Consider the following 144,179-nt stretch of genomic DNA (forward strand, 5'->3'; position numbering starts at 1 on the left):
TACTATTTTAATGTATGATATAGAATTAAAGAGAATTTCCATTCATATGCAGAACTGTCACTGAACATTCACAATGTCAGATGTCTACATTTAATTTAAATTTAATTTAGACTAAAGTGAGAGTTCAGGTTTTTCCTTGTGTGATTGTATGATGTGCTGACATGTGAAAAAAACAGATTTTAGCCTCACACACCTCATAAAAGCTATACATGCTTATGTCTACAATACGTACAGAAGATGTTTATTTCGCTGTTAAACAGCATTTTCTGACCGGAAACTGGAGTTGTGTCAACCGCTCACTCTCCCACACCAAACTCCATTGAGAAAAACGCTGTATTTAGTTCCCGTGGGTACAGGGGCTTCTGCTTCGCTGCTGCCCCGTGTGGTCACTTTGTGTCACTGTGGTAAATCTGAGCGCACATTTCAAAACAACAAGTTTAAAGTCAGTGATGGAGGCAGCAGTGGATCAACAGCTCCTGTCAGCTGTGATTTTCTCTGTGGAGTTTGGTGTGGGAGAGTGAGCGCTTTACACAACACCAGTTTCCTGCAATAAAAACTCTCTAATGATAAGAGTCGAGCAATAAATGGATTCTTAAGACGCCGCAAACACTTGTTGAACTATTCCTGACTATTATTTTACTGTTTTTATGAGAGAAAACTTGAAGAATGTCTCTGTTAGTTGTTTATTTTGTTTGCTGGATGTGTTTTTGAACATAATCATGTAAAAACCTTAAATCCTCAGTGATGACCACACCATGTCTCGGCTGTTTGTTTACAGGTGTGTGTGTGTGTAGTGTGTGTACTGCTTGTTATTGTACTTTTGTACTGTGTATTTCTCCTGAATGAACATATTTACTCTGTGGATGAAAGAGTTATGTGTTGACTTTCATTTATTGGCGTCTCGTCACTCGGGGAGATGATGTCCCATGGCGCCATGGCAACAGATGCTGAGAACACACCTGGTTTCTGTGAAGGGAGAAGGTAACAATCACACACACACACACACACGCACACTCTATCAGGCACTCAGCTGTGACGAGAACAAACACTGTGATTGCCTTCATCTTGAGCTGTTTCATCCAAATGGGAATTAATGGTTTAACATCAATGATGGGAAAAATGAGGGGGAGCTGGAGACGGATGGAGGGCGTGTGTGCATGCGTGTGTGTGGAAGAGGAAGAGGAAGAGGAAGAGGAGCAGCACAGCCGGAGGGAATTCTGACACTTGGATGGAAGCTGGTCGTTACGTAAACGGCTCAGCTCGTCAATTAACTGCATTGGATTCACCCCCCCCCCCCCCATGCAGCCGACATAGGAAGTGGGTGGGGCTCACACACACGTGGCTTGGCACACGGGTCTCACACACACACACATACAAGTTGTTGTTGTTGATGCTGTACTGTATGTGACCTGCTTTTGCACGTGTGTTATCGTGGGTTACTGTGTTTGTGTGTGTGTGTGTGTGTAACGTCCATATGGTGGCTTTGGCACAAATGTGAGGATTAAAAAGGATTCAATGGACTGAGTGAGAGTGTGTGAGGAAGAGCTTTGTGGGGATGTGAGCCAAAGTGTGTGTGTGTGTGTGTGTGTGATGTTGTGGACACTGAGGCTCGGAGCCATTTGTTTGCAGCTGCAGCACTTTTCACCACATACTGTACAGGAAGTTGTTTGGTTGTTTTTCTTTTCCTTTCAGGGACAAAAACGTGCCAAAAAGGTGATTATTTGTTTGTTTAGGGACAGGACGTTTAACACACTTTGATGTTTTTTGCTTGTTTTATGGACAAATTGTCAAAAAAAGGCTTGAAATGTCCCTGATATTATTGTTTTGGAGCTGAAACAGGAGTTGTTTCAGGGACAAAACACAGTATTGTTGTTGCAGACATATCACGATGTTATGTTTCAGAAATAAAACGTCAGTTGTTTTCAGGGACAGTGGTAATTTATTTGTTAAGGGACAGGACATTTAAAACACTTGGATATTTTTGCTTGTTTTAGAGACAAAAAAAGTCACAAAGCTTTGAGATATTTCTCGCAGACCCTGATATTATTTGTTTCGGATCGAAAACGTCAGTTGTTTCAGGCACAAATCACATGAAAACATTTGATTTTTATTGATTTTAGCGACAAGACATGTAAAAGCCACCGTATTTGTGTTTGTTTTGAGGACAAAATGTGAAAACAGGGCAGTAAAAACAAAAAAAGGTCTCAAGCCTTGAGGTGTTTCCCGCAGACTTGCTTGATATTATTTGTTTCAGGGACAAAACGTGTAAAAACCACCATATTTGTGTTTGTTTTGAGGACAAAGACGTGTTCTTTTTCGTCGATTCAGGGGCACAAACATGTGAAAACAATGGTCAGTTAGTTGTTTGTGGACAAAATGTGAAAACCACAATCATCTGTATTTGTTTGTGAGGACAAGAACATGTGGAAACTGAAGACTGAAGGTTCACACTGTCCTCATCAAACGTTGTCTTTATCGGCGTCTTTTCTTCTTTTTTGTTAAACCGCAGGTGAAACACTTGACAGTTTGGTGTGAAGGAGGACAGGAGGAGACAGAGAGGAGATGGTTTAGTTGGAGGCAGCAGGACGTGAGGACAGGCTGTGAGAATGCAGTGTGTTGCATAACAGCTGGACGATTTGGACATAAAGTTCAGCTGGATGTTGGACCTCACTCTGCAGGCGTCACCACATCCAAGTTTGTGGGTGTGTTTGTGTTCTTTTCATGGCAGCAACAAAGTCGTCAGGTGACCGGACCCCCAAACTATTCATGACTAATTCATCGTCATTCATCACAATTTATTCACATTTTCTAAAAACTAGGGAAGAAAGTGTTGAAGTCATGTGAAGATAAATAACTGACATTAGAAAAACACAAAAAAATGTTCCACTAATGTTTCAAAACATTACTTATGCAACAAAAAAGTGTTTTAAAGTCTCACAGTTACAAAAAAATGACTTGGATGATCAAAAATATTTGCAAAATGTAAATATGACAAGAAATATGTTGCTTACATTGCAAAAAAAACATGATAAATGTTAAATTTGATTCTTTTTCAAAATATTTTATAATGTTACTAGAGCAAAAAATTATATTTTTAACCAAAAAAGCCAAAAAGAATGAATATGTGATGAATATCAAAATGTTATAATGTAACAAAAACATTTCAGTCATATTCTCAAAAAAACATACTTGCATTGCCAAAAATGTTTCAAAATGTTATAAGTTTACAAAAATATGTTTGTAATGTTCCTGAAAAAACACTGTACATTACCAAAAATGTTGCAAAATGCAATAGTTTCACAAAAATTTCTCACCGTTGTTACAAGAATTTATTAGACGTCAAAATGTTATAAAAACTTGCTGCTACTGTTAAACAATGTACTTATGTTGCAAAAAAGTTCCAAAATCTTCTAATGTTTCAAAAACATGTTGCCAATGTTCCAAAAAACATAATTAAAATTAAATTAAATAATTTAATCAAAACATAATACAAAAAAAATGTTACAATGCTATAATTTTAGAAAAAATGTCTAAATGTTACAAAATAATGATTAGATGTCAAAATGTGTCAGTGATGTCACAACACTTGCTGCTACTGTAAAAATAATTGTTGCCAAAAAACACTTTAAAGTTTCATTATTATTATTATCATGAGGTCCTGGGACGACTGGATAGGTGCAGCTCCCCCTTGTGGCACTTTGAAATAAATCACTAGGACTGTACGTTGGTCATGTGAAATGTCGATGATGGTTGAGGTTTAAAAAGATACAAAAGTAGGTCAATATTTATGATACAGTTTGAATCTCAGCAGCAGCAGCACACACTGTCCTCTCTCTCTCTCTCTCTCTCTCTCTCTCTCTCTGTTTTTTTGTTGTGTTTTTTTTGGTCTGTCATGCGCCCACTCTCTCTCTCTCTCTCTCTGGCTGTGACACACTACCCACTCTGCTCAGTCACGTAGAAAAGAAGAGCTTTGGATTAACGAGAGAGAGACAGAGAGAGCGTGGACACAACATTTGACGCATTAAAGCTGAAACGTAATATCTGCTCTCAGGTTCTTGTGTTGGAGAGAGAGAGGCCTCCCTCACACACACACACACACACACAGTGAAACCCCCTTGGTGGTGTGCAAAGGTAATACCAACGAGGTGACTCAGCGAATGAGCAGTGTTTTTGGAACTTTTAAGACGTCTAACAAAAGCCACTCCACTTGGCTCCCACTTTGTTTGTGTGTGTGTGTGTGTGAGCAGTGACATCAGCTCAGGTATGCACTGCTAAAGTATGACATCCCATTGGCACCACACGCACGGAAAGGTGCAATAAATAGCCACGACGAACCCAAACACCTGCACACATGCACATTTCCTCCATCTCCTCCTGCTACCACAAACTTACATATCGTTCAGTTCTTAGCCACTTAACTAAAGACTTAGGTCATGTGATATGTTAAGACTTACGTTTTTGCCGTGTCATGTTATCATTACACGGCCTTTTCTCGCTGGAAAAGTGAGTTTGGGAGCGGCTCACTCTCCTGCACCAAAGTGCATTGAGGAAATCAGTGTTTTTAGCTCAAAGGGACACAGGTGATTCTGGTCCACTGCTGCCTCGTGTGGGCAGTGTGTGTCACTGAGGGGAATGTGGACAATGTATTTTATAACATGTTTGAAGTTAGTGATGGACTCGGCAGTTATATCGCTGACTTTCTCTATGGAGTTTGGTGTGGGAGACAAACTTCAGGTTCCAGTTGGGAAAAGTGACAAATGTGTTGTTTAAAATGTTGTCGACCTTTGAGTCATCTATAGAACTCTCCCTTTAAATGTCTCACAGTGGCAACAGTGAACGGAGTTCTTATTCTGGACTGCACATAAATTATCCACAAGACTTTTTAGCCCTTCAATTATTAAAGGAGTCAAAGTGGAGAAAGTGTAAAAATACGAGCGGCTGCTGCAGCTGAGTTTCCCTGATGATAGAAATATGTTTGATGACATAAGAGCGTGAGGAAGTTTGTTTTTATTCAGAGTTTTGTGGCAGCATTGTTCACCTCCTCTCTTCTCTTCTCCTTAAGCACTTGACTTTACTGTGATTTGAGGAAGAGAGGAGAGGAGAGGAGGAGGAGGAGGAGGAGGAGGAGGAGTGGTGATAGAGTGCAAAGGGGGCAGGACTTTTTCTCTCCGGGTCCTATTAAGAGCAAACTTTGTGTTTTTGTTCTCCAAGTTCAGCTCAGTGCTCTGCAGCCCTCACACTCTTCCTCTCCGTGGCTCTTTCTCTTTCTTTCTTTCTTTCCATCTTTTTTTTATGTGTGTTTTATTTCGATTTTTTTCCTCCATGGTTTTGTTTCCTCGCCTCTTGGTTTCCTCTGTGTGCGTGTGCACAGGAGCTTTGGACGCCGGGAGGATGCGCTTTTTGCCGGAGCAGACGCAGAGAGTTGCGCGTTGTGCCGGCGCGGGCTTGTTTTAGAGGAATCCTACATGTGCTTGTGTCTGGAGTGAACAATGTTGCGGCTCCTCGCTTCTCTGCTTCTGCTGCTGTGCGCCGCGGAGTTGGAGCTGTGCGCGGGGCTCCCCACTTTCCAGGCTTTCTATCTTCCACCTGCGAACGACTCCGTGCTCACACCTGCGCGGAGGACGGATGGAGTGGTGCGGACCATTGATCGGATTTACCACGGAGGAGGGAAGGTGGGCTACCTGCTCTACCTGAACGGGAGCCGGTTCCAGTTGGACATGGAGCGGGATGAGTCGGTGCTGTCGCATCACTTCAGTCCTCAGTATGTGCTCGCTATGATGGGGGGCAGCCCCGCGCCTTTGCAGCGGGAGTGCGCGTACCGCGGCACCGTGGACTCCAACCCGGAGTCTCTGGCCGTGTTCAACCTCTGCGGCGGCGGACTCGAGGGCTTCTTCGCCGTCAACCACGCGCGCTACACCATCACGCCGATCGTCAGGGCGAAGGGACACGAGCACGACGTGCGCGCCCTGCAGGACAAGGACGCGGAGAGCGCGCTCCACGTGTTCACGCGTGAAAGCTTCACTTTCGAGGCGATGCGCGAAGGGCGCGAGAGCTGCGGGACGCGCGACGGGCGCAGAGGACGCAGGCACGCGGCGGGGAAGCGGCGGCACAGAGGGCGCGCGAGGAGCAGAGACGCCGGTGACCGCGATGGCGCGCACGGTCGGAGGTCGTGGAGCCGCCTCATCAAACCTGCCGCTCCGGAGCCTGGCGCACGGCGCAGACGCTCGGTCTCCCGCGCCAGGCAGGTCGAGCTGCTCCTGGTGGCCGACGACACCATGACCAAGAAATACGGCAAAGACCTGAACCACTACCTGCTCACGCTGGCCTCCATCGCCTCCAAGCTGTACGGACACGCCAGCATCGAGAACCCCATCCGGCTCTCGGTGGTGAAAGTGACCGTGCTGGGGGAGAAGGAGAAGGGTCTGGAGGTGACCAAGAACGCGGCGGCGACGCTCAAGAGCTTCTGCAAGTGGCAGAACCAGCAGAACCCGCTGGACGACGACCACCAGCACCACCACGACGCCGCCATCCTCTTCACCAGGCAGGTAAACAAACAAAAACAAACCTCCCTCACATCCAAACATCCACCTGTGCGCACTGCAGTTGTGATGGTGCCAGTGTCAGCTGCTCTGTGCAGTTGAATCCACACAAACACAGTGAACACATGAATTCTGTCAGACTGAACCCTGTGAGGATGGATCAGAGGTGAACAACCTGTCTCTCCTTCCCTCCTCCTCTTCCTCCTTCTCTCCCTTCTTGTTTCTGTTGAACCTCGCGTCTGTGGCTCAGCCACAAAGACTCGACTTCCTGCGCGTGCTGTTTTCCTGGGCAGCCTCTGTCTCCGCTCTCTCTCCTCCCTCCCAGTCCCATGACGACCCGAAGCCTGTGTGATCTGAGGCACGCATGTGCGGCCGCGCACGCGCATTCTTTCCAGTGCGCGGAGGCTTAAAATCAGCTGCTGGCTGCAGTGCAGAAATGTCCTTAAAGGGATAGTTCAGGTTTTTGCTCTCAGTGAAAAACAGACTGCAGACGCTCACTCTCCTGCACCAAAGGCCACAGAGGAAATCAGTGATTTAAGCTGCTGGTCTGCTGCTGCCACCTGTGGTCACTTTGTGTCACTGAGGTGAATCTGAGGTGATCTGAAGTTTTTTAAACACTAAAGTCACAAAATAACACATTAGAACTCACTGATGGAGGCAGAAGTGCATCATCTGGGCTTTGGTGCGGGAGAGTGAGTGGGAGTTCAAAAGTGACACACATTCAGTTTCCAGTCAAAACAGAAGAGATGAAGCGGTGCACATACTGTTAAGCTCTCAAAGACTCGGGCAGGTGTAGATTTTCAGAGATGACTTTTCCCTTTAAAACTCCCCTGACGTCGTGGTGAAGTCGGGACGTGGGCCCAGCAGTTGTAAGTCTACCCTGTTTCTCTCCAGTCTGCACATTCTTCCCAGTGACTTGACCAGCGTCTGTCAGCTGTCAGAAAAACAAACACATCCACCCAGTGAGAAGCCGCTCGTTCACCGAGACCACACTCGTTTAACGCCGACCTCTTTCTCTCCCCTTCTTCTTCCTCCTCTTCCATCCCTCCCTCCTCCTTCCTTCCCTCCCTCCCTGGTCCACGCATTCTTCACCTCTCTGGGTGGGGCTTGGGGATTGCGGTGTGTTCCAGTCATGCGAGGTCTTGTCACGTCTCGGGCAGGAGAGAGTAAACAGCGGGGGGAATTACCTGGGATTATCTGGCACAGGTGCCGCATACCTGAGGTTGGCACGCTGGTGAAGTGGCACAGTTTCAACTCGTGGCTCGTCACTCACACTCACTCACACACACACACACACACACAGGGTGGAGGGGGGGAGTCATGAGTGGTGTTTGGCACAGAGGCCGTTACTCAGATGCAAAGTGGGCACGACACCGTAATGGAACGTGACAGGCAGAGTTGTGCGGATGTTTACGATATTAAGACGATGACAATACGTGGTTTTATAGCAATTAAACTAAATATATCACACATGCACTGTGCCGCTCAACCAACATACAGTCCTAATGCTTTATTTTAAAGTGCCACAAGGGGGAGCCTGTCCTGTTTTTCACCTTTTTCACAATAAAAAAAAACAATTTTTTTGTCCAAAAAATCTAATTTAAAGTGATTTTATTGTGTTTTAAATGCACATGAACAGATTTTTTACAATAATATTGTGAATTGTCAGTGAAATAGTGATCTAACACTTTCATATTGGCCCGTGCCATTTAGCAATATGTTCAGTAATGAAAGTTATGTGAGGTTTTTTTGTAACATTACAAAATTGTTTGGTCGTAATCAACTATTTTTGACATGTAAGTGACATTTAATGTGAACTTTTCTAACACTGCAGCAATTTCTGGCAATGTGACACATTTTTCTGTACATTTGTAACGTTTTACAACATTTTGTAAGTTTTTTTGGTTTTTTTTTACAAATTTTCGGAAGATTTGGAGCATTTTGACAACATTAACATGCATTTATCTGTTTCCGGTTGTCTTTATACAGACACTGAGCTCCGCCGGTTTCTGTCTCTGTGTCTAAAAAAAGCATATTTATGTCCTCTCTAACAGCAACAGTGTTGTAAAAACTCCTCGCACCCTGGAGCCATAATGTGTCATATGAGCCACTAAATATCCTCATCACAGTGAATCCGTCAGCGGCCTGTTGCATGATTCATGAAACCTGTCTCTCCTCCTTCATTCACACTCTTCTCTTCTCTCTCTCTCTCTCTCTCTCTCTCTGGAGGTCGTAGTGCAGATTTAAACTGTCACCAGAGTGTGTGTGTGTGAGCATGACCTCTGACCTTTGTAATCGGAGAAACACTGCACCTTATCTGTTTCTTGACAAACAAGCAGCTACTGTACACGTCCTCGAGGTCGCGACCTTCACACTGTAAATCCTCACCTCAACTCTGTCCTCTTTGATAATTGGAGGCTTGTTTGTTGACATTGCAGCGCTGAGGTTTTGTTCACACGATTCTACGATTGTGTGAAAGTGGAATTTAAGGGAAAAAAAACAACACACATTCTGGCAAGAGTCGGTTTTCCTCCCGACGAATGTGTTTCCACTCACGGCGAGAGTCAAGGTGTGTGAGGAGGGGAGAAAGATGTGGAACATGAAGAATTTGTCTCTGGCTTCATTCTTAATGAGAACCACACTTTATTGATTGAGCCAGAAATGTTCCTGATGCAAAGTTAAGGGCAACAAAACACACACACACAAAATAAAAATGTGGACAAAAACAGGAGAGTGGGAATTAAAGTGATAGTTGAGTCTGGTTTGGTCGTCTGAAGTATTGGCGCCGAGACACAGTCTGCTTCACAGATGCTCACTCTCACTGGAGACACAAAGAAAAACACATTTTTAAAGAAGTTCTGAGCTTGATTAAGTCTTTACGTTCATGACTTTATTTTGCCTTTAGTGGAAACTGAAGTTTGTAAACTTTTCACTCTCCTGCACCAAAGTCCATAGAGAAAATCACTGATTTTAACTCTTGGGAACACAGGAGCTGCTGGTCCACCGCTGCCTCGTGTGGTCAGTTTGTGACACTGAGGTGAATCCGAACAAAGGGTTTCAAACCCAGAGTTGATTAAATAACATATTTGACTTGAATTATGGAGGCAGTAGTGGGTCAACAACTGTAAAATCAGCCATTTTCTCTATGGAGTTTGGTGTGGGAGAGCGAGCGGTTTAGTAAAAGACACACACTTCCGTTTCCTTTTGGAAAAGTCTGTGCAACTGCCAAAGAATGTGGCAAACGTTGATCATATTGCCAGAAATGACCCGAATACTTAATGAAAAGCTGCACAGAGTGACCTAAAACCAGGGAGAAAAGCTCTTGGTTTGGCGCGGTAACCTCATATCTTACTGCATTCCGGGGTTTGAAAAAGAACTGAGCGTTATACGCATGACTTGGCACCGCTTTCTCCGGAAAAACCACTTTGGTTTGACCCCGACCGGCTCTGGAGACCGACTTCACTGTGCTGTAGATTCAGTTCACATGTGTAACAGGAGACGCCGTGACTGCTACTCCATTGTACTGTAAGGTCAAAGGTGACCAAAGAGCCGCACGAGGCCTCTCTTTCCTCTTTGTATCCCTTTGCATCTCGGGAGTAAATAACAGTGATTATTGTCGTCTGCTGCACGAGAACTGAAGCTCATTGAAGACCAGGCCACGGAGGGGGTGGGCGGGGGCGAAGGGAAACCCCTCGCTTTGTGGTCGGGTCCAATTACTCAAACCCTGGTGACACCCGGTTCCGCACATAGCAGCACCGGACCATAACAACGGGCACATTTGTGTGCGGGCTCATTAAATGGCATCCATGGTTGTGTCTACGTGTGGTGAGCGGGGGACAGAAGACAATGCTTCACTGTCAGGTTACGCTTCTTTTCCTCTGTTTTTGCTGCAAATATTTGTAGAGACGACGCTCGTGATGTCAGGGATATTTTCAACCCAGGTTCATGTTTGGTCACTCTTCCACTTAAAGGGATAGTTCTGTTTTGAAGGACTCAAAAGCTCACCGGGACACAGCAGCTGCTGGTCCACTGCTGCCTCGCTTCGTCAGTTTGTGACACTGAGGTCAAACGCCAAAGTCACACAACAACATGTTTGACTTCTGCCTCCGTCTGTAAGTTCAATCGACAACTCCTGTGTGCTGTGATGCAAAAATAGCTGATTTTTTCTATGGGCTTTGGTGCAAGGGAGTGAGTGCTTTACAGAGGGTTCAAATCATTGTTTTTCATGTCACAGTGAAAAATCTGTTTTTAACACAAAACACGAAACAATACCGCGATGAGATCGTCATGAGAAATTCCTTATGTACCGACGAATGATGTCGTCCCTCTGCACATGAGAGTGTACATTTCCCAGCCCTCGCCTCCCATCACAGCTACTTTCTCTATTTGTTTTAAATGTTCCTGATATTTCACACATGCTAAACGTCGTCTGGCAGATGTTGACAACGAGCAGACAGCTCTCGGAGCCCACACTCCCCCCGCGAGCCCGGCAGCTGTCGACATGTACGGGGAACTGAGAGTTCAGCGTGACCTGTGACGACACGTGAGCTTCACCTGGATCCGTGGCTCAAAGCTGACGTTGCTGTCACCGTCTGAAGTTTGAGCGAGCGCTGACCTCGAGGTCGCTTCATGTTTCCACTCAACGAAAACAAAGCCAGTTTGACTCAAGTTATTAAATCTCTCCCTCTAACATGTGCAACGCGATCATCACTTACTCATAAATCAGTGTTTCCCTCAGTGTCCAACATTGTTTTTACAGTGTTGTGTCTCCCCGTTGCTGACGTTAAACACGGCGTCCCACAGGGATCACAACTGGGACCGCTTCCATTCTGCGTTTACATGCTACTGCAGGTTCATCAACATCCCTTAAAATACATAAACAGTCACTACAGTTGACTCTAATGTGACAATGAATGTCCAGAAAGGTTAAATGTTGCTTATTATTTTAGTCAAATACTAAAAAAGTGCAAGATTTCCCTCTAAATGTGAAAAAATAGTCTGCGCTAAACAACATTTCGGTGTCATTTTATCGGCCAAACCGCTTCATAGAGTCGAGTTCACAATTATTGATTGTTAATGTAAGAATTATTGATTATTGGTAATGTGGAGACAAAGTGTCCATCACTGGGTCAAAGTTACTCTGCTGTGACTAATGAGACCCTTTGTTTTCATCGCTGAGACTGAACTGTGTGTGTGTGTGTGTGTGTGTGTGTCGGGTTGTTTGTGTAACTTTTGCCTCGGCTTTGATTCCAAGTGCTCTTGTAACACACACACACACACACATTCTCGCACAGCATCCTTACTGAGGACCCTGATCCACTCACCCTAACCTTAAACATCACAACTAAATCCCTAACCCTTACCCTAAACCTTACCTTAACCCAAGTCCCCGAAAAAGCCCTTTAAAGTTATGAAGACCAGAGAAAATATGTTTTTTTGTGTCCTCACAAAGACACACATCCAAGCACACACACACACACACACACAAACAGAGGCTCTGTTCCTATCATCTCATGACCTTCACAATCAGCTCACCACCTGCTCTCGTGTTATTTCTGCCAATATTTCTGTAACTCCTTGTTCTCTCTGCTCTTCTCTTTAATTCCCCCCGGCGCCTCTTTCCCTTTATTCCTCTCCCTCGTTTTACTTTTACTTGGTAAAACAATAAGTAGACGAGTGTCCATGTTGAGCAGGTGATAAGAACGTGAGTCAACACATTTACAAAGAGGTGTGAGAGAGGATTGAGTGTGGGAGAAACAGGGTGAATATGAGGCTAAACACACTGTATATGTTCTCACTGACTGAGGCTTAGTTTTGGAGCGCGTCTGTAAAGAGAAACTTTGGCTCACACCAGTCAGTCACTCAGGCTTTGTGTGCTGCTCATGTATCCAGCAGTCAATTGGCAAAAGTAGACGTGTGTGTGTTTTTATGTGTGTGCGCCGCTTTCTTTTACAGGAAACTGCAGTTTGTAAATCACTCAGTCTCTCACACCAAACCCCAGAGAGAAAATCCACGTTTTTAGCTCACGCGGACACAGCAGCCGCTGGTCCACTGCTGCCTCTTGTGGTCACTTTGTGTCACCGCGTTAAACGCGAACGACGTATTTCAAGCGCCGAATTTTACACAATAACACGTTTGAACATTCCCGATGGAGGACGGCGGTGCATCAGCGACCCCTGCGTGCTGTGACATTAAATCGGTGTTTTTCTCTATGGGGTTTGGTGTGAGACAGTGAGCGCTTTACAAAACAATGCTATTTTTGTGTAACAGCAGACAAATCTGTGTTTGTATTGTATTTTAAAGGACATTTTTCTGTGCATCTGCATGTGTGTGTGTGTGTGTGTGTGTAAGGTGGTCCCACCCAGTCAGTGTGTGTGTGTGTGAGTGTGAGCACAGAACACAGAGCAGTTTGTTCCAAAGTGATCGGCCCAGAACGGATAAACACCCTCCCTAGAGCGCCTCACACACACATGACCCAGCAGGCCTGTCAGCACCACTTAACATGACGATTCATCCTCACCACAGGAGAGTGTGTGTGTGTGTGCGTGCACGTGTGTGTGTGTGTACTTCCCCTTCCTTTTGGACATTCCTGTGCACATGCCTGGATCTTTGTCTACAAACATTTATCATATATGTGTGTGTGTGTGTGTGTGTGTGTGTATCTGGTATTCCTGATGTCGTGGGGACACATTATGGGGACGAAGGCACGTTTTTGAAGTAAGGTTAAGTCATTGCAATGTCCTCTGTAGTCATGGAAACCAGATGTGATGATGTGTTGATTATCAGATTGATCTGCGTGTGTTTCGGCGCCTCCAGGCCTCATCTGCATGGACATGTGTGTGTGTGTGTGTGTGGGAATCAAAACAGAGATCAATGCCGCGCACTCAGGCGCCCGTGTCAGCCACAGGGAGGAAGCGGGCATTCAACGTGCAGGTAGAGAGAAATGGACTCAGTCGCCCCGTGACAGTCATGTGTGGGGTTTAGAGAGGCTGCATTATTGTGTATATGTATGATTGTGTCATTTCTTTGTGGTTAAATACAGATGTGTGACTGAAAAGCTAGGTTTCTTTGCCGTGCAGAAGAGCTGGAGTCGTGACCTTTCCACTCAAAGGACGTGGACGTGTCGCTCATGACACTCTGCATTAACAGAGTTATTGATAGTAGAAACATCAGCAGCGACGACGACGACGCTCCTGGAGAAACGTTTTATTTGAAAACTTTGTCGTTGTCTTTTCTTTTCTCCAGGACCTTTGCGGCCACCACTCGTGCGACACCCTGGGCATGGCCGACGTGGGCACCGTCTGCACACCGGAGAGGAGCTGCGCCGTCATCGAGGACGACGGGCTCCACGCGGCGTTCACCGTGGCGCATGAGATAGGTAGGCGGGGCCACGCACGCTGTGTGTCTGCACTTGGAAAACTGCGAAACGAGGCTAAAATATGAGCAGGATGGAAAAAATATTCACGATAATACACTGAAAAAGTGTATAATACAAAATAAATCACTTTTAATCAGTTTTAAACCACTGCTCATGAGAATATAACGACCCAGTGTGTTATGGTGAGACTGCTTTTCCCAGGGGAACTACGGTAGCCTTTGTAGACACTCTTTCACAATGTCAGTAGAGACGTTTTTAGGTTGCTGTAGAAACAAGGCGGCACAAGATGGCGGCCTAAAGTCCATATAAAAGGATGTTCATTTTAAAGTAAAAACACTCACACAAAAAAAAGAATAATATAAAATATTATCATATTTCATGGTTTTCTGACAGTGGAATTCTGTTGTAGTTAAGCCTCCCACCACTAGTTGGCAGCAGGGTTTCGTCCACTAAGAAAACGGCATCAAGGATCTTTATTTGTCACTCAACATGAAAGGAAGATCAGGAACACGATATGGTCTCCAACAGATTCCTGCTGCTGACGGGTGTTCACGTCACTTTCTTCTCAATGTTAGCGCCTGTACCTTATCCTTGTTTTTAAGAAAGTGTATAAACTCTAAGTCTAAGAATTCAAACTGAAATAGAATCAGAAAAGTCAAAAACTAAACTGTTACATACCAGCGGTGATTAGGACCAGCCAGGACCTGCATCAGTGTCAGCTCATCTCTCCCCGATCAACATCACGCGAGCGGTGTCTGGTGTCGTTCACCTGATACCACAGCGCAGGCTGTGTTTTCATTTCTCATTCCTGCAGCGTGTGCAAACCTGAGAGTCCCGTCTCTCTCTCACACACCTGTGTCTGTCTCTCTCTCACACACCTGTGTCTGTCTCTCTCTCTCTCTCTCTCTCTGTGTCTCTGCAGGACACCTGCTCGGTTTGTCCCACGACGACTCCAAGTTCTGCGAGGAGCGCTTCGGCGTCAACAGCGACAAGCGCCTCATGTCGTCCATCCTCACGTCCATCGACGCCTCCAAACCCTGGAGCCGCTGCACCTCGGCGACCATCACCGACTTCTTTGACGACGGCAACGGTGCGTGTGCGTGTGGGGGACACACAATCTATCTCTGTTGTCGTGGCGATAAGATAAGCCCGCCTCTAGAACCCGTTTGTGATTGGTTCTCATTTTAGGAGATTCTGTAGATCATTGAGACGCCAGGGCAAATATCGATAGAAATATTCCTCCATCCACGTTCCATACTTAGACTTTATGACCTTTGACCTTTGTTCTCTATGTTGTGAATTCAGAGAAATCCTGCACGTTTGACTTTTCACGTCAACGTTTTTGTTTTCTTCAGTCAGACAGATATCGCGATGTGCGACTCTCGCAATAATATGATCACAGAATCGCTGTATCGCGATATCATCGGAATCGTGGTCTGTGTATCGCGTATCGTGTCTTTATTTTGCCCCAATAACAGCCAATAGTACAAGAACAAACGCTGCTGCTGCTGATGCTGATGCTGCTGCTGCTGCTGCTGCTGCTGCCACATTGGGTAATAGATGCTCAACTAATAAGGCAGTCATTAGAGGAAAGATCACTTTAATGCTATAATGGATATTGCACTGTGGTTTATTATAACACAGATGTGTTTTTGCTGTTTTGTGTGTGCGCGGTCATCGGCTGATTAATCGTCTTCTTCATGGGTCAAATTATCGTTATTATGCTATTTAGTGGTCCGCGTCTAATAACCGCTCTTTAGAGGGACGAGAGAGCACGGCCGTGCTTGTTGTGGTCTCGCAAACATCTGTCGTGGTGTTAATAGTGCCGACGTGTCCCAGCACTTTTCTTTCTCTCTCCCACAGACCAAGACAAAAGCCGTATAATCTCTAATTTACAATCCCATTAACTTCTAAAAAGAGAGAGCAGCTGCGGCGCAGTCAGAGACCAATCACTGGCAGGAAATCTGTGTTTGCGTGACGTTTTGTTCAGGACGGCCGTAAAAGCATTAACGTTGACATGTTTGCAGAGTTCTGGCCGCTCTCACTGAGACTTAAGTCGTCTGTCTTCTCTCCCGCAGCCGAGTGTCTCCTCGACTCTCCTCGCCAGCCGCTCCTCGGCCCCGAGGAGTTGCCGGGGCAGAGCTACGACGCCGTGCGCCAGTGCCGCCTCGCCTTCGGCCCCGAGTACACGGTGTGCCCGGGCATGGACGTGTGCTCGCGCCTGTGGTGCGCCGTCATTCGCCAGGGACAGATGGTGTGTCTGACGAAGAAGCTGCCGGCTGTGGAGGGGACGCCCTGTGGGAAGGGACGCATCTGCCTGCAGGGGAAGTGTGTGGACAAGACACGCAAGAGACACTACTCGGTAAGAGTCGGAGACAAAGACAATAAAGGTCTACAATGTCTTAAGAAAATAGTTTCCATGTTTTGTCACTCTGAAGTTTGCAAACCGCTCACTCTCCCGCACCAAACTCCATTGAAAAAATCATCGTTTTTAGTTTGTAGTTGTTCACGTTGAACCAGGAGCTGCTGGTCTGCTGCTGCTGCCCCGTGTGGCGAGTTTGTGTCACTGAGAAAAAACCCAAACAAAGGATTTCAAGCGCCAAAATAACAAAATAACAAAATAACACCTCTGAAGTTACCGATGAAAGGCAGCAGTGGATCCACAGCTCGTGTGTGCTGCGATGTCAAAATCACTGATTTTCTCTGTGGGGTTTGGTGCAGAAGAAGAAGCGCTTTACAAAGTGACACTAACTTGTGTTTCCAGTCAGAAAATGATGGTAAAACAGCAGCAAACATATTATTAACCTCTCATAGACTGAAGCACGTCGACTTTTTACCATATATGTGTTTAACGGCACATTATTGTACCGTTATAGTATGTGGTCCATTTATTATTTATGCCCCTGTTGATCTGTGAGAGTTGTTCTCTTGGCCGAACTCTTGACACTGTGTGCGTGTGTGTGTGTGTGTGTGTGTGCGAGTGTGTGTGTGTGTTAAAGGAGGGAAAATGTCTGTTGTTTATTGGTCACATGAGTTATGATGACTGATTCTTGGATCCGGCTCCAAACCTCTGACATGCTTTGTTTTCTCTGACGCCGACGACGACCACCGTCAAACCCCCTCATTTCAACACAACTTTATTGTTTTGCAGTTGCAGCGCGATCGCACATGAAGTCGCTTTCATGTGGAAGTCACAAACCAGAGTAGGCGCCGTGAAAAAACACAAGTCAGCCGTGGAGTTTAGTGCCGAGTCAGGATTATAAAATCAGCTTTTCTTGTAATGATGTCACTCAGCTGAACACAGTGTTATTACCACATGACGACGTTTGCCTCGTTTGAATCATCGCATATTTGATCTTAATCACAAATCTCTCTCCCGCGCTGCGATAAGTGTCTTCGCCTGCAGCCAATTTAACTTCAAAGAAATCTGATAAGCTGTAATAATTGCTTCCTCTTCCCTTTCCTCCTGATTTGTCCTCCTCGTCCTCCTCGTCCTCCTCGTCCCAGGTGTCCAACCACGGCAGCTGGAGTTCCTGGGGTCCGTGGGGTTCGTGCTCCAGGACGTGCGGAGGCGGCGTTCAGTTGGCCCAGCGTCTGTGCAACAACCCGCCGCCACGCAACAACGGACGCTACTGCACCGGGAAGAGAGCCATCTATCGCTCGTGCGGCGGCGCGCCCTGTCCACCGTCCAGTGAGTGTGCTTTTTATACAACCTTTTTAACAAGTTTATTTGTTTTTCAGCTTCTTTAATGTAATTATTTTCTGGTTTCTTTGCTCCATTGAAGAAATAAAATCACTAAAACTGAAGAAAAGATTTTTACAGCATTACTGTTTTAAAAAAATCTGAAATGGAAGCACAACAGATTAAAAATGTCTCCTGAAATATCACATAAATGTTTTTATTCTGACTGGAGGTGGAAGAGTTGACAGTAAATGTGAATCACGACAGTGAAAACTCTTCTTCTGTTGTGACCCAGACTTTAGATTAAGCTTATTTTTATGAATGAACTCACAGTATTTGTTTACTAGCAGTCGATGGGAAAAATAAAACGCACATAAATCTGTGTTTTCTTTCCCAAAATGTATGAAAATTCAGTTCAAATTCACAATATCTTCAATATCAGTGGAAACCAGTTAACATATCTAAATGACCCCAACACAGAAGTTGGTATAGGCTTATTTTACATCCTATGAAACCTGTGAGTAATCCCAGAATATCAGTTATACGAGAGAAAAAGAAAGATTGGATTTATTTCAGGAACAGAAAACTTGAACACTAATTATTCACATTGGTTTTCACTCTGTTTGTGAAGATTTAAACAAGTTTTCAGCTTCTGAAATCTCAATATTTTCTGTCTTTTTTGCACCAGACAAAAAAATAAATCACCAAAACTGAATCATTTTGGTTTGTGGACAAAAATTAGACATTTAAGATTTTTTTTTTTACATTTTCTAACAAATATTTGAATCAAAAACCTTGAAGAAATAATCCACAGATGAATTGATTTTGAAATAATTGTTACACAACCCTCTACAGTTGTACGTTCTTTCACTTAACTTACTTTCCAGTGTCTGTCTGATTTATAGTCTCTGTAATCTTGTAATCTTCATTTCTGACGTGACTCACTGGAACTGTTTCCTCCAGATAAGACGTTCCGTCAGGAGCAGTGCGAGGTGCGTAACGGCCCTCAGACTGACCCCAAAGGCGTGAAGACCTTCGTGGAGTGGGTTCCCAAATACGCCGGAGTTCTCCCCAAAGACGTCTGCAAGCTGACGTGCAGAGCCAAAGGAACGGGATACTACGTGGTTTTCTCTCAGAGGGTGAGTTTTTAAAAAAAAACGAGATTTTAAAAACGTAAAACGAGTCGTTCAGTGTGAAGAGAAAAGAAAACTCTGTGTTCAGGTGGTGGACGGCACCGAGTGTCGGCCTCACAGCAGCTCGGTGTGCGTGAAGGGCAAGTGTGTGCGCACGGGCTGCGACGGCATCATCGGCTCCAAGCTGCAGTTCGACAAGTGCGGCATCTGTGGAGGGGACAGCGCGGGGTGTGTGCGGGTGGCCGGCAACTTTACCAAGAAGAGGTAAGAACACGATGAGCTTGTGTGCGTTTAGATCGTAGCATGCGAGGACGGGCGGCTCCTTAACTCACGGTTACAACGTTGTCTTTTAGAAGTAGTTTTAGTCCAGGTCTTAGTCTGAAGAGAGACGTTTTTGTCCTCTCCATCCAAATAAAATTAAACTGGAGCCACAAAAATAACAAAACATTTATTTTATCATTAAAAAAAACAACCGTGTTGACGACTTGATGACTTTGTCGCTTTATTTAGTTAATCTAATGTTTAGATTAACATTAGTGTTTGTAATGATCTTACCTTTTAAGACTCGGGACACAATCATCAATCGACTGATTTAAAGAGAGACTGAAGTTAAAGATGCAAAATAACCATCGTAACATCAACAATGAGGGCTAAGATAATGATGTTCACACACACACACACACGGGTGACACAGGGATTAGGAGAATGGGTTTTATAGCAGCTTCATTTGCGTTGAAGACGCTGTAGTGATGTGTGAAGGACAATGACGTCGTTCTTCTGAACACTAAAACAGAAACTGTGTGAAACAGAGAAGAAAACGTCTTTTTGTTTGTTTGTTCTGAAATAACTGAATAAAATCAAGTTCATAAAGCAGCTTTTTTTGTATTCACGTGATTCACAATTTACATTTTGAACAGGACTTAAAAACAGTTTTTAACGTGATTAATCCAGATTAACTGAAGAAAAGACTGTTGTTTGTGTGCGTGCGTCAAAGCCCTGACAGTGAAGAGAATGCAGGAGTTGTATGTGCTGACGATTCCTCCCCTGATAAAACAGTAAGGGCTACACTGACGTGGTGAAGATCCCCGCTGGCTCCACCCACATCAAGGTGCGTCAACACAAGGCCAAGGACCAGACTCGCTACTCCGCCTACCTGGCCCTGCGGCGGCCCAGCGGCGTCTACCTCCTCAACGGCAAGTTCATGATCTCCACCTCCGAGACGATCATCCCGCTCAACGGCTCCGTGCTCAACTACAGTGGGTGGAGCCAGAGGGACGAGTGGCTCCACAGCATGGGTCCCGCCGCTCTCCAGGAGAGCCTGGTGGTGCAGATCCTCGCCACGGACGTCAAAAAGCCCCTGGACGTCCGTTACAGCTTCTTCATGCCGCGGCGGACGTCACCGCAGCTGCCGCCGGCTCCGCTAAAGACGACGCCGGTCTCAACCACCACAAGTACCACCACAAGAACCTCCCCGACCACCACCACCACCACCACCACCACCAGCAGCACCAGCACCAGAACCACCACCAGTACCACAACTACAACCTCCTCTACTCCTCCTGCCGTGGACCCAGGACCAACCACAGCACCAGGTCCTCCAAAGTCAACGCCAGCCCCAGGGCCCCAGTGGGTAACGGGTCCCTGGATGACCTGCTCCAGGACTTGTGACACTGGCTGGCAGAGTCGAACAGTTCAGTGTAAGGACCGGGACGGCAAACTGGCCAAGGGATGTGTGCTGGCCGCTCGGCCTTCTGCCTTCAAACACTGTCTGGTGAGGAAATGCTGAGGAGGCAGGAAATCTGATAAAAAAAAACCTTCTGATAAAGGTCTCAAGTGCTGGATGTTAGGACCAAATGAATGGACCCATGACTTAAAGACACGGACTGTGAATGTTGACTCCTCTGGAGACACGTTTGGCATGGATGTACCTGACTGTTGTCATGGAATCACAGCGACCACATGGAGCACGTGTGTGTAAGCGCGTGACGTCCTGGCGTCGCCAAGAACTGGAGTTGCATGTCACTCCCACGTAGACAATAAGTGATTGTCTTTACAACGTCCTCCAGCGCTCTGGAGACTCTGTGTGTAACAGCATGCATGTTTGTGTGTCTTTGTTTAAAAGCTAATCACTGCGGGTATTCACAAGTCGTTTGTCATGGGCGTGTGCGAGACAAGCACCGCCCCCTGCCGTCATTCCCCGTTCCTCTGATTGTTTTTGTTGTTTTTGGCGACATTAGTGTTGAAGATTTGAAATCACTGGATGGTGGGTCTCCTTCGTAGCATCTTAAACTGTCTCTAACGTCAGGATTCCTCCCCGATATCCGTCCTGTAAAGATTCCTCTGAGCTACTCTGTGACCGAAGTGTCCAAGGTATCGGGGAAAGTTTGTCCATTCTTTCGTACTTGTCTCACCTGTCCTGCTGAAAATTCGGGAAGCAGCAACACCACAAAGGCTAGCAGTGGTCTTTATGACATGTCGACTTTTGGGGCTAGATAAGACGCAACGACCGACCAACCAAAGTGCGACCAATCAAACGAGTGTATAAATATATTACTTCCTCACTAACCCTCTCTGTGTGGTCAAATGTCCTCCGTTTCTGAGACAACATCTGCACGCTGGAAGAAATTCCAAAAAACAACAGTTACCATTTTTGACTCTGCGTCGCGCAATTGTGACGCTCAAGTTCAAATACTACTCGCGTCTCTGCCTCGACTTTGTGTGTAAAAAATCATCAGAAACCCAAACGTTAATGCTAAATATGACAATAACATTGTACGTATATCTTCTGTCTTTGTGTCCTTGACAAGTTCCTTCCTGCTTCCTGTAGCACGATTAACGCACGGTGGCCTCGAGAGGACAAACTTTTCAACTTAAATCAACAGAGGGACAAAGTAACCTTGACACTCCGTAACTTTTACAGAGTACTGAATCAGATTTGGGGCAGCGATGCTTGATGTTGTGTGTTTGTGTGTGTGTTTGTGTGTGTGTGTTTACACACAGTTTGTACCATGAATCAGCTTCGTCTCTCTCTCAGTTCCACTTGTAATCAATCATAATGCTGGTGCTGTGAGGTTTACAGTCTCCATGTTTTTTGGGGTTTTGTTGTTGTTGTTGTTTGTTTGTCTGTTTATCTGTGTAGCAAACAATGCTAATATGACAATGTGTGCCCTGGATACTAGCAACGACAGCAAAGAAAGACAAAGACAGTCATGACTGTCCTTCTGCAATTCAATCTCCTCTTTTTTTTTATTCATATATTCTGTATTTGCGTGTTTTTATTTTAGCCTGTTGCTAACCCTGGTGGGTGGAGTTTGCCAGAATACAATGTTTCTTATTGTGACTTTTGGTGTTTAAGAGTCAGGTAGCTCAAAAAAAGTACTGGAAACTGATTGTGTTTGAGGATTTTGGCACCAATACTGTGTCTGTTCAAACCTTAGGCTAATAAGTTAGCTTACCTTAGCATAAAGGCGGAAGCCTGCTTTATCTAAGTCAAATAAACAACACATTGTTCATCTATGTTACTTGTTTAGTCCATCCAAAGAATAAGCAAAGAATTGTCAGCGCTTTGTGTCTTAATGCTAAGCTAAGCTAATGCGGCTCTAGATACACATTGAACAGACACTATATGAGTGAGGTGTCAATTTTATGTGTCTGATTGTCATGAAGAATTCAAAACAGTGCATTTTCATTGTGTCTGTTTAAATCTTAAGCTAAGAAGTTAGCTAAGCTTAGCTTAGCATAAAGGTGGGACTAAACAGCTAGCCTGGCTTAGCTAAAGACAACTAAACACATTGTCCATCCAAAGAATATTAAGCAAAGAATTGTCAGTATTTTGTGTCTTAATGCTAAGCTAATGTGGCTCTAGCTACACATTGAACAGACACTGCTGGGTCTATACGAGTGAGGTGTCAATCATCTCGTGTTATTCTCATTAAGAAATCAGAACAGTGCATTTTCACAAATGTCAAATTGTTTTGTGGAAAACATTTACAAAACGTCAGATTTGTACATTAGCCAGTATGTAGCACAACATTGGGGTTAACAGATTACATTGACATTAGAAATATCCTGATGTATATTGTTGTGTTTACAAATAAACACAACATATACCTGTATCTTTAAAATGGGTCTAACAGAATGAGATATCCTATTTCATTTAGATTGTTTTCTCTAAAAGAACAAAGAATTTATTGTATGTTTTGATGAATTTTGATAATAGGAGAATTTTTATTGCCGATTCTAAAATGCAAATGTATTTAAACACTTACATTTTGTCATCTTTCTCTGATCAGGGTGTTACCAAAGCCCCAGAATCATGACCTCAAGTCGATTCTGTACCTAATAGACCTTTAAAACAAATATATACTTTCCTCTAATTGTGTTACGTCGTCTGGTGCTTGTCGTCTTTTCCTGTGTGGCAAACCTCACCCATCTGGCACCAGAGCAGTGGGACAGAAACCGGGTCAAGATACCACTCACTCACTCACACACACACACATTCACATTTATTTACACAATATAGACATTTTTTTACATGAGTAGATTTTTCATATACACACACACACAAATACAAAACTTTAGTTTTTTTTTGACACATTCACACAACTTACTTTGACTTTTTCCAGTGAAACAGAAACACAGCACTGAACTTGTAATTTATTGTTTGTACAACTGGTATGTGTGAATTAAAAAAGAGCAACAATGAGAGGACTTTTATTTATTATACTAATTTTTGTATCAAATGACTTATTTAACTTTTTGGGACTTCTGTGACTGTGTTGAATCATTCCTTTGTATGAATATAGTGTTTTCTTTTCTAGTCATCCACATGAATATATGTACATAAAATATATATATTTAAATATCTGTGTCTCACTCTGTCTTTTATGTTGCCATGGCATGCACACACATTAATATTTTTGTTATAGCAGCACGTTCTAACGTGGAAGGAATCCTAATCTGCACCTGCTTAATTCTCCATCATCTAAAGAAGATGTTCTCCACGTTATCTCACTGTTAGACACACTTTTCTAACTGGAAAATGAAGTTTGTAAACCACTCACTCGCCCACACCAAACTCATAGCTCATGAGGACACAGCGCTGCTGGTCTGCTCCTGCCTCGTGTGGTCACTTTGTGTCACTGCGATGAATCTGAATGAAGGATTTCAAACCCAGAATTGTACAAAATAACACGTTGTAATTTACTGATGGAGGCAGCCGTGGATCAGAAACCCCTGTGTGCTGTGGTGTTAAAATCATTGATTTTCTCAATGGGGTTTGGTGTGGGAGAGGAAACGGTTTACAAAGTAACTGAAACTTTACTTTCCTGTTTGAGAAGTTTATTTAACAGTGAGATAATATTAAACTGATAATGACAAAGAAAACATGCATTTTAGGTTCAATTATGAGCATATGATAAAATCTAAGAGAAAATAGCAAATAACTTTCATATAGTTTGGATTAATGGACTTTAAAATAATATTATATTTTATTATATGACTATTTTGGCTGTAAAATGTCAACATAATTAAAGGATTAATTCATTAAAAGTTGATAAAATACCTTATTGATCAATGATGATCGATCACTCTCTACACAGTTCATTCCTAAAACAAGGCTGCCCCCTTGTGGTGAGTGGCTCCTGCCGTGCAGAGAACCTGCGATCCAAATATGATACAAAGGCGCCACCTGTCGGCTAAAGTGTGCAGTGTTCCAGTTATCCTTTGGAAATTTCCACAGCACGCGCCTGCCACCTTGTGGAGGAATATGGTATTGCTACTGAGCTCCTTTGGGACTTTTTGTTCTTAAGGTGGACTTCCAAGAATCTGACTCAGCAGTGATGAGTCAGGAGCAGGGAGTCGATGCCAGTAAGTAATAAAACCTTAATTTTTTTATGTCATGGATTAGAAATTACACTTATGTCGCAACTAATTATGCAACAATTATCATTATTGCTCTTGTAATTGTCATATTCGTGCATTATATTCTTATTGTTTTTGTTTTTGTTTGTCATTTCTTATCTTTTTAACTTTGTTTTTGACAGTGACATTTGTATTAAATTAAATTAGACATTTTCTGCGCTGTGACACTTGTTTAAACGAAACTACAGCTGAAACAATTCCTGCCTGTTGCACAGAAGGAAGAGTCCGGGCGGGAGGGTGAGGAGGACGCGGGGAGACAAGGCGTTTGACCGCAGACGGAGGACTCGCTCCACCTTAAGACCTCAGCGGCCCCGCTCTGCTCCCTCTCCCCGGGGGAAGCAGAGCTGCGGAGCCCGGCCACGGAGCACCACAGCCGGCTTGGCACAGAGGTGGTGGAGGAGGTGCGTTACCATCCCCGACCACTACAACACAGACAGACACCGCTGCTGCCTCATATCTGCGCTGGATGAAGCTGAAAGTCGCTGAGTCAGTCACAAAGTTTCGTAATAATAACAAATATCTGATCGATATCGGTGATCACATGAGTTTTAATTAAAGTGCGTCATGCATGTGCCAGACAATCTCACATGAACACATCTCCGCACACTCATCGTGATTGATTATTATGGCACCGCTCCAGGTCGCTGGTGCGTTTTCATTGCGCACGGGATTTGGCCCCTTTTACATCAAAGGGCCCCGAGGGAAGGGGGTGGTACCGGGGCAGGGGGATATAAAGGAGGGACCGGCTCCGGTCTGAGAGCAGAGTAACAGACTAAACGGGCCAGTAAAGCAACCGAACGCCTGCCCCGAACTCTGACAGAGAACTCGAGAGAAAAACTGAAACATCTGCTGAAGAAACCAGTTCTTTTGGAATTTACTGCTGAGCTCCAGCTTCTGTCTGTTTTCATTTAAAGATTTTTTTTGCAACAAGTCAGACCTGCACGTAACTTTAAACTGAGTTTTGCACTGGATTTGATCCTTCGTTAGATCGTTTTTTTATGCGTTTGGACACTTTTATGGAAGTTCAAAGACAGTTTGGTGATTTGTAGACTTTAAAAAAAAAAAAAAAAAAAAAAGGATTTACTTTGTTTCCTCGTAGAAACTTCAGTGTCACACTTTCTTTCCACTTGTGGGATTTCACGGTTAAATCATGTGGTTTTTACGCGTGTCCATTGGTTTGATTCTGTGCGTCGGCGCGGCGCACAGCGCGTGGGAGGAGAGCACCGTGGTGCCGGTCAGACTGGACCCAGCGGCCCGGGCGCAGAGCGACGCCGAAGAATGGCGGAGTCTCTCCGCGGAGGAGAAGGAGAAGGTGGCGGAGACGAGGCTGTACCGGTTGGACGTATTTGGCACTCAGCTGATCTTGCAGCTAGAACCAGACCATACCTTCCTCGCGCCGGGGTTTGTCTTCCACATTGTGGGGACTCCCGAGCCGACCCAGGAACCCAAGAGCGGAGCAGAGCCGGGCTGCTTCTTCTCCGGCACGGTGAATGGAGAGGAGAACTCCGCCGCTGCGCTCAACCTGTGCCACGGGCTCAGAGGCGGATTCTACTTTCAGGGTGAAGAGTATTTCATCCAGCCCCTCAACTCCACTGAGCAGGAGGAGCAGCAGCAGCAGGAGGAGCAGGAGGAGGAGGAGGTGGTGCACATGATCCGCCGGAGAGGTCGGCCAGCTTTGGCTGAGGAGGGGAGCTCCAAGTGCGGGGTCAACGAGGACGAGGCGAGGGTGCCAAAGAATCTGGAGAAAGAAGCGACGCGCACGCATGCAAACGCAGAGCAGACAGGTGAGGCTGCAGATGTGTTATTATGCGCATTATTATCGAGATAAAGCAACAAAAAAATCACCTGCAGGCTTAAACCTGACAAAGAGAGTGATTTTATTTCGTCTTTAGACCAAAGATTTACAAGATTGAGTGAGTTAAGGATCCTGAAAAGTCAGTAAAACTTTCAAAACGAGAGAAAACCCAGAAAATGTAAAATGTTTCCACATTTATTAATGATTAACCATCATATCAACAGAAATCTGATCTAATTCATTATGGGACAAAGTTGTTCTGACCAAAAAATAGTGCAATAATTGTGTTAAAATGTGAACAATAATGTCATAAAATGTTGTTTAAACAAATTAGAATGACTTTATTTTACACTTTAAAACTATTTTGCAACATTTTAAAGTAAAAAGTAGTGTTTTTTTCATCTAAATTCCTCTGATTTACATGTATTTTTGACTGAGTTTCTTATGGCCTGTGTGTAACTCCTCCAAGACCCACCAGTGGGCCGCAGCCCTCTTATTGGGAAACCCTTTTTTTCTTTTCTTCCAGTTTTATCTTGTTTAAAAACAAACAGATTAACTGAAGTCAGTCTGCAGAGAAAACTGCTGTCAGCTGGAGCTGTTCAGGCGTAAATGGACTCAACTACCTTTTTGACAGCGGTGGAGAGGAGGAATGGAAGGGAGGAGGGAGGGAGGGAGGGAGGGGAGGAGGTAGGCTTCCACTAGGAAGAAGAGGAGGAAAGGAGGGGAGGAGTGATGGAGGAAGGGGAGGGGAGGGGAGGCAGTAGAGCGGCTGGTACCACCAGCACCGGCTGACATTTTTCCTCCTGAAAGGATTTTCTCCTCTTTTTCTTTTTTCTTCTTTTTTTCCTCATCAGAGAGAGAGAGAGAGAGAGAGAGAGAGAGAGAAGGTCATTTTAGGAATGTGGAGTCTGTGGAGGAGGAGCTGACAGTGGTGTGATGCTGAGTCATGATAATCAGACTCTCACAGGAGCATCTACGGCCTCTATACAACACAACAATAATAATAATAATTATTATTATAATAATAATAATAACAATAATTATTATAAATAAAATAATAAAAAATGAAAAATAAAATAAAATAAAAATGCTGATTCTTTTTGATTTAAAAGAGACTAAAAACATCCAATAAATCAAATAAAATATTAAGTTGCATAAAGACGGAAACTTAATCCAAACAGAAAACTTGATTAATCCCTGAAGTTCAATTCAATCTCTACAGTCCACAGCTGACACATATCAACCTTTAAGGGTTTTGAATGGGTTTCAAGATGTAGTTTTTATGTTTATAAGGTAAAAGAGTAGGAAAATAAATGAAAGTCACTGGCTCATTTCATGCCACATGCATTAATACAACTAAAATGATCCCAAATGTATACTATAATAGGACCCTAAGGTTGCACGAGGGTTAAATAATCCTGACTCTATATCCAGTTCACCACCAAAATGTAATAATTTCGTCCAAATCTGTCCTTTTTATTGTTTTTATTTTTGTGCACATGGACATTGTGAAATCAGGACCTGCATTGACCTGCTCTGTCTCCGTCTCTGTGTCCTCAGCTCACCACAGAACCCGGCGCTTCGTGTCCACGCCGCGCTACCTGGAGATCATGCTGGTGGCCGACCAGTCCATGGCAGAGTTCCACGGCGCGGGCCTCAAACCCTACCTGCTGACCATCATGGCGGTGGCGTCGCGCCTCTACCGCCACCCCAGCATCCACAACTCCATCAGCCTGGCGGTGGTGAAGCTGCTGGTCGTGTACGAGGAGGAGCGCGGCCCTCAGGTGTCGTCCAACGCCGCCGTCACCCTGCGCAACTTCTGCCAGTGGCAGCGGCAGCACAACCCGGCGAGCGACCGACACCCGGAGCACTACGACACCGCCGTGCTCTTCACCAGAACAGTACGTTTGTGTTGTGGATGAGGAAGTGACAAAAATAAATGAATGTATGTTGAAAGTTCAGACGTTAATCTCCTCTCTCTCTCTCTCTGCTGTTACCAGGACCTGTGCGGCGCTCATTCGTGTGACACTCTGGGGATGGCGGACGTTGGCACGGTGTGCGACCCGGACAAAAGCTGCTCCATCGTGGAAGACGACGGACTTCAAGCTGCGTTTACCGTCGCACATGAACTGGGTAAATAAACACATGAAAATCACGCCAACTCTGAGCTGAGTGGAAACTTCTGAACCGCTCGCTCTCCCACACCAACGTCCATAGAGAAAACTGACGTTTTTAACAACAAAGAATTCTAAACCCTGATATGTCACAAAACAACACATTTGAACTTAGTGGATCAACAACTCTGTTGCTGTGATGTCAAATTTAGGATTTTCTCTGTGGGGTTTTGTGTAAGAAAGTGAGAGGTTTACAAAGAATTCTGCCTTTAATTCAGATGAATAAACAGTTGCATCATCTGTGTCCTCCAGGCCACGTCTTCAACATGCCCCACGACGACGCCCAGCTCTGCTCAGGGGTCAACGGACCGCACTGGGGCTCCCACATGATGGCCTCCACGCTGTCCAACCTGGACCAGCAGCAGCCGTGGTCCCCGTGCTCCGCCCTCATGGTCACCACCTTCCTGGACAACGGCCACGGCCAGTGTCTCCTGGACAAGCCCGTGAAGCCTCAGCCGCTGCCCCAGCCGCTGCCCGGCACGGTCTACGACGCCGACCACCAGTGCCGACTCACCTTTGGCGACGACTCGCAGCATTGCCCCGACCTGAGCACCACGTGTGCGGCCCTGTGGTGCACCGTCACCACGTCCAACGGTCTGCTGGTGTGTCAGACCAAGAACTTCCCCTGGGCTGACGGGACGCCGTGTGGACATGACAGCTACTGCCTGGCTGGACAGTGTCTGACCAAGAGCCAAGCTGCCAAACACCAGGTAAAGTGTCCATCCATCCATCCATCGCCCTGACGCTGGCACCCGCCGGTCTTCAGCTCCCCGTTCATCTCGCACTCATGTTGTTGTCTCTGCTGCTTTCAGACTCCTGTGAACGGTGGTTGGGGGATGTGGGGACCGTGGGGCGACTGCTCCCGGACCTGTGGAGGGGGAGTGCAGTATTCCTTCCGCACCTGCGACAACCCTTTGCCCAAGAACGGGGGCAAGTACTGCGAGGGCAAGAGGATCCAGTACCGCTCCTGCAACACGGAGTTGTGCCCCGATAACAACGGTGAGAGACTTGTTTTTGACCTGCGATGAAAGTTTGGACTTTCTGTGGTTCCATTTGTACCAAACTGAGGGTCTGCATCATCTGTAGCAGACCCTCAAGGTCCGATGGTGGTAGAAAGTACGAGTAGCTTCCAGTTCAGGCGCTAACTGTGACTTCTGTCCCATTTTTCCCGAAGGCCTCTCCTTCCGTGAAGAGCAGTGTCTGGCTCACAACGACATGTCAGCCCAAGTGTCGCTGGGTTCCGGAGAGGGAGTCGAGTGGGTGCCCAAGTACGCCGGAGTGTCACCCAAGGACCGATGCAAGCTGGTGTGCAGGGCCAAAGGAACCGGATACTTCTTTGTCCTCAAATCTAAGGTAAGAGCTTATCGATAAACTGTGTGTGTGTGTGTGTGTTAGAGTCTTAGTTTTAAAACCTCATAAAAGTCTCTGTACTTGTGCAAACCTGCACGACGAAGGATCAGCGAGTGTAGTTCCTTTCAGCCCTGAGGGACATTTGACTGTTATGTAACAGTTTCACAGCAGATGTGATTCTCAACTCTGTGTGTGTGTGTCTCTGCTGCCCTCAGGTGGCTGACGGCACGCCCTGCAGCCCGGACTCCACCTCCGTCTGCGTGCAGGGTCAGTGTGTGAAGGCCGGCTGCGACCGCGTTATCGGCTCCTCGCAACGCTTCGATAAGTGCGGGGTGTGCGGCGGCGACGGCTCCACCTGCAAGAAGGTGTCCGGCTCTCTGGACCGCGCCAGGTAAACATCCAACTCTGAAACTCGACCCTGTGCTTGTGGATGGGCGTAATTAAGGTTTTTACTGATGCTGACAGAAGAGTGTGCTTCTTTACTTCACCACCAGAGGTCACTGTTGGGAAAGACTGTACATTTTTGTACCATTTTACTTCTGGTTATCGATGCCCATCCATAATCCCATACATTTGAATGTCAAAAGATGTTTTTATGTATAAGTCTGACCACTAGAGGTCTCTGTTTCAGGCCTGGGTACCAGGATGTTGTCACTATCCCTGCTGGTGCCACCCACCTGGACGTTAAGCAGCGTGCCCCAGGTAACGGTCGTCACGACAACAGCTACCTGGCGGTGCGTCGCCAGGACGGAAGCTACCTGCTGAACGGTAACTACAAACTCATGACCATGGAGACGGACATCACCCTGCGCGGGGCGCTGTTGCGCTACAGCGGCTCTGCTGCCGCGCTGGAGAGGATCCGGAGTTTCGCGCCGCTCCCCGAGGCCGTCACCATCCAGGTGCTGTCTGTCGGAGAAGCCCCGAGGCCCCGGGTCAAGTACAGCTACTTCACCCCGAGACCCAACAACGCCGCTTCCTCCTCCAGTAACAGCGGACGCCGCCAGTCCATCAATGCCATCCGAGAGGTGGGCGGAGCCGAGTGGACCCTGAGGGAGTGGGGTCCTTGTTCCCAGACGTGTGGCGGAGGCGTGCAGCAGAGGGAGGTGGTGTGCATGGACGCCATGGGCCGTCCCTCCAGAGACTGTCCAGAGGAGCTGCGTCCGCTGGCCTCGCGGTCCTGCTCCTCCCAGTCCTGCCCCTCCTGGCTCCTCGGAGAGTGGTCCATCTGCTCTAAGACCTGCGGACGAGGCTTCCGTAAACGCCAGCTGCGCTGCATCGGCCACGACGGACGCACGCTCACCCACGACAGCTGTGACCCCAAAGACCGGCCGCGACCCCTGCTGGAACTGTGCAATCAGGGAGTGTGTTAAGGGACCGCGTCGCAATGTCTAACCTCCCGCTCATCCAGCCAGCTTTGAGAGAGTAATCAGACACCGACTCTGATCTTCACTGCCTCTGATGAATGTTTACACCCAGAGCAAGAGTGCTGCAGGTTCCCGGGACAGTCCCAGAGGACGGCGAGCGTTAAACTGAGCGTGTGAGGAACCACACGGACACTGAACCACCGACCGACCACAGCTGTGCTGCTCCTCCTGTCTGTCCTCAGCACGGCGCGTCCCTAAAGTCCTAAAGAGAGCATGCTGCTTACCGTGCCAACGTCATGCTTCAGTGTGTGTGTGTGAGTGAGTACAAGTGTGTGGATGTCAGATTTTTAAATGGTGTTTGTCCAAGCTGGGCTGGACAGATACTTCAAGTGATAGTTCAGGGGGTTTTATTTTTGAAGTGTGGTCATATGCACAAGGACATGAGGAAGAACAGGTTTTAGCCACTTAACTAAACGCTGACACCTGCATGCGTCTATGACATCTTAAGAATATGTTTGCTGGTGTTTTCTTTGTAAGTTTGTAAACCCCTCAGTGATTTAACATCACAGCACACAGGAGCTGTTGATCCGATGAACGATGATTTTCTCTATGGAGTTTGGTGAGAGAGAATGAGAAGTTTACAAACTGCAGTTTTCAGCCCTAAAAAGTGACTAAAATCAGTTTTTCCTCTGCTAATATGGCGTCCGCTCCTCATACGGCCACATTTCAAGAAGCGTGAACTGTCCCTTTAAAGTTTTGGGGTGTGTGTGTGTGTGTATATGGTGGGGGGGGGGGGTTATTGCAGATTATATAAAAGAAAACTAATGAAAGAGAATAGCTCATATTCTACTTGCTCACCCCATCAGGTATGGAAAATAAGTTTAGCTCATAGTGTTTATGTTCAAATCTTGCCAGTTTTATTATTATTTTTTGTTATTATAATTATTATTATTATTATTTTGTATTTATCACAAACCTGTAGCACTTCAGCTTTGTTTTTATGCCAGTGGCACATTTTTAAACACCTAGACGTCTCTAAATGCCTCAGTACTTTGTCGTTCAGCCATATCTTGCCCTCGTTTACACCGCCTTCAATGAGGGAGCGTTTTCAAAGACCAAAGAAGAGTGTGTGTGTGTGTGTGTGTGGAGACCTAGAGAGGGACTTGTCTCCTGCTACTACTTCATAAGTAAGTCTCTCCTGCCTTCTGCGAAGGCCCTTTTTTGTTTCTTATTCATTTCTCTTCTCTTTTTGTACAGAATATTCCAAACGTTATTTATTTTTGTACAGCCTGTTCAATGTAATCATGTGGCTTTTTTTTTAATATTATTTTTTATTTGTTATTGAGATCACAGAAGGAAGTAGAATATATAGAGTATTTATACAGTGTTACATATGTATATATATATATATATATATATATATGTATATATATATATATATACATACATATATATATATATATATATATATATATGTATATATATATATGGTCCTAGGTTCATGAATAAAAGTATCACATTGACTTGTGCAGCCGTCGTGTCCTGAGTGGTTTGTCTCAAAAATGTCCTGTTTAATCTGTTTTTTTTTGTTTGTTTGTTTTTCAAAAGAAACAATTTTTTTTGCTTCTTCAATGTGAATATTTCCATTTTTTCCAGGACATTTTTCAACATTTTCTGACCAAACAATCCTTGGATTAATTGATGGAGATAATCGTTAATTGTAGTTTCTTCAAAGATATACTGTAGTTTACGCTTTGAACATTGAATTTGTTTTGTAATTCAGGTTTTGTCCACTAGATGGGCATGTTTCATCCACTTTGTAAAGCCCTTTTGCTACACACAATTTAAAACATGAATAAAGTACTAAAATAGTTTTTACATATTTGTTTATTTGTTGAGTTTTAAGCCGGAATAATCCTTTAAATGATTTTATTCAGCTGTGTTTCAAAGCTGCAGTACGTAACTCTCAACAGAAAACACTGTGAGATAACGTTTATGTCGTGAAACGGACTGAGGGAGCGTTTGTGCGTATGCAGCAGCAGAGCAGGGGCGGGCAGAGTCAAGAGGCGTTTATCCCGTGTGAAAAACATTTGGTGGTGCTGTCGTTCAAACGCGTTTACAGTCGTCTGTCTTGACCTAAAACAAATCACTTCCTGTGTGCAGGCGTGGGAACATAGCAGCGATAAACGCTAATCTGTGTAAATTAAAAAGTGAATTAAATCGTTTCCTTCTCAGATTATCTTTGAGGGTGAAGTCGATGAAAATGTCACAGAGGTTTGTTTCCACTGCCACCTGCTGGTGAGGACATGAATCTCATCCGGCTCATGTGTCCCAACTCGACCTCCCCCCCAAACTCTCTGGACCCCCAACCGGTCCCAGAAAGAACCACAGTCCCACTGCTGTTCTGAACTGTCGGGGGCCCGGGGGCCCGGGGGGGCGGGGGGTGGACCATCGCCTGCCTTGTTGGCTCCCATGCAGCAACAAAGGAAATCATTATCCTGTAATTATACATGGTTAAGAAGAAAATTGGCCTCCTCCTCCATAATGTGCATGATAGTAGGATCTGTCGACCCGACAGACAGAGAGAGAGAGAGAGAGAGAAAGAGAGAGAGAGAGAGAGAGAGAGGAGGTAAAACTTCATCAACTTTACTTTGTGAAGAAAAACTCTGACTTTATTAAAACATCAACATTCTAAAAAGCTTCTTTTTCCTTTACCTGCTTGTTTGTTCATGTCTCGGCGTCACGGCTCTAAAAACATCTGGAAAGCATCATGAATCACGGCCACTGCTGCTGCTGCTGCTGCTGCTGCTGTTGCTGCTGCTGCTGCTGCTGCTGCTGTCGCTGTGGGTGGCATTTTTTCTGAGAGAGCTAAATAATGATTGTCGCTCCTCTGCCGCCCTGCTCACGTTTGTTTGACTTGTGTCAAACTTGATCTGTTTTCAGACTTTCAGACAGATCTGCAGCACGAGTTCACAGAGTTTGTCTTATTTCAGCATATATTAGAAGAATGTGGTGGTTTTTTATTATGTAAGAGAATAAGTGAGCGTTCATGTGAACACTGAAGTATATTTTTGCACTTTAATGATCACTTTTATAGTCGAGCACAAAGTGGTGGTGTTTTTAAAGGCAAAGTGTTTCCAGCACGTGTGTGTGTGTGTGTGTGTGTGTGTGGAGGAGGAGGGGGTTCATGTTGACATTTTAGCTCAAACACTAGAGAACGAGATTATAAATTAGAGCCGGGGATAAAGATTTACGGCTTAATTTTGTAAAATAGTCGCAGTAAATAAGACATTTTTATTATGTTTTTATTTACAACGTATTCAAAGCATCATTCAACGAAAAATACTGGGTTCTACTGCATGAATATTTGTGTTTTATATGCAGCAATTTAAAAATAAATGTAGGGACAAAGGTTTTTGACAAATGAACTGTTGAAATGTGCTGAACAAATATGAATCCTGAAGAATCCATCCATTTATAAGCCTTCAAGTGATATATCGTGTTTATTTTTTAAGTGGTTTTCCCATTCACATCAAAGAAACGTGTACATTTGGTTCGTTTCTTTTTTACAATCAGCTTAAAACAAACCTGTCAACTGTAAAAATAAAACATAATTAATAAAAAAATAAATTAAAAAATAAAAAAATGATGAAAAAGGTGCACACATGAATGCACAGTAATTTCCACTACATCACACATTCATTCAACTCGAGGTTAACTGACATATTCACCACCCTTTTTTGCTTATTTATTGCAGATTTTCACAATAAAAGTCCTTAAAAACATAACTTCAAAATAAAGGTGTTTGTTTTGATGTTTAACGATAAATAATAAACAATAATTAAAAAAACAACACATTTATGATGCAAAATTAATCAAAAACACAACATTTTATTGGCGGGCCATATGAGATCCATGTGAGGTTCCGCATGTGGCACGCAAGCTGCGGGTTTGGAACCTCTCTTTTTTAGGCTGACTTCATACCTCCTCTCTCTCTCTCCCTCTGTGCAGTGTAAATGGGGGAGGAGAGGAGGAGATGGGGGAGGAGCTGAGAGGAGTCACAGCAGTCAGTCAGTCAGTCGAAGGTGAGAGAGCAGAGCAGAGAGGTTCACACGTGGAGGAGAAAAAACTCCAGTGGCCTGTTTGTGAGGAGACACCCCATAATAACCATGTATCTGGAAGAATCGAACAGGTGACGTCTCCTCCTGCTGCTCTTTACTCCTGAGACGCTCATGGAAACCCTGTGCAGGAGGAGCAGGAGTTGGAGGAGGACGCAGGCGGGGAGCTGGCTGGGAAACTCGCTCCTGCTTTGTTTATTCACCGGTGAGTTTTTGTTTTTTCTCGCTTTTCTTCACATTACCCAACATCCCGCGCGCACCCACGTGGTGATCCCGAATTAAATAATAATAAAAAATAACAAGAGTTAATAATGATGAAGTAATGACGCGTGTCCTGCAGCGTCAGGGATGAATGAATGAGTGAGTGAGTGAATGCGCAGGAAAGCACCGCTTTTTGGATGCACTTCTTCCACTTTTACGCACAGCCGTGACGCACAGACCGAGAACGTAAGATGTGAGAAAACAGCTGGAAACTTTTGATCTGAGGCGAGTCTGTGGTGGAGGAGGGGGGTGCAGAGTGTGTGTGTGTGTGTGTGTGTGTGTGTGTGTGTGTGTGTGAGAAAGGGGGTGGGGGTGAAGGACATTGTCTCACTGCAGCGTGTGTGTGGAGAGACAGGAGCCAGGAGCTGATGAGGGACCACCCAGACTGAGTCTCCTGCTGCTGGGACCTCCCTCAAGTCATTCACATGGGAATCCCATAACTTTTTAAACATATATGTGTGTGTGTGTGTGTGTGTGTGTGTGTGTGTGTGTGTGTGTGTAGTGTTCCATTACTCACACCCTCCTTCATTAAGGACACATCAGGCAAAACATGACTGTGATATTTAAGGACTTTTTTTTGTCGTGTGGAGCACAAGGAAAAACAACCACAAGTGACACCTTCTTACGTCTGTAACTTATGTTCACGTCTTTATTTCTCTCTAAAACAGCAAAGTGGAGTTTGTAAAACCACTCACTCTCCCACACCAAACCCCATAGAGAAAACCAGCGATTTAACATCACAGCACACAGCAGATTTTGATCCACTTGCTGCTTCCATCTGCAACTTGAAATGTGCTACACTGTGACTTTGTTGTTTGAAACCATTTGTTTAGATTGACCTCAGTGACACAAACTGACCACACGAGGCAGCAGCGGACCTGCAGCGTCTGTGCGTGTGCACGCTAAAATCACAGATTTTCTCAATGGACTTTGGTGCGGGGGAAAATGAGTGGTTTCCACATTAGTTTTCCTTGGTGGCAGCCATGTTCTCAGTGAGAGCAAACGTCCTGAGTTCCAGTGTCTTGGCTCAAATGATGCTGACAATGTGAAAAACCCTGAACTGTCCCTTTAATGTGGTTTCCCTCCCCTTCTGCATTTAAAATCACTGTACACACACACACACACAGCTGTGCCTCTACTTGTCTCAACCTGCTGCCACAACTTTTGGTGGGTTGTGTTTGTTGAGGTCTTTTTTGCAAACAGGCACACTTTAAATAAAGGAGCACACACACACACACACTGACAAAGAAAACAAGCTTGGTGCACGTACACACACGTGTGTATGTGCTTTCTCTCAGCAATCACTCCCACTCAAAAACAACGTGTGCCTGGAGGCGTACGGAGCCACGAGGAGAAAACACAGAACTTTAACCTGAACACACACACGCTCACACACATACACACACACACACGTCAAGAATAAGGCCTGCTGCTGGGTGTAAAGTGATCGTGCCGGATCAGGATCCACGCTGGTGCACAGGTGCTAAATGTTAGAATATGTTAATGTGGCCACTCAACGCCGTGGCCCGGTCTAATCACTTCCCACTCAGGAAGGAATAATTCTGCCGCTGAATCACTGCTCACGCTCATCTGCGTCCATCTCTGATTTCAATAAATGCTGAATAATTAAAATGTATCAGTCTGAAGCAAACGCAGGCTCTAATGGCTCTATTTTTCTTTGATTTCGTCCCATATTTATGTCTTTAGATTCTCATATTTAACACAGTGAATATTAATCTGGAAAAAAATATGTATAGCAGATCAAATTTAGTGACTTTTTAGCTGCATCGTCACTTTTTTCTACCCTTAAAATTTATTAAATGTTTTAAACCTGTCAGAAAATGCTTTTTTTCTTTTTTTATAATATAATCATTTAAAACCAAACATATTTTCAGTTTTTCCTTCTGCGTGAGAACAACCAGCAGCAGATTTTAACATTTCTGACGCCAGAACTAGGGATTTTTGCAGGAAATACAAGCAGCAACAGTTTCAGGTCAAATGTCAAAATCATAAAAACATTAAGGCTTAATCTGCATAATGTTATGAGCATATCATGTTTTTAAAAGGTGATAATCTGTGTGCTGTGTCACTGACGCAGAGCCAGCTGCTCCACCGTCATTCGTCATACAGTGAGATACTGGGCCGCGGTCACATGGCAACGGCGGCTTGTTACCATTATGAGCAGAAGGCGTCTTTATGACCAGAGTTGGAGGAAATGAGAGACTTAAATCACTCTTTTCTGACTTTAACAATGACATTTGTAAACCGCACACTCTCCCGCACCAAACCCCATAGAGAAAACAAGTGATTTTAGGTTTTTCAAACCTCTGCTGCCTCCAACAGTAACTTCCAGTGTGTTGTTTTGGGAATTCTGTGTTTGAAATCCTTCGTTCAGATTTACGTGAAGGTCTAAAATCCCAAAATCGCTGATTTTCTCAATGGAGTTTGGTTTAGAAAGTGAGCTGTGGCTCAAAGTGACACCATCTGTAGTTTCCAGTCTGTCCTACATTAGATTATTAGACGAGCCTTTAGATAACTCTGTTTTTCCCTGTGTTTTCTCTGAACTATCCCTTTTTAAATACAGTAAAACAGACATTAGAACAAACCCCGAGGTCTTCCTGTGTGAGATCACCACGGTTAACAGTGATACAGCAGCTTGGCTCTGCCTCTCTGAGCTCATCATAAATCCTCTCCCTCTGCTCTTTGAAGGTATAAACAGAAGCTGGTGGTTGAGTTCAGCTCATGAAAGCTTTCATTATTGCATTCATTCAAGCTTTTTTCTCCCATTGAGGGTTTGAAAACAAAAACGTTCACTATAAAAACACGAGTGCAGAATGTTTTATTCTGGATTATCTCACTGATTTATGACTTTCTTCCAGGTGCTATGTCAATCATGTGAATTCCCTAACTGTGTGTGTGTGTGTGTTGCAGGTGGTTCTGAGGCTCAGTGTGAAGGCTGCATGGAGTACTGCTGCGATGGGTCGCCGCCTTTCTGCTGCTCCTACTACGCCTACGTCGGGGACGTCCTCTCGTAGGTTAACACACTCGTAATTTAGCCACAATACGGATATTATTCAGTGTTAAAGGTTCGTAGTTCAGGCTCTTCCTGCTGTAAGACGGACAAATCTGCCCGGAAACTGAAGTTTGTGTCACTTTGAAAATCAGTGATTTTAGCTCGTGGGCACACAGGAGCTGCTGGTCTACTCCTGCCTCATGTGGTTCGTTTGTGTCACTTATGTTATTTTCAACAAAGGTTTTTAAATGCCAAATTTTACAAAATAACACAATTGAACTTACTGATGGAGGCATTACTAAATAAACAGTGGATCAATAACTCCTGTGTGCTGTGATGTTAAAATCGCTGGTTTTCTCTATAGGGTTTGGTGTGGGAGAGTGAGCGGTTTACAAACCTCAGTTTCCTGTTTGGGAAACACTGTCAAACATACTGTTAAGTTATTCCCTTTAAGAATATTAGTCTAAATAAACACTGCACACACACACACAGACAGACTTCATATTTGCCATATTGATGACGTAAATGAAGGCGGAGCATGAGAACTTCAAACCTGTAGGTGTGTCCACATAATTATCTTCCATTGTTTGTCTTTTCTTTCTTCTCCAAGTCTAATGATATGAAAACAATACAACTGCGCTACACACAAGATGCTGCTGTGTGTTTCCATGGCAACAGCTTATTTACTGTATTGATGGTGTGTGTGTGTGTGTGTGTTCCAGGGGCACAGCCATCTCCGGTATAGTGTTTGGAGTGGTGTTCCTGATGGGGGCTGTGGCCGCCCTGTTCCTATGCGTGTGCATGTGTATGAAGAACGGGCGCGGCGCACGGGTCGGCGTGTTCAGTGCGTCATACATGAACACTGTGACGCAGGGTTACCCAGGTGGGTCCACACCATCACACACTCTGCCAAGGACATGTGTTGTGTTTGTCTTCCTGTGGACAACGTCCCGGTTTTGTGACGGTTATGTGAATGTAGGTCATGTTTCTGTCAGAACTTATCGTATTTGAATGAAATATGACATTTATATGCAGGACCAGACACTCGCTGACCATCAGACTAAATTTCATCCAGATCTGATCCAGATTACGGATTTGGCTGCAATTTAAATGCAACATGAGGAGTCCCATTGAACAAGTTTAGTTCAGGATTTTCTCATGCTTATGTAAGATGGTTAAAGCTATAAGCAGGAAGTTCTATTCAGATCTCTTTTTAATGTGTTTTAAATATGTATTTAGTGATTTATTTTTTATTAAAAGTCAGGTTTTAGTCAAACTAATTCAAAAACCTGAACTATCCCTTTAATTAATTCACCCGTTTCCTGATGCATTCAGCTTAAATGATCAAATATTATGGATAAAGTGATTTACCTTCCACCGTTTTTTTATTTTAAGATTTTTTTTACAAGCTTTTCACAATAAAATTTTTATTTAATTTTATATATTTGATGCATTACCTGCGTTTTTCCCTTTATTTCGTTTTTTATCACCTCTGTTTTACGACTTTGTAGTGAACTTGAGAAAAGTGCGTTATAAAAAACTTTATGTCACGTTAACCTCTTTAATTTATAACTATATATATTTATAGATAGTATTTCAGTACCATAGTTTCATACATGTAATAAACAGATTGTTTATAATAATAATAATATTAATTTTGTACAGATTAATGCCTTTATTATTTAAAGGCCAACATTAAATGGACTCTGACTTATAAGAAAGGGTTTCCAGCGTTGTTGTTGTTTTACAGTCCGTGCACAAACGCGTTGTGCGACGGTGAAACTCTACCTCCTGACCTCGGGCGGTCAGAAATAAAAGGAACAAGGCGGATGTAAAAAGAGAAGAACAGGTGTAAGGTGTCCAGCGTTGGCCGTGCGCCGTGATTCCTGACTGAGAGCTGATTGTGAAGCTTCAGGTGAAACCTGAGACATGTTTCAGCATCAGCAGCGCCTCCATCATTCTCAAACTTTGATTTATTTTCACGTCCACGTTTATTCTCTGGGACGACTTTGTTTTCTGTTCTCGTTATTCATTTAACGTCCGTCGTCCCTCGGTGTCTCGCCTTCACGCTTCCTGCTGCTCTCGTCACGTTTCACAGACGTGCGCGTTCATCCTGTACGTACAATCACTTCCACGGGAACAGAGAAACGAATTTAAAAAACGCTGAAAACAGTATCGTATCTTTACTTTCTCATCTTCACAGTGGAAAATAATGACTCTTTAAATGGTAGTTACTCAAAAAACTGTTTTCAATTTTCCTTGTTTTTTTTCCATGTTTTAGCAACAAAAAGCTGCTCCTTCTTTTCTTTATTTTTAAACCCAGGCCTCCTCCTGCAGAGTGCAGCTCCTCCGTTGAACCACTAGAGGGTGTAGCTGTCACACTGAACTCCCTGTGAAATGGGGGCAGGTGTCCTGAGGCTTTAAAATGGGCCTCATTCACCTTTCTGAACACCATGTGAGGGTTTTGACTTACAGCAAAGACATAAAAGCCTCTTTATTATCATCTCTCCCTCAGGTCCTCCGCCTCCGTACACCTACGACTACGAGATGTTCCCTCCCTCCCTGCATCCCCCGCCCTACACGCCGACTCAGCCCCAGCCGGCCAACTGCTCCCCTCCTCCTCCGTACCCCGGCTGCACCCGCAAGTGAATTCCTGCTGCTCAGATTGGTGTGGACTGGTTTAGAGGGGGTTGTTGCACATAAGGCCCGTGAAACTACAGACAATTCCGGCGTTTTATGACACATTAAAGTGATAGTTTAGGGTTTAGGTTCATGTCTCCAGTGCCTGGTAGCCATCCTGGAACTCTCTCCCTCTGCCTCCGTCTCACTGAAAATGTGTCCACCAGCAGAGACACGAGGGGAAAAACAGATTTTAGCTCACCTAATAAAATCTGCACCTGCTTAAGCCGTTTTATCGACTTTTCCTGCTGGAAACAAAGTTTGTAAACTGCTCACTCTCCCACACCAAAGTCCATAGAGAAAACCAGCGTTTTTAGCTCATGGAGATACAGCAGCTGCTGGTCGACTGCTGCCTCGTGTGGTCAGTTTGTGTCACTGAAATCAATAAATCAAATAACACATTTGAACTTACGGATGGAGGCAGCAGTGGATCGACAACTCCTGTGCGCTGTGATGTAAAAATCAGGCGTTTTCTCTATGGGGTTTGGTGCAGGGAGTGAGTGGTTTACAGAGTGACACAAACATCAGTTTCCAGTCAGAGAAGGCTGCAGAAACAGAAAGAAAAAGCCATAAACACACTCTTAATGACAGTTTAAGTCTAAATTATCTTATTTTTATCAAGTGTGCCCTTTGATGAATGCATGCAATCTGTTTTTTGTGTGAATTTCACACAACCATGCTTCGAAAAACCTTAAGAGGCCCTGTGCAATTATGTGGAGCGGGATTCTGGAGTAGTTGATGAGGTATTGAACAATAATTTAAGAAGCTGGGGGTCAGAATTTTCTCATCCTGCTGCTGTGATGGAGGTAAAGACCACTTCAGGATTACGACGGACATTCAAGGAGATGATGCTCACTTGATCTATGCCTATGTGTGGGATTGGAAGTTAAGAATTCTACTAATCCTGATCCTGACGATGTGGACGACTTGAAAAAAAAAGACTGTGTTATTGTCGCCGTACTTGAAACTGAACTGGGGACAGATTTTTTTTGCTGAGACATGGACACTCACTCACACTGAAAACATCGCTCCCAGCAGAGACACAACAGAAAAACAGGTTTTAGCCACTTAACAAAAGGCTCATCAGATAAAATGTAACTTTATCTCACCGTTACACAGCATTTTCCCTCCTAAAACTGAATTTGATGTCTTTTTTTTAGACCTCTTGCTTCTCACACCAAACTCCATAGAGAAAATCAGCGATTTGACATCACAGCACACAGGAGATGTTGATCCACTGCTGCCTTTATCATTAAGTTCAAGAAAATGACTTAATAAAATTCTGTGTTTGAATGGCTTTGTTTGAATTAACCTCAGGGACACAAACTTAGCAAAAGAGGCAGCAGCAGATGAGCAGTGTCCTGTGTCAGTGAGGTTAAAATGCTGATTTGCAAATGAGTTTTTACAACTCATTTGCAGATGGAACTGAAACCTTTACAGGACTATGGAAAAATCGTGAAGTGTTAGTCATGTGAAAGTGTTTTAAGGGACAGTTCAGGTTTGTTTTTGTTTTTTTTTTGCCTGAGGTACTGTTGTGAAGAACCAGCCTGAGACATGGACACTCACTCACACTGAAAACATCGCTCCCAGCGGGGACACAACAAAAAAACAGGTTTTAACCACTTAACAAAAGGCTCACCAAATAAAATGTAACTTTATCTCACTGTGACACAGCATTTTTTTTCCTCCTAAAACTGAAGTTTGTGTTGTTTTGTAAACCTCTTACGCTCCCACACCAAAGCCCATAAAGAAAATCAGCGATTTGACATCACAGCACACAGGAGTTGTTAAACCGTTGTTGCCTCCGTCAATAAATTCAAATGTGTATTTTTGCGAGTTTGGCATTTGGAATCCTTTGTTCAGATTTATCTCAGTGACACAAACCTGCCACACGAGGCAGCAGTGGACCAGCAGCTCCTGTGAGCTAAAATCACTGATTTTCTCTATGGACTTTGGTGCAAGAGAATGAGTGGTAAAAAAACATCAGATTCCAGTGTCTGTGCAATGGTGGTGAGATTTCATAGACTTGAAAATAAATTGAATTTATAAACATATTAAGTAGCTACACTCTGATTTTCCTTGTGTTTACGTTTTGTTTTATCTCAAAATGGAAAAGGCTGATTAAAAACAACTTTAAACTTTCCCTTTAAAGGTTTTTAAATGATAGTAGTGCAACTGTGAATAATGGTGTCTGGGAAATTTTTTTTTCCTCACTGTTATATAAATTAAAGATGTGATTTAAGTGTTTTTAATGGTATGACTCTGCAGGGTTTGTTTGTGTTTGCTGTGTTAACAGAAATAAATAAATAAATGAATAAAACATTGGAAGTGTGTGTGTGCGCGCGTGCATGCATGAGTGTGTGTGTGTGTGTGTGTGTGTTAATCCCACTCGTCGGCTGTGGTCAGGTGATCCGCTGTGAGCAGCTGTACAGCCTCAGTCACCGTCAGACAACGGGAGTCACCGGCGCAGAGTACACACTCATTGTTTCACTGCCGAAGAACAGCTCGCTAAAAACGCCGCTTTCAGGAGAGTCTTTATCGGAGCGACGATGTGGGACCGAGTGGCTTCACTGCTGCTGCTTGTTGCGGCTTCGACTTTAGCTGCCGAGGTAAGAAATAATCCTCTTTTTTCTGTTGGAGAATTTGTGGCATTTTCCACCATGTTGTTGCGGAGTCAATAGCGTCGTAGCAGGACCGGAAGCGAAGCGTTTGCACCTGCAAAATAAAAGCATAGGATACGTAAACCCACAAATGTCTCATTTACATTTGTATTTTTGGTATTATTGCTAATTTGCAGTCAACGTAAACAGTGCTATTCCCAGGAACATGATGATTGATTGATACATTTGTGAGCGAAATACTACTTGAATTGGTAGATGATATATTGTGAGATCTAAAATGTTCCCAAAACACGTTGAAACCATATCATATCATTTAAAATGGAAATATAACGTTTAAAGGGATTAAGAACACCTTTGTGTAATGCGATGTAAACAATATCAGCTGTAGATAGAGCAAACACCACTGTTTTTCCCATTTATTTTCGTCAACATTTTGTACCTAGCATTAACGTCAACGCTTGCTAGTTAGCAAGCAGGCTAACCAACGAGCAGAAATACGCTTTTTAAATGGAATACCACAAAGCAATTATAGAATTTATCAGTATATTTGTCAGTAAATTTGAACATTTGGTAAATGGAAGAAGTAGATGCTTTCAAGCCAGGCGATTTAAATCATATTAAGTATACAAGTAAATAACGTTTTTTATAAGAATGTCTGCGTGCTTTGGTGGCTGTCATTTTATTTTGAAGGTGTAAAGCGGATGTGTCACTGAAAATTCCGTCTCACTTTGCACTGATTTGTGGACGTTTCGGGATTTTCTTAACGGGAATACACGCTGTGTTGAACAATATTGCGTAGTCGTTAAGATCATTTATTTGTATTTATCGCTCTTTTACGAGTATACGACGTTACACGAAGCGCACACCTTTAATAAATGACACATGTTTGATTTAAAAATGCCCGTTTTGTTGCATTCTTTAGCGTATTCTCGGCGGTTAAGTCTCTCTTTTAACCTGTGGCAAGTGACTCAATGAGATGATGAGTCAGCGAATGTAGTTATTTTGACAGTAAATGTCGTGACATGTCGTCATTATATCAATATTATTATTGTTGTGTCATTTAATATTTTTTCGTATCCCGAGGGCTCGATTTTAAGGGAGTGGGCGTGTTTTTTGGGATGTGATTTGTCAACAAGACGAGTCGGCTTTTGTGCTGATAAACGGTAAAGGCCACATTTGTGTGTGTAAATAAAACAAACAAAGCCGTCAAAACGACTTAAAAACACGCCGCGAGGGACCGTTAATGACGCTCTGCCTCATATTTCATCATCACACGGGAGAGAATAGTGAAGTAAGATGGCGGCGGTGCACTGCAGCATTTATGGAGGGTCGGGAAAAAGCTGTGAAGCCAACGGGAGCTTTTTTTGACCCTCTTTGTTGCCTTTCACACTCTTTATCTCACCAATTCACGTCAATTTCGTTCAATTACAGTCACACCATGAATTAGATGTTCAACATAACACCGTTTTTAGAGGATATAGCGTCATGTAATCACTGCTCGTCATTTTTAAAGCGTCTTTTGCCGCTTTGTGAACATGTACACTGTACAAAAACAAGTGTTTTTAACACGACATTTTGTTAACAGGAAATTGTTTTGGAAATTGTATAAATGGAAAACAACTTTATGTGACATTTGTTTGTACGTTGAGGAAAGTAGTCAGTTCCTGTTTTATGGAAACACGTTATCATTTGAGTCAAGGTTTTTTTTTCACAGTTTGGAGGGGGTTTCCACTTCATTTACATGTGTAATTTTAATACTATACCTCAGTATTTCCCAAATTTAGAGCATATCTCTGATGATCTCTCATGATTTAACATTTGTTGGTTTTATTAACATAAAGGTACATTTACTTGTTGGCCCCCATCAAATCTCTGGGAATGACTTCTTTAGCTTGTGGTAGTGATGTGTTTTTGGTCAGGTGGATATTATTTACAGTGTGACTTTGCTGGGAGATAAATTACACATTCCTGTGACCACTACAAGACCTGCAATTGTGGTTTAGGAGCAACTGCAGTTCAAATGTGTGGGATATCTAGAATAACTTAAAAAATAACAACTTTTATGACATTTAAACGGTGTACTAAATGAGGTTACAGCTTCATCTAGGTCGCTTCTTGTTGTTTTCTTGGCTAGGGTTACTGTTTAGGGTTTCCTTTCTCCCAGAATGAGGTGAAATGTGGTTGCTTGCAGACTATAATCAGTGCAGTTGGAACGAGCGGTGTGTGTGCTGCTCTTCAAACAAAATGTCTGCTTTGTTCGTGATCCTTTGCTTACATTGCTTAAAACAAACTTTACCCTTTTGAGGCCTGTATTTACATTATCAAAGGCGGAAGGTGATGAAATGCGATATTTAGTCTGGAGAACCTGTATCATAGAATTAGACGTTGTCAGTGTTGGATCTAGTCTCGGCTTGTTTTTTCGGCCGTCATTAGCGCCTCACACGCAGCTCGAGGAAGCAGCATTTCCTGATGGTTCCGCCCAGTACACGCAGGCCCGGAGTGTGTGGAGAGAGTGGGAGCTGGATTCCAGCCTTTGTAGAATGTGTTTGTGTTCATGCTGCAGTTTTTCAGCCTGGGGCGGACGAGCCCTCTCCTCTTATTAAGAAAATCTAATGCCATTAGGCCTGTTGGCACAACCGGTGTTTCTCTGTCTGGCACTTTCTGTGCTGCTCACGCTGCAGTTTAGGAGCTCTATGACACATCATGTCTCTCCCTGCTCTTCAATTTGTCTTTTTTTCTTTCTTTTTTTTAGATAATTTACTGTCCGCTTCAGGGGTAGGTCAATGTATTGATTTGGTGATATATCACCTTTCTACCTCCTGCAATAATCAATACGCCGGGGCTAATATCGATATTTGAATTAACAAATTAAGGTGCTCTAACAGTAAAGAGTCACGCCAGGTGTTGCTACTTGATGTATCCTGATGGTGGCGCTGCTCAAATAAATGAGGATACTTGAGTGGATGTTACCTGGCCGAAGAAAAGGGAGCTTACGGCGGGATAATGGTGAAGAAAGCTATGTTAAGAGTTTCACGGGCGCTTTGTTTTCTTCCGTTAGACCGATATCGTGGCGTATCGCTATACAATAGATTTGCTCCAAATAACAAAGACGATTTCAATCATTTTGGTTTGTGGACAAAAACAAGACATCATCATTTCCAGGTTTCAGAAACAGAAATACTGTGATATATTGTTTGTCACTGAATTGTTGTATCGCGATATTATTGGTATCGTGGACCATGTATAGTGTATCGTATCTTTACGTACCCTTTGATTCCCACCCCTAATTGGGATGAGCTGATACGATACAATCCGAAAATATAAATGGGTGACAGCTGAGTCATGTTGTGGGCTGTTTATTTGTTTTTCCATGGGAGGAGAATATTTTTTACACAGTCGAAGAAGTAAGCCTTTTAAATAATGTGAAATGACACAGCAGCTCCATAGATTAAAAGGTCTAAAATGACTGATCTCGGTATTGGTACATTTTTGAGTTTGTGAATTCAGTATTGGACACAAAAAAGTGTGACGTCTTCAGGGCTTTATTTCTTTTTGCAATTAGCTGACTTATTATGCAGAATAAAGGGATTTCATTAAGAATACAAATTAGGAGATGAAAATAGTTGTACTCCTTTGTAAATGGCTGTTTGGTTCGTCACTTGACCCAGATAAAATAATTCATCGCTCTCCTCTGGGGTTTCTCCTTGTAAATTGGATCCAGACAAGCAGCAATCAGCAGCAATCTAATCAGAATTGTCCGAGGCTTTTACCGTCGACGTTGTTGTGGGCACTTTTGTTATTCCTGATCAGATTATGAGTCATCGAATTGAGGAGCAACTCCAGTTCTCTTTGTGCCTGACCTCACTTCTGTTGGCAAACTGTGAATCCCGTCATGTTTTCAGGACTGAATGTCCTCTTCATTATGAGATATGAAATCCTTTTTCTCATTTTCTGTTTTTGATCTTTCCCTCCTGCCGTGCAAAGAGTTGTGCCATGGAAACTCTGTTGTTTCAACAGCGGCACAACAGTGACACTGCAGCTCTCCCAATTAATGTCCCCCTGCGTCCCCCCCTCTGTCTGTCCTGCAGAAAAGAATTCCTGACCTTTTCATACTGTTGTCTCTCTTGCGCTGCTCTTTGGAAAAGAGTGGAAGCCGTCTTTCTCTGCTGTCTGATAATGTGGATCAGCTGCTGGTGATCACTGAGAACAGATTATTCTGATTTTTCTTTTTCACAACATTAACGTTGCTGTGTGTGTGGTAGGAATCTCATTGTGCAGCTCAAATACCTGCACTGTGCAGTGAAACCTTGTTTGTGAATGAGACCCTGTTAGAAGGCATCAGCTAAGGTTTGCTGTAATCACAGTCTGTGCTCAGTGTCTCTGCAGCCTTCTTGGTAACAGCCCAGCCGGCTATTTCGGACTAATAACTTCATTTTTAATGGTCGCCGGGACATAACAGCCTATAGGGAATCATGAGTCAAATCTGACAAACAGTGGAAAAGATTGGTAACGTTGCACCATATTAAGGTTTACAACATCTGTTTTTCAGAGGATGTTTATCTATGCCAACAACAACAAGCCCTTTTTGTTTTACAGCTCAATTCATAGCAATGACGCCTTTACCTGTGGCTTTAGCTCCTCCCACTTGAGCTTGAACACATGAATTAATGTGATCTGGTCCATCGAGAATGATGGTTAATGCTTTTATCACTGGACTTTTTTGTGCTTTTACATCAGTGATAGTACCTGGTATTTTTTAGTACCTGCTCTGGAGAGGTTCTGAGCCAATACTGAAATATGATATATGAAATATAAATATAATATATATGTATATATGTATGTATGTCCGTTCAAATAAAGCTTTATTTGCGCGTTACAGCGCTACGTACAGATCTGGCATATGTGGTACCGCGTTCATTGAATTGGGATCAAGCCCTTTTCACTGTTACAAAGAGCTCACTAGGGCCAAGACGCAAAGTGAATTTGAAATGACATGTGTCTTATATTAGCATTCACGAGTGCGGTGAGTGTAACTCAGTCCCCCCCCCTCGCCTCTCTTACCTCTTCCTCTTTACGACTGACTCATAATTTGCTTTAATAGGTCAAACATGTACGCACACCTCCACTTTATTACCTGTCAGTTCTCTGGGAGTGCAACATTCTTGGAGCCGGCGCACGGCACCATTCATCACCGCCACCGGACGGTTATTTCCATCTGTAAATATCAGCAGTGCGTCATTAAAGACCCACTCTACCCGTCGCCACTGCTGCTGCTGACTAAGCTGCTGTTCTTACACAATATGAATAATAAGCTGGGAAATGCATTGCCCCAACCTGCGCAAATTATTCAGCGGTGGCGTCAAGTACATCCACAAAGCCTCCACCTAAAAAGCATCTTCAGGCTTGTCTTCAGTGCGTGTATGTGCCGTCCATGATGTGCGGCACAGAGACCAACCTTCCCCTGAGAGATGACCTTTCTTTAGTGAGATAATCTAAACCATGACCAATACAATCAGCCTTTTAATCATGGATATTCACATGAGGCTTCACTCCCCTGTGACTAATGGATGCCGCAGCAATCAGTATGTTTGTAGCAAATAAAACGTGCAGCCTCGTGTTTAGTGGCGTCGCTGCGACATCTCTTTTGTTACATTATGACTTGCCAAAACCTGTGAGTGTGGGTTTTTTAGTAGGTACTGACAGATGAGTCACGGAGGATTTCATGATAAGGTATCTGTGGTGTTTGCTGGTTTTACAAAAGCAGATGAGACCGTATTAATAGGCAGTTTCGTGAATAACCTTCATGCAGGACGTGAATTGAAAGGGTCATAAACAGTAGAGAGTCACTCTCAAACACCAGAGAAACGACCCTGCGTGCAGCTTTATATCCACACGTATCTCGGGGAAAATGTCCCTTACAGAGATATTGATTCGATATGCTCCCATATGTGCGCTGCTTTTTCCTCACTGTTAGATTCTTCTCCAACAGGAAAGTGAAGTTTGTAACTCCCATACCAAAATCCATCGAAAAAATCATCAATTTTCCATCACAGCACACCAGGGTTTTTGATCCACTGCTGCCTCCTTCAGTACATTCAAATGTGCTATTCTGTGAGTTCTGTGTTTGAAATGCATCGCTCAGATTTACGTTCATGACATAGACTTTTATTATTTTATTAAACGAGGCAGCAGTAGACCTGCAGAGTCTGTGTCCCCATGAATTAAAAACGGTGATTATCTCTATGGACTTTGGTGCAGGAGCGGAAATGTCACTTTCCTGTCGGGAAAGTCTGTCTACAACCACCTTTCAAATAACCAGAATTCAAATATGAGCCATTCACACTGGAGATATTCCCTTGTTAGACTCCCTGGCTCTGTTTCCCCTCCTCTCGTTCCGCCGTTCTCCATGTTTTCATCCTATCAACACACTTATTTTTTCCATTAAACGGGTGTGTGCGCGCTCAGAAACCACTTTGCCTCGGTGCATTTTTGATTTCAGCTGAGTTTGCTGACTCATTATTTCGAAGATGGTGGATCTTTCGGAGAAGGCTCCTGCTTAATGATGAAGATTCCCCTCCTCTATAAACCCTGAAATACCCACGAGGCTCTTTGTTTTTTCCTCCACTCGCAAGGATGATCTCATTCCCTCATCCTCTCACTTTGCCCTTCCCATGTCTGCGCTCATTGTCCTTTGTGTGCACGGTTGCCATAGCAGTGTAGTGTAGTCTTCAGGTGCCTGGTGCTCGGACTATAATTAGGTCTGTGTTATTTGTGTCATTCTTTCTCTTCTCGTCCATACTCTTTTCTTTGCAGTCCATTCCTCCGCAGATTAATCTCTTACTCCTTTCTCTGAAAGGCCGTGTCACCCATGTTGCTGATATGCTGCGTGCCCTCGGCTCCGGATTCACAGTTCAGAGGGTTTATGAAACTCATACATCTCGGGTTTTGGGGCGCGACGTGGCCGCCAGCTGTCGCTGACAAGTCCTCACGGAGTCCAAGTGTGAAATTGCAATTTTGTTGGGAAATGTAAAGGTTTGGGTGTGGGCGTGTGGATCGCTGTGGACTGGAGGTGAATCTGTCACAAACATGGACTGGATACAAACATGGATGTCGTAGGAAGAGGCCTGTTGTCAGGTGACGTGCGTGTGCTTACAGAAACAGAAACACGGCGCCTGTTTTTGTATTCACTCTATGATCACGAACACGAGAGAGACTATAGCAGCGGAGATTGTTGGACTGGGTGTTTTTGACTGTCCCCTGCTATTTCTGGATCTTTTTCCTGTTTGGCGGCATAAGAGAGATGGTGACTTCCTGTGTTTGTTTGATAGAAGTAATCTAGCTGTGTGTGTGTATGTGTGTGTGGAAACCCCTAAATGTATTCAGTGATTCTCTGCGGAAATTCCAAGTTCCAGATTTGTGAAACTGTAACGGTGGAGGCAACGACTGAAACACGGCTCTAATTTGCGACAACGTCAAGCACCTGTATTCTGTAACTGTTAATATCATTAAGACAACAACAACGTGGGGAAATCACTTTTATGCATTTTAGCTCAAACATTGTCCAAATGGAGCTCTCGTTCAGGGTCGTAGCCCCATTGTTTGTCTTTTAGTCCAACAGATCGTGTTCAGAACATGTTGCCACCTCTTTAGCAACTCTAGCTAAGTCTACTGAAGTCAACCTAGACAGATGTTGCTCTGCTACCCAAGTGTGGAAAGGTCCATTGTGTAAGAATTAGTGACGTCTAATGGTGATTCTGCAAACTGCAACAAATGGAGAACTTCTTCCTTTTCCCAAGTGAACTACGGTGGCCTTTGCATACCAGAAAGCTAGTCATTCTATGTCTGCATATTGAGCTTCGGCTTCAAAACGCAAAGTGCAATGGTTTGTCCATTCAGGCAGCACAAGATGGCGGCCGTCGTAAAGCAAGGCCCTTATCTAAAGTACTCAATAAAGGCAAACATATTTGTAAGTTGAAAGATTATACACTTGTATTAAATGTAGGCGATCCATACTCATGAGTGCAGACTCATTTCTCCCCTTGCATCTCTGGCATTGATCATAATTATGCCACATCGTTATCCCAGAGTCATTTAGTCCATAATTGAAGGCAAGTTAAAGGAGGAAAATGAGGAGAGTTGGTAAAGTTCCTCTATTGTGATTGTGTTTACTACGTGTGGATGTGGCGCTCATTACCACTAATGACGACTCCACACATACACACACACACACACACAATCATCAGCCCCCGCACCCTGATTCACAAATGACCTCTAATAACAGCAGTGATGGAGGGTGACCTCAACTCACAATTAGCCATGAGTGAGTTTTCAGTTTGTTGCTGCAAAACATTTCTAAAAATTAAATAAAGCAAATATTTAAAAGGAAATCTGTGTTTATATGCTTTGAATGCAACCATCTGAAAGCTCTGCTATGGATAGTTTATTGTCACATGGCCCATTAAGAAGCGATGACATGACTAAATGGGGGAAAAAAGATTCAGTCAAGGTCCACTGCTGCCTCGTGTGGCAAGTTTGTGTAACGGAGTGAAATCCGAACAAAGGGTTTCAGATACTGAAGTCAAAAAGTCACATAACTGAACTTGCAGATGGACACAGAAGTGGGTCATCAACGCGATTTTCTCTATGGACTTTGGTGCAGGAGAGGGAGTGGGTGGAACATTGACACAAACTTGTCGTTTGCAGACAGAAACAAATGTCTAACAGTGATATAAAGTGGCAAATATGATCTTGAGATATTGTCGACCTAAGGGAGTGTAGATTTGCATGTTTTCACCTCGAGCCAGTACTGGGAAGTCTTAAAATATCACTTAAGAACACCTGCATGCACTTCCAGCTCTTGGTAGCTTACACACACACACACACACACATACAAGCATACACACCCTGACCAAAGCACATTACACTGATGATGAAATTCCTTCTCCCACATGACCTGGATAATGGTGTTGCCTGGGTTGCTGCAGCAGTGACAGGGGGAGGTTACGACAGGCAGGTCTCCGGAGGCTGAGAGCGGCTCTGTGTGTTTCTAAGGTGATAATAACTAAGGAAACCAAGAGTCCGTCCTCCATAACCTTCAGCAGGCAGCAGTTTTTCCTCAAACACCTTTTTTTTATGGTATATTTCAAACAGATTTGTCTGAGATGCTAATTCCAGAGGAACCCTGCCAAGACGACGCTAAATCACAGTGAATATGAGCGACGATAATTCTTCAAACAGGCTCACGTGGGTCAATAAAAATGACTACAGGTGATCGAACATGTGAGGAAAGTCACTTTTCACATTTCATTGTGGAAATTCAACCTTTTATTTTTTTTTTAAAAGCCATTTATAAGTCAGGAAATCGATTTTTACCGCAGACAGACTTGGATCTATTGATTTAAGAAATGACCGAATGAAGCGGAGGTGACGGAGTTTCATCACCTTCACTTCAAAGCATTCGCAGTGTCGCTTAGAGGCGGAGCCAGGTAACAAATCCCACCGCGCAGCTACTTTTTTAGTTCTTTCCATCACATATGTGTGCCAAAGCCCATGTGTCTGTTTTTTTTACATCTGGTCCGCAAATGAACGTTAAGCCAAAAGTGAAGGGAAGTGCTCTGTAATCAGTGAAGCGCGCTACCCACCATTAGATCTGCTTCCCAGACATCAAGTACAGATACTTGCTCTTGCCTCGAGGTCCAGTCAAAAATGATCTGAGGGTTTTTTGAAACAGTCTCCGTGTGTGTGAGTGTGTGTGTGTGTGTGTGTGTGTGTGTGTGTGTGCGTGTGTGTGTGTGTGTGTGTGTGTGTGTATACACACGGGCTCCACACACACGAGCACTAATCGTCTCTGTCACCTCGCCAGTCGCGGGGCTAAGCAGACGAGTTCTCGCAGTGATGCGTCTTGTAAACAACCCGCAGCAAGTCGGACATGGACTCGATTTCCACCACAGCAGATTGATCAATGGCGCCGAGTGAAGCAGTATAAGTTTACAGGATCACATATAACGCGTTATCGCGCTCGTAAATGTTTCGTCGGCTGCCAAAAATAACACAGTGGAGTCCGTATGCTTCTAATATGCCTCTTTTTACACTCTCTTTGTCTTTTGCTGCTACTTTTCTGACAGGAAACTGAATTTTCTACCTCACACCAAAGTCCATTCAGAAAATCGTGTTTTTTTAGCTTGCAGGGACACAGGGTCTGCTGCTCTGCTGCTGCCTTATTTGGTCATTTTGTGTCACTGAAATAAATCTTAACAGAGCATTTTCAACACTGCAATCACAGAATGACACATTTGAATCTGCTGATCGACGCAGCAGTGGATCAACAACTGCAGAGGTGTGATGTCAAAATCACTGATTTTCTCTATGGGGTTTGGTGTGAGTTACAAAGTTACACAAAAATGTCAGGTTCTCGTTGTAAAAAGGCTGTATAATGACGAGAAATCTAACTTTAACCATCGCTTACTCTTTGTTGACATTATCTCGTGTGTGTGTGATACATTTCATTTCAACCAGGACCATGAAGCCTGGTCCTGTTTGCCTTGATCTGGTTCCGATGGAGCCAGAAGATGTCTTTGAAAGATCTTTGCCAGAAAGGGCGAGAGAGAGAGTGTGTGTCGTCGAGCTCCTGCGACACATCTCACTACCCAGGGAGTCTCCCCCTGGGGATAAAAGCTGATCTGAGACACCCTCCTCCCCCTTTTATCCCCCCTCTCTCACACACACACACACACACACACACACACACACACACACACACACACACACACACACACACACACACACACACACACACACACACACACACACATCCTCCCCACCTCCGCCTTCATCCAACTTCCCATGGCAGGCCTGGGCCACTCAGATAAGACCGTACAATTAATGACGCCGCACGACCCGCACCCACAGGGACACTTCAAAGTGTGTGTGTGTGTGTGGTTTCCATGCACTGGAATACATTAAACTGTGCCTCACCCTCTGTAAATACACACGATGTGTGTCTGTGTGACATGTAGATGTTTTTATATATACATGTAATGGGCAATAACTAAAGCAGATTCTTCATCTGAATGTAGCAGCCATGAGCGGTGTTGGCTCACACACACATCATGATTTCACACAGAGACGAAGGAGAGTTATACGTTCTTTAAAGTCAGTTTGATCGATGGTGATGTTCATTCCTCTGGATTTTACACTTTAATTTATGTTTTCTGCCATAAGAGAGCGAGAGAGAGAGGCCAGTTTACAACTTCAGTTTCCCATCATTTATGATGTTCAGACCGGGCCAGAATTCCTGATTATTATTAATCTGTGCGTATTTTCCCCCTAATTATACATTTTGTCATCCGCCATTTGGTGCAAAAATATCGACATACAATGCCGAACGTTAATTTTCTGTCAATCTGCCTTGCTTTATCACACTGTTAGACAGTTTCCTCTTTAAACGGAGGTTTTTAAACCCCTCGCTCTCCCACACCAAACCCCATAGAGAAAATTGGTGATTTTACATCACACAGCACACAGGAGTCGTTGATCCACTGCTGCCTCCATCATTTAGTCCAGATGTGTTATTTTCAGCCTTCTGTGTTTGAAATCCTTCATTCAGATTTACTTTAGTGGCACAAATAAATCAAACAAAGCAGCCGCAGACCTGCAGACCTGCAGCTCCTGTGTTCCCCAAGAGCTAAAAACACTGATTTTCTCAATGGGGTTTGGTGTGGTTTCACTGGAAACTTGGGTTTCCAGTGAAACCGCAGTGCAAAAAGAATCCTAACGGTGACATGAAGAGAAAATGAGAGCGCCAGGAAAATGTAAGTTGTCAAAAATGATCCTTTTTAATGCAGAACATATGTCAGTCAGACGCATGAAGTGTGGTGCAGTGATTCAAGCTGTGGAAGTAGGTCACCTATGTGAGACGAGAGGTGTGATTGGAATAATAAAGGTGTGACGCACACTGCTGTTATGACACCAGATCATAAACCACTTTATCACATTTCAGTGGCAAATAATCTCAAATTTAATCACTTTACCGCGGCAAACTTGTGCGTTATTGTGTTACGTTGTTAGATTGTCGCCCTTTTTTCTCTGTCCTTTATGTTCGTCCCTCGGGGGTAAAACAACCTCCTTTTCATCCTTTAGATTTTATGGAGATGTTTCTTTTTAATAGCTTTAATAACGTGGACCTGGACAATGTCAAAGTTTTATTTGAGATTTCTGCTGCAAGTGCGTTGTCCTCTGGTTTTTAGATTAACCGTCCTGTCGGGGTCAACCTCGTACACCATTAGCTTCGGCTTTTCTGCCTTTAGTCGCTGACGTTACTGCGATGGCTATCATGCCAGATTGAGAGCAAAGGGGGATGTTTCTCCTGGCCAGGCTGTCGTCCTAATCCTCCGTTTCCAGATTACTGCTCCCTCCCCTGCAGGATGACCGGCTGGCAAGCTGGCAGGACAGAGAGCTGTGTGGCTGAGGTTGGATAAAGATGGAGGAGGAGGAGGAGTAGGACACTTTTGCTTGTGTATTTCACCACTTCTTAGTCTTTCTGTTCTTTTAAGTGCATGTCCTGCGGGGCGGGGTAGATTGAGCTCAGGAGCACAGAGAGTGAAGCTCTCTCAGCGAGTCCTTGTGCTCTCGTCTGTTCTTTCTGTAAATATTTTGTGTATCTGGAGGCGCAATGGGAGGATAAGAGCGTTTCCTGTCATAATCATCCTCCGCAAAGATGCTGTTTTGTATCTGAAATGCATACAAAAATGTAAGAAAGATTGTGGATACAGAGGGAAAAAGACAACAAGACTGTTGCTAACATTAGGTCCACAAAAGTTATACAATGTTGTGTTGTTACAAAACAAAGTCAGAAAAATTAGTTATAATTTATTTTCATAAGTGAATCATCTGTTGCGTATTTTCTCCAGTTGTTTGGTCCATACATTGTTAAAGAATGTATATTAGTGTTTCCCAAACCTGGAAATGATGTTCTCAAATGTCTAAATGGTTCAGTTTTAGTGATCTCTTTGTTATTTGGAGCAAAGTAACCAGAAAATATTCACATTTAAGAAGCTGTAAATGTTACTAAAACGTGACTAAGGATAAATCATTATCTGGGTACATTTTAAGGTGAAGAATCTTAAAAATATGAGGTCTTGGAAGGACTTCAGTTTTCTTCATCCACTGCGATGAACTGTGTCGCCAGTGATTTTTATTGTGATCTTTGTTGGCAGAAAAGAGACAGACATATTTTTTCTCTCTCTCTGTCTCTGCGACACCACAATCACTCATCTTTTCTCACTTAATCCTCCAATGATTTTCCTCGGGCCTGCCGCTCCGTCTCTGACCCTCCATCACCACATTCCCTCCTGCTCTACACAGCGTTTGACCTTCTGCTCCGTCCCCGAAGGCTTATTGTCCAATTCATCTGTCCTCCAATCTCTCTCTCTCTCTCTCTCTCCCCCTCTCCCTCCCCCTCTCTCTCTCTCTCCCCCCCCTCTCTCTCTCTCTCTGTCTCTCTCTCTCTCCGCTATGGTTATTGTTCTCTCTTCACTTTCACCCGCTCCTGCCTTTGCCATCATCCTCTGATTTATAATCTTACAGCTTATGCTACCTCCTCCTCCCTTTACTCCCTTATGCTTGGCTTGAAGATGGAGAGGTGCAGCAGTAGCAGTGCAGAGGCAGGAAAGACAAGAGTGTGTGTGTGTGTTGGATCACAAGGGTTTGATTTGCCAGCCAAATGACGAGGACACAAAAAACAAATTTGAATGTCAGCAAGCCGCCGGTGAAGATTTGCATACCTGTGCCCGGAGCAGAGAGGAAGTAGTTTTTATCTTTGTTCTCAGTAAGTGACAGGAAGAGAGGCCAGAGGGCGAGGAGATGAGGTCACACTCAAAGCAGGCAACCAGGAAGTGAGTTAATTAAAAGATTGCATGCTTGATTATTTCATTTTTGCAATGGGTTTTTCACTGAGAGTGAGTAGGATGGGATTTGATCGGTGTCCGTCACACAGCGCCGCTCGCTCACACACAGATGGCAAGTGTGGGAATCGAACGTCAGACCCCTGAATAACCAGCAGATGGCTGCGTGTGTCGAGAGTGACGGCCACTCGTGTTAAGTTGCTGCACGTGTGTGTGTGGTACAGCTTGCAGCTTATGAACATGCTGAAAGTTTAGTACACACGCACACACACACTTCTTTTATTGACAGTTATTTGCTGCTGATAATATTATAGATGAAAAAAATAAATCGCAATTTGAAGCAGAAAAATTGCTATTTTTGTTATTTGTCTATGTATTTTATTAATACATTGTTGATTTAAAATCTTTAAAATCTGATATGTGGCTTTTATTTGGAAATTAGGTGAAATGTTATTGTAAATATTGTTATTGCCATGGCTTTTTCCCAAAAGGTTGGACTTTTTTTCACGACTGACTCCCTACTGATATACATATATAAGTGTGGTACTATATACCACACTTACACTACTATACTACAATATTATCGAATATCTTAATTGTCATTGTACAACCAAATTGGATGCAGTCCTACCTGTGCGACGTCTGTTATTGTAAAAAAACGATAGGAAAAAATTTAATTTCATTTGTTGTCATGAAATAGTTAAAAGCTAAAGTCTATTTGGTTTTATTTATCTTAGTATATCAGTATTCTTATTTATTTATGTGTATTAACCTTTTACCCATTTAAACCTTTTATTGTTGAATGTTCTGTATTAAATTATCCATAAATTACACACACATTATTCAAGTACCATTGTGGTTTGTCATGCCACATTCCATTTTAGACATTTTCCCCCCAGTGCGTCATGATTATTACCCGATCACTTCAGTGTTGCCTGAATATGATCAGTAGTTGGGTATAAAGTATAAAAAAAATAATCAGAACCAGAACCACTTTCAGTGACTCATTACGTGCATGAACTTTGTCAAATTTACCAAACAAACACAATAAATCTGTCAAACATCGACCGAGTGATTTATCAAGTGGCTTTTCGTGATGTCACAGGCTGTAGATCACATGTTACAGCAATCTGAGTAATGCACTTGTCAAAATACAAACATATTGGATTCATTTGGTGGAAACATTCCTGGTGTCAGAAACCAGCTGGAAATACTCACTTTTACAAGTGTCATGTGTTATTATACTTCCCTGGCTTTAATATTAGATTAAAAATGAGAAAATCTAGTAGCATCTGTGAGTATGGCTGTGTTAGTGGGGGTAAATAACCTGCTGACTCTCCCACACCAAACTCCATAGAGAAAATAAGTGATTTTACGTCACAGCACACAGGAGCTGCTGGTCCACCGCTGCCTCGTGTGGTCATGTTGTGTCACTGAGGTAAATCTGAACAAAGGATTTCAAAATAACGCATTAGAACTTAGTGATGGAGGCAGCAGTGGATCAGTGGTTAGCTGTAATGTAAAAAGTGCTGATTTTTTCTATGGAGTTTGGTGTGGCAGAGTGAGCGCTTTACAAAATCCATTTTCCAGCCAGAACTGGTTGTCTAACAGTAAACTAAAGAGGCAAAAATATTCTTGAGACATTGTAGACTCTAGTGAGGTCTTATCTTGCATCCAATATCTCATGCAACCACACGTTAGAACCCTGAACTGTCCCTTTAAACACACTCTATCGACGCAGTTGCCAAAGTTATTATCCATAATGCACCGTGGTGTTTACTGCTGTAGTTAATGGCCCTTTATACTCTGTAGGTTTTGGGACAATAATGCATCGCGAAACCATTGTAAACAACTTAAGTGTTAGTGAATCTCTCCACTCATTCACCTCCCGGGCCTGAGCTTTAAAATACAACACAACGCAGTAAAACAACACTGCTTTAGCACAAAGTGCCGGCTCTGGATGAATGTGCGAGTGTTCGTCTGCCTCCGACTGATCATTACAAGCTTTGCAAACGTTTACTTTGCCGCTGCACAACAGTGTCAGGCCACACTGCATTGTTCGGGTGTGGATTTTATTGCGTTGGCCTCGTGTTTGTGCTCCACTCTGGCTGGTTTCTGTGGGCAGAGTCAATAACACACACACACACACACAAAGAAAAAGTGTAAATACATAAGTCTATGTGGATAAATGGTATATAATACCATTATAATAATGCAGCCTGATACACTCCCGTCTTTGCAGCGACTCACCAGATACACGGCGGCTAAATCGACCCAAACATTTGAGTACTCGGCTTCAAATTGAATCCAAATTGATCGCCCCGCCAGCCGCTCTCATTTTGGAAATAGCACTTTACACCGCGAGGCTGCTGGAAGAGGAATCACGTCTGCAGGAAGAAAATATGCTATCCATCTCACAAAACAGCATTTGTTTGCCTGCCAAGGCCTCGAAGACCATTAACACGATTAGGCAGCACACAATAGCAACAGTCCCTCCCTCCCCGTGTCTCTCTCTCCCCCCCAAATATTCGCCTCACATTATGTTGGAGCTCATTTGCCAGCACAATGCAGACATTCACTGGTTTGTCTGCACCTCTCCTCTGAGAGGCAGCTTGGCACAAAACCCTCTCTGTGCAGCAAAAACACACACAGGAGAGCATAAGCTAACACAGAAATTAACACACACACTCCAAACACGGACTCCCTGTGTCTCTCTCATGAAAATGTCCTGTCACCATCGTCCTGACCACCAATCCTGTTTTTAATCTGAGAGGAATAACCTTACCCTTGTGTTTGTTAGATTTGTTGCTGATTTTTTAACAATAATGCTATTGTAATGTTAATAATGTTAGAAAACAAGACTAACGTTTCAAAAAATACTTACAAAGGATTGGAATGACATTACATGACAATGTTACAAAAAATATTGTAATATTATAAAAACTTTAGAAAATACATTGCTAATGTTACAATTTTAGTTTTTAATAAAATGATATAATGTTCCGAAAACATGTTAATAATGTCACAAAATATGTACCTTAATTACAAAAAATACTTGTTACAATTGTTTTTAAATAAAATGTTGTAATGTTCCAAAACATGTAACATAATTACAAAAGAAAATGTACTCATGTTACAAAAACATGAATTTTAAATAAGATCCTTATAAAGTATGAGGCCTTGAATGACTGGAATGATTCAAAAATAAATCACCAGGACTGTGTGTTGGTGAGTCAGACTCATGTTTTCCTACATTCATGATTATCTCAGTAACGGAAACTCGTCACAATCCTCTCACTGTGGCCGCGTTTTTAATGTGAAACAGGATAAAATCGCAGTATTTATTCGCTGCACTCAACCAAAAACAAATAAACCCTGTAACGTCCTGTGAGAGGCTGAAAACAGGCTGTGGATGTGAAGTGTTTTCATAAAGCGTGGGTGAGTGGGTGAACACGACGAACACCACTCGCAGCACAGGGTGAACGGGTTTGCTCCAAGTCTGTTGTTTGAGGCAATTTATTTGTGCAAACGTATCGATTTTTCATGTCGATTCTTTTTTTTTTTCATTTTGCTTTTCAGCAATTTTATGCATTAGGAAAAAAAACACACACACACACACACACAACACCCAACAGTGAATTTGAGCAGAGGCGTTTAGCAGTATGCGAAGAATGTGATTATAAAAACAAATCAAAACGTGCAGAGTGGAGCGAGGGAAAATTACAGCACCTCGTCTTCTTGTCGTCCTCATTTCTCCCTCTACTCTCTTCTCACTTTTTATCCAACATGCTAATCTCCGCCCCTCTCCCAGCCCTGCTGTATCTAAGTCATAAAATTTAATTGCGTCCACCTTCTATGTTCAAGTGCTCAGAGAGTTTCATTAAACCTCTCTCCCCCTCCTCCCCCTCCTCCTCTTCCTCCTCCAGGTGCCTACAGATGTTTCCATGGGTCTGCTGGCCGAGCCGCAGGTGGCCATGTTCTGTGGCAAACTCAACATGCACATCAACGTGCAGAGCGGCAAGTGGGAGCCCGACCCTTCAGGCACCAAGAGCTGCATCGGCACCAAGGAGGGCATCCTGCAGTACTGTCAGGAGGTAACACAAACCTGTGTGTGTGTGTGTGTGTGTGTGTGTGTGTGTGTGTGTGTGCGTGCGTGTGCGTGTGCGTGCGTGTGCGTGTGGCCACAGAAGCTCCATGTTATATACACATGTTTATTTTCCCTGCTCAATCAAATAAGTCTGATATAACAAATTTTAGTGTGAGGTTTTTTCTCCCGAACCAAAGCCCATAGAGAAAATCATCAATTTTAGCTTGTGGTATCAGAGGATCTGCTGGTCCACCGCTGCCTCGTGTGGCAAGTTTGTGTCACTGAGGTAAATCTGAACAAAGCATTTCAAACACCAAAGTCATGAAATAACACGTTTGAACCAAGCGACGGAAGCAGCAGTGGATCAACAACTCGTGTGTGCTGCGATGTAAAATCGCAGATTTCCTCCATGGGCTTTGGTGCAGGAGAGAGGACGTTTTACAAAGCAACACAAACGTGAGTTTCCTGTCAGTAAAGGCTGCGTAACAGTGGGGACAAATGGCAAATACCTTCCTAAGATATCACAGATTTAAGACGGTGTAGATTTTATTAGGTGAACGTTATTTTTTCTTGGTTTTCAGCAGCATCAGCAGCAGCAGCAGCATGTCATAAAACCCCTCTTCAGAAAACCCAAACTACCCCTTTAAAGTGGAGAAACGCATAGGGGTTTTTATTTGTCGTCATTATATAATGAGAGTGATATTTTTTTTCCTATTTCACAGCTGCAGTACGATGGGATGTTAATTCTTCCTCATCGATCATCATAAGTCGTTTACAGCTTCACGGCTTGAAATTGGCTCTAATTTGGCCGCGTTTGTTTGATGTATGGATTTATTTTAACCGTAATTACCTGCTGTTTATTTTCTTTTGAGTAAGCAGAGCCTGGATGACAATTTCTACACTCCCTACATTTTAGTGGTTATTAAGCCCACACTTTACTGACATTGAACCTGACTGTATCATCCATTTTTATTCATTTTTAATACAATTACAGTTTTTATTTCACTTCATTTTGACAAATGAAAAGAAGTTGCCTGATGAATCATGATGTTTTTTTTAGCAGGCATTTAAGACAGATCGCTATTAAATCACAGACTTTGAATTTTTATTCTTAAATATAACAGAATTTTGTCTTAAATTTTACATTTTGATCCTCTATCAACAGTGATTCCCAAAATATAGGCTGTGGCCCCTTGGTGGGCTGTTAAGGTACTGCAGAATCTTTAAATAAAAGATTCAGTTAGTTTAAGTTTTAAATTTGCCATTTGTTTTGTTTTGTACCGAACTTAACTTTTAAGAGCTTTTCAACAAAAATATTGAATAAACTTGAGTAGATATGAAGTAAACAAAGCTATAATTTTCATTCTAGAGCTGAAACATTGAGTCGATTAATCGATTAGTAATTTAAGTCACTTTGTTTATCACAGATCTGCACACATATGGCACAGTGATCATTTTTAATGTGTTTTTTGAATGGAAAATGAGAATAGTGGTGTAAAAATGACCATTCCCTCTGATGTCGAGAATCACATCGTGATCGCAATTAGATATTTATTTGAAATTGTTCAGTCCTAAATGCAAGTCATAAAAATGCACATATACACTCTAGTTCAGGAACTTATCCAAAACTCATAATTCTAGTTTTAAATGAGGAAATTCATCACTCAACTTTGTCTGAAGTCTTTTTATTATCGCTGCTCAGAGATTTAGTTTAAGAATTAAAAACACTGCAATAATTAGGTCCCGAGCACTCACACTAGGAGTGTTCTTCTAGGAATTATTATGATTATGATTATTATTATTATTATTATTATTTTATCTTTATAGCACTTTATAGAAAAACACAAGTTTATAAAATGCAGTTAACACAATTGAAAAAAAACGAACAAAATAGAAGCAAAATAAAAGATCTAACAGGCCTAGTGTTAACGTTGTGAGAGTTCTGGATTTATTTATAGTCTTCAGAGAAACAGTCTGAATAGTGTCCTCGTAAGATTTTTCCAGCTTATCTTTGCTTGTTGTGTGGGAATTTGATGTGTTGCTATGACAACATTCTAATATAAAACCCTGTGTGTGTGTGAAGGTTTACCCAGAGCTCCAGATCACCAACGTAGTGGAGGCCAACCAGCCGGTCAACATCCAGAACTGGTGCAAGAAGGGACGCAAGCACTGTCGCAGTCACATGCACATCGTCGTGCCCTACCGCTGCCTGGGTGAGTTCCTCTCTATATACTGTAGTTAGTTAGTTGTAGTTAGTTAGTTGTAGTTAGTTGTAGAAAAAACCCAAAACAATGTTAAGATTTTAACACAAAATTCCGTCATGATATCGCAGAGTAAGATATCCGTGATGATATTTCACAGACATTTCAAAATAAAAGCGCTTGTTTTGATATGGAATGACATACACTTACACACGATAACTTAGACGACTGTAACACAGCTGGTGGACAGTATATGTGATTTAATGTTGAATTGTGAGACGTTAGATTAAATAAATGTTGCTGTTTTTTTCAACAGTGGGGGAGTTTGTGAGCGATGCCCTGCTCGTTCCAGACAAGTGCAAGTTCCTGCACCAGGAGCGTATGGACCAGTGTGAGAGTCACCTGCACTGGCACACTGTCGCCAAGGAGGTGAACACACACACACACACACACACACACACACACGCACACACGCGCCCTGTTAGAATAATTAGCTCTAACATTTTCTCCGCCCTCCTCTGTAGTCCTGTGGAGACCGCACCATGAATCTCCATGACTACGGGATGCTGCTGCCGTGCGGCATCGACCGCTTCAGAGGAGTGGAGTTCGTGTGCTGCCCGGCCGAGGCGGAGCGTGAGGCCGACAGCACCGAGCAGGACGCCGACGATTCCGATGTGTGGTGGGGCGGCGCGGAGACGGACTACTCTGACAACAGGTAACGCACAAAACTGGACCATCCTGACAAAAACAATTGCTATTTTTCATTCATTTCGTGTAATTCTTCTTCATAACATTTCAGAATAAGTGCACAGAATACGGACGTTCATCTCAATACAGAGGAAACTGATAAACTACTGTTGCTAAGGTTACAAAAAACATCACTGATGTTACCAGAAAGTGACAAAAAACGTGTCACAAAAGGTTGTAATGTTACAAAAACAAGTTACTGAGGCTACAAAATAGGACTTAAGTTGCCATACAGTGTTTCAATATGGTGTAATACAAGTGATTAACATTAAAAAACATGACATGCATGACCAATAATGTTTATAAAACAAAAAAGTTACAAGTGACATTTTACAAAACGCAGGATTATCGCAATAATGGAAATTTGCTTTTGCAATGTCCTTGTTCTTCCTCCCTCTCTTCCATCCTCTGTCGTCCTCATCCCTGTTTCCTCTCCTCCCCTCACACATCACATTTCTCTCCATCCCTCCCTTTCTCCCCCCAGTATGGTGCGAGATCCGGAGCCAGTGGAGAAGCAGGAGGAAGCGAGGCCATCTGTGATCACAGAGGACGAGGAAGGCGGCGACGACGACCAGGAGGAGGAGGAGGAGGAGGAGGAGAAGGAGGAGGATGCGGCAGCAGCAGTGGCCAATGAAGATGACGAGGAGGACGAGGAGGAAGATGAGGAGGAATTACTGGACAATGACCGGGACGGAGACGGAGAGGAGGATGAGGAAGTGGTGGAGGAAGAGGAGGAGGAGGAGGAGGTAGTAGAGGAGGAGGAGGACGGAGACGACGACATTATAGACACGCTCGACGACATCGAGGATGAGCCCACCGCCAACGTTGCCATGACGACAACCACCACCACCACCACTGAGTCTGTGGAAGAGGTTGTCAGAGGTGAGGAACGTTCCTGACGTGTGTGTGTGTGTGTGGAGTGTTTTATTTTAATAGGGTTTCTGCAGGGGGAAAAAAACAACGTTAAAGGGATAGTTCAGGTTTTTTGAAGTGCGGTTGTATGAGCTCAAGTCTTTGACATGTTGAGAATAAGTTCCCCACTTTATTTCGTCATTGCAATTCATATTTAAACCGGAAATTGAAGTTTGCAACCCGCTCACTCTCCCACACCAAACTCCATAGAGAAAATCAACGTTTTTAGCTCACGTGGACACAGGAGCTGCTGGTCTGCCGCTGCCTCGTGTGGTCAGTTCTTGTCGCTGAGGTAAATCTGAACGAAGGATTTCAAATGCCGAATTCACAAAATAACACATTTGAACTCACGGATGAACGCAGCAGTGGATCAACAACTCCTGTATCCCTGAGATGTAAAATCACTGATTTTCTATATGGGGTTTGGTGTGGAGGAGTATGCAGTTTTCAAAGCAACTCAAACTTAAGTTTCCAAGATGTCGTAATAAACATATTCTCTTAATCAGGCATAGATTTTTATTAGGTAAGAATAATAAAAAATTTGAGACTAAAAACCCTTAAAAAAACTGTCCTTTTAACGCTGTAACCGGATGATAGATTTCCCTTACATGAAGATCGATGAAGAACCAGCTCAAATTGTACCACATGTAAAACACGCCCCCCCCCCCCTCCGTTTTTCATGCTTAGCTGAACACAGTTGATCTTCCTGCTCGTCGCCGATTAATTTCCTGCTGTCACGTTTCGTATTGTGCTCGTTTGTCATCTCGCCGCTCTCATTAGCTACGATTCATTTCAACCAGAATTAGTTTTTGTCCTTTCTGTGTTAAATTATTCAGTTGCAAACACAACACATTCCCTCACCTGCTTTTCTTCACACACCCTGTCAAGTAGCGTCACATATTAGTATAATAGTGTGTGTGTGTGTTCTTCAAGATGTGTGCTGGGCCAGTGCAGAGACCGGTCCATGCCGGGCCATGCTGCCCCGCTGGTACTTTGACCGAGAGGAGGGCCGCTGTGCTCAGTTTATCTACGGCGGCTGCGGCGGCAACAGGAATAACTTTGACTCAGAGGAGTACTGCCTGTCTGTGTGCAGCAGCGTCAGTAAGTCCTGAAAACCTCTCAGCCGGCGGCTCGACAGGCTGAACGCCGGCTGTTTTCACACCCAGCTTCTCTCTCTCTCTCTAACGCTTCTTATATTAACAGCTGCTTGGTGTGCTGCTTCCTTTTTTTTTGGACGTTTTCTACCTGTGCTAACACTTACCTTTCCCACCCCTCCCCTCACTGTGTGTGTGTGTGTGTGTGTTTACGCACAGTTTACGCAACAGATGAATGTTTGCAGCAAACAGACTTTACCCTTCTCATAATCCTCTGTGGATTCTGTCACCCGAGATCGATCGTTTTAGCAGATTAATCAGCCCTGATGGGACATTTTACCTTTATTGTTGACTCTGGCTCCAATAGTGGCGACAGACGAGGCCATGTTTGTTACTGGATAGTCGCACACTGACATTTAAAGGCCACTTTTGCTGGAAATATGTGATTTTCTCCTCATGGATAACATAAAAAAACAGTTTTAAAGAAACAATGTCATAAAAGACCCAGCTTGTGTGAGTCATGTGTGCTGAGCTTTGAGGTGAATTCAGGGAACCTCGTAAATCAGTTCAGCAAACACACAGACCACAGATCGGAGCAAATGGTGGAAAGATGCGCATCTTAGTGTTAGAAATGACACTGGAAGTTGTAACGCTGCCAAAAATGAAGAATATGTGAGATTAATCCGGTTTTCTGACTTTCTCTCTTGCTCTCATGCTAACCCTGTTAACACGTTTCAGGCTCTGGGCTGTTTTTCGTGTCTTTGTACGTCCAAAAAAAAAAACAACATTAAAAGGTTTACTAAAAACAAGCGTCTTCACATCTCTGCTCCGTCTTATTCTCTCTCTCTGCAGTGCCCACGGCCACGCCCAGCTCCTCCGACGCCGTGGACCACTACCTGGAGACGCCCACGGACGAGAACGAGCACGCCCACTTCCAGAAGGCCAAAGAGAGCCTGGAGGCCAAACACCGCGAGAGGATGTCCCAGGTACGAGCAGAGATTGAAGGAACTGAGCCGAGGGTTTGTTTATGCGTCACGGTTTCTGCAGAACAACCTTTTATTTTGTTGTTCCAGAGTTTGTGCGCCAGTGTCTTTGTTTCACTTGCCTCCTCTAGTTTCACAAAGTTGACTTCACCCATGCACAAGTTTGTTAGGTCACTTCCTCAGAGGCTTGAGCCCCCCCCCCCCCGCATGCACTGGTCTTTCTAAAGAAGAAGGAAGAAGAAACAGGGAACAGAAAGCGTTTTTTCAGACATTCACTGAAAGTTTACACTCAACAAATCCCTCATAACGACATGCAAAATCTGCACGTATGTATATTCTAAATGAGTATTTGCACCTGCAGCCCGGGCATGTTAAATGATGAGGTTTTTAAAAGCGCCACTGTGTTTGTTTTATCTCTTTAAAATAAAAAATATAGACAAAGTTTTCACATTTTTCGACCATTGCATATCATTGTCTATAATTCCACGCGTTTGTTCTATTCGGCTCTTCTTATCTTAAATTGCTTCTCACTGTCAGGGACCATTTGCCTGAGGATATTGCAAATAAATGAGTCCGTGCTGCAGGTTTTTTTTGTTTGAATTTAAGTGACATAAGAGAGATAAGTACGACTGAGTGACAGGTCTAATGATTATTTTACTTCCTCCTCTTGTTCTCAGGTGATGAGAGAGTGGGAGGAGGCAGAGAGGGAGGCCAAGAATCTTCCACGTGCCGACAAGAAGGCTGTCATTCAGGTACGGTATGCAAAAACTGAATGTACACAAAAACTCCTACTTTTGTTTAGGTGCCTTTTTAATTAATCTACATATCGTGTGTGTGTGTGTGTGTGCAGCGTTTCCAGGAGAAGGTGGAGGCGCTGGAGCAGGAGGCGGCCAGCGAACGCCAGCAGCTGGTGGAGACCCACATGGCCCGGGTGGAGGCTCTGCTCAACGACCGCCGCCGCCTGGCTCTGGAGAGCTACCTGACCGCCCTGCAGCAGAACCCACCCAGGGTACATCACTTTAGAAGAGATATCTAACTAAATCTACACTTGGTTAAGTCTGTAATGTGTAAAGAATTATGTTTGAGACTTAAACCGATGTTTTGAAACATCTCACTCTGTCACACCGAACTCCATTGAGAAAACCAGTGTTTTTAGCGTGTGTAAAGACATGAGCTGCTGCTCCACTGCTGCCTCTTGTGGTCACTTGGTGTCACTGAGGTAAATGTGAACAAAGGATTTTGCACACCGACGTCACAGAATAACATGTTTGCACTCAGTGATGGAGGCAGAAGCTGATCGACAACTCATGTGTGCTGTGATTTAAAATCGCTGATTTTCTTAATGGGGTTTGGTGCAGGAGAATAATCGGTTTACAAACTTGAGTTTTCAGCTGGAAAAGGCTGCTTTACTGTGAGATTAAGGGTGGAACGTAATCTTTAAGTGTCGTAGAATAAAGCTGATGTAGATTCATCAGGTGCATCTGTAATTTAATTGGCTAATTTGGCAGCCATTCCTCAGATTTAGGGATTTGTATGATTGTAACAAACTACAGAACAGCTGCAATTAGTTTGATGACTTAATGCCCTTGTGTCTGATTTACTCCCGGTGTCTCTGCAGCCTCGCCACGTTTTCAGCCTGCTGAAGAAGTACGTGCGTGCCGAGCAGAAGGACAGGCAGCACACACTCAAACACTTTGAACACGTCCGCATGGTCGATCCCAAGAAAGCTGCCCAGATTAGACCTCAGGTAATTTAATCCCCATTTAAAGCATTTTATTCAGCTTTATTGATTTTCCTGGAGACCATCACTGTAGTGTTTATTGTACGTGTGTGTGTGTGTTAGGTGCTGACCCACCTGCGTGTCATTGAGGAGCGCATGAACCAGTCTCTCGGACTTCTCTACAAGGTGCCCGGCGTGGCTGACGACATCCAGGACCAAGTCGGTGAGTTTGTAGGTGAAGGATCTAAATATGAACACGGGGGTTTTCTATTTTTAGCAGAGAGAAGTTTGCACAGAGACACAGAAACAGTCGTGAGACGATACGTCGCTGTTATCCTGACCAAAGTTGCTGCAATTCAAGATCGAATTTTTAGATGTTTCTGTCTATAATCTGCTTTAGTTCAGGTTTTTTTTTAGAAAATGTGCACAAATATGGACGTTCCTCTTTATTTCTGGACCTTTTTAAAGAGGAACTCATATTAGTGAGACAAAATGTTGTCATTGTACAAAAACATGTTACCAATGTCAAACATCGCCATGATTTTAAGGCATTTTACAGACACATCTTGCTAATATGAGACAAAAGCGTTAACTGTGTTAACAATAACGTTATGTTTCAAAACATTGAGCTAAAAATTACAAAAAAAATGTGACTAAATGTTGTGTTGTGACAAAAACCTCGAATTTTGAATGACTGGAGAGATGCAGCTCCCCCTTGTGGTAGTTCACATTCACTGACAGTGAATTCACGTTTATCCTGATAATGAAAATTCACCACTATAACGCTGTACGTTAGTGTTTTTTAATCACAATTCAAGATAATATCCTAGATTATTCTGTCCCTACAAGGAAATAATAATAATAATAATAATAATAATAATAATAATAATGATAATAATGAGTCGTTATGCGTCTCTGATTCCTGACCCTGACGGGACAGATATGGACGAAGACGCACTGTCCTGATTTGTTCTTCATGTAACAGAGACAGTGACAGAGCGCTCCACATTCCAGGCCACCACAATCATCTCTGGCCTAATCCTTCTGTTCAGAGTCAAATCTAAGTGTTTATCCCCTCCTACCCTCATCGTCATCATCATCCTCATCCTCAGTGTTCCTGCTTTTGTTAGGTTTCTGTGGATTTTGGGGGGGGTTTATTGGAGCTGCATGCGTCACACAGCCATCTGTGTCTCTGTCTTGGAAGCTGTCACAGTCTGTGCCGCCCGACACACACACACACACACACAGACACACACACACACACGGGAACAAACACAGAAGAAGAAGCAAAACACCGTTCAGCCGTCGCTAGGAACTTGTGCTATTAAATGGGAGCTTGTAGTTTGACCGTCGCTGCTGATGGAGTCGTTTTCACGAGTCGTGACGTTTGATTTGTGCCACGCGGTATGTAAGGGGCCAGCATTGTTGCCTCACACCAAGAAAGTCGCCTGTTCTGTTCGGATCCTGGTTTAGACCGAGGGCCTTTCTGTGTGGAGCACATTATTTTAGTTTTTAATGTTTTTATTTCACCTCTCTTACACGCAGCATACTCAGTGTAATATAAAACATTAAATTAAACATACAAATGCAGTGTAAAAACATATGATCAGCAGTTTTACAGTTAAAGAAATTCAAGTGCATTCGGGTGAAACATCTGCAGCAGATGTTTCTGCCCCCAAACCATTTAAATAATCCTAATCCTCAGTGTTATTACTCTTCTTCTGATGCAGTAGTCCAGATGGGGGCACTAAAGTAAACACATAATGATATATAATGTTATATAGTGTCCTATATATAGTTAAAAAACAACTAATATCTTTAAGTATAGCAGTTAATATTTGATGGTAACTCATGTTTTGCTGCTGCATCATGTGTTGAATCAGTATCATGGTGAATTTTGAACTGATGAAGGTTATAATCGCCAATAAAATCACAATATATATCAGAAAAATTGTTATTTAGACATTGTGCCCACATCACTGGCTGAAAAACATTTACAGTCTCTGCTGTGATAATATCCTGCCTTTTATTATTATTATTTTATTGTTTCCTGACAGGATATTGTCTTTCATTTATATCATGAGTGACATTTCTGGGCAGGAGTCTCTTTTTTTTTTAAACTCAGCTGAAATGCTGCCCCCCGGTGGTGCACTTTAGCCATCCTCGGGTACTCGTGGTGCAGAATGCACAGCCTTTCTTTTATCTTCAGCATCACACAGAACATTTTTAAATAAATAACTCCTCCTTCCGTCCTCCAGAGCTGCTGCAGAGGGAGCAGGCAGAGATGGCTCAGCAGCTCGCCAACCTGCAGACGGACGTGAGGGTGAGCTACGGCAACGACGCCCTGATGCCCGACCAGGAGCTGGGCGACGGTCAGAGCGACTTCCTGCCTCAGGAGGACACGCTGGGCCTGGCCGGAGTCGGCTTCATTCACCCTGAGAGCTTCAACCAGGCCAACACTGACAACCAGGGTAAATAACTACTGACGCTACAGTCACACACACACACACACACACACACACACAGAGCTAAGTCTCTCCCCCTCTCTCTCTTTCTCTCTAGTTGAGCCAGTGGACTCTCGCCCAAACCTTGATCGAGGCATTCCAACACGGCCAGGTTGTTACATTTACCAGTAAAATGTGAATTAATGAGGATGCATGTCGTTCATTTTCAACACTGGCAGTAAATTATATTATGAGGTTTCCTAATGATGATAAATGTTGGTTTTTTGAATCGTGGGTGTATGAAGTAGCAAAAACAGATTTTAGCCACTTTAATAAAGAGTCAACTCATTAAATCTGTATATTTTAAAGTCTACAGTCTCTTAAAAATACGTATCTCACTGTTGGACGGACTAAGTTGCCGTTTGTAAACCACAAACTCTCCCACACCAAACCCCATAGAGAAAAGTGTGGATTTAAGCTCATGGGGACACAGGAGCTGCTGGTCCACTGCTGCCTCCTGTGGTCAGTTTGTGTCACTGAGGTGAATGTGAACAAAGGATTTCAAACCCAGAATTGACAAAATAACACCTCTGACTTTGATTATGGAGGCAGCAGTGGATCAATAACTCCTGTGTCCCTGTGATGTAAAATCACTGATTTTCTCTATGGGGTTTGGTGTGGGAGAGTGAGCGGTTTACAAACTGCAGGTTCCTGTCTAAGAGTGACATCAGTGAGTCTTTTGTTCACCTGTTTTTTCTTGTGATGGTATATCATCGCCTCACGTCAAAAAAAAAAACACCCTACACTTTTAGGTGAAGTTAATCCGTCCTCTTTAAATGAATCATGAAACTCGAGTCACTGCCTCTCTCAGCCTTTCATTTTTCCTCGACTCTGCTCGGCTGTGAGCAGATGTGATTTGATATGCGTATGTTCACACCACTGCTACTCCTCTGCTGTCGTCAGCCATAATGGATCACACTTTTCCTTTCCCTCTTTTTCCTGCCAGTGACTGGAATGAAAATGGAGGCCATTCCTAAGATCCGGATGGAGACGGAGGACAGACAGAGCACCGAGTATGAAGTTCACCACCAGAAACTGGTAAATGTTGAAAAATGTTCATCAGTCCTGGAAATGATGACATTTTCAAATGTCTTGTTTTGTCCACAAGTCAAAATGATTGAGTTTTAAAGATGTCTTTGTTACGTGGAGCAAAGAAAATAAATGTAAATATTCACAATTAAGAAGCTGAAAAATAAAAAAAAACCTGTTTTAATTCTTTCTAAAAATCAATTCATCATATGTTTTAATGTCAAAACATCTGTGTGTTGGAGAGGGCAGATAAACTAATGTTAGAGAATGTTTCAAGCTTAATTTCACTCTGTAATGATACTCATTTAAAAAAAATAAACCCTACTAAAAATAGATGCTTGACAGGAAATCTAATTACAAAAAGCATGCAGTGCAAAGTAAGTGAAACAGAACAACACGAGCTGTCGCAGCAGCAGCAGCTACAAGGTCACGGGGATGGTTTATCCCTGAGGGAAGTGACATCAGCGGCGTCTCGGATCACAGTCGTCGCTCCACGTTTTTAAAAACAAACATCATCGTCAACATCCCGCTTGAAAATAAACAAGATTTTTTTGCCCCCCCCTTTTTAAGGTCTTCTTCGCAGAGGATGTGGGCTCCAACAAGGGCGCCATCATCGGCCTGATGGTTGGCGGCGTCGTCATAGCGACCGTGATTGTCATCACCCTGGTGATGCTGAGGAAGAAGCAGTACACCTCCATCCACCACGGAGTCATCGAGGTGAGAGTCAGCTGAAACATGGAAAAATGATTCTATCCTCTGAACTAAAGACTCACCTGATTTATTCTATGACAGTTTAAGTCTATAGTATCTTTAGAATATGTTTATGATTAGATTTTTGCTGTAGTTTGTGAACCGCTTACTCTCCCACACCAAACCCCATAGAGAAAATCAGCGATTTTACGTCACAGCACACAGGAGTTATTGATCCACTGCTGCTTCCATCAGAAAGTTCAAATGTGTTATTTTATAAAATTCTGTGTGTGAAATCCTTTGTTCAGATTCACCTCAGTGACACAAAGTGACCACACGAGGCAGCAGTGCACCAGCAGCTCCTGTGTCCACATGAGCTAAAATCCACACTTTTCTCTGTGGGGTTTGGTGAGGGAGAGTGAGCTGCGTACAAACGTCACCTCCCAGTTTCTTGAGATCTTTTCTGTCTTTATTTTATGAAAGCCTTCATGTGTGCACCTCCTCCCCTCCCTCCTCCCTCCTCTGACTCTCCTGCAGGTGGACGCTGCCGTCACGCCCGAGGAGCGCCACCTGTCCAAGATGCAGCAGAACGGCTACGAGAACCCAACCTACAAGTTCTTTGAGCAGATGCAGAATTGAGGAGAATGTCACGTCGACACATACACATATACACACACACACACACACACGTCACATCACCCACGTCCCCTCCCCTCCCCCATCCTCCCCCCCTCTGACTACTCCAAAACAGCTAATCTGGATTAGATGCTAGACGAGTTACTGTAGTGGGGTGAGGTTTTGTTTGTGTGGTGCCTGGCGGGCGCGGCTCTGTTGCACCACGTTAGTTCACTTTATTGGAGCAAAGTTGTCCTTTTAAATGAAAGGAAGAACGGCGTCTTTTTATATATATGTTGCTCCGTCTGGGCCTGCTGATGTATGAAGATGAAGGGGGGAGGAGAAAAACAAGGCCCCGCCCAGTGCGTCCACAAACAAACCCACCCGTTCACCGAGGAGAAAGAAAAAAAAAAAAAAGGCGGGATCTCAGCGCGTGTTTGAATCCTAATCCGTGTCGTAAATGAGGCTCGGTGGTTTTTTGCCTGCTTCACAACTTCTCCTCTACAGTCGACACTGGAGTGAAAACAAAGCCACGTTTCCCCGCCCGGCGTTTCCGCTGCGGCTCCGTTTGCGACACTTGTTGCGTCAGGTAACTTTTAGACGCGCTGACATCTAGTGGAGATGCTGCAGATTGCAAGAAGTGGAGCGCGTCAGGGAACTACGGTGGCCTTCGTGTACCAGAAAAGAATGTCATCCTTTGTGTACTGCTAGTTTGTCCATCCAGGTTGCCGTAGAAACGGGACGGCACAAGACATTGTTTACGTTCTTTTTCGGGCTACGATGACATTATGCTATTTACGTAGCCGGCGCAAGGATGGCGAAACCGAACTGCAGTGGAAACGCTCGGTGGAAACGCGACTTTAAGATAAAAATAAAACCTCCTCTCCTTCCTTCCTTCCTTCCTTACGTCCTCCATCCTTATTTTTTTTTGTGCATTCTTACGACAGCTGGGCTGTGTGGAGCCGAGGATTTTCGTTCAGACGCTAAAACACGATAGTGAGTTGCGTTGGCGGTGACGATGCGTTATGACGACTGAGCTGTTTTGTTTCTTTTTATTTCAGGAATTTTTCTTTTATCGTTTCCTGTTTTTTGTTTTTCTAAAAAGAGCAAAAAAAAAGAAAAAATGGCGGGGGAAAAAAGAGAAAAACGTCGGCCTATGTAAAGTCCTTTTTTTAAACTGCGTGTAATGTTCCTGAAGTACTGCTCTAAGGTCTTAGCTGTTATTATGTAGTGCATGATGACGACGACAGGATTTGGAAACAATGAAAACAAAGAAAAAATGTAAGATCTTTACGCTGCTCTCTCTCTCTGTCTCTCTGTCTCTCTCTCTCTCTCTCTCTGTCTCTCTCTCTGTCTCTCTCTCACGTTTAGATTGTCATCTTAGCCAGATTGTACATTTTAGTATCTTCTCGTGATCACGTGACTTCAAAAATTCAAATGATGAAGAAGAAATATATATATATAAATATAAATACATGAATGAATCTAGAAGAACATGTAAAAAAATACACATTTAAATGAGATCTGTGATTCTGGAATTTAAGTGTGTTTTCTTTTCTTTTTTATTGCGTTCCTGACGTGGGTCGGTGGTTTTGTTTTGTACATTATTCTCATTATTTACGCTTCTTCTCACAAACACTTATTTAACGCTCTTTGTTGTTTTCCATGTGATTGTGATTTTTTTATAAACGAGTCGGGAAAGAAGGTCGCGGAGGTTCAAAAAGAGGGCGGTTTTAAGGTTGACGTGTGTGTGTGTGTGTGTGTGTGTGTGTGTGTGTGTGTTTTTGTCGTTGTCAGTCAGACGCCGTGTCGTTTTGTTTTTTTGTTTTTGTAGAACAGTTGAAGTCCTGGATAAGAGAAGAGGAGGAGGAGGAGGAGAGGAGGTGACGAGACGTTCTGTGTGTTTAGATATACAGCACTGTGCAAAAGTCTTAATAAAAATAACTTTTAATGAAGATAGAACCAAAGGAAAAATATGCACTAAAATGAAAATTCAGAACAAAAATATTTAGTGTGTTTCTTTTATATTTTATTAACAACTCAGCTGATGATTCTATGACCATTTAGGTCTATAGGACTAAATTTTGCTGTAAGACGGCCTGGAAACATGCGTTTGTAATCTGCTCACTCTCCCACACCAAACCCCATAGAGAAAATCAGCGATTTTACATCCCAGCACACAGGAGCTGTCGATCCACCGCTGCCTCCGTCAGAAAGTTCTAATGTGTTTTTCTGTCAAACTCTGTGTGTGAAACCCTCTGTTCACGTTCACCTCAGTGACACAAACTGACCACACGAGGCAGCGGTGCACCAGCAGCTCCTGTGTCCATGTGAGCTAAAATCCACACTTTCCTCTATGGAGTCTGGTGTGGGGGAAAACGACCTTTTTGTTACAACCCTCTAATAAGTAGATTGCCAAATAACATTAGAAGTTAATTGTAGCCGTGATAAAAGCACAAATATGGTGATGTAAGACTTTGGCACAGTGCTGTATGTACTGTTCTGTATATAATGGATTTTCAGCTCACACCTGGACCGTCGACACACACACACACACACACACACACTGGAGTCTGTGTATAAATAAATAAATATAAATGTTCACCACCAGAGAGAGACAGAGAGAGAGCTGAGAGCTGAGAGCAGGCAACATAGGTAATAAAAAGATATTTGATATTTTTGGTCTTGTTGGCAGTGGAAAAAAAAAAAAAATCCCTCCGTTCCTCTTCATGTCACACATCCATCACCATGGCAACATCACGGAAAGAAACAACAGCTCTGGCTGTGTTTGTTTAAAGTGGCATGTACAGTAAAGTGTGTGTGAGTGTGTGTGCATGGAGGCTGCTGTGTGGGCTGGGTCCATGGTTTCAGAGGTTGTTCATTAGACGCCCACCAGAGGGCAGTAGAGTAAGCAGGGTTTTCTTTCTTTCTGTGTGTTTTCTCTTTTTCTTTTTTCATTTTCTTCCTGTGGGTTCTACAGTATATTGGGTTTTTTTTGGTTTCCACTGTGTAATATTGTGCAGGTCATTTGCAATGACTGGGAAAATGCTTTCTACACTGTATTCCATAATAAAGTTTTGAATGTACATACCGATGTTGCGTCTTTGTGGCCTCTTTTTGCCCCAGGTTCGAGCAATAATATCATTCTCCAGTCCTCTCTTATGCTGCAATATCAAACTTAGCCAGAGGTGGAAAGAGAACTGAAATATTTTACACTAAAATGAAAGTACCACTATTATTACTTGGAAAACAATAAAATAAAAGCACAATTTTCCCAGTCAGAGGTTGGTTTTGAACCAAGAACTCTGGTTTTAAAGCATAACTCTTTACCAGTTGAGCTAATGGAGGTAAGAACATTTGATGATAGTGATTCAATGTTTGGTTTGTGAGCGTCAGGAGACTTTCAGCAGCTCCCACTTCATGCTCTTACTCTGAATCTCTGAGTATCTCATCTTGATCAGTCTTTCAAAAACAACCGGACCAAACAAAACGGCTTCATAACAAAAAACTGTCTGAACTAAATAGAACAACTTCCAAAAACCAAACTAAAACTGTACGTCCAGTGCGTCCGTGCATGTCATTTCAACGACTCTGCAACAATGAGAGGAATAAGCTAGCCTTGAAAAAGCCACAAAAGCGCGTTTTTGTTGATTAATGTCAACAAGACATGAGCGAAGAAAATATGTTAAAAAATTTTTTACTTTAGTACATTTTTGTGACTTTTCGGACAACATGACCATGACTTTTTTGACTCATTTTGGACGACATACTATACTATGACTTTTTTGACTCATTTTGGACGACATACTATACTATGACTTTTTTGACTCATTTTGGACGACAAACTAACCTATGACATTTTTGACTGATTTTGGACGACATACTAACCTATGACTTTTTGACAGATTTTGGACGACATACTAACCTATGACATTTTTGACTGATTTTGGACGACATACTAACCTATGACTTTTTTGATGTATTTTGGACGACATACTAACCTATGACTTTTTTGACTGATTTTGGACGACATACTAACCTATGACGTTTTTGACTGATTTTGGACGACATACTAACCTATGACTTTTTTGATGTATTTTGGACGAAATACTACCCTATGACGTTTTTGACTGAATTTGGAAGACATTCTAACCTATGACTTTTTTGATGTATTTTGGACGACATACTAACCTATGACTTTTTTGACTAATTTTGGACGACATACTATACTATGACTTTTTTGAGTGATTTTGGACAACATACTATACTATGACTTTTTTGACTCATTCTGGTGACATACTATACTTTGACGTTTTTGTCTCATTTAGGACGACATACTATACTATGACTTTTTTCATGTATTTTGGACGACATACTATACTATGACTTTTTTGACTGATTTTGGACGGCATACTAACCTATGACTTTTGTCACTGATTTTGGACGACATACTAACCTCGGACTTTTTGACCGATTTTGGACGACATACTAACCTATGACTTTTTTGACAGATTTTGGACAACATACTAACCTATGACTTTTTGGACTGATTTTTGACGACATACTAACCTATGACGTTTTTGACTGATTTTAGAAGACATACTATACTATGACTTTTTTGATGGATTTTGGACGACATACTAACCGATGATGTTTTTGACTGATTTTGGACGACATACAATACTATGACTTTTTTGACTGATTTTGGATGACATACTATACTATGACTTTTTTGACTGATTTTGGACGACATACTAACCTATGACGTTTTTGACTGATTTTGGAAGACAAACTAACCTATGACTTTTTGGACTGATTTTGGACGACATACTAACCTATGACTTTTTTGACTAATTTTGGACGACATACTATACTATGACTTTTTGGACTGATTTTGGACGACATACTATACTATGACTTTTTTGACTCTTTTTGGACGACATACTAACCTATGACTTTTTGACTGATTTTGGACGACATACTAACCTATGACTTTTTTGAAAGATTTTGGACAACATACTAACCTATGACGTTTTTGACTGATTTTGGAAGACATACTATACTATGACTTTTTTGATGGATTTTGGACGACATACTAACCTATGATGTTTTTGACTGATTTTGGACAACATACTAACCTATGACTTATTGGACGACATACTATACTATGACTTTTTTGATGTATTTTGGACGACATACTAACCTATGACTTTTTTGACTCATTTTGGACGACATACTATACTATGACTTTTTTGACTCATTTTGGATGACATACTATACTAGAAAACAAGAAACAACACCTCTGGCTGTGTTTGTTTAAAGTGGCATGTACAGTAAAGTGTAAGTGAGTGTGTGTGCATGGAGGCTGCTGTGTGGGCTGGGTCCATGGTTTCAGAGGTATGACTTTTTTGAGTGATTTTGGACGACATACTATACTATGACTTTTTTGAGTGATTTTGGACGACATACTAACCTATGACTTTTTTAACTGATTTTGGACGACATACTAACCTATGACATTTTTGACTGATTTTGGACGACATACTAACCTATGACTTTTTGACCGATTTTGGACGACATACTATACTATGACTTTTTTGATTTTTTTTTGGACGACATACTATACTTTGACTTTTTTTGACTGATTTTGGACGACATACTAACCTATGACTTTTTTGACTGATTTTGGACGACATACTAACCTATGACGTTTTTGACTGATTTTGGAAGACAAACTAACCTATGACTTTTTGGACTGATTTTGGACGACATACTAACCTATGACTTTTTTGACTAATTTTGGACGACATACTATACTATGACTTTTTGGACTGATTTTGGACGACATACTATACTATGACTTTTTTGACTCTTTTTGGACGACATACTAACCTATGACTTTTTGACTGATTTTGGACGACATACTAACCTATGACTTTTTTGAAAGATTTTGGACAACATACTAACCTATGACGTTTTTGACTGATTTTGGAAGACAAACTAACCTATGACTTTTTGGACTGATTTTGGACGACATACTAACCTATGACTTTTTTGACTAATTTTGGACGACATACTATACTATGACTTTTTGGACTGATTTTGGACGACATACTATACTATGACTTTTTTGACTCTTTTTGGACGACATACTAACCTATGACTTTTTGACTGATTTTGGACGACATACTAACCTATGACTTTTTTGAAAGATTTTGGACAACATACTAACCTATGACGTTTTTGACTGATTTTGGAAGACATACTATACTATGACTTTTTTGATGGATTTTGGACGACATACTAACCTATGATGTTTTTGACTGATTTTGGACAACATAATAACCTATGACTTATTGGACGACATACTATACTATGACTTTTTTGATGTATTTTGGACGACATACTAACCTATGACTTTTTTGACTCATTTTGGACGACATACTATACTATGACTTTTTTGACTCATTTTGGATGACATACTATACTAGAAAACAAGAAACAACACCTCTGGCTGTGTTTGTTTAAAGTGGCATGTACAGTAAAGTGTAAGTGAGTGTGTGTGCATGGAGGCTGCTGTGTGGGCTGGGTCCATGGTTTCAGAGGTATGACTTTTTTGAGTGATTTTGGACGACATACTATACTATGACTTTTTTGAGTGATTTTGGACGACATACTAACCTATGACTTTTTTAACTGATTTTGGACGACATACTAACCTATGACATTTTTGACTGATTTTGGACGACATACTAACCTATGACTTTTTGACCGATTTTGGACGACATACTATACTATGACTTTTTGGATTTTTTTTTGGACGACATACTATACTTTGACTTTTTTGACTGATTTTGGACGACATACTAACCTATGACTTTTTGACCGATTTTGGACGACATACTAACCTATGACGTTTTTGACTGATTTTGGACAACATACTAACCTATGACTTTTTTGACAGATTTTGGACAACATACTAACCTATGACTTTTTGACCAATTTTGGACGACATACTACCCTATGACGTTTTTGACTGAATTTGGAAGACATTCTAACCTATGACTTTTTTGATGTATTTTGGACGACATACTAACCTATGACTTTTTTGACTAATTTTGGACGACATACTATACTATGACTTTTTTGAGTGATTTTGGACAACATACTATACTATGACTTTTTTGACTCATTCTGGTGACATACTATACTTTGACGTTTTTGTCTCATTTAGGACGACATACTATACTATGACTTTTTTGATGTATTTTGGACGACATACTATACTATGACTTTTTTGACTGATTTTGGACGACATACTAACCTATGACTTTTGTCACTGATTTTGGACGACATACTATACTAGAAAACAAGAAACAACACCTCTGGCTGTGTTTGTTTAAAGTGGCATGTACAGTAAAGTGTAAGTGAGTGTGTGTGCATGGAGGCTGCTGTGTGGGCTGGGTCCATGGTTTCAGAGGTATGACTTTTTTGAGTGATTTTGGACGACATACTATACTATGACTTTTTAGACTGATTTTGGACGACATACTAACCTATGACGTTTTTGACTGATTTTGGAAGACATACTATACTATGACTTTTTTGATGGATTTTGGACGACATACTAACCGATGATGTTTTTGACTGATTTTGGACAACATACTAACCTATGACTTTTTGGACTGATTTTGGACGACATACTAACCTATGACGTTTTTGACTGATTTTGGAAGACATACTATATTATGACTTTTTTGATGGATTTTGGACGACATACTAACCGATGATGTTTTTGACTGATTTTGGACGACATACTAACCTATGACTTTTTGGACTGATTTTGGACGACATACTAACCTGTGACTTTTTTGACTAATTTTGGACGACATACTATACTATGACTTTTTGGACTGATTTTGGACGACATACTATACTATGACTTTTTTGACTCTTTTTGGACGACATACATACTATGATTTTTTGATGTATTTTGGACGACATACTATACTATGACTTTTTTGACTGATTTTGGACGACATACTAACCTATGACTTTTTTGTCTCATTTTGGACGACATACTATACTATGACTTTTTTGATGTATTTTGGACGACATACTATACTATGACTTTTTTGACTGATTTTGGACGACATACTAACCTATGACATTTTTGACAGATTTAGGACGACATACTAACCTATGACTTTTTGACTGATTTTGGACGACATACTAACCTATGACATTTTTGACTGATTTAGGACGACATACTAACCTATGACATTTTTGACTGATTTAGGACGACATACTAACCTATGATGTTTTTGACTGATTTTGGACAACATACTAACCTATGACTTTTTGGACTGATTTCGGACGACATACTATACTATGACTTTTTTGATGTATTTTGGACGACATACTTACCTATGACTTTTTGGACTGATTTCGGACGACATACTAAACTATGACTTTTTGGACTGATTTTGGACGACATACTAACCTATGACTTTTTTGACTAATTTTGGACGACATACTATACTATGGCTTTTTGGACTGATTTTTGACGACATACTATACTATGACTTTTTTGAGTGATTTTGGACGACATACTAACCTATGACTTTTTGGACTGATTTTGGACGACATACTATACTATGACTTTTTTGAGTGATTTTGGACGACATACTATACTATGACTTTTTTGACTCATTTTGGACGACATACTATATTATGACTTTTTTGACTGATTTTGGACGACATACTAACCTATGACATTTTTGACTGATTTTGGACGACATACTTACCTATGACTTTTTGACCGATTTTGGACGACATACTATACTATGACTTTTTTGACTGATTTTGGAAGACATACTAACCTATGACTTTTGTCACTGATTTTGGACGACATACTAACCTATGACTTTTTGGACAGATTTTGGACAACATACTAACCTATGACTTTTTGGACTGATTTTGGACGACATACTAACCTATGACTTTTTTGACTAATTTTGGACGGCATACTATACTATGGCTTTTTGGACTGATTTTTGACGACATACTATACTATGACTTTTTTGAGTGATTTTGGACGACATACTAACCTATGACTTTTTGGACTGATTTTGGACGACATACTATACTATGACTTTTTTGAGTGATTTTGGACGACATACTAACCTATGACATTTTTGACTAATTTTGGACGACATACTATACTATGGCTTTTTGGACTGATTTTTGACGACATACTATACTATGACTTTTTTGAGTGATTTTGGACGACATACTAACCTATGACTTTTTGGACTGATTTTGGACGACATACTATATTATGACTTTTTTGACTGATTTTGGACGACATACTAACCTATGACATTTTTGACTGATTTTGGACGACATACTAACCTATGACTTTTTGACCGATTTTGGACGACATACTATACTATGACTTTTTTGACTGATTTTGGAAGACATACTAACCTATGACTTTTGTCACTGATTTTGGACGACATACTAACCTATGACTTTTTGACTGATTTTGGACGACATACTTACCTATGACTTTTTTGAAAGATTTTGGACAACATACTAACCTATGACTTTTTTGACTGATTTTGGACGACATACTAACCTATGACGTTTTTGACTGATTTTGGAAGACATACTATACTATGACTTTTTTGATGGATTTTGGACGACATACTAACCTATGATGTTTTTGACCGATTTTGGACGACATACTATACTATGACTTTTTTGACTGATTTTGGAAGACATACTAACCTATGACTTTTGTCACTGATTTTGGACGACATACTAACCTATGACTTTTTGACTGATTTTGGACGACATACTTACCTATGACTTTTTTGAAAGATTTTGGACAACATACTAACCTATGACTTTTTTGACTGATTTTGGACGACATACTAACCTATGACGTTTTTGACTGATTTTGGAAGACATACTATACTATGACTTTTTTGATGGATTTTGGACGACATACTAACCTATGATGTTTTTGAGTGATTTTGGACGACATACTAACCTATGACTTTTGTCACTGATTTTGGACGACATACTAACCTATGACTTTTTGACTGATTTTGGACGACATACTAACCTATGACTTTTTTGAAAGATTTTGGACAACATACTAACCTATGACTTTTTTGACTGATTTTGGACGACATACTAACCTATGACGTTTTTGACTGATTTTGGAAGACATACTATACTATGACTTTTTTGACCGATTTTGGACGACATACTAACCTATGATGTTTTTGACTGATTTTGGACAACATACTAACCTATGACTTTTTGGACTGATTTCGGACGACATACTAACCTATGACTTTTTTGACAGATTTTGGACAACATACTAACCTATGACTTTTTGGACTGATTTTAGACGACATACTAACCTATGACGTTTTTGACTGATTTTGGACGACATACTAACCTATGACTTTTTGACCGATTTTGGACGACATACTATACTATGATGTTTTTGACTGATTTTGGACAACATACTAACCTATGACTTTTTTGACTCATTTTGGACGACATACTATATTATGACTTTTTGACCGATTTTGGACGACATACTATACTATGACTTTTTTGACTGATTTTGGACGACATACTAACCTATGACTTTTGTCACTGATTTTGGACGACATACTAACCTATGACTTTTTGACTGATTTTGGACGACATACTAACCTATGACTTTTTTGAAAGATTTTGGACAACATACTAACCTATGACTTTTTGGACTGATTTTGGACGACATACTATACTATGACTTTTTTGAGTGATTTTGGACGACATACTAACCTATGACATTTTTGACTAATTTTGGACGACATACTATACTATGGCTTTTTGGACTGATTTTTGACGACATACTATACTATGACTTTTTTGAGTGATTTTGGACGACATACTAACCTATGACTTTTTGGACTGATTTTGGACGACATACTATATTATGACTTTTTTGACTGATTTTGGACGACATACTAACCTATGACATTTTTGACTGATTTTGGACGACATACTAACCTATGACTTTTTGACCGATTTTGGACGACATACTATACTATGACTTTTTTGACTGATTTTGGAAGACATACTAACCTATGACTTTTGTCACTGATTTTGGACGACATACTAACCTATGACTTTTTGACTGATTTTGGACGACATACTTACCTATGACTTTTTTGAAAGATTTTGGACAACATACTAACCTATGACTTTTTTGACTGATTTTGGACGACATACTAACCTATGACGTTTTTGACTGATTTTGGAAGACATACTATACTATGACTTTTTTGATGGATTTTGGACGACATACTAACCTATGATGTTTTTGACCGATTTTGGACGACATACTATACTATGACTTTTTTGACTGATTTTGGAAGACATACTAACCTATGACTTTTGTCACTGATTTTGGACGACATACTAACCTATGACTTTTTGACTGATTTTGGACGACATACTTACCTATGACTTTTTTGAAAGATTTTGGACAACATACTAACCTATGACTTTTTTGACTGATTTTGGACGACATACTAACCTATGACGTTTTTGACTGATTTTGGAAGACATACTATACTATGACTTTTTTGATGGATTTTGGACGACATACTAACCTATGATGTTTTTGAGTGATTTTGGACGACATACTAACCTATGACTTTTGTCACTGATTTTGGACGACATACTAACCTATGACTTTTTGACTGATTTTGGACGACATACTAACCTATGACTTTTTTGAAAGATTTTGGACAACATACTAACCTATGACTTTTTTGACTGATTTTGGACGACATACTAACCTATGACGTTTTTGACTGATTTTGGAAGACATACTATACTATGACTTTTTTGACCGATTTTGGACGACATACTAACCTATGATGTTTTTGACTGATTTTGGACAACATACTAACCTATGACTTTTTGGACTGATTTCGGACGACATACTAACCTATGACTTTTTTGACAGATTTTGGACAACATACTAACCTATGACTTTTTGGACTGATTTTAGACGACATACTAACCTATGACGTTTTTGACTGATTTTGGACGACATACTAACCTATGACTTTTTGACCGATTTTGGACGACATACTATACTATGATGTTTTTGACTGATTTTGGACAACATACTAACCTATGACTTTTTTGACTCATTTTGGACGACATACTATATTATGACTTTTTGACCGATTTTGGACGACATACTATACTATGACTTTTTTGACTGATTTTGGACGACATACTAACCTATGACTTTTGTCACTGATTTTGGACGACATACTAACCTATGACTTTTTGACTGATTTTGGACGACATACTAACCTATGACTTTTTTGAAAGATTTTGGACAACATACTAACCTATGACTTTTTTGACTGATTTTGGACGACATACTTACCTATGACGTTTTTGACTGATTTTGGAAGACATACTATACTATGACTTTTTTGATGGATTTTGGACGACATACTAACCTATGACTTTTTTGACTCATTTTGGACGACGTACTATACTATGACTTTTTGACCAATTTTGGACGACATACTATACTATGACTTTTTTGACTGATTTTGGACGACATACTAACCTATGACTTTTGTCACTGATTTTGGACGACATACTAACCTATGACTTTTTGACTGATTTTGGACGACATACTAACCTATGACTTTTTTGAAAGATTTTGGACAACATACTAACCTATGACTTTTTGACTGATTTTGGACGACATACTAACCTATGACGTTTTTGACTGATTTTGGAAGACATACTATACTATGACTTTTTGATGGATTTTGGACGACATACTAACCTATGATGTTTTTGACTGATTTTGGACAACATACTAACCTATGACTTTTTGGACTGATTTCGGACGACATACTAACCTATGACTTTTTTGACAGATTTTTGACAACATACTAACCTATGAGGCCACACGGTGGTGTAGTGGTTAGCACTCTCGCCTTGCAGCGAGAAGACCCGGGTTCGAGCCCCGGTTGGAACAAGGGCCTTTCTGCATGGAGTTTGCATGTTCTCCCCGTGTGTGCGTGGGTTCTCTCCGGGTACTCCGGCTTCCTCCCACAGTCCAAAAACATGCAATGTGGGGATAGGTAAATTAGACAATCTAAATTGACCATAGGAGTGAGTGTGAGAGTGAATGGTTGTTTGTCTGTCTCTCTATGTGGCCCTGCGATGGACTGGCGAACTGTCCAGGGTGTACCCCGCCTATCGCCCGATGTAGCTGAGATTGGCACAGCACCCCCCGCGACCCTCTAGCAGAGGATAAAGCGGTAGATGATGACTGACTGACTGACTAACCTATGACTTTTTGGACTGATTTTAGACGACATACTAACCTATGACGTTTTTGACTGATTTTGGAAGACATACTAACCTATGACTTTTTGGACTGATTTTGGACGACATACTAACCTATGACTTTTGTGACCGATTTTGGACCACATACTAACCTATGACGTTTTTGACTGATTTTGGACGACATACTAACCTATGACGTTTTTGACTGATTTTGGACGACATACTAACCTATGACTTTTTGGACTGATTTCGGACGACATACTAACCTATGACTTTTTTGACAGATTTTGGACAACATACTAACCTATGACTTTTTGGACTGATTTTGGACGACATACTAACCTATGACTTTTTTGACTAATTTTGGACGACATACTACACTATGGCTTTTTGGACTGATTTTGGACGACATACTATACTATGACTTTTTTGATGGATTTTGGACGACATACTAACCTATGACTTTTTGGACTGATTTTGGATAACATACTAACCTATGACTTTTTGGACTCATTTTGGATGACATACTATACTATGACTTTTTTGATGGATTTTGGACGACATACTAACCTATGACTTTTTTGACTCATTTTGGACGACATACTATATTATGACTTTTTGACCGATTTTGGACGACATACTATACTATGACTTTTTTGACTGATTTTGGACGACATACTAACCTATGACTTTTGTCACTGATTTTGGACGACATACTAACCTATGACTTTTTGACTGATTTTGGACGACATACTAACCTATGACTTTTTTGACTGATTTTGGACGACATACTAACCTATGACGTTTTTGACTGATTTTGGAAGACATACTATACTATGACTTTTTTGATGGATTTTGGACGACATACTAACCTATGATGTTTTTGACTGATTTTGGACAACATACTAACCTATGACTTTTTGGACTGATTTCGGATGACATACTAACCTATGACTTTTTTGACAGATTTTGGACAACATACTAACCTATGACTTTTTGGACTGATTTTAGACGACATACTAACCTATGACTTTTGTGACCGATTTTGGACCACATACTAACCTATGACGTTTTTGACTGATTTTGGACGACATACTATACTATGACTTTTTTGATGGATTTTGGACGACATACTAACCTATGACTTTTTGGACTGATTTTGGATAACATACTAACCTATGACTTTTGTGACCGATTTTGGACCACATACTAACCTATGACTTTTGTGACCGATTTTGGACCACATACTAACCTATGACGTTTTTGACTGATTTTGGACGACATACTAACCTATGACTTTTTGGACTGATTTCGGACGACATACTAACCTATGACTTTTTTGACAGATTTTGGACAACATACTAACCTATGACTTTTTGGACTGATTTTGGACGACATACTTACCTATGACTTTTTTGACTAATTTTGGACGACATACTAACCTATGACTTTTTGGACTGATTTTGGATAACATACTAACCTATGACTTTTTTGACTCATTTTGGATGACATACTATACTATGACTTTTTCGATGTATTTTGGACATCATACTATACTTTGACTTTTTTGACTAATTTTGGACGACATACTAACCTATGACTTTTGTGACTGATTTTGGACGACATACTATCCTATGACTTTTTGACCGATTTCGGACGACATACTAACCTATGACGTTTTTGACTGATTTTGGACAACATACAATACTATGACTTTTTTGAGTGATTTTGGACGACATACTAAACTGTGACTTTTTTGAGTGATTTTGGACGACATACTAACCTATGACTTTTTTGACAGATTTTGGACAACATACTAACCAATGACTTTTTGGACTGATTTCGGACGACATACTAACCTATGACTTTTTTGACAGAATTTTGATGACATACTAACCTATGACTTTTTGACCGATTTCGGACGACATACTAACCTATGACTTTTGTGACTGATTTTGGACGACATACTATACTATGACGTTTTTGACTGATTTTGGAAGACATACTAACCTATGACTTTTTTGACTAATTTTGGACGACATACTATACTATGACGTTTTTGACTGATTTTGGAAGACATACTATACTATGATTTTTTTGATGGATTTTGGACGACATACTAACCTATGACTTTTTTGACAGAATTTGGACGACATACTAACCTATGACTTTTTGACCGATTTCGGACGACATACTAACCTATGACTTTTGTGACTGATTTTGGACGACATACTATACTATGACGTTTTTGACTGATTTTGGAAGACATACTAACTTATGACTTTTTTGACAGATTTTGGACGACATACTAACCTATGACTTTTTGGAATGATTTTGGACGACATACTAACCTATGACTTTTTGGACTGATTTTGGACGACATACTAACCTATGACTTTTGTGACCGATTTTGGACCACATACTAACCTATGACGTTTTTGACTGATTTTGGACGACATACTAACCTATGACTTTTTGGACTGATTTCGGACGACATACTAACCTATGACTTTTTTGACAGATTTTGGACAACATACTAACCTATGACTTTTGTCACTGATTTTGGACGACATACTAACCTATGACTTTTTGACTGATTTTGGACGACATACTAACCTATGACTTTTTTGAAAGATTTTGGACAACATACTAACCTATGACTTTTGTCACTGATTTTGGACGACATACTAACCTATGACTTTTTGACCGATTTTGGACGACATACTAACCTATGACGTTTTTGACTGATTTTGGACGACATACTAACCTATGACTTTTTTGACTGATTTTGGAAGACATACTAACCTATGACTTTTGTCACTGATTTTGGACGACATACTAACCTATGACTTTTTGACTGATTTTGGACGACATACTAACCTATGACTTTTTTGAAAGATTTTGGACAACATACTAACCTATGACTTTTTTGACTGATTTTGGACGACATACTAACCTATGACGTTTTTGACTGATTTTGGAAGACATACTATACTATGACTTTTTTGATGGATTTTGGACGACATACTAACCTATGATGTTTTTGAGTGATTTTGGACGACATACTAACCTATGACTTTTGTCACTGATTTTGGACGACATACTAACCTATGACTTTTTGACCGATTTTGGATGACATACTAACCTATGACGTTTTTGACTGATTTTGGACGACATACTAACCTATGACTTTTTTGACTGATTTTGGAAGACATACTAACCTATGACTTTTGTCACTGATTTTGGACGACATACTAACCTATGACTTTTTGACTGATTTTGGACGACATACTAACCTATGACTTTTTTGAAAGATTTTGGACAACATACTAACCTATGACTTTTTTGACTGATTTTGGACGACATACTAACCTATGACGTTTTTGACTGATTTTGGAAGACATACTATACTATGACTTTTTTGATGGATTTTGGACGACATACTAACCTATGATGTTTTTAACTGATTTTGGACGACATACTAACCTATGACTTTTGTCACTGATTTTGGACGACATACTAACCTATGACTTTTTGACTGATTTTGGACGACATACTAACCTATGACTTTTTTGACTGATTTTGGACGACATACTAACCTATGACGTTTTTGACTGATTTTGGAAGACATACTATACTATGACTTTTTTGATGGATTTTGGACGACATACTAACCTATGATGTTTTTGACTGATTTTGGACAACATACTAACCTATGACTTTTTGGACTGATTTCGGACGACATACTAACCTATGACTTTTTTGACAGATTTTGGACAACATACTAACCTATGACTTTTTGGACTGATTTTAGACGACATACTAACCTATGACTTTTTGGAATGATTTTGGACGACATACTAACCTATGACGTTTTTGACTGATTTTGGACAACATACTAACCTATGACTTTTTTGACAGATTTTGGACAACATACTAACCTATGACTTTTTTGACAGATTTTGGACGACATACTAACCTATGACTTTTTGGACTGATTTTGGACGACATACTAACCTATGACGTTTTTGACTGATTTTGGAAGACATACTAACCTATGACTTTTTGGACTGATTTTGGACGACATACTAACCTATGACTTTTGTGACCGATTTTGGACCACATACTAACCTATGACGTTTTTGACTGATTTTGGACGACATACTATACTATGACTTTTTTGAGTGATTTTGGACGACATACTATACTATGACTTTGACCTTAGGGAGTTTTCACTAGAATGCCTTGCAGGAGCAGGCACTCCTTTTTGCATTTACAAAAAAATGCAAAGTATTCAGTTTTTGTGTTTTCTTTCCCCTGCAAGACAAGCCAATTTAAATTCTACCACTAGATGGCGTCATTAGATAAATCAAAATCCACCTCGTCTGCATGACTGCTAAAAACAAAGTGATAGATTCGATTTTTATTGTTTTCCTTGTTTTTAACCCCACAAAAGTAAAGAAAGAGGCAAAGTATTTTGTCATTTATTAAAATATTTCAGTCATTCTGTCCAACACTGTTTACAGAAGATTCTTTTTTTAAAATGTGCCAGGGTTAAAGGTCATTAAGAAATATAAGTCAAATATTGGAAACAAAAGGGTGCAACATGACTTTGTGTCCAACTGTGAAATGTAAAACATTAGTGCAAACATTAGTGGTGACAACAAGAAAAACATCAGTGAATTTGTTAAGTGCAACAACAACAACAACCGTTTTTAAAGTGTGAGACAAATCTTGTAAACACATTAAGACACATTCAAAAAATGCACTTATATCTCATCAATATAGATTATTATGTGTGCACACTTAATATTTAACTTTGTACACAAATAAATACTTTAATAATTCGATTTAAAAAAAGAAAAATTACACCAAGTGTGCCCAAAGTAAACGGGACTGAAAACATTTTAGCAGCATCGTTGGCTCTCGTCGCCACAGGAAAAACACCTGATTAATCTAAAAATTTAAAACTAAAACATGAATAAATAGAGAACTGTGAAGCTCTTAATAAAAATTGGCAGCCCTCTTTAGTAAATACTGGGAACCTACAGCCAGTGTTTTATTGCACAAGAGCAACAGGAAACGTCTCCCACTTGGCACGGAACAAACTCAGTCAACAGCTCCAGAATATTCTGCATAGAATCAAACGATGTGTTCGTGTAGTGACAGCAAACTTTTCTATTCTATTCTATGCAGGATCTCATATTTAAGGTAAGTTTTTTACTTTTTGGTCAAACCCAGTCAGTGTAAAAAATGGAAAACTCGGTATTGGAGGTGTGGCAGGTTTACCCCAGCCAGCGGGGAGACACTGCACCGCCCACTTCCTGCTCAACCTCTCGTCAGTAACAGCCGTCTTTCCAGGTGCTGTCACGAAGGGCACTGAGGGTGGACAAGGTCTTTGGAGGCGTCAGTAAACTGAGGAAGAAAAACAGGAACATGGATCATGATTAAAACAATTCAGGCCTATTCAAAATAATCTATTTCCAATACTGAGATGTTTTATAAATGTAATGTAATGTAGAAAATATACATGGGGAAAAAAAACACCCATGGCCACAAATTAGTATTTTGTAGCCACGAGTGTTTTTTCAAATAGGTAAAACATGCACAAAATATTAATTTGTGGCCATGAAACACTAATTTGAGGACACAAAATAGGTAAAACATGTGCATAATATACTAATTGTGGCATGCATTCAGCGAGGCTGATGATATAAAATCAATATTATTCATGTTTTTATTAAGATATAAAAAGACAACCTTCGTGCTGGTTGGGAAACCTTGCTGCGAGGGGTGGAGCTTGTGATGCCCACAAAGGAGGCGGGCCGGGGAAGGCTTCTGCGGGGAGTGTTGGGTGTGGAACTGGTGGAAGTCCCACCTCCGCCGGCAGGTTTGCTGAGGTAAGGGATCCCACTGTTTGTCCCACTGTTGCTGTTCAGAGACTGGAGGCTGGTGGAGGTCGAGCCCTTGATGGTGGGACTGACGTAGGCAGTGGCCTTTAGTGGCTGCCGTGACAAGGACGAGAAATTCCCGACACTCTGGACTCTGTTTTGAAGCTGACCTGGGGAGGGAACTGGGAGGGGGTGGCGGTAAAAAGAAATCATAGTCCAATACACCTTTTTCGTAATATGAGAATAAAGTCATAATCTTTTGAGAATAAAGTTGTGATCTTTCGAGAATAAAGCCGTCATTTTATGAGAATAAAGTCGTAATTTTATGAGAATAAAATTAATATTATGAGAATAAAGTCGTAATCTTTCAAGAATAAAGTCGTAATTTTTCGAGAATAAAGTTGTAATCTTTCGAGAATAAAGTCGTAATCTTTTAAGAATAAAGTCGTAATCTTTCAAGAATAAAGTCGTCATCTTTCGAGAATAAAGTCGTCATCTTTCGAGAATAAAGTCGTAATCTTTCAAGAATAAAGTCGTAATTTTCCGAGAATAAAGTCGTAATCTTTCAAGAATAAAGTTGTAATCTTTCAAGAATAAAGTCGTAATCTTTCGAGAATAAAGTCGTCATCTTTTGGAGAATGAAGTCGTAATTTTTCCCTGAGCAAGGTACCCAAACCCCCCATTTGCTCCCTGGGCTCTTCTCAGAGGCTGCGCCCCTGCACCTAGTTCTAGGAAGGTTTCTAGTCGAGGATGGGTTAAATGCAGAGAAGTAATTTCCCCAAGAGGATAAATAAAGTACAACAAAAAACAAATCAACTGGTGGACGTTTTAGAGGACTGTGTGAAGGTCAAAGTGCACTGGCTCAAGTGTTTGAGGAGGTTGATGGTGTCTCTTCACTGTGGTGTTAGGGGAGTTTGACCCTGGTGGAGCTCCAGGAGACCTTTACCCTGGACAGAGAGCTGCTGGTTGTTCATCAATAGTTCCTCCAGGATAATAAAGACTCCATGAACCTTGAACACTCGTGGTGACAGCAGCAGGCTCCGCCCCCTCACCTGACTCATCTGACATGAACCAGGAAACAGTCAGTCGTCGTCGGTGAGTGAAGAGACGCAGATTGACACACGTCCTCGGAGTCCAGCTACAAGAAAGAAGACACTGCTGCTTCGCCCACTTGTCCACACACTGAAGGTGAGTTTGACAAAAACCTCCACTCAAAGTGAACTTCAGTGACGTCAGTAGAGGAGGAGGGAGTCCTGACCATGTGACTGACCACTCTGTGCCTGCTCTGTTTTCAGCTACTATCACAGACATAATGGCCTCCAGATTAGAGGAGGATCTCTGCTGTCCGGTCTGTCAGGAGGTCTTCAGAGATCCTGTGGTTCTGTCCTGTAGCCACAGCTTCTGTAAAGACTGTGTGAAGAGATGGTGGAAGGACAGACCAACAACAGACTGTCCTATTTGTAAGAGAAGGGCTTCAATGGACCCACCGTGTAACCTGGTTTTAAAGAACACGTGTGAGACCTTCTTACAGGAGAGAAGTCAGAGGTCTTCAGAGGTTCTCTGCAGTCAGCACTCAGAGAAACTCAGACTCTTCTGTCTGGACCATCAGCAGCCAGTGTGTCTCGTCTGCAGAGATTCAGAAAAACACAGCGGCCACAAGATCAGACCCATCGATGAAGCTGCACAACAACCCAAGAAGCAACTACAGGAAACTCTGGAGACCCTCAAGAAGAACTTAAAGAGTCTGGAAGAAGTTCAGGTGAAGTTTGATCAAACAGCAGATCACATTAAAGTCCAGGCCCGACACACAGAGACACGCATGAAGGAGCAGTTTAAGAAGCTTCATCAGTTTCTAGAAGAGGAAGAGGAGACCAGGATGGCTGCACTGAGGGAGGAAGAGGAGCGGAAGAGTCACATGATGAAGGAGAAGATGGAGGCTCTGAGCAGAGAGAGAGACGCTCTATCAGATACAGTCAGAGCCACAGAGGACGAGCTGAGAGCTGAAGACGTTTCCTTCCTGCTCAGCTACAAGGCTGCAGTGGACAGAGTGCAGCAGCGCCCCCTGCTGGAGCCACATCTGCACTCAGGAGCTCTGATAGATGAGGCCAAACACCTGGGCAACCTGGCCTTCAACATCTGGAACAAGATGAAGGACGTGGTCTCCTACAGTCCTGTGGTTCTGGACCCAAACACTGCTCATCCAAGACTCATCCTGTCTGAAGATCTGACCAGTGTGAGACGAGGATCCAGACAGAAGGTTCCTGACAATCCAGAGAGGATGGATCGTAACATCAGTGTCCTGAGCTCTGAGGGTTTTAACTCAGGAACTCACAGCTGGGACGTCCAGGTTGGAGACAACAAATTTTGGACAGTGGGAGTTTTAGAGTCTTCCCAGAGGAAAGAAAGAGACATACGGTCTGGATTATGGGGGATAACTTTATATGAAGATAAATACCACACAGGGTCATCAGGTGAAGTCTCTGTTCTCCAGCTGAAGAACAAGATCCAGAAGTTCAGAGTGACTCTGGACTGGGACGGGGGACAACTGTCCTTCTCTGATCCGGATACTAACACACTCATACACAGACACACACACACTTTCACACACACCGTGTTTCCATTCATTAACACTGGAGACGATGATGCTCTTCCAGTGAAGGTGTTACCAGTGAAGGTTTGTGTGACAGAGGAACAGAGCAGTTAGAGACAAACAGCAGGGACAGTGCAGAGAACTGAACCAGGTTCTCTTTGACGTGTCTGATTCTTCTGCTTGTTTATTTTTCACTCGTGTAAAACATTTTCACTGTCACTTTTTATTCAAAGTAGTAAAATCAGTGATTAGAGATCAATCTGTGTTTGATTCATTCAAGTGTTAATGTTTGACTGTCTCACACTCACTCACACACCCACACACATACACACACACACGAAGTTCAAAGGACACTAGGCGTAAAACAACAGACTTGGCCGTACATCCCATAAATACATCAAACAACGTTTGAGAATAAATTTGTAATATTATGAGAATAAAGTTGTAATATGAGAATAAATTTGTAATATTATGAGAATAAAGTCGTAATATGAGAATAAATTTGAATTATTACGAGAATAAAGTCGTAATCTTGAGAATAAAGTCGTAATATTCTGAGAATAAAGTCGTAATCTTATTCACATAATAATAATTTCATTTCAGAAAAAAAAGAAGTTTGAATTGAAGTTACATAAAGGAGAAAAGAAAGAAGTGTCGTCACTTACTGGAGGACTGCAGCCGAGCGAGGCCGCTGGACGAGTCAAAACTCAGGCTGCTGCGAAGCAAACAAGGCGAAGCACTGGAAAGGGCTGGGCTGGGCACACTGGGCATGCTGGGAGTTCGGACCAGGTTCGGCATGCTCCTCCGCAGCTTATCTAACAGAGAGACACGACAACACAACAAGAAGTTTTCTCATGCACTATTTTTTATTTATTTTTTTCCCTGTAGGAGACACAAAGCTCTCCGCTCTTAACGCTAATCCCATCAAACTCTCGCCGTCGCCTCAGAATGGAAACACTCCAGTCTGAGAGCTTTAAGCTCAGTTGTACAAGAGGCTTAGACAGAGTTATTATTAAGTGGTTAGAGCATCGGTGGTCAGTGTGTGGTCAGTGTGGTCAGAGTGTGGTCAGTGTGTGACGGCAAACATGGGATGCTTCTTAAAATGATAAATAAATTGTATCATGGCGTTTAGAAAGTTAAATAGTAGCAGAAAATAATGTCAACTTACTCTCAAATTCGGCTAAACAGGACGCAGACGTGTCCCCAAAAACATTCCACATACACAACATAGAAACAGAGATCATCTCATTAGTTCTGATCAGAATAAAAGGGTTTACTTCAGTTGTCTTCATGTAGGATATAAGAGATATACCTGATCCTGGTCTGAAGCCCTGATGCTCGGATGCGCAGAGGTTGCCCAGTCCCAGACCCAGACCCAGACCCAGTCCCTGGGTTTGGGACAGAGGTTGAAAGGCGAAGCCAACAGAAGGGTGTGGGGGGGTTGAGGGAGTGGAAGGAGGCGTGCACAGGGAGCTTGTGCTTCTTCGCCAGTCTCTGATGCTGGAGAAGGTGTGCGAGTGCGGCAGGCGGGTGAGGCGCGGCTGCGGCGGCGGCAGGAGGCCGTAGTCTTCGTCGTCCTCCTCCTCGTCTTCCTCCTCCAGGTCGGGCCCGGCGCTGAGCTGGCTGAGCTGGAAGCTGAAGCTCTGGCTGCGGCGGTTGGCCAGCAGGGACGACGACGTGCTGGCGTAGTCCTGCCTTAGACCTGCGGTGGGGGAGATGTGAGGGCGAGCGGGCAAACACACGCACACACAGACACACACACACACAGACACACACAGACAGAATCATCACCTCCTCGGGTTAATGAAGCTGAAGTAGCGATGAGCTCTGAGATCTGGGGTCACGTGTTAAAATATTAGAAAGGAGGAACAATGGACAGAGAGTCAGGGAGGAAGGGAAGAGGCGTTCACTGACACAGTCAAGGCAGAAAATACAGAATAATATCAAATAAATGTCTTAATTTTAGCCTGAAATGCAGATTAAATCATATTTGAAAGCTGGTCACTGAACTTTAATCCTTATTTGATACTCAGTGAAAATGTGTCTGAGGAATGAAAGTGTATTTTTGAACAGAAACTACTCAAAACTGCTCCAATGTCACTCATACACATGATGATTTGACCAGATTTACACAGTTTACATTTAAGCTGTGAACAAAACTTACAAACCTGATCAAATAAAGTCAAAGTATTAACTACTGTGTTGCCTCCTTTCCAGGTATTGTGATGCAGTGCCCTACTTTTACCACATGTTCCTGTAGCTCTGTAACCACTGGCCTAAAATAAAGAACACGGCCGTGCAGTTTTTAATAACACACCAAACTCTGAAGGCAAAAACACTATCATTAGACGCGTGGAGTCTGAGCCTATAAATAACTCACTCTCCTCCTGCAGCCGCGCCATGACCTGGACGTCGGTGAGGTCGTGCAGTTTGTATCCCAGAGCGATGGAGTCGTCCTCCACCTCTGACGCACCGAGGTCGCTGTCCATGGACGACTGAGGACTGAGCGCCGAGCGTCTCAGGCTGCGACCTTAATGTAAAAAAAAAAAAAAAAGATTCGTGTCAATTTCCTGCTCCTCGATCTCATTTCACCTCCTCACAGAGACAGTGCTGCTGAGCTACGTTCAGTTTCCTTGTAAGTATCCTCTGATGGAGGATGAGAACACATTATACTCGTTTATTTAAATCACTTCTGAAACCTGTGGCTCTGGGTTTAATTTAAATGTAAAAAAATCCCCCTTAAAAACACCTAAGCCTCAACATGTAGAATTATTTTAACCATAAAAGGTGAGTCAGTGCTTTTTTGCCCATTTTTCCAGAATAACTTTCAAAATCTTATTTTACAGTTTACTGCCTGTTGAAATAGTGTACTGACAATTTAAAATGAAGAAAAACAAAAGGTTTTATTTAGAAAAAAACACTGTATCAGATTTTTGTGTGTTAAATTTAACATTTGAACAGTTACAAACATATTTAAAACAACATTTGTTTGAGTTTTTTTTGTCTCAATGTCCAAAAACAGGCCAAAAGAATGGAAACTATTGGCCCTTTTAAGATAATATAAGATAAGATAAGATAAGATATTTTTCCGATAGCACAAACTGCCGTGTACGCTTGTGCAAACATGGAATTTTATTTCACAATAACTGACTGTCATGCTGTTTTTTGGCCAGCAAAGGATGGATTTAGGATTTCGATGTGGGTCACTATCCGAGGAAGAAGAAACGTTCTGCTGCTTTAAGCAAAAAGACCCACGTCCTCATTATGTTCCCCTGCAGCTTTGCCCTGCGCTGCTTCTGGAACACAACAGTCATTTTTCCATCGCTAATAAAGCAAGTGAATGTGTCACGTGTTCACACTCAAGGCCTGAAGCCTCTTCTGGGATGTGTACCATTTCAAGAATGTTCATTCATATGCCGTCTGAGTGCATTCTGGTCCGTTTGAGACCTGAAAAACCTGGAATTGAATCGTTTTTAACATGGAAAAACAGACACAGGGAAAGAGGACACAAAGCAGCAGTGACTCTTACTTCTGCTGAGTGGATGAGGGAGGAACGTGGGAGTCCTGTCGGCTACAGAGGACAAGTCCTTCCCCACGGGACTCAGCGTCCGATGGAGGACTGGGTGGAGCGGGGAGGAGAAGGATGGAGCTGAGGAAGGGAGGGATGTTCCAGAGCAGGAATTGAAGCAGAACTACTGATCATGAAACACTGCTGCAAATATGTGAAAGGTCATCGTCTTATCTTGCAGTTATAAGAAGCACTTTAATATAAAATACACACAAATATTAATATAAGTATTATAAAAGGTTGATAAAGTTGATAAATGTTGCTTTTTATACCAGAAAGACCTGAGTGTGACGCAGGAGACACGCGTGCCGTTGTTTGGTTACTGTGTCTCTCCGACGGCAGTGGAGTGGAACACTGGGGGGCGCTGATGGGGGACACTCCTGCAACTCGACGGATGGGACCGGGGGAGGAGGAGCAGGAGGAGGGGGAGGGGCTTGTCAGGGAGCTACGCCACCTGGAGACTGAGGATGGAGAGCAGAGAGGGAGCAGATATTAACATCATTTGTTATTAAATCATGGTCAGATTGATTGGTCACCTTAAAGTGTAAGTGAATATCTTAAAAAAAAGGTTATTGTGGGTTTTTTGTTTTACATATAAACATACATAAAATAATCTTCAGTGTAGTGCAGTCATTTAGTTTAAAATAAATATGATTATTATTATGATAAATATTAACTTGTTCTGGCTTAACTGACCAGTATTGATTGATTATAAAATGGCGTATTGCTGTTCAGGGCTGCAACTGATGATTATTTTCATCATCAATTAATCAACTAATTGTTTTGAAAATTCAGAAAATGTTGAAAATGACGATGTTCTCAAAGGTGTCATTGTGTCCACAAACCCAAATGATTGAGTTTTAATGATTTCTTTGTGATATGGAACAAAGAAACCAGACAATATTCACATTTAAGAAGCTTAAAAAAAACAAAACACTCACACACTGATCAATCAATTATCCAAAGAGTTGGCATTTACACCCATTCACTCACACATGAGCATGAAGAATAGTGGAGCCTGGAATCTAACCCACAACCTTCCAGTTATAAGATGTCTGGCTCTACCACTGAGCTACCAACAGAAGACAAAAGCTACACACGCACACACACGCGCACACACTGTCCTGAACAAAGGACAATTACCTCATCATCATCTGTGTCTGTCACCGACTGCTCCATTTGTCGGCTCCACATGTGCTCAGCACCAAACACAAAGCCATATTCAGAACCACACACACACACACACACACACACTCTATTCACAGAGGCAGAAATGAACATACAGGTGTGTGTGTGTGTGTGTGTGTGTTTCTGAACCACCCAAACACAAAGAGGGCTATTTCCTGTGTTCACAACCAGCCTTCAAATGCACCATCTGAAGGCCCTCGAACTGAGACACAGCTAATGTGAATACAAGCCACTTAGCTAAGAAGCGGGTGCAACCCTTTCATGTAAACTGTTTCCAAGGCAACCGCTCGCTCTCCCACTTCCACTGTACTCAACCTCAGGCAGGAGACAGCAGGCGGAGAGCAGGTGGGAGGATTCCTCTGCAGCTTTAACTGTTGCACAGGCTCTGGCAACCGCCGACCAACTTCAGAGCACAGAGGCAGAAACCAGTAAACGGATACTAGCAAACAGCTACTAGCAAACAGATACCAGCAAACAGGTACTAGCAAACAGATACCAGCAAACAGGTACTAGCAAACAGGTACTAGCAAACAGGTACCAGCAAACAGGTACTAGCAAACAGATACCAGCAAACAGGTACCAGCAAACGGGTACTAGCAAACAGATACCAGCAAACAGGTACCAGCAAACGGGTACTAGCAAACGGATACTAGTAAACGGATACTAGCAAACAGATACTAGCAAACAGATACTAGCAAACGGGTACTAGCAAACAGGTACCAGCAAACGGGTACTAGCAAATGGGTACCAGCAAACGGGTACCAGCAAAAAGGGAATTGCAAACGGATACCAGCAAACAGGTACTGGCAAAAGGGCATCAGCAAACGGATACTAGCAAACAGGTACTAGCAAACAGATACTAGCAAACGGGTACTAGCAAACGGGTACTAGCAAACGGGTACCAGCAAACGGGTACCAGCAAACAGGTACTGGCAAAAGGGCATCAGCAAACAGGTACTAGCAAACAGATACCAGCAAACAGGTACCAGCAAACGGGTACTAGCAAACAGATACCAGCAAACAGGTACCAGCAAACGGGTACTAGCAAACGGATACTAGTAAACGGATACTAGCAAACAGATACTAGCAAACAGATACTAGCAAACGGGTACTAGCAAACAGGTACCAGCAAACGGGTACTAGCAAATGGGTACCAGCAAACGGGTACCAGCAAAAAGGGAATTGCAAACGGATACCAGCAAACAGGTACTGGCAAAAGGGCATCAGCAAACGGATACTAGCAAACAGGTACTAGCAAACAGATACTAGCAAACGGGTACTAGCAAACGGGTACTAGCAAACGGGTACCAGCAAACGGGTACCAGCAAACAGGTACTGGCAAAAGGGCATCAGCAAACAGGTACTAGCAAACAGATACTAACAAACGGGTACTAGCAAACGGGTACCAGCAAACGGGTACCAGCAAACGGTACCAGCAAACGGGTACCAGCAAAAAGGGAATTGCAAACGGATACCAGCAAACAGGTACTGGCAAAAGGGCATCAGCAAACGGATACTAGCAAACAGGTACTAGCAAACAGATACTGTTTATCTGAAGTTAACTGTGAATTTTCCAATCAAATCAATGTTTGATATTTTAGTCCAGTATAAAATAGACTGGCCGACTTTTTTTTTTTTAGGCTAAAGCAAACAGTGCTGTTAATTAGAGCAGTTTGAAATGTCAAAGATGTTATTGGTGCAAAAGGATGCACGAAATTGTCTTTAAAATTTATGATCAGATATTATTACACACCGGCCAATATGACTAATGACTAAAATAATAGGTTGAAAAAGCTGCTATTACCTCCTTGACTTCTGCGATAGCGCCCCCTACAGCCATTTTTTGACATACCGGCTTAAGCCGATATATGGGCATATTGGATTTTGCCAAAAAAATCAATCCAATATTGTGCATCTCTAGTGTAAATTTCTGACAACATAAGATGTTGAAAAAAAAGCACAACAATTACCAACAAAGACTTATTTCCTGTGAAAAACGACCTGGTGAGTGACTCTCAAAGCGTGGGAAGACCCACGCTGGTGAGTCTGACACCAGCTCCTCTCATTATTCCTGGGTGTTAAACTTCCTGCTCTGATAAAGAACCGTGGGAGCCGTCACATTCACACACACATTACAAAGAGACTCGCTAAAAATCTGGATCTGCTCTTTTCTTGGTGTATTGTCAAGTAACCATGACAACACTGGATGCAAGCCAAGAGACACCAATTTCCAGTCTCCTCTCATCAATTTATGGAGACATGGACACGGACACTTTTCCTACTTTACTTCCTCAAATCTGTTTCCTTGCAGCCATGTACAGTAGGTCAGCTGACCTGAGCCTGATCTGCTTAAAGCTGTGAGACGTGGACAGATTATAATCTGAGAGTCCACTGCCCTGCTTGTCCTCATTAAGTCCCAGTGTTGTGATGAATGTGTTTCAGCTCTGACCTGAATGTTATTGGAGGCAGCAACAGAAAATTGGTTTTATCACTCTTTGGCTAAAATCTAATCTGACACATTTTGACAACATCCAGTCAATAAACGCAAAATCTAGGACATAAATATTGGGTTTAATCTAAGGTTTCTATCTAAGGTTGGGTCCCCAGCTCCTCCTGGTGAAGCATGGTAATCCCAGATCCAGATGAGACATGAGATTAACTTTAACGTGTTCTGGTTCTTGCCATTTTATTGAAATTTGGATTAATTGTTCAGCCTTACTCGAAAATAATGTCAAATCCCCAGGGATTATATTATCCATGAAAATGACCGTCAAGATGCCAAAAAGAGACACTGACGTGACTTTGCATGTTGCTCCACAAGCACTTGAATTGTAGCTGCACTTTATTTTAGGTTTTACTCACATGCTGAGTCAGGACAATTCAAACCAGATTTTCAGAACCAACCTTGAGACACAGTTGTATGTTGCAGTCGTTCATTGACACGCGACTCTGAGTTTAATCCCAGACGTTATTGTCGCGCAGCAGAATCACGTTATTCACTCTAAACTCGTACCTTGTTCCAGCCGCAGGGAGAGCGACCGCCGAGCGGCCTCCACCTCTGACTTGGGACGTTCCAGAACCTGCCGGCACCACTGCTGTGGCGCCACGGTGTCGTCCGTGAACTCTTTAGTTTTCGACGACGTGTACAACCTGAAATGAGTCCAGAGTCAGGAACAACATCAAATCATCTGCTGTTCTTTTAACAATAATCGTTCAAAATCAGGCGTCTCAAACTGAAATGACTCGGGGGCTAATGCACTTCTAGACTGGTCAGTGAAGGGCCGCTTAACTGAAAAAGGGAAAAAGCAAGAGGTTGGTTTACAGGTTTGTGATGTGATCTTAATATTTCATCTTGATTATGGCAAAAATAACAAAAAAACATTTGCGATCATATTTCACAGACTTTCAAAATAAAAGTGACTCAAGAGGTCGACTGATACAGGCTTTTCTAAAGTCTGATGAACAACCACTGGCTGATATATGAAATAAAATACAATACAGTTTATTATATTTATAAATAGATGTGATGAGAGTAAGAAATTCCCATACTTTGTGTTTTCTTCACTGAAAACACACCATCGTGTTTTTTCAGTCCCAGTATATTATGATTCGTCTCACACACACACGTGTCTCTCTCGGGGAAACGTATCTCTCTCTGAACACCTCCTCACTATTTTCACGCCATCTTTTCTTTTGTGCCTCCTCCTCCTCCTCCTCCTCCTCCTGCTGCTGCTGCTGACTCACATAAATCTGTGGCTGGAGCTGATGTTGAGTCTTGTAGATGTGAGGAAGAGGAGCTGCAGTGAGCTTCATTATTCTGACAGAACCTCCTCCTTTACTCTGCAGGCAACATGGAGGAAGCTGAATTATAGATTAAAATCTGCACTGGCATCAGGTGAAAGTCTGACCTGACACATAAACACACTCACTGTATATGTGATGCTCAAGCTGAATAAACCGCAGCAGATATTTTATAATAGAAGGAAAATATGTTTTATTTTAAAAAGGTAAAACAGGGTTTTAACCTCTTGACTCTTCCACCCTGTGTTGTGTTTTATTGTTGTATTTGCATCTCTTGTCTTTTTAAATGTTTATTTAAGAGCTGCAATCCTTGTATTATGAAAGGTGCTATGCAAATAAAGTTTATTGAAACTCAAGGAGTTCTTCTTTTTCTTCTTCGTCTTATTATTATTTTTCCTCGAAATGAATGAACATTTTTTAGGGCCTGAACAAACCCCAGAACACAGGGATTGAATATTTCCGTGTGAAAGTCGTTCAGTGGAGAAGTGTGGAACATTGGAAGTGGGAGGGGCTAAAAACTGACACAAAAAAACTTCCATTTATTATCACTATCAACAAATCTAACCTTATTTAGCAGATTTTAGTAATCGAAACTAATGTTTGCTGCACAGTGGTGTGCACAGATATTTGGAAGAGAAGGGGCGTTAAATTAAAAGGGCACCGTGGTAGGTTATGGATTATTGATATCCCAATGAACTGATGATTTCTTTTAATGTCTAATATGTTACCGAAAATTAAATTGTAACTCTTTTGTAGGTGCATTTATTTTTTTACTAGACAAGAACGTTTTTACAAGATCTCATCTGGCCTACATTTAAAACCTTGGACACTTTAGATGTGTAAGAATACACATACACATTTTGTATTCCACAGGCTTTTTTGGAAACACCTCCCAGAGTGGGAAAATCTCAAAACGTGTAGAGAATACACCTCTTTAGGAGAAGAAAAATGTTTAATTGTAAAATAAAGAAAGAGGAGAAAACAAAACCTATTTTTACTTGAATAAACAAAGCAGACGAGTGATTGTTCCACAGACAGTCTGCTGTATTGTGACTGCACATCCACAGCTCGTCTGTGACTCAGTTGCAGTTTGATTCGACTTGAGCGGCAGAATAGTGCATTTCCTTCTCAGAAAGCTGCGTGTCGGAGCTTAGTTTAACTTTTTATTTATTTTTATTTTTGAAGATGTCACACTGTTAAATATCTGCTCCTGCTTTTGCTCCCCAGTTTTCCTTTCACCCCAACCTGTCGAGGCAGATGCTGCACATGTTTGAGTTGAGTTTTTTTGCTTGGGTTAATCTTTTCTTTCTTTCTAAAAGTTTCTGCCTTGAGATAATGCATGTTGTGATTTGGCTAACTGGAATTCCAACATAACTGAAAACCTGACAGATATAACAGAGTCACTTCCTTTTCTGTCTCTCTTTCTTTCTTTGTTTTCTTCACTGAGCTCTTCTTTCTGTCACATCAGCCATTTATATTCTGTATTTATGTTTGTACAACATTAAAATAAATGGGAAATAAATAGGTGAATAAAAGCTAGAATTCTGCCTCATGATAATATTATTGTGTCATTTGTTCTGCTCAGACACAACAGACGCAAAATAGCCTTTAGCTACAATCTGGCATCATTATAGTCCAATCATATCCCTGCTCCTGATTCAATAAATAAATAAATAAATAAATAAATAAATAAACAAACACGAGGAGACAAACATGTGCCAGATTTCTGCTCCTGCATTTGTTTGCAAACATGAACATTTGGGTTTGTTTCTCTGCAGAATCTCTAACAAGGAAACAGAGCATTATAATTCAAACATGTCCCTCACAGACAGGAGGAGTCTGGTGCAGACAAGTGTCTGAGAAGTAACCTCCAGTGTGTGTGTGTGTGTCTTTGTGTCTTTGTGCAGGACAGGTGTGTGCACACCTCACATACATGTACATGTTGCATTTACATACAACTGCCATGACTTTCATTAACATATGTTGCAGAAAAAGAATCTGTTTACCAGGTTTCATCAGACTCGTCTGAGCAGCGCAGGGAATCCAGGTCCAGAAGCTCCAGCTCATCCAGTACCGACGGCCTGGCTGCTGCGTCCTCCGCCTCCTCCGCCTCCTCCTCCTCCTCCCCCGCAGCGGCGGCTCCATCCCCGGCTGCGTGCGGGCGGTAATAGTCGATGGGTTCCTCCGGAGGCGTTAAAGCCCTCAGAGACGCCTGGCACTGCAGGGTAGGCAGCGGGCCGGGCAGCCTGAACGAGACAGGCGCATTGGGGTCGCCCGAGCAGCCGCTTGCGCGGTACCGCAGCTGCTCGTTCTGCCGCTCCAGTTTCCGCACGAGCTCCTGGAGCTTCTTCACCTCGAGCTCCGCGTTCACGCTGTTACTGTTGCAGTCCACCTCGGTCATGATCGCGGGGCTCAGCACCGCTGCCTCCATGGAAGAATGTGACGCGTGAGCAGCCGCTGCCTCGCCTCCAGGTTTGGTGCAGAAATGATGAACAGGTGCGGCAAAGACGCTGCGGCGGTGCACGGTTCACCCGCTCAGCCCCGGTCTCTCTCTCTGTCTGTGTGTGTGTGAGTGTGTGTAGAACAACAGAAGTGGGTCTACTACGACTGTCTGCGCTGTCACTCACTGTGGTGACAGCGTGTGACTCCTCCCCTTTTTCACACACACTCACGGCACTGATTACAGGTAATCACATCACTACACTACACCTGTCTCACTTTACATAAACTCCCACACACACACAGAATATCGCGATATTTTTAAAGAATTTTACACCGCAGAGTAAACTTTACATTAATTACAAATCTATTTTTTTATGACCTCAGCAGAAAGAGTTCCAGACACACCTGGTCTATGATTATCTGCCGCCATCTTGTGGCCACGCTTGGTTATCGCACCAAATTGGAAACCTGTCATTTTTACAGGAAAATCAGTCCAAACTGGGAAAAAAAAAGGTTAAGCATATAATCACTTTTCATCTTTAAAAATAAAGAAATAATGAACCTTATTAGCATTTGACCTGTCAATCATCTCGGATTTAGAGCTTTTAGAACCAAAGTTGGTTTGTTGTTGCACTGGAAACTGAAAAAAAGAGAAAGGTATGCTTATCATACATTTAATCTATTCTCACGTGTCAAAAATAAACACAGAAAATGAGCACACAACAAAACCAAGTCGGACTAATCATATAAAAGAAACAAAAAAAAAATTAATTTTTTAAGAATCTGGAAATACATACCTTTAAATTGACTAATAATAACAATATGTATATATATAGATATAGATATATATCTATATATATACATATATAGATAGATAGATATGTTAATACTTAGATGTTTATATCTGTGCATACTAGAGTATTCAATATAGTTTCTTAATATACATTTCCTTTTTCCTCTCCTTTATTTATATTCTTGTTAGTTTACAGTCTTGGAGCGACTTTTACTGTGGGTTATACAAGTGTTACGATGCATGTGACAAATAAAACGTTTGATTTTTGAAATAAACCAAGATAACAGTTGTGGTTCTGATGCTTTTATTCCAGACAAACTTTGCATTAATCCATTAGGGATTTCAAAAATGTTTGCCAAAGTCCGACACTTGATTGAGGCCAAACTTTTAAATAAAAAAAAGGTTAAATTAAACATCAGAAAATATGCACAAACATGTCAAAAGGTTTCCTTCTGAGCCCAAAACATTACAAAATGAAACTTGTATTAAATACTAATATTCCTCATTTACTTCTTGACATATGCTGCCATCTGGTGGATGAAGACACACACTGCAGTCACCTTGAACAACTGAGCAGCAGCTCGTTGATGTTTCCCAGCAGAAGTGACGTGATAATATCAGTGCACACACAGAGCAGAGTCAGTGTGAGCATTTAATGTCTTTGTGGTTGTTTCACGTCACAACTCCTCAGCGCTTCTTCCAGGTGAATTTCTTTCTCGCTCCCTCCTGTCCTGGCTTCTTCCTCTCCGTCAATCTGGGGTCGGGGGTCAGCAGGCCAGCTGCACAAAAGTAAGGAAAGAGGACATGGGTAAGAGTAAGGATGGAGGACCTGAGGCAGGTGGAACTCATGGTTTGGCATCGTAGCACCACAAACTAACTCCTTTTAAGGACGTACGACAAACAAATCCACTGCCATGGTGATCTCTCACTTGACTAGACAAAGAGAGTAGGTTCTGGAGAATGGACAAATATCTCACTTAACCACATTTGAGTGATTCAACAAGTTGGCAAGTGTTTAAAAATGAGGTGTACATCAAGAAGCCATATTTTTAGACTACTGGAGATAAACCATTTTCAATTTTAACTCCATAATTCTTTACTCTACTCATGTCACTTTTTCCACATGTTCTCAGCCACTGTTTTCTAACATAAACAATGTGTGAAGACAAGAAATGCAAGAAAAGTTTTCTTTCTGGCATGGATCAGCGAGTAAATGTGGTCCAGGTGCAAAACACATCTTCTGTCACAAGCAAAAACCCACGTTTGCTGCCTTAAACTAACAACAATGTGGACATTTGTCTTAAATCAGCAGCTTGTTACAAAGACAAATGTGTGTGAGATGCAGTACGTTCTCGTACTGGTAATATTTAATATGCATCATTTCAATTTTAAGAATGACTGCTTCTTCTTTGGGCCTACGACTGAGAATAAACACACACACTTCCTTTTACTCATCATAAATTATTTAATGGGGCATTTTTGTCCCTAATGACCCAAGAGTGTAGTAAAAATTTAAATCTGATGCTATGCAAAAGCTAATAATGTATCAAAACTGATTTAAACAAAAATCCCCCCAGTAGTTTACATTTACTCCCCAAACCAGGCCATCTCCATGACAACTGCAGTGTTTTTATTTGTATTTTTCAAACCAAACATTTAGTTTAGGTTAACCGTCAATTCTGGCAACAGAATCTATTTGAAAAAGTTAATATTTTTTCAGAGTAAAAGCTCTGAACTCAGATTTGTTAAATCATCTGCCGGGCCCTGATACTAATGCTGGCGGGCCAGGTTTGGCCCGCTGACCACTGGCTTTACGGGATAAAAGAGAGCCTCTTTCACCTTGTCTCATGGTTTCCATGTCTCCCTCAGGCAGGAAGCAGAGCAGGGCGCGGGAGATGGCGAGCCGCAGCGCCCCCGCCTGGCTGGACCTGCCGCCGCCGCTCACGGTGCACTCCAGGTCAAAGCGTCCCAACATGCCCACGAACTGCAGCGGGAACATCAGCTGCTCTCTGAAGGGGAAGAGGAGAAAATGACAATGAGATAAAGGGAAAAAAGGAAGAAGAAGAAGAAGGAGCTGAAAGAATGAAATGTGGTTGAATAGGCAGAGCAGGACGACGTGCTCTTTAGCAGATAGTGGTATCAACGGCAGAGGCTTAGCTAATTTAATGTCTGGTTGGGTGACTTTTCAGACAAGCTGAGAGGATCCTGGCACAGTGGAAAGCTTTTCTCTCACAATCTCAGCCCCACGTATTACAGAGGAAGCTCTGACTCAGCAGGAACGGGATAAGGTTGTGCCAGAGTGTGAGCGAGAGAAGCGTCTGTGTTCTGGATGGCATCTCAGGCTGAAAGGCCTACGGCTGCTGACAAAGTCAATTGTCACCTCTCTGCTCCAATTACAGCCCGTCCTCACACTGCGTGACAACACCAGCTCCGGACATTCTCTCTCTCACACACACACACACATGCAGACACAATCACTCAACTGTGTAATTAACTCACTACAAGGAGATAAAAAAATAAGAAAAAAAAAATTAGACAATGCTGTGGAGAGTGAAAAACGCTGCTTTTTAATTTTTTTCCGAGGCAGAGAAACACATCGCATGTTGCATTTAAAAGGGAAATGAGTGAGTGAATGAGGCAGCGGCAGCAGCAGCAGCAGCAGAGGAAGAGGCTGGCATGTAGAGGTTTATTAAACAGGCGCATTGCACTCGTACCTGTCCTGCAGCACAGAGAAGTGCTGCATGTAGTCGCCACCGTTGACGGTGACGCGTCCGGAGCCACAGTCGCGAAGAATCACAGAGGATACGGACGTCTTCCTACGACCTGAGAATAAACACACACACTTTTACTTCCTTTTTCCTCATCATTCAAGGTCTGTTCAGTCATTTATGGATAAAAAGTGGTTTTAATTTAGAGATGTTCCGATACCATTTTTTCCCTCCCGATACCGATTCCGATACTCATGCTGTTGGTATCGGCCGATACCGAGTACAGATACCGATACCAGGGTGTTAAAAAAAAAATTTCCTACTAACGCTGTGTGTGATACTGTGATATGATTATCATTGTGGTAAGGCCTTGCTCAGGTTAAACCCTTTGTAAAACAGGAATCAATACAGCAAATGGAAGCCATTTATTTTTATATTTATTTTTAAATAGAACAGTATAAAAAACAGTAGTGCAACAGCAACTTAAATACATAGAGTAATAATTATAAAAAACAAATTAAAGTGCAGCCATTATGTACTAAATAGTGTAGTATTGTGGTATCGGATCGGTGCCTGGACTCCAGTACTCGCCGATACCGATACCAGCATTTTCGGCAGTATCGGAGGCTTTACCGATACTGGTATCGGAATCGGAACAACTCTATTTTAATTGGACATTTTTGTCCTCAAATGAATTTAGAGGGTAGTACATTTTAAATCTGAAGCTACACAAAAACTAATAATGCATCAAAGTCACTTTTTTTGGATTTTTTTGTGAACAAACTGGCATTTAAAGGGGTAACATCCAAATGTTTGGTAGTTTAGAGCAGGGCTGAAGTTGTTTAAGATATTTATGCAGAAAAAATATGAATCTGCAATGTTTTTATTGCAGTGTTTCAAAAGTGCACATTTTTGTCCTTAATGACATAAGAGGATAGTAAATTAAGCTAAAGCCTGAGGGTTAAATGTCTTGTATTAAATCTGAACTTTTGGTGCCCTTTCACATAATACATAAATACGGATTATGTGCAGTAGATTATTAGAGACATGTCTGCCTTCATTTTCCTTTCAAATGTTTTGTTTTAAACCTAAATATCACTTTTATAGCACATGCTCTGGCCGCCTCCCTTTAATGATCTTTATTTAAAAGCACTACTACATATGTACAGATATATTACTTATGGGTAAAACATTACATTTCTGCCAATAAACTCTCCTGAATGTCACACACAGGACCTTTAACTGGCGTTCACTTACCCTCTGCTGTGCTGAAGGCCACGCCTCGGTCATCCTGCTCCAGCTGCGGCACCATTTGCTTCCTGGACTGAGCCTCCACCTGCCGGCGGTAACGCGAGACAAACTCCTGCTCCACGGAGCAGTGGGGCATGGACAGCAGCCGCTCCATCAGCTGGATGAAGCGGTTGTACTGGAGAGGACGACATTGGTGGGTCAGTGACAGTAAAAAGAAGAACAGGAGGAACAGGACGAGGGGAGAAGAAAGTGGGCGCTTACATTGTGAGCTGTCATGGTTTCCACCAGCAGCGTCTCCAGTTCCTCCTTTGTGAGCCACCGGCTTGCACCTAGAGAGCTGAAGACGATACGATCTGTTAAATTCTTCGCTTAAAGAAAACACTTTCCACATCATGTGACCACAGTTCCTTCTCGACTCTCTTACATCTTCTTGACTTCCTGGGTGAGGAGTCCTTTGGCTCTCAGGCGGTCTTGACGTTTCTCTAAATTCAGGATTTTGGCATAAGTTTCCTGAAAGAAACACAATGTGTGTGAGCCTTTTGTGTTGGGTCAAACGTCGTGGGACAATAATAATGATCTGAAGACTCTTCACAGGAGGCAGATTTATCCCCATTAGGAGTCATTTGCTCTCCATTTGTTTCATTTTCTACGCACTTATTTAGATTTAGTCAGCTCCACTCTGATCACATACCCTGGTATTTACAGTAGAATGTAGTAAGCACTGTGTGTGGCAGTCTCCATAATACGAAGGTGTTACAGCTGTAAATGAATATCCATGCTTTTGTTACGAGATGTTGTTTGTTTTGTTATTGATGTTTTACCACGTTTGGCATCCAAGATTCTTGGGAGTCCAGGTTTTCTGTGTGCAAGGCAAGCATGTTGTTAATTTATGTGGTTTTTTTTCTTGGCCAAGCAACCGCTGAATAAATTTAAAATAAGTGAATTCATTTCAAATTAAAAACACACACACAACATTACACCAAACAAAAACACCAAATATTGTGTCACTTCGGACTCCGTTTCATTCGTTTCACATTCTTTTCCCTCATTTTGAAGACGTAACCGCTCTGAGGCCACACATGCCGGTCACGTCCCCCCAAAGGCAGACGCCCCCCCCCCCCACCTCAGCTGTCCTGCGCCTCGGTGAGAACTCATTTCCCCCGTCAATTATTCACCAGATGTTTGTTTAATTCCTTTCTCGATAGAGTGTGCCTAATCCGCTGCCACTCCGACCAGCGACGGAGAGGTACGGGTGCAGGAGGGGGAGGAGGAGGGGGAGGAGGAGGAGGAGAGCGGCACAGAAAAAAAAGGCAAACATGAAGCAAAAACCAATTTCTTTACCAAAAAAAAAAAATAACATAATAGAAAATCAGGGGGAAAAAAAGACGAGAGGAGTTGAAGGAAACGGTTCAGACCTCGGATAAAGGGCTTACATTACACTGGGGTCTACAACGGCAGGGAATCATTTGCATGGATTCCTGTGATTAAAGGAGACGTTCAGTGTCAGTTACAGAGACAGAAAGCTGGAGCTTCACTCCTTCTGTTTGCAGAGTATCTCCTTCTCCTTCTCCTTCTCCTTCCATACGCACGTTTAAATGTTTAAAGTGAGTGTCACGGAGGTTGTTTTCAGGTTCTCCCTGCAGCTGTGGCCATAAAGGACTCAGTGGAGCAGTGAGCGGGTTAATGTGCTACAGAGGCTGAGCCCAACAAGAGCGAGGAAGAGACAGAGAGAGAGAGAGAGAGACAGAGAGAGTGAGGGGGAGCAGCTGAGCAGCTTTACACACCACTGCCCTCTCCTGGCAACACTCACACTGACGTGTGTGCGTGTGTGTGTGTGTGAGACACTTACAAAAAATATATCTATACAAGATGGAAAGGAGGAGGCAGAGGTGGAAACAAGAGCAAAGAAGAGGGGGGAATGTCTGACATAGCCATTTAATGCCACAGCAGGGGGTATTCAGTGTGTGTGTGTGTGTGTAAGCTCAGACTAATTTCCAGAAACCGCCACCTCTCTGGGTTTTAGACGCAGACACAAAGCTTCTGGAGGCAGACGGCTGCTGAGCGTGAAGACAACAGAAGACGGAGGTCTGCTCAGAGGAGGGGGGGCTGCGTGACAGCCACCCTCTCTTTCCCTGTGTTCCTCCCATTTCAAATAGCAGCGTCGTGACATTTGTTTACCATTTCACTAACTGTTTTAATTGCACCAAATTGCCTGGCTTTACAAAGTCACGGGGGGAACAACTTAAAACACAAATTGTCTGGCTTTGCAAACTTGCAAAATGACTTTTGAAACTATGCCGTGCATGTCTTCACTTGATCTTTTCTCTTTCACTTGATTTTCCTCCACAAATCCACAGCAAAGATTATTATTAGCTTCTGCTCCACCTCAGTGAGATCCATTTCCTTCAGCGTCTGCATGACAGCTACTTATTTTGGACACACAGAGTAAGGTGAGGATAAATTTCACCACCTGTGAGAACTTCACCCTTCACGCCTGACGCCTCCATCACCTGACCTCCCCCTTCCTCTCCTCTGATCTCCCACCTTTCTTTCACCCCCGTGCTTCTCTTAATCACCGTAACTCCGTGACCGTTTGTGATATCTAGAAAATTCAACTGAACTCGCTCCCTGAACAGGATGAGACGTGAGAGTGTGTAAGAGCCAGGGAGGGAAAAGCTGTGGTGCTCACATGCATCAGCGAGTAGTACGAGTGTTTTCCGGTGTAAAACAGGAAATGGAAAGGTCGTCCGTCTGCCGCCCACTGGACAGCTGCAGATATAGGGAATACAACATGATCAGCTGGAGAAGCAGTTTACACTTTACATGATCTTTAGTATCCAGGTGCAAAGGCTCTGTAGTCTGTACCTCTCTGCTTTGGAAATATTTCATCTGGGTGCTGGAAGTGAAAACAGAGGAGAGGATTTTATGGAGACATCAGAAGGAAAAAAATACAAGAAAACAAAACTCAGATGAGCCGGTGGGATCCCTCCATTATGACAGCATATACAGTATCTCTTAAAGATCTATTTACCACAGATAAATACATGTATTTATACGTCTCAGACTCATTTAGAGACAACATTAAAGAATAAAACTAAAAAAAGTATATGAACAGGAACACAAAAAAACACAAAAACAATCAAACCAATATAAATCCAACACATTCAGAGTTCATTCTGCATTTCAAATCATAAAAGACCATCCATCACTAATATTATAATCAACTAATAATTAAATAAACACTGCCTCAAGATGCCATTTCTGCCTATATATTATGCAATCAGTGCATGTGTGTGTGTGTATATGTGCCTGTGTTTTTAGTTTTAAGTTTGCTTTTTTAATACATTATAAAAAAACACCTTAGCATAAGGTAAGGCAAATAAATCACTACTTTTGGACATCAGTTGACTTGCTTAAAAGTCATTTTGCATAAAACTGCAAAGCACAAACGAAATAATCGTCCATACAAACTAAAGTTTGTGGGAAAAATGTCTCTTATCTTGGAGAAAGAAAACCTTCCACATGAGATTTAACATAGAACAGAAAATTACTTATTAAACAAAATCCACAAATCTAACCATTGGTCTGTTAATGTTATCGTGTATTCTGATGCAACGGTTTATCACTTCCTGTTTAAGTGGAGCTTTATTTTGAAAGGGTGTGTATGAGCGTTGATGTAACTTAACGGGGAACTGGTAACAAAGTTCATAAGAAGATAAATACGGCAAACAATTTACAGCAGATGAAATACATTTGTTGGCTAGTTACTGTTTGACCATCGAATAAAGTTACACACACGTACCTTCATGATGGGATGTGCTTTCTTCTGAAACAGGCCGGACGGGAACAGGTAGGCGATACTTCTCTGTTGGCAGGAGAGGAAATAAATTAATAATAAACAAGAAGAAGAAGAAGAAGAAGAAGAAGAGCTGTCAAAAAGTGCTGATGACAATGCAGACACATCCGAGCAGCAGAGGTCACGCTGATGGACGGGCGTGAAAGTGACAGAAGACGACGAGGCAACAAGCTGCTCGTGGGTTCAACCAAAGGCGAGTGTGTGTGTGTGTGAGTGTGTGTGTGTGTTACTGTTGAGGAGTTAGAGGAGAAAACAAGCAGGGAAAGGCACAAGTGTTTGGCTTTGTTGACAGTGAGCAGAGGACACTGAGTGGGCATCGCAGAGTTCACAGCGAGTTCATCCTCTGCTCTCTCTCTCTGTGTGTGTGTGTGTGTGTGTGTGTGTGTGTTATTAGCAGGGGCTACAGATGGCACTGTGTGTGTGAGAAGAGAGGGAGACAGGAAGTGTGTTGGTCCTGCCACACTCATCAAGACAGTCTGTTCATCCTTCTCCTTCCTCCATCCCACCATCCACTCCTCTACTTCTTTCATTTCCTCCTCCTCTGTCGGTTCAATTAGCGAGGCAGCAGGTGCTGCGTCGAGCGAACAGGTTGCCGCCTTAAGGTTGTCAAAACGATGGGAGAGCAGGAAGAAAAGCCACGGGCAAACGTGTGTGCGTGTCTGTGTCTAAAGTGCGAGAGGAGGAGGACAGTCGAGGAGAAGTTAAAGAGTGAAAAGAAAGAGAAACAGGGAACAGATGAAGACACATCTGTGTGTCCCGTGAGCATCGGCACAATATGGCAGGAATCCCCCGAGGGCCAGAGACGGCGCCTCGGGCCAACTACATGCAGGAAGAAAGAGGGAGTCATCGCCGCAGCATCCGGAGAGCTGCTGCAGTTTCATACACGCACAGGGTGAAATCTCATCGCCTCCTCTGAAAACTCCTTTGCCTTCACAGTTCAATATTAGATATGAATGATTGGCCGTCCTATAAATCTAGAGGACTATATTTAATACACATTATTAATCTTTTTTATTGTTCTAGCATTTATCAGATCCTTGATTTATTTCTGCTTCATCTGATTTATGAAAAGATCTATTTCACACATTTTTCAACAAATAACAAAACATTTGCTGTCTTTGATTTTATCACAGGCTGCGTTCACACCAGCTCCTTCTTAATCCAACCCTGGTTTGTTTGCTCAGAAACTCTGGCTGGTTTGGGAAGGTTGGAAAGCGCAACTGAACTCTGATGCACATCAAAGAAGCAAACTCTTGAATTGCAGGAAGCGGACTACAACGCAGGGCATTGTGGGTAAACACAAGCAAAACTTAGGCAACAGCATTTACTACTACACCAACCGTGTGGCCAGTACTTATTCAATATATCAATAATCATCTTCTTTATGTGAAGAAAAATAACAAACAAAGCAAATGCTTTAAAAAAATCTTGTGAGATCGAAAAATATTCAAAAAGAAAAAGTGGAACCATCTTATTTGAGAATTTGGAAGCAGCGCGCACTTAAATATATAAGTAATTAACAAAGTTATCATTCATTTAATCCAAAAACAAACAGTATTTTTGAGATATACATGTTCGTTTTTTAATTAATTAAAAAAAAAAAATCACAAGAGCTTTGTGGCAAACATCCAGTGTTTTGTCCCGCTGCCCGTCCACTGAGTGCTCATCACAGTCACACCTGATCAGTCTCCAGGTGGAGGGATTTATCTGACGCGCCGCTCTGCGACTCCCCGTTTGTGCCACAACTTCATCTTTCCCTGCACGCGCTGTTGGCCGTCGCTTTGGCTTTCACAGCCTGGCGCCGACTACTCTCTTCATTATGCACGAGGGACACCGGGGGACAGGCGAGAGAAATCAAGCTAAGTGATTGGAGCAGTGAGGGCTAATTTGTTGCCAAAACCTAAGACGAGCACATGTGTGTGTGTGTGTCTGTGTTTGAGGCCGTTGCTAATGTCCCTGACTCGGTGGATTAGTCAGAGGTGCTCCCACCTCCTTACTAATGATGATGATAATTTGAGGAGAGCAGAGCTATACAGTAAAACACACTTTTCCCACCAGAGAAATGGAAGCTAATCAATATTTAAAAAAAATGCTTAAACGCTTGTGGAGTTTAGTCTTTGTCTCATGAAGTGAAATGAATTTGGACACTTTGATTCTAACCCTTTTTAACAGCGTGAACAAAGTGAAAACGCAGGTTTGAATAAACTAAAAAGACTTTTAAAGACGAGATTTCACTTACTTTTACATTTTGAACTGATGGTAAGACTTTTTTTTTCCAAGAAGAAACAAAACAAAACCAACAATATGTTAGTCCACAACTCGTATTTCCATTGCCACAACTGTGAATGAATAAATGAATAAATTCAGCTTTCTTTCCTATCTGGAGTCAGATATCACAGCAACATAACAGGAGGGGAATGCATGTTATCTGTCTGTCACGTGAATGGGGACTATTTTCTGTCCCAGTTACTCCCGGGCCATAAATAATACATTGTAAAACCAAAAGCAGACTTTAGACATGTCCGGTTTATGACTACTACAGTTTTAGAGGCATTTCAAATTAAAAGTCCCATGTTTGCACCTGTGATAGAAAAAAATATATCCAATTTGAGACGTAATAAAAAGTAAATTTTCCATAAGTTGTGGACAAGAATAACTATATTGTGTTCAGGACATCTATGACTACTACCATTCTGTAAATCATACATGTTTACTGTTGTGTTTTAGAGAAAGCATCATGCATGTGTGTGTGTGTGCAGTGAAGTCTTACATCGATGTCCTCCTGCGTGAAGTTTTCTGGGTCTTCTCCCATCATGTTGGCCAGGTGCCGTTTCCCGATGTTGAACTCCTCCACCTGCTTGTCGATAAACTCCGCCGTGAACTTCTGTGGCCCCGCAGCCGCCAGGTTCTTTCTGTGGAGGGCAGAGCTCATACAGATGTGCCTGCTCGGGACCTGAAGAAAAGGAAACGAGCCGCTGTTGTGACATGTTGCAAATCAATTTGCTAAAATGTTAAGAGCGACACAAGAGAGAAACTATAACCGAATGGTTGTTGATGGATAAATCTTTTACATAAAGTCAATCCTGCGTCCATAGCACCATTATAACACTAAATGCGACGTTGACAGAACTTAAATCCACATATCTAGCAAGCAGGTTTCGGCTAAATGGCGGAGGATGCTAACTCAAGGACGCGAGTGTTTGCGCCCGGTTGTCTGTCTTATATCCTTTCACGTGACCTTTAGGTTCACGGTGTGTGGTGTTTTTATACAGATAAAATCGCGCGTTACCTTCCGGCTGAGCTGCGACGTGACTATATTTACAGTGGAACCGTTATTTTTACATTTCCACAGGAGCGCACCCACGGTTCGCACACTGCACGCCGCCATCTTGGCTAACAGCGCTGACGTCAAGGACGGAAGTCGTTTGACGTCAGAGACACGTGACAGTATTGTAACTTTAGAATGGCTTGATTAAAGCTGCTATTTGCGTTCTCATTTTTATTTTTATTTTTAGTTATGTATAATGCATGATGTTGTTTATGTAGTGAAATTTGATTAATGTTAAAGGACAAAAAATAGCCATAAATTTGAAATAAAATACAAATATATGCAGGGTAAACAAGATAGCTAACAATACAAATGTAAACATGACATTTATTTGTCTTCCTGCAGTTTATTTCACAGGGGAGTTTTTCTTGACCTGATCAGAGGGTCTGAAGACAGAGGACGTCAAATCATGACCAGATTTTTAAAGCGCACCAAAAAGCCTATACAAATTAAATTGATTCGATTAAAGGAGGAGAATTCACACAATAATTCAAGCCACATGACAATCGGCCACAAAGACTCACAATCTGCCTGAAGTGCCAACTGTTAAAAGTACATTATAATAAAGAACACACATGTAACACAATAGAATCACATGACAATAGTAAGCAATTACACGGCTTATTTTTTTCTCCTTTCTTCATCTTTTTTTTGACATCACATCACAGATGCCTGCACAGCTCTTTGGAAACCCGTCCTTCGTGTTGTTGTTCAGTGTGAAATTCAAAACATGGTGGCCACATGGTGCGGCTATACGAGCAATATGTGCAGCGATTCAGCACACGTGAAATATCCCAGGCTGCAGCAACGGCTGGAGCTTCGTTGGAGGTTGTGAATCGACAGCGGCCACTAATCCTGAATTCAAAAAGAAAAAATGTGGTTAAAATGACAAAAATTGTCCTTTTTTCCATGAAAGGAACATAGACTTGCAAAAGAAAAGATCCTCAACCAATGCTACAGTATGTTGCATAGTTAAAAAAATTTTATTATTTGGGTTTACATGGTTACTTTGTTCAGTCTTATGTAAATATGTACAGACAAAGGAGGGATAATGTAAATATTCATGTGAGTTACATGCTATTTAGTTTAAATAAATCAATTTACTTTGTTATTTTTTGTACTAATGTTGTTTTTTTTAGTGTGTTCTTGTGTGTGTGTGTAGATATAATTAAATATAACAATGTCAAAAACAAAACTCTGCTTTAATAAACATATTATTGACAGAAAAATACACACACAATAATAAAACATGAGTTTGTGTCATTAGAAGTCATCACATAGAGCTCGAGCCTCACATACACATACATGGGACAGTATTTTGTTTAGTTTGAACAAACTGCAACATGACTCAGCACATATGAAGGACAGTGACTCAGTCTCCTTAAATACAATGGATGCTAAGTATTAAACCGTTCATGTCATATCTTATAAGCTTATGAATCACGCTTCAGAATAATGGCACACGCAGGATTTATCATTGTTAAAGACACATTCTTAATTTTCTTTCTTCACAACTTGAGGACAAAGTCACCTGCAGTGTGTGTGTGTGTGTGTGTGTGTGTGTGTGTGTATACAGTAATGGGCTGTGTTTACAGATCAATGGCGTGTCTTCACTTAGATTACTTTGATAGAGTTGGAACAGGAACACGGGCAGATTAATCAAAGTGAAGGGGCACTGACTCCCGGCACGTGCCAGTCGATGCGGCCGCGTGGTTAATTTGCCCCGAGGACGGCTGTCGACGGGCCGATGATAAACAGTGTTTGCCCCGTTTTTTAGCCACAAGCATGCTCCTGCTCACCAAGAAAAATAGGTTCGACCCACGGTCTGTAATTCACAGTGGGGGGTGAGAGGTGGGACATTAATCATCCTTCCGCCGTGGTCCTTCCCTGACAGGCAAGGCAACGTGGGTGGATCGGGTGGAGATATTCTATGGTGGAGCTCAAACCCTGCAACATACTGTTGCGACTCAACCGGCTACGAACTGCAATTTACTCATCTTTCGAGCCACTTTTTCACTTAATGAGAAGATAGGCCGCGCTAATGAGAAGCAAACATCAGCGATTGCTGTGGAAAATAGCGAAAACACAGCTGTGACGTGCAAGTGAAAGGATTTAAGTTATGAGGAGGTCTGCGTGCGTGGCATGTGCCATCAGGGCTTCAAATGAGGCTGCAGCTCTGTGCCAAAGCGAGCGAGCTGGCTCACAGTCAACCCTTTCAACAGATCCCCATGCACACAGCAGGGATTCCAGCACCTTCTTAAAGAAGCGAAACGCCACAATAGGTGACATCAACCTCCTCTCAATCCGCCCCCGTCCCCAAAATTGAGCAACATCCTTCTAATTGTAGCAGTGGAGGAATGAAATAATGGAGGGTATCACACTGTGGAGCCGTGCCAAGTCTGCTGCTCCTTCCCTCTCTCTTTTTTTTCCCAAGGATGGCGCGCTCTGGAGAATTGAGGGCTTATAATGCCAGTGAGCTGAGGCTTTGCTCCAGTCATCATTTCCATGCTGCTTTACGCTGATTCCTTAATATCCTTAGCGCCGTGCGTAGGGATAAGCCCGTCGTGCCGAAACATGGCTGTCATGCCTATATTTCGCGACTCTAAAGAATCCATTATGGTCGCTTTACAAACACGGAGGCTCAAAGGGCCACTTTGCTCAAGCTCATTTACTCCTTTAAAGCACGTTTAATGCAGTGGTGGAAGGGAAAGGGACCAGCACAATACATGAAAAACAGGCGGTAAAAATGGTACAGTTAAGTCTAAGTGGTCATTTACACCATGTTTCTTTAATGTACTTAGTTGCTGTATTCATGATACACATGTTGGTGTAGTGCAGGAGTCTCTCGGTTTGTTTCATTATTGAAACTTTTGGCGAGCCACAAGGACCTTTCTTTTTGTGTGCGTGGGTTTCCTCTGGGTTCTCCGGCTTCATCCAGATGGGTATTAGGTAAAATGGACGCTCTAAATTGACCGTAGGTGTGAGAGTGGATGGTTGTTTGTCTCTGACCAGGATGCACCCTGCCTTTCGCCCTATGTCAGCTGAGGTGGATGTTGGGTCCCTCTGTATGCACATGACACACATAAATGTTCAGTGTAGACTCAGCGTGCACCAATTCATTTGTATTTCCATTTCAATCAACATTGCACTTGAAATGACAATACTTTTTTATTCCTATTCCAACGGTTTGAGTCATTTTCATTCATTCATTCCATATTTTTGACTCATTTTCTATCTATATTCCTACTCACATTTCGTTTTCTACTGCAATGTCCATGTTTGATCCACTTTTCCTTTCATTTTTTTCCAGTTCATATTAAATTCCATTTTCATATTCAACCTCCCATTCCTACAATTAATGCAATTGATGAATGCATTCATTCCCTTTACCACCATGTTCCCTCAGACTTCTTTTTAAAATTTACTACAGCCCATTTTCCACCTATGGTCCTAGCTCGCCTCTCCTCGGCACGGCAATGGCACCGTTTAGGTTGGTTTTCCACTACAAAATAGTACCGCCTCAACGTGGGCGGAGTCATCTCTGCACGGCTGCATGAAACTGCGGTGACTTTGTTTTACGCGCGACACAAACGAGTGACTTGTAAAGCAAGTTGTTTTCATTGTAACTGAATCATTAGAATCAGTTCATGAAACAGATTTGTTCAGTACGTCCTCCATGACCGGAGCACAGACTCTGTCTCACACAGTCACTGGGTTTGTGATGTCTAAATACACCAGACTCCTCTCTTAAATATTGAGATTTTACACATTTCCCTGGTGATTGTCGGAGATTAACCCACGTTTTTTAGGATTGTTAAGTCTTTTTAACTGAACTCCAGTTCGGCATTGTTCGGCTTGATTCTTGTGTCGGAAGCCTCTTCCTGTGACGGCACCAGGTACCAGGTACCAGGTACTATGCTAGTGGAAACACAACTTAACCGTGCCGTGCTGAGGCGAGCCGATATTATATTCTAGTATTTGTGTAAAAATATTACACCCACTGTTCCATGATGACTACCCCTGCGTTGACTTGTATTAGAGGCAGCAGCAGCAGCAGCAGCAGCGTCGTGAAACTCACGCCCACAGTGATCTTTGTGTGAGGTAAACCAGGGGAAACGCTGCGTCCTGGAGCTCAGTCAATGATCTGCCTCCTCAAACACGCGTCCGTCCGCGGATCATCAACAAGTACGGTCATTGAGTGGAAATTAATTTGCCAGCGGTAATGGATAGAGACATTTTGCTGAGATGTTGGAAAACAGCTGAACTGCCAGTGATTACCTGCTAGGAATCAGCCTTCATCAATATCAGGGTAATTACAAAGCACTTCTGGCAGTGCGTGAAATGAACGGAGCGTGCAACAGATTGGGCGGCGGCCATAGATGTCTGCAGATATTAGGGCCTCCTCCTCAGAGTGGCTCCACAGGGGAGCCACGTACCTGAGCTTCAGGAGGCAGCGTGAAAGGGTTTCCACACTAAAAACAGAAAACAGTCAAGTGGAGCTGAACAGAAATGACTGTGACTGAAGCTAATACAACGGCACAGAGCTGGATAGAAGAAGAAAAAAGGAGGGGGCAAGGGATTAGAATAAAATAGAACAGCAGGACAACAAGCTAAAGGGAGATAAATGCAAATAAAAGTGACACTGATCACAGAGTGAGACGCAAATAAACTGAGAAGATGGAACGACGACAAAAAAGGATCAGAATAGAAAGAAGCAGCAGCAAACAAGAGAGAGGAAGAAGGTAAAGCAGGAAATCAGCGGCGAGGTCAGAACTGAAGAAGCACAGCGGCAAAAAAAACTGCTTCACACAGAAACACATGAACATACAAATATATGACCCGCTGCAAACTGAAGACGAGCAGTCTGTGAAGACACATCCTGAGCACATTTAGTTCAGAGGTGTCAAACCAGTGGCCCCGCGGACCACATGCAGCCCCCCAATCAATTAAATGTGGCCCACTACTTCATATCATGCTATAATGAAAACTGGTGGCCTCGTCTCAGACAGACTATAATACTATATGTTTTTTATCATTGTAATAATACACCCTATTAAATGTATTACATTCAACATTAAGTTACATAAGCCTGCATGTGTAGTGCTTTAATTAAAGTAATTTACTTAATTTTATATTTATGTCTGTGTTTTTGACTGTTTTTGCATCACAAATATCATTTTATTGTGAAATGAACATCATTCCATATCGAAACAGAAACTTTTACTTTGGAATTCCGTGAAATATCATGAGTATCTTCATTTCAAAATCATGATGGAATATTGTGTTTTTAATTCATTTTAAGCTCATTTCGCCCACCCTTTTTTTCTCTAGACCCGCCCCCTCCTGACAGAGTTGCTCCTCCCTCCACTGGCTTCCTATTCATTTTATAATAGGTTTATAAATTGTAATTGTTGTTTTTTAAAGCTCTTAACGGTTTGTACCATCTCTTACCTCACTGAACTTCTTCTTCACGCCCCATCCCGAGCTCTGAGGTCTAATTACAGGCTGCTTTTAAAACTTTGGAGCGAGTTACCCATGGAAGTGAAATCTGCCTCCAACACTGAACATTTTAAACCACTTTTAAAGACCCACCTCTTCCCCTTGACCTTCACTTAAAATTAGCCACTGGTCTTTTAAAATGACTAAATAATGGTTTAGTGGTTGCAATGGGCCTTTTGATTATTCATGTTCTTCTGCAGATTTTCATTTTTCACTCACAGGACGTCCTATGATGTCCTCTGATGTCCTCTGATGTCCTGAAAGACAGAGAACTCATATTCTATAGGTTTAAAATCATTAAGTAAATGAATGACAGAGGGGAAATGTTTACATCTCTGCTCAGAATGATCACGGTGACACATTTCCCCATTTCTAGACCTGAGCCTGGGATTCTGTAAGGTGGTTTGGTTCAGGGTGTGGATCCATGTCTTTCCCAGACTTTACTTCCATCGCTCACATGGAACCACTTTGCTTAAACCCCCCCTCCCTCCCCTCCCTCCGCCCCCCTGCCCTCTCCTCTCTGTCTCAGACAGTGAGCTGGAGGCAGTATTGGGTTTCCTCTGCAGCTGAAGGGTTACTTCAGTCCATCGCTGGGATGAAAAGATGACTATTTTCCTTCGTTTCTTCTATCCAACTCTTTTTTTTTTCCCAGGTTAGAGGCACGGGGAGGAAGGAAGCCATTAAGCGTTGGGTGAACTGGGGCCTGGAGATGCTTGTTGGGAGGGAGGGGGGGCGGAGGCGGAGCTGAAAGTGAGACTGGACGATGAGACACCTGAGATCTCTGGAAACTGCTGGGAACGACCCAAGAAAAACTTCCGTGGCCCCTCTGCCATCCGCACATCGTCCGGCTCAAAAGTGTCCCCCCCCCACACACACACACACCATAATGGCCTGTGGGACTGTGGAGCAGGTTCCCTGAAGGCCCACGCACCCAAACGAGCACGTGTGAACACATTAAAGACGAGGAAACCGTCCCCATTTATACCGTAAATGTGATTCAAAAATTCCAAAATGTTGAGAAGAGGATGAAATCCCTCTTTTTTTTGGCTCCACCAACACCTTCATGTTTGCAGAGCATGATCAAAACCAGACACAGCTGTTTGGTTTGCGGCCGAGGGAGATTTACGTATCTGGGTGAATTTTTTAAATGCCAGGCGAGATCTGAAAAGTCAGGGGGGAAATTCCGTTCTTCAGAGGCTGTTTTCATATTGTTTTCATTTCATCTGGATGGATGCTTCCAGCAAACTCTCTGTCTCTGTCTCGCGTGCAGTGACATCAATCTCCGCCTCATTACAGAGGGATTTGGTGGAAAACACAGCTCTCTTTTTATTTATATATATATATATATATATATATATATATATATCTGAGCGATGGTTTTGTATAATTGCTGCATTTACCTTGTGCTCAGCTTAGAGTCCAAACAGTTTAGCAACACTGACGAGCCGACTGCTTTGTCTGCGATTCTGATGTTTTCTCTTTCTCTCTCTCAAACACACAGACGGATGAATTGAAGTCAGATGACTTCAGGGAACAATGAATCCTCTTGGCTCTCGTACAGCGAGACGACACTCGCAGTTTGACTGCAGTTTCTTTCTCATCAAAAATAGATATTAGTTGTAATTTTTCTCCCAAAATCAACATTTACAAACATTTAGTGCATTTTCATTTCCTTTTATAAGCATATCCAATCAGAATCTGAACTTCCTGATCAACTGTTCACATTATATACCGCAAGTGATCAGATCCAAGTATTCTCAACAAAGTAAACTCAATGGACGACAGAACTCTGTTAAACTGTTGTCTTCCACTGTGTCGATTATTTAACGCACCTCAAATGAAACTTCCGTCTCTCCTGATCTACGTCATCGTTGTTGTTGCAGAAGACACTTTGAAATCCTCTCTGAGTGACCGAGACGATCCAATCCAAATCCAATTTGAAACCATCTCCGTATGTGGTTTGAATCCACGTGTTTTTTGGCTGTTCAGACTGTTGTAAACATCGAGCTATAGATACAATCTGGATATGCTTAAAAATCCGATTTGGGCTGCATGAGTGACTCTCTCCCTTTCTCAAGCTGGTTGAGGAACTACGGCGGCCTTTACACGCCAGAAAGGATGTCTGTCGTTTTAGTTTGCTTCCACTTCAGAAGTAACTGTACGTATAATAAGCCAGCAATAAAATGACTTTTTTCGCTTATTTTAACCATAAAAGTGCAATAAATTTGTGCTTTTGCCCCATTTAAAATGAAGAAAAATTTTAAAAAAACCACTGTAATTGTACACAACCAGATTTCCGCGTGTTAAAGTTGTTGTTTTTTTAAAAATGAATGCTTTACGCTGATTCGCCGGCAACAAATCAGCTTCCAGAAACCGTTGGTATTTTTTATGATAGCACAAACTGTCACGTAATTACGACACTCGCACAAACGTGACGTCTGTGATACGCTTGGTTTTTAACAGTTAAAGCGATTACACACACGCACGTATGGATCGCATACTCACACCCTCCTAAATGTTACACACTGCAGCTTTAAGCAGCTTCAGCGGTGAGAACGAGAACCTGTTCAGACACCAGCTGACAAACGACGGGAGTGACTGAAGTGAGCGACTGATTGCCGGGTTAATATCAGCCACTGATCTCCACGCCGATGGTTTGTCCCTCACTAATGAGTGTGACTGGGCTGATTTGGAATAATACGTCTGGCCTGGAACTCCAGACATCAGACGATGAGGCGGATAAGCATCGCAGAGGAGTATGACAATTTCTCGGGAAGGAAACCGCCGAGAGAAATCAGCTTCAGAGGAAATTGAGACAATATTAGAAAGAAAAGGTTCAATCTGTGGCCTTTTTCTTCTTCTTCTTCTTCTTCCCTGCTGATCAGACGGGAGGCTGCGACTACCGCTGAGCTCCTTAACATCTGGTCGGGCAATTTACCCCGTGCTCTGACGACGAGAAAGGTTAAACCACTAAAATCTAATATTTGCCTAGAGGGGGTCAAGCCACCGCAATTACAAGGTACAATCGGCCGGGCTAATCAGCTAGCAGCGCGTAGCAGGGCCTCGGACGGGCAAATAAGCTCTGATCACAAGCAGTGCTCTCTGCAGTTGCCTGTTTACTTATTAAACCCTGTTCTCATGTTCAAGGGCCCCATCGCAGACTCGAGCCCCCGCACCCCCCCCCCCCACACACACACACACCCTGAGGCTCAGGGGAGTAAATTTAGCTCCTGATGCTTTTTTAAATGGGCCCTGGCCACTTGGCTAGAAAGTAACCCCGCGCGTTAATCAGTATCTGCAGCCTTTGTTACCAAATCATCTCCAACGACTCTCCACCGTTCTGTCAGGCATTAACACCTCGGGACAGGACTGGGATGGACACGTCAGTGAGACAGAGGAGAGGACGGTGTGGAGCGAGGACGTCCACGACGGCCCACTATAGGCACCGCGCACGTGTGTGTGTGTGTGTGTGTGTTCCACAGTGCTGTTTACATGCTCGCTCTTTGACATACATTCTCCTTAATTGACTGAGTATCAAGAGCAGGATTAGTGTATAACGTATCAGAACTGTCTGGCGCACAACACTTTTGAACAAGGCTCGGGGAACAATTACTGGTAATTAAATATGTGCCAGTTACTGGAAAAGATAATTATGTCCTTGGTGTATAACACCAATTAATTACTTTTATTTCAGCGAGCGGAGGCTTTTCAAACGGCAGCAGAAGCCATTGCAGTACGAAGCGGCTGTACTGCATGTGTGTGTGTGTGTGTGTGTGTGTGTGTGTGTGTTTGCTCTGCGAAGACGCTTTAAAGCTGCAGTTCGTAACTGCTGCTGGTTTTCATTGGTGTTGACTCCGCCTCACTTTCATCTCCTTGAGCAGAAGTGATTGTCGTATTATCTGTAAAGGGTTGGGGTAAGTGGGGAATAATAGACAGCTCCTTATATGGACATCCTGTGTGTGTGTATGTGTGTGTTTATAGGTCACATGTTCAGGCTTTTTTTTCATCTTCTTTTTTTCGTGTTGTTGAAGTTATGAGTCCTTTTATATCGCATTTTTAGTCGTGATATAAAGTAGCACTAATTCTGCAGAAATCACAAAAATAGACGAGCCAAGTGAACTTTGAACTAAGACCTATTTCTAAACACTGCAAAAAATGCCTCTTTAAAAAAACCAAGAAAATATAACCACTATTATTTGTTTCAAGCTAAACTATCTAAGGAAATGGCACTTGTTAAGTTTTCTTGAAACAAGTCAAAATATCTTCGTAGATAAGTCCGAAAAAAATGCAGTGTTCATTTCACAAATTTAACCAGATTTTAAAATTTTTTGAGTACTTTTTGCTCAGGTGTGTTTATAGAGTTGGTGAAAATTAATCTTTTTTCTAGATTGTGCCGTAAAAAAGGATATAAGACACTCTATACTGCACGATATTCTTATAACCTGTATACTATATACTGTACGTTTAAACATAGTAATGGGAAAAAGCATGTAAGAGTTCACTGATCTACTGTTCGGTAATTGTTCGCTTGGATTCTTGTGTCGCTCGTCGCACTCTCGAGTCTTCCCGTGGCGACACTCTCTGACCTCTGACCTCTGACCCTCGTCAGAGCAGGTACGTAAACTATATCTGATGGGAAAGTAAAAATAAACAGTGCAGAGTTGAGCCGAGTAAGTCATGACTTGGGCCTACAGCTTAAATGCACTGTAAACACGGGGGGACGAGGAAGTTATTGCAGCGACCACAAGACTGTGAGCGCTATTAAAGGCTGACACTCTCTAAAGGCTACACACACGTAGTATTTCTCCCTCTGCAGACATTAAACATTGACATTAAAGGTTTTCCTGCGAGGGCAGAGCTCAACTCTCTCTCTCGCTAAGAGGATTGGTCAGGTTGGATGTCGCGAGGTCATCGAGGAGGAATCTCTTTATATCCTCACACCTTCCTCGTCTGGACTTATGACACCTCACTATGCAGAGGTAGCAGCACCAGCTCAGCTGTGACCCCTTCCTCCTCCTCCTCCTCCTCCTCCTCCTCCCCCCATTCAACCACAACACGCTCGCATTCACACGTCAAATGTGCGGAACTAGCAAATGATCTCATTTCAGGCTCCTGCGTCTAATGTATAACTTGGAAATACCAGTGGACCCTCATTAGTAATCTATTAAGTCCGTGGCCTAGAAAATGGTTACACCGCCAGGCCAGAGTGAGCCAAACATAGCTGCTGTTGCTGCTGCTGCTGCTGCTGCTGCTGCTGCTGCTGCTGCTCTTCCAGTGCCTGCTCTCACTCTCGGTTAATAAGATACAGAGTCATACAGCCCAAGCGTGCTTCCTCTTCCTTCACCTCACACTCTCTGTCTCTTTCCGCTCCTGCAAACACACACACGCACACACACACACACACACACACACACACACACACACACACACACACACTCGCGCTCAACTCCTGCTCCAGCGGCGTAATCCATGCTGTCTCCTCAAACAACCAGACTGTCACATGCATGTGTCTCCGTGTGTGTGTGTGTGTGTGTGCAGTGAGGAAATGTCATGTATGTTCATGTCAACGTAGCAACGGCTAAAACAAATTTTATTTGTGCGCGTGTGCATGCAGCTGTTTGTGTTTCACGCGTGTGTTTGTTTGTTCAATCTGGGTAAGAAATAAACATATGAAGCGCTGAACAACGATACTGTAAATCAGGGCCGTCAAACTCCCAGAGCCGGAGACATAAAATAAAAGCATAATAACCTTAAAATAAGATGGAAAAATAAGTGCAATTTCAACAATATTATGCTTACGTTTATCATTTACACACGTGCATGACATTTAATCACAGGTATCCGGAACTGAAAAGTAAGTCATCCTTCTGGCCGGATTGGGCCCTCCGGCGGGTCGGTTTTGGCCAACGGGCCGTATTGTATATTGACACCCCCACTGTAAATCAACAGATCTGAACGGCAGCGTACGGTGTGACGGCGACAGAACGATGACTCGCGTCTTATTTTGTGACTGTTTTACGCACTAGAACAGAACGTCAGCAGAGGGGGCGCCAGTGAACTTCTAGTCTGGTCAGGAGGGGGCGGGGTCAAGTGAAAAGAGTCCAAACAATTCGGGGGGGCGGCAGAATGGTTTAGTGATTAGAAATGAAAATGATCGCTTGATAATCCGTCACAATGTTGCCTTTACAAATATCGAGGATGATGTCACTCAACATTTCAAAGTAAAAGTGGATTTTATGAATCTGTAAATAACAAAAACAGAATTAATATGAACAGAATTAAAACATATACATGGAGACAATTGTAATCAAAACACAAGACAAGTTTATACATTTATATATATGATTAAATGTTGAATTTGATCATTTCAGAATAAGTGTGGATAAATGGAGAGTATTATGTGTACTGTAATAGCATGTGTGGTTGTTTTGGTTGAAGTTAGGTTGAGTTCCATCTCTGTTGTCTTCTTTTATTGTTTTAAATGTCTTGATTGTCTATGATTGCTGTAAGTGTAATCCCAGAAAGCAACAAATGCAGACTAAGGCTTTTCTCCGTGTTTTCGTCGGGTCAGGTTACAGTCGGGACTCTGGTTTTGAGTTCTCTGAGTGTCTGCAGTGTTTCGAAGGCAACGACACACTGTGTGTCGCATTAACGTCGTACTGCACTGCACAAAATGTCTCATCACACTTAATATAAGACACAATCACCTCCTAAAGAGTAAGATTTAAGTGAGATAAAGCAGCTTGTTTTAGACGCTGCATCTTGGAACAGTCTGGAAAACATCAGTCACATCTCAGATTTTTGACACGTCATCAGGTTTTTAAGCTGGTGGATTTAAATCTAGAACAGTGTCACAATTATAGAACTAAAAACTTAAACTTAAATACACTTGAAACAAACAGGATGACAAAAAAAAGATGCTACTTTTAAAGGGAGGAAAATACTATTTTTGAGCATCACAAGACACAAAACATCACAACACTCACTAAAAATGAGTTTTCCCAGCTAATTTCAACGTCACTCTTATGTTGCAAGGCTTAAATATAACGTCTTATTTCAAAAAGAGACTTTTCACGATTGCTTTGCTTGTTAAATATCTTTTGGGGGAGTTAGACAGGTAGCAGTTAAGGGCAGTTAAGTTTCCAGGAAAATGAATTAAAGCCAGTTTCGTTGTCCTCGTAAAATGACAAAAACAACTGTGTGTTTGGTTTGTAATTGTAAGCAAATGCCAAAGATTTGGTGCATGTGTCGCACATATTGTGTGTTTTCGCAGGTGAAAGTGTGTGTGTGTGTGTGTGTGTGTGTGTGTGTGTGTGTGTGTCATGGCAGGGCCGGCTCTCTCTGGATGTAAGCAGTATTGACAAACCCATCAGAGCTGGTGATGCATTGGGCTCCGTGCTTGCTCCTCCCCCCCCCCCCCCCCCTCCTCCTCCTCCTCCTCCTCCTCCTTCAGTGGCGCTGTGGGGCTGTGCTGACATGCTGTCACCTTGGTAACTGCTGCCAGAGAGAGAGAGAGAGAGAGAGAGAGAGAGAGAGGGAGCGGCCTGCTGGGACAGCTGACCCCAGCAGGCGGCCCGGTCAGCGAGCTGCGGCGAGAGATGTCACCGACAGACCCCAGAGGACCGTCCGACCCTTGTCTCTGTCCCCGGCCATCGATCTGTCTGCTGTGAAGATCCCGACATCGCCTGGGACTCTTGAATTGGACAGGACAGGGTACACACACACACACACACACACACACACACACACACACACACACACATCCAAAGTGCAGGCATTGACTGAGACACACAGAGACACATCATATGTGTGTTCAACATCCTCTAATGAAGGAACTGAATGGAAAGGACAACAGAGATTCAGATTTGAGGGATTTCACTCACCACAAACTGCTTCAAAAAGTCCCTGAAAGCGTCGCCTCAGCGATGTCGATGATGTCATTCAGCCTCAGTTTGGTCTCTGTGAACAGAAACAGTGAAACGTCACTTTGATGCCACATCTCACACCTGACTGAGGGAGCGTTTGTGTGTATACAGCGCTGGCACAAGACCTTTTTCCTTGCCCATATACAGAACGTATAAGAATATAGAAGAAAAACCAAAAGGAAAGTTATTTTAGAACCTTCTAGAACATGTGTGTCAAACTCAAGGCCCGGGGGCCACATCTGGCCCGCCATAAAACTGTGTACGGCCCTCGAGATAATATGTCCTCCGACTTTGAAGCAGTCTTTCCCTTTCTGAGGTCGTTCCACGGGTAAATCATTCAAACATATTTGATTTTTATTGTGTCTCTATTTAATCTGTACGGTTTGTTCTGGATTTTTTATTATTTGACCTCATCTGGTCCTGGATTTGGACAGTTTTTAATGTTGGCCCCCCTCTGTAATCGAGTTTGACACCTCTGTTCTAGAACCCTCTAGATCAGACGCTGCCAAGTCCTGACTTGACTAACCTCAAAAAGTAGAAGAACAAGAAGAAGAAGACAAGGACATGGCCAGGACAAGGACAAGTGAGCGATTCTGAGGCAGATGTCTTCAGGTAGAGGGACTTTTTGGGTGTTTAGGAGTTCTAGAACCTTCTAGAACAGTGTTTCCCAATCCTAGTCCTTGCGTGTTTTCACATTCTCTTGCTCTCACAACTTTCAGTCATTGGTTTTTGAGATCGCTGTAGATGCAGGAGAAGACCGAGCCTGGAAGTGCACTTGAACGTTTGAGGCCTCCAGCGATTGCTCAGAGTTCGTGCTAACGTAGTTTTCGGCGTCTCCGGAAGTTACCAAACATAGTTGTTTGTGGGTGAAGTGACAGGTTTAATTTGACGATGTTGAGTGTGATGACTCTACAGGAAACTCCTAAACACCCAGAAAGTCCCTCTACCTGAACACGTCTGCCTCAGAATCTCTCACTTTCCCTCGCTCCTAAAGTCCTGGCCGTGTCTTTGGAGAATCTCGTCTTCTTCTTCTACTTTTTTGAGGTTAGTAAGTCATTACTTGGCAGCGTCTGAATCCCATTCCCCGCGCGATGCTCTCGGCGCCAGCATAAACAGCGATTGTTGGCACCGGCTGGCTGGCGGACGTGGGCGTCAGTCTCCGCGAAACGTTCGGAGTCCTTTGAAATGCTGACCAGCTTTTTGACACGAGGCTTTTGGAAGCAGCCGAGCTCTCGCTGCGAGACGCGAGGCCCGGCTGGATGCGGGGTGGAGCTGGGTTCAATTTCCCGGCGTAGAGGGACTGCGGGCTGGGACCGCGAAGTTTTCACATCACAGGCTGCACTTAGCATCAGTGGGCAATGTGTTCAAAGATAACTTTATGTACAAATGCCTCTCATGCCACTAGGTCCTGATAAACTCCCTGCAGGGATAATGTTTCCTTTTAATAACTGTTTTTCTCCCTTTGCTGGATTTCAGAAGGGAAAGTCACTGCTTTAAAGGAGCGTTTGATTGTGTTTAAAATGAAACATATTGTTGAGGAATTTCCGGACAAACCACGAGCGATCGATGCACGACAACTTTGCAGATATTCTTTTTCATGCGTTTCCAGCCTTTATGCTTAAGATTTCAGCTTCTCTCCCACGAAATGACGTCATTCCTCTTCCACGTACACGTCGAAAACACGGAATCGCAAACATCAGCGTCAACTAAGTAGCTCAAATAATCCTCAGAGGTTTCATGAGGATGTTTTCCCAAACACACACACACACACACACACACACACACTGCCTCTAATCATGTCATGCAAATGAACAACAGTAGAATATGTGGAAAAAAAACCACACTAACTAGCTTCCTGGTTGCCATGACAACGCACAAAGCAGGGGATCAGTGACACAAATTTGACCCCGAAAACAAGATGGCGCACGTATGAGACTGTGAGCTCTGTATATTCCTATTTATTTTATTTTATTTTTTTTAATCTTAATTTATTCTTGATACTTCCCAGAACACGTTCCTTGTTACTTTATTATGTTACTATATTATTATTCGTTATTTGTGAAATAAACAAAGCAAACTCTTTGCATGTTAATGCAGAATTTACATCATTTATGAAAGTTACTTCTATGCTTTTCTTAATGGAACCTGCTCAAGATCACTAAAAATAAGCACACGCTGGATTATTTTTCTTATAGAACAGAAAAATATATTACACACACAGAAAATAAATAAGGGCCATAACAAATGTGTCACAAATATTCTCACACACTCTGAGCTGATTTTCACAAAATAATATGTCTGGTTTTTTTTTTGCAGTTAAATCCGTTTGATTTCCCAAACTCTGTGAAATGATGGATGTGTGCATTCTTCACATTTACGGTGTGATGATAAAGGACTGCAACTAATGAACCATGAATCGAGAACTTTAAACCAAAAACCAAAAAAATGACATTTGGAGCAAAGAAACCAGGAAATATTCACATTTAAGAATCTGAAAAAACCCACTGACAATATGCAATAATGCACTTGTATTATTATGAAACACAAATGTCACGTATTTTAAATTCGCTGTTTCAGCTTTGGATCAAATACAGAATTCTTGTTTCCTAAAAACATGAAAACTGGCACAAAGGAAAATCTAAATCTTCATCTTTATTTATTTACCTTATGGTGAAGGAATGTATATATGATACTAATAATAATAATAATAATAATAATGATAAAGCCACACACACACACACAGCAGCGTTTGCATTGTGGAGGCAGCTGAAGCAGCCACTGGGTGGCGCTGTAAGGCCAGGGAAGCTGCAGCAGAGGAGCAATTACGCCTGTGGAATTCATCATAAAGGAGAGAGGAGAGGCCTTGTTTTTTGTTTTTTTTAAGTTTTTTTAAAAATACAGTGGATTATACAGTATGTGTTTGAATAAAATAAATCATTAATGAATTATTTAAATTCAAGGTTTGATGATAGGAGGTTGTGAAACTAGAGGTTTCAATGTTGAACATTTATTCATATTCAACTGAGAGTGACGTGCAAACAGAGTTATTGTGTGGGCACTGTGTGTGTGTGTGTGTGTGTGGACACTGTGTGTGTCTGTGTGTGTGTGTGGACACTGTGTGTGTGTGTGTGTGTGGACATGTTTTGACCAAAGGAAAAACTTAAAGTATTAAAACTGAGACAATAAATGAACACAACTTGTACAAAACTAAGTTATTATTATTCTTATTCTTTTTATTATCATTATCCAATATTATTATTTTTTTGGCAAGAAACCCCAAAGCAAAAGCGAAATAAAGATTTCCTTGGAAATATAATCTCATTAAAACACACTGTTGTGTGCATATGAGAGAGAAAATGACCAGTAATAAAAGAAAAATATAAGTTTGACTTTATAAAGAGAGTCTCGTCATTTGTTTATAAAGCAAATGTGTATTTTTCTTTATAATAATATAATATAAATATTATCAGTTTGCACATAATAGTTAAAAAACTTTACTTATTAAGAATAAATGAAGATATATTATCATTAATTTAAACTATAAACATTATGAGAACATATTTTTTTATTTACCTATAATTTCACAACATGATATAAAACGTTTTACACGTTTTCGCCTTTATTTTGAAATTCCACATAGAATTTTGTTTCCCGTTTTGCCACAGTGACACATGTATTTGAATTGTTGATTAAAAATAACTACAATAACAACAGCGCATGTTGTCGTTCTGTCCTTTTATTGTATGATTAGAGAGAGGATGTGGGTGAATATCAAATAAAAGAGAAAAGAAAAACATGCACAGCAGGTTTTTTAGGCGCTTTTGAAATGCAGACAAGCAGATGAGCTGAGTACATACACATATATGTACTTATATATATGTATGTATATATATATATATATATATATATATAGCTCCATTCAGACTCCATTCACCTCCTCCTCTACCTGCCTGTATCCACGCTGCCTGCTCACAAAACCATGACCTTCACAATTTAGAGAGGAAACCCCCGAGAGTCACGTCATTTATTTGAAACCATCCTCCTCTTTCTTCTTCTTCTTCTTTTCACCCTTCCTCTTCTTTTCCTGCGCAGTCTTCTGCTGCTGCTACTGCCAGAAAGGACACTTGATAATCTGTATTTACACGCAGGCCTGTAGTATTATTATTATTATTATTGTTATTATTATGATTATTATTATTGTTATTATTATTATTATTATTATTAATAACAATAATAATAATAATAATAATATTTTTACTATCATCTCCCAACTTTGTTTACTGTCCTTCAATCTCAACCCTAGCTCCAAGGTAATAATAATACTGACAATAACAATAATGTGGTTTATGTGCAAATACTAAATATGCGATTTTATTTAAACATTAAAACATGTGTGTTTATATATTGTAATACCTGGATACACTGGATTGTATTATTTTTCCCCCAGATAAACCCGCGTGGACGTGGAAAGCACTCCTGTGGAGAGCAAGCACTGCTCAGGACGGTGATCCATATTCATGCGCGTGACACGTGAAGTAAACACACACACACACACACACACACACACACAGCAACTGCACCTTTAAAAACCCTATAAAACAACCTCAAAGTGATTCTACTGCACTTGGTGTTGAGTGTATGAATTCAAACCAGGGTTCAATTCTGAGAAATGCACCTTTAAGAGTGGAAGCAACACATGAACACTGAAGTTTAAGCCTTAAATCTATTATTGTGAGTCATTAAATGCCCACGTGTGGAAATAGTGATCATTAAACATGACTCACGCGCACACGTGCATCTGTATGACAGACACTCTTGTTGTTGTTTTTTAAAAAAAGGCCACATGTGTGAACAACGCGACCACTTTGTTAGTGTGTGTTAGGCCAGTGGTGTTTTCAATTAATAACACACACACACACACACACACACACACACAGATAGACCCACGCACGCACGCACGCACGCACGCGCACGCTGCTGCCAACATGGTGTTTGAGGAGCCATGAAAAAAGGCAAAGCTGTTGCAGAATAAGCGGATCAAAACCCATTATAAGATTTGAAACTCTTTTTGTGTCGCTTAGCTCAGAATGAAAGAAGAGGAGGAGGAGGAGGAGAAGATTTGTATATTTCATGACGTGCTCGTGCTCTTCACGCGCAGGTTCCTGCTGCTGCATGTTCTACGTTACTTTGTCAATAAAGACAGCAGCAGCGGCTATAGGCTGAGGTGTCGCGAGCGTCACGTGACTGCATTTGCACGAGCAAGTGCAAACAACAACATAAAATATCAGCATCATTTTTGGACAAATTTGATTTGTACTTTTATTCTGTTGGTGCAGAATTTACGAAAATAATCCCAAATAATAATAAATAATTAAAAAAACAAACAAAAAAAATGTCCCCTAAAAAGCATACATTTGTATTTGTAAATAAACAAAAAAAAGAAAGAAAATTAAATGTGGAGTTGCATGTGTGTGTACACACGCGGTGTCTTCACACACACACACACACACACACACACACATGCACGGTGCCACTTTTTTACTAATGGAGACAAAGAAAAATGACGCCTATACTTCTTCCTCCCGTGTCGTTGAATTCAGTTGCTAAGCAACTAGTAAGGGAAATCATCCGCGAAATTCAAAAATCCTGCAGCGCGAGGGGACACGTTCTGTGAGTTTTGCTGAATAGGCGCGAGGCAAGAAGAGAGAATAGAGAGAGAATAAAAAAAGATTAAAAGTTAGAAACACATTTTGTCTCTTGTAGCCATGGAGACGAAAAAACTACGAAAAAATGTATATACATTTTAAATATATCTCTCTATCTATAGATATTATGGTATTATTGGTGTTAATGTGGTCGATTCATCCTCGTGGAGCCCGCGTGGACTCTCCTTAACTCTGAGTGACACATGAAATATAGTGTGTGTGTGTGTGTGTAACCACTAAAACAACATCTATGATACATGACTCCCACACCTGTAAATGGAGCTGCACGTGCGTGTAAACATACCAAATAAGTATATAACAGTGTCATTTTTGTTTGTTTTGCATTCATGTTTATAATCTCCCACTCTTAAAAGATTAATGGGAATAAATCAGATTAAATCTGACGTTGTTTTCTTTAATTCAAAATACGTGTTTGTGACGCAGTGAATGTTCCACGTCACGCATGACATTATAATGCATTACATTATAGTATATTATATGTACAAATGTCACATTTTTCTCTGAGAAACCTTTTAATCCCGCGTGCACACACACGTCACAAAATGGAATTCAGTGGGTGTGTGTGAGTGAGTGAGTGAGTGAGTGTTGTCCACGCTGCAGGCTGAGCTCGTGGGCTCCAAGGCCTGGAGAGGCAGAGGCAGCAAACATGTAAACAAACAAACGAGCCGCGCGCGCGCTGCTGCTACTGCTGCTCCATTTAAATGCTAACACACACACACACACACACACACACACACAGTTATGGCATTATGGTAATAAACGTTGGTGAAACATGTCGCTCTTAAAACACAAACAATCCTATTTTTTTAAGTATTTGTATTGAAATGACTGTATTTTACTGTGAAGGGTGGAATGTTTCCTGTGTTTTCTTTTCTCGCAGCTTAATCCACTCTCTGCTGCTGCTGCTGCTGCTGCAAATAACACAAATAATAATAACAAAATACCAAGGTGAAAACACAACATGACTGTATTTCATTCTAACAAATTTATTGTGTCTCAATCAGCTCGCACGGAACCACTACTGAAAATTAAATTACAATCAAATGATCACATCAAAATATACCCTTATTATTACCTAGAAGAACAACGGTCAATGTCAGCTCAGGGTGATTTGTGCTCCTTTTAAGAAATGAGAATAATAATAATAATAATAATAATAATTATAATAATAATACAAAAACTAAACAAATAAGGGCAACAACGAAATATATATTTATAAGAAAAGAACAAATTATAATAATAAAAACAAGAAGTGTGTGTGTGTGTGTGTAGAGGGGGAAAAACATCTTACATAACAAAGTTCCAGGGGGGGGGGGGGGAAATAAATTACCATATTAAAACAAGTCATTCTGATGAAAAATATAAAGTAAATCACTCAGGATCAGCATCTGATCTGGAGTGTGTAATCTATATTGCCGGCTTTACAGAGTTTTTTTGTTTTGTTTATTAAAACCTACCAAAGAAACGCTGCTTAGAAAGAGCAGCATTCATATAATCCACACTCACTCAGTCACACTTGGCAACAAAATTTCCCCCCAATTTTTTTTTCATTTTCCTTAAATAAGTGCAGCTCGAGTCTTTTTCAAATGTCTTATTCTCTATTTGTTGAAAAAGGTGAGAGGGGGAGGGAGGGGGGAGAGAGAGAGAGAGAGAAATCCACTCACGGTGTCAAAGTCCTTCAAATAATAATAATAATTATTATTATTATTATAATAAAAAAAAAAACAGGGTGATCTTTGCGATCAGGCGTGGACAGTCCTGGTCCTGGTCTTTCTTTCATGAGGGCCTCGTGTGTGTTTTTTTTTTTTTTTTTAAAAAAAAGAAAAATAATCCCTAATCCTCCATTTGTAAATGAAACAATCCACCAAAAAAACACAAGTAGCTCTAAATCGTGATGGAAGCTTCGTGGACTCCTCTTCATTTTGTTGCAGTTTTTCCTCTCTGTTATTGTTGAGCATGGAGAGGAGGAAGAGGAGGAGGAGGAGGAGCAGGGTTCAGTCCCATTTCTAAACATCCAAAATGCCTGCTCCTTTGTTTCTTCAATCAAACACAGGGTTATGGAAGGGGAGGGGGGTATTTTTGCAGGGGGGGTAAAGAAAATAATAATAATAATAATAGTGATAATAATAATAAAAAAAGAACAACACTTGGTTTCCTCTCGGTGTGTCTTAATGCGCCAAAATTACCTGGTGGAATGAACTTGTGGTTGTCACCCTCTGGTCGCTCGCCTCACTTGCATCTTTTAAGTAATCTACTAAAAAATGCCCCTGAAAGAAAAAAGCAGAAGGAAAAGGAACCTTTTAGGTTAAGACATTTTTTTCAGGGCCTGGACAAAAAAAAAGGTAAAGCGTTTTTCAGTGTTTTTCTGATTCTGATTCTGATTCTGAGGGGGGAATTCTGGGATTTTTGGGAGGAAAATGTTGCTGTTCTTTTCTTTTCTTTTCTTTTTCTGGTGAAAAATAGATAACACTTTTTTTTTCATTTCATATTCTCTCACAATCACAGTATCAAAAAAAATGGTGTCTATCCTGGGCTGGGGGTGGGTAAGGGTGGTGGTGGTGGTGGTGGTGGGGGGGGATGATAGTCTGTGTGTTTTTCTTTTTTAAAATCAGTTTTAATTTGATATAAAATATTCTGTTCTATGTTTCACTGAACATTCTTTTGCAGTCCATGGAGGGAGGCGGTGTTTCTGCACTCACATTGCCGACCTGAGAGTACACATCCTCCGGCGTCTGTGCCACTCCTGGGGGCGTCATCCGTTTCTCCTTCTGTCTCCTATTGCAAAACCACACTCTAACCACCTCTTTCTCCAGCTGCAAGTTGTCCGCCAGTGAGGTGATCTCCTGCGCCGAGGGTTTGGGGCATTTTAGGAAGTGGCTCTCCAAAGCCCCCTTGACGCTCACTTCGATGGACGTGCGCTTCTTTCGCTTCCTCCCCTGCGCCGCGATCTTGTCGATGCTGGTGGGGCTTCCCGTGGACGAGTCGGCCTCCTCCAGCCACTTGTTCAACAAAGGCTTGAGCTTGCACATGTTCTTGAAGCTGAGCTGCAGAGCCTCGAACCTGCAGATGGTCGTCTGAGAGAAAACGTTCCCGTACAGCGTGCCCAAAGCCAAGCCGACGTCCGCCTGCGTAAAGCCCAGTTTGATCCTCCGCTGCTTGAACTGCTTGGCGAACTGCTCCAGGTCGTCCGAGGTCGGCGTGTCGTCGTCCGAGTGCTGGTCGTGGCTGTTGACGCCGTGGTGCTGGTGATGCGGATGCTGGTGGTGATGGTGGTGGTGGTGGCTGCCGTGGTCCAGATCCGGGGTGTCCCCCCTCACCAAGCCCGGGTGCACCAGGCTCTGGCTGCCGGGACTCAGCATCCCGTTCACAGTGAAGCCTCCCGGCTGGGAGTAGAGCAGCGACTGCTGCTGCTGCTGGCCCCCGGATATGGAGTTAATGTGCGCCGCAGTCGTGCTCCCCCAAGCGCCGGCGTGAGTCTGGTGGGGAGCTAAGTGCGGCGGCCTGTGGTGCAGCGCGGTGCCCGTGTGCAGATCGTCTCTGCCGGAGTTTTTCACGTCCTGCTGCTGCGGGCTGCCCGTCATACCGACGGGACTCGACGACCACGGGGATCCGGCTTCAGCTGCAGCGACCGCGGCTGCTGCTGCCGCCGCTGCGGCGTGAGGCAGCGATGTCACCCACTGGTGGGCATGGCTCAGCATGTGTCCCCCGTTGCTCGCTGCCATTGCGCCTTGCATAAAGTCACTCTGCACCATCTTGACCGAGGGGTCTCCTCTGTAGCCCCCAGACCCCGAGGTAACCGCAGCGCTCCCCGGCTGCATGCCACCACCTCCCGAGTCAGAGTGCACGATGGAGCCGGATGATAAGATGCTATTGCTGGGCAGATAGGGATTGGAAGCCGCGGTGGCCATTCCGTCAACCCTTATGAATATGTTTGTGGATAACCCCCCTCCCTTTCTACAGTCACTTCTTACGAGCGGGCAAATTGTATCTCATGAATTATTCAAACTTTAAAAGTATGGGTAGTTTTTTTGGGGGGCAAATACGCATCGACGTGCGTAAAAAGAGACGCCAGGGGAAAAAAAAGCTTCAACAGCGACGACAGAAAAAGTGAATAAAATCCGCATGTATTTACAACATTCTAGTTCAAACACGTCTGCGTGGAGGTGGACGAATTAGAAAGAAAAAAATATCCAGGATTTTTCAAAAGCCCTTTGAAACCATGTGCAGTCCCTTTGGAAAGTTTCACACTGCGAGGGAATTAAAATTCAAATATACATTTTGAAAAAAAACAGGGGAAAAAACGGCTGAGTTGTCCCAAACAAACTTTCGGAGGTCGCAGAAAAAACACACAAAACATAACCAAAAAAAAAAAATAAGCCTCGCAAATTGTCCACAATGCACAAAGTCCCAGTTTATGTCCCCTTTGGATGTGAAAATCATTAGCAGAGTGTCCTCGGCTCTTTTGTAATTCAGTCTCCGTCGCTTTATTCTTTTCTCTCTCTTCTTTTATAGCACTGTGGAGCCTCTCTCTTTGTTCTGTTTTGATGTATATAAACCTGCCAAACCGCAAACTCCCGTTCAAGTACAGTCCAGTAGAACGGTGCGCGGCGCTGCTCGCGAGCCTCTCCTCTCATTCGCTTGTTCTCTCTCTCCACCTCTCTCTCTCCGTCTCTCTCTCCCCCTGACGAGCGGTGTAGTCCCGCCCCCTCGCTCCCCACCCTCCCTACGTCCACCTCACCCGCGCTCACCCCCTCCACCCACTCCCCCCTCCCCACGACGCGCGGATGTTTACCCCGTGCGTCCCCGTTGATTGGTTACCCGGGGTGTGATTGGCAGCTCTAGCCAGCCTTGCTCCGGGCGCACGAGCCCTCCTTCCGGCTGTTCCGATTGGCTGATTTTTAATTGCAGTCCAAACAAAACGGGGGGAGAGAAGAACTTGGTCGCTAGTAAACAGTGCTGAGGTACAGTTCAAGCTCCACAAACAGAGGAGCTCGATAAATAATGACCTAAAGTTTGACATGAAAGACTGTTTATTTTGTGCGTAAAAGCCAAAAAAAAGATTCATGTGCAGAGAAAACATGACTTTTAACACAAATGCTCATCATAAATATGGATATTTACAGTGTGTATCTTCTGTTTTTCTCTCCAGATCTGGGTTTCTGAGAACATCTATATCGATGAGAATGATGATTGTGTAATAAAGCATCAGATGTATAATTCCCTAAAGGCCAATTTTGTAAAGGAGGAAAAAAGATGCTTCAGTAAATAAAGTTTATGATGATTGAAGAAAAAACAAAAAAACATCTTAGATGCATCAAATTTTGGGGTCACTGTGTATTTGAAAAAGAGGCACGTGACAGATTTCATAATTCTATATACTTGTGTGTGTATTATATTATGGCTACACACACACTTCCATGTCACACTTTCCACACTTGAATACAAACATTAGAAACCAAAGAATCAACCTGACCTGTGACCACATGGTGCCTCTGTGTTTATGTATCAATATTGAATTCTGACTCTTTATACAAAAGTGCAATTTACTCAATTTCCCTTGCAAATTTACATGTTTGGTCCATTAATCACCTTGAAACTATCTTCCTTAACTAGTTCCTCTCCTTATTTAGTGGGATTATTGTTATTGTCTTTTGTTTTTCTTACATTTGAATGTATGTCCTTATTCCACCAACCTGCCTA

At 42.2% G+C, this 144,179-nt stretch overlaps 8 protein-coding genes and 1 long non-coding RNA gene across 12 annotated transcripts in view; 5 read left to right on the forward strand and 4 right to left on the reverse strand.

The window, feature by feature from the left end:
* The first annotated feature begins 5,099 nt into the window (after positions 1–5,099).
* On the forward strand, positions 5,100–23,596 carry LOC131443911 (A disintegrin and metalloproteinase with thrombospondin motifs 5). The gene is made up of 8 exons (XM_058613995.1): positions 5,100–6,545; positions 13,785–13,917; positions 14,840–15,007; positions 15,996–16,279; positions 17,425–17,608; positions 18,563–18,738; positions 18,821–18,996; positions 19,789–23,596. The coding sequence occupies exons 1-8, from the start codon at positions 5,490–5,492 to the stop codon at positions 20,516–20,518; spliced, it is 2,907 nt and encodes a 968-aa protein (XP_058469978.1). The 5' UTR covers positions 5,100–5,489; the 3' UTR covers positions 20,519–23,596.
* A 1,814-nt stretch (positions 23,597–25,410) lies between these two features.
* adamts1 (ADAM metallopeptidase with thrombospondin type 1 motif, 1) lies at positions 25,411–31,920 on the forward strand. The gene is made up of 8 exons (XM_058623006.1): positions 25,411–26,438; positions 28,010–28,350; positions 28,450–28,582; positions 28,876–29,333; positions 29,436–29,622; positions 29,798–29,976; positions 30,189–30,364; positions 30,605–31,920. Exons 1-8 carry the CDS (start codon positions 25,805–25,807, stop codon positions 31,341–31,343), a joined length of 2,847 nt encoding a protein of 948 aa, XP_058478989.1. The 5' UTR covers positions 25,411–25,804; the 3' UTR covers positions 31,344–31,920.
* A 3,465-nt stretch (positions 31,921–35,385) lies between these two features.
* Positions 35,386–43,244, forward strand: cyyr1 (cysteine/tyrosine-rich 1). Its single transcript, XM_058652180.1, has 4 exons — positions 35,386–35,660; positions 38,648–38,747; positions 39,452–39,612; positions 41,245–43,244. Exons 1-4 carry the CDS (start codon positions 35,570–35,572, stop codon positions 41,376–41,378), a joined length of 486 nt encoding a protein of 161 aa, XP_058508163.1. The 5' UTR covers positions 35,386–35,569; the 3' UTR covers positions 41,379–43,244.
* A 594-nt stretch (positions 43,245–43,838) lies between these two features.
* appa (amyloid beta (A4) precursor protein a) lies at positions 43,839–77,606 on the forward strand. Of its 3 annotated transcripts, XM_058616436.1 has the most exons (17): positions 43,840–44,017; positions 61,857–62,024; positions 64,101–64,230; positions 64,535–64,647; positions 64,743–64,933; positions 65,450–65,847; positions 66,811–66,978; positions 67,824–67,957; positions 68,632–68,706; positions 68,805–68,963; positions 69,573–69,701; positions 69,798–69,897; positions 71,933–72,145; positions 72,237–72,290; positions 73,125–73,216; positions 73,778–73,924; positions 74,435–77,606. In XM_058616436.1, the coding sequence occupies exons 1-17, from the start codon at positions 43,958–43,960 to the stop codon at positions 74,534–74,536; spliced, it is 2,433 nt and encodes an 810-aa protein (XP_058472419.1). In that variant the 5' UTR covers positions 43,840–43,957; the 3' UTR covers positions 74,537–77,606. The 3 variants fall into 3 exon arrangements, with proteins under 3 accessions (XP_058472420.1, XP_058472419.1, XP_058472421.1); XM_058616437.1 differs by lacking the exon at positions 72,237–72,290 and having other exon boundaries at positions 43,839–44,017; XM_058616438.1 differs by lacking the exon at positions 66,811–66,978 and having other exon boundaries at positions 43,841–44,017.
* Positions 77,607–92,381: 14,775 nt separating this feature from the next.
* LOC131455351 (SLAIN motif-containing protein 1-like) lies at positions 92,382–107,580 on the reverse strand. Its single transcript, XM_058622924.1, has 10 exons — positions 106,958–107,580; positions 104,164–104,300; positions 100,235–100,423; positions 99,924–100,043; positions 98,775–98,924; positions 97,707–98,096; positions 97,563–97,574; positions 97,060–97,209; positions 93,674–93,986; positions 92,382–93,328 (listed from the first exon to the last, which is right to left on the reverse strand). Exons 1-10 carry the CDS (start codon positions 107,380–107,382, stop codon positions 93,253–93,255), a joined length of 1,962 nt encoding a protein of 653 aa, XP_058478907.1. The 5' UTR covers positions 107,383–107,580; the 3' UTR covers positions 92,382–93,252.
* Positions 94,905–96,653, forward strand: LOC131455352 (nuclear factor 7, brain-like). The gene is made up of 2 exons (XM_058622925.1): positions 94,905–94,992; positions 95,100–96,653. The coding sequence occupies exon 2, from the start codon at positions 95,117–95,119 to the stop codon at positions 96,506–96,508; it is 1,392 nt and encodes a 463-aa protein (XP_058478908.1). The 5' UTR covers positions 94,905–94,992; positions 95,100–95,116; the 3' UTR covers positions 96,509–96,653.
* An 893-nt stretch (positions 107,581–108,473) lies between the features above and the next one.
* mrps9 (mitochondrial ribosomal protein S9) lies at positions 108,474–119,431 on the reverse strand. The gene is made up of 11 exons (XM_058623194.1): positions 119,291–119,431; positions 118,772–118,954; positions 115,948–116,010; positions 115,011–115,041; positions 114,835–114,914; positions 112,570–112,655; positions 112,407–112,482; positions 112,152–112,320; positions 110,901–111,009; positions 110,026–110,195; positions 108,474–108,965 (listed from the first exon to the last, which is right to left on the reverse strand). Exons 1-11 carry the CDS (start codon positions 119,387–119,389, stop codon positions 108,874–108,876), a joined length of 1,158 nt encoding a protein of 385 aa, XP_058479177.1. The 5' UTR covers positions 119,390–119,431; the 3' UTR covers positions 108,474–108,873.
* Positions 119,432–132,757: 13,326 nt separating this feature from the next.
* The window catches only part of LOC131450593 (uncharacterized), a 153,379-nt gene continuing 141,957 nt past the window's right edge, over positions 132,758–144,179 (reverse strand). The window contains exons 6-7 of one of the 2 annotated variants that reach the window (XR_009235501.1): positions 140,666–140,746; positions 132,758–132,787 (exon numbers count right to left, since the gene is read on the reverse strand). This is a non-coding gene — a long non-coding RNA (uncharacterized LOC131450593). Of the gene's footprint in view, positions 132,788–140,629; positions 140,747–144,179 lie in introns of those variants that run through there. The other variant, XR_009235496.1, reaches the window with a different exon arrangement.
* On the reverse strand, positions 141,111–143,042 carry pou3f3b (POU class 3 homeobox 3b). Its single transcript, XM_058622226.1, is given in 2 exon segments — positions 141,111–141,154; positions 141,157–143,042. Coding segments are annotated over 2 exon segments (1,260 nt in total). The 5' UTR covers positions 142,388–143,042; the 3' UTR covers positions 141,111–141,125.

This window comes from Solea solea, chromosome 2, assembly GCF_958295425.1.
Source record: "Solea solea chromosome 2, fSolSol10.1, whole genome shotgun sequence".
NCBI classification, from domain to species: domain Eukaryota; kingdom Metazoa; phylum Chordata; class Actinopteri; order Pleuronectiformes; family Soleidae; genus Solea; species Solea solea.

What these genes read in the sequence shown, in the direction of transcription:
- LOC131443911 (XM_058613995.1), top strand. Translation starts at nt 5,490, where the DNA reads ATGTTGCGGCTCCTCGCTTCTCTGCTTCTGCTGCTGTGCGCCGCGGAG. An exon ending in CCATCCTCTTCACCAGGCAG is followed by an intron (nt 6,546 to 13,784) that starts GTAAACAAACAA and finishes TCTTTTCTCCAG; the next exon opens with GACCTTTGCGGCCACCACTC. An exon ending in GGCAACTTTACCAAGAAGAG is followed by an intron (nt 18,997 to 19,788) that starts GTAAGAACACGA and finishes CTGATAAAACAG; the next exon opens with TAAGGGCTACACTGACGTGG.
- adamts1 (XM_058623006.1), top strand. Translation starts at nt 25,805, where the DNA reads ATGTGGTTTTTACGCGTGTCCATTGGTTTGATTCTGTGCGTCGGCGCG. An exon ending in TGCAAACGCAGAGCAGACAG is followed by an intron (nt 26,439 to 28,009) that starts GTGAGGCTGCAG and finishes CTGTGTCCTCAG; the next exon opens with CTCACCACAGAACCCGGCGC. An exon ending in GCCAAGCTGCCAAACACCAG is followed by an intron (nt 29,334 to 29,435) that starts GTAAAGTGTCCA and finishes TGCTGCTTTCAG; the next exon opens with ACTCCTGTGAACGGTGGTTG.
- cyyr1 (XM_058652180.1), top strand. Translation starts at nt 35,570, where the DNA reads ATGGAAACCCTGTGCAGGAGGAGCAGGAGTTGGAGGAGGACGCAGGCG. An exon ending in CCTGCTTTGTTTATTCACCG is followed by an intron (nt 35,661 to 38,647) that starts GTGAGTTTTTGT and finishes TGTGTGTTGCAG; the next exon opens with GTGGTTCTGAGGCTCAGTGT. An exon ending in TACGTCGGGGACGTCCTCTC is followed by an intron (nt 38,748 to 39,451) that starts GTAGGTTAACAC and finishes TGTGTGTTCCAG; the next exon opens with GGGCACAGCCATCTCCGGTA.
- appa (XM_058616436.1), top strand. Translation starts at nt 43,958, where the DNA reads ATGTGGGACCGAGTGGCTTCACTGCTGCTGCTTGTTGCGGCTTCGACT. An exon ending in TGCAGCAGAACCCACCCAGG is followed by an intron (nt 68,964 to 69,572) that starts GTACATCACTTT and finishes GTGTCTCTGCAG; the next exon opens with CCTCGCCACGTTTTCAGCCT. An exon ending in CGACATCCAGGACCAAGTCG is followed by an intron (nt 69,898 to 71,932) that starts GTGAGTTTGTAG and finishes TCCGTCCTCCAG; the next exon opens with AGCTGCTGCAGAGGGAGCAG.
- LOC131455352 (XM_058622925.1), top strand. Translation starts at nt 95,117, where the DNA reads ATGGCCTCCAGATTAGAGGAGGATCTCTGCTGTCCGGTCTGTCAGGAG.
- LOC131455351 (XM_058622924.1), bottom strand. Translation starts at nt 107,382, where the DNA reads ATGGAGGCAGCGGTGCTGAGCCCCGCGATCATGACCGAGGTGGACTGC. An exon ending in GACGAGTCTGATGAAACCTG is followed by an intron (nt 104,301 to 106,957) that starts GTAAACAGATTC and finishes GACTCATTTCAG; the next exon opens with GTTGTACACGTCGTCGAAAA. An exon ending in GTTTCCCAACCAGCACGAAG is followed by an intron (nt 93,329 to 93,673) that starts GTTGTCTTTTTA and finishes TTTCTTCCTCAG; the next exon opens with TTTACTGACGCCTCCAAAGA.
- mrps9 (XM_058623194.1), bottom strand. Translation starts at nt 119,389, where the DNA reads ATGGCGGCGTGCAGTGTGCGAACCGTGGGTGCGCTCCTGTGGAAATGT. An exon ending in AATATTTCCAAAGCAGAGAG is followed by an intron (nt 114,915 to 115,010) that starts GTACAGACTACA and finishes CTATATCTGCAG; the next exon opens with CTGTCCAGTGGGCGGCAGAC. An exon ending in ACCCAGGAAGTCAAGAAGAT is followed by an intron (nt 112,483 to 112,569) that starts GTAAGAGAGTCG and finishes TATCGTCTTCAG; the next exon opens with CTCTCTAGGTGCAAGCCGGT.